Source organism: Callospermophilus lateralis, unplaced genomic scaffold, assembly GCF_048772815.1.
Source record: "Callospermophilus lateralis isolate mCalLat2 unplaced genomic scaffold, mCalLat2.hap1 Scaffold_246, whole genome shotgun sequence".
Lineage (NCBI taxonomy): Eukaryota > Metazoa > Chordata > Mammalia > Rodentia > Sciuridae > Callospermophilus > Callospermophilus lateralis.
The window spans coordinates 180,497-324,675 of record NW_027513304.1 but is presented as its reverse complement, the minus strand read 5'-3'; the positions used below and the strand labels follow the sequence as shown (position 1 = coordinate 324,675).

Sequence of the window (144,179 nt, the reverse complement as noted above, 5' to 3'; positions counted from 1 at the left end):
TACCCTTCCTCAGGCTGCTTGTATCCTGCTTATTATACTCTAAGATATAAAATTCTACCAATTTGATTAATAAAACTTATGTTAAATTCAGATAATGTTTGGTCTTTGCAGTAAAAGAAAACTGATGTAACAATATTTTCTCTTGCTTATTTGAAAATCTGAACTTAGGGAAACTTTGTAGAAAAATTCAGAAATAAATTTTATTGTAATGATTTTGATCAAATCCTTCAGAGAAATGCCTTTAATGCAATCTCAAAATATTGCAGAATTTTCAAGCATTGAGAAATAAATCTATTTCTTCATGAATTAATCATCTGTGTTTCTACCAAATTACAATTTTCTATAAATTTTATATCAGGTAAAATATTTACAATATTCCTGAAAAATATTTTTTCTAGTTATCTGCAAATAGTGTTAATATTACTATAATACGATAACCTGCAGTGATAAACATTAGATAGTACTCTGCATCATCCTTATAAATTTATCTAAAAAAATTTAAAGTACCTTACTCTATATAATAATTCATGAATGATTCTGAACTTATACACATTAGTCACAAACAAATCAATTCTCAGAAGAATTAATAAAAATAAATAATATTGTTTCATATAAAAATAAGAAAAATGGTAAAGAATTAAGAAACTATTTCTGTGTGTGAAATCTAATTGCATATAATTTAGAGTTTTTAAAATATCTTGTTAAATCTCTCATAAAGGAAATAACACTATAGACAGATCACTTATAGTATGTTAGTGAGCTTTCTGTCTTTGTGAAAAAATACCCAAGACAATCAACTTATAAAGAAGAAAGGTCTATTTTAGCTCACAGTTTCAGTGATTCCAGTCCATTGTTCATGGACTTGGTTGGGATGAAGCAATTCATCTTGATGTGAGCATTTGGGTGAGGAGGCAGCTCACCTCATGATAGCCAGGAAACAAAGACAAAGAGGAAAGTCCTGGGGCAGGTTCTTATGTCCCCTTCCAGGGCAGCCCCTAGTGACCTAATTGTCTTTCACTATGACAACTTCCTAAAGTTTCCACCTCTTCCCAATAGTACTACAGGGTGGGGGTCTCTAGGAGACATTTCAAATATAAATTATAGTATATGAACAGACAAGAGAAGTTTTAGGCAAATATTTATTTCTTTTTTTATATATTTATTTCTTAATTTTCGGCAGACACAACATCTTTGTTTGTATGTGGTGCTGAGGATCGAACCCGGGCCAAACGCATGCCAGGTGAGCGCACTACCGCTTGAGCCCAATAAATATTTATTTCATTGATAAGAATGATTATAAGAATTTAATTACATGAAAATAATATTCTAAAAGACAATTCTAGAGGGTCAAATGTAATAAGTGATAGTTGGAGGGAGTTTGGAGGAATTAGGACTTTAATGCAGTGGAAATCTGAGCTTACATTGCATTTGTTACCATTTATATGTCCATTTATTATATCACTTCCTTTAAGATATGCTTTGAGACATCAGAAAAGTCAGAGAAAACTGTTATTTGGTGAGTGACCCTGAAATAGCAAGCAGAAGACAGGGTATTTAGTTTAGTTATATGAAGAAATTGTTTTTTCAAAATGCTTTTTAAAATCAGGCAGATAGTGTAATTTGAAGTTCAAGCATAAAACCAGGGACCAATAATTCAGTGAACATAGCTGAACTGAATCTCTATTAGGGCCACTATATAGTCTTAAAAGACTAGGAAAGTATGGCTGTCTGCTTCTCTGCTGGGAGCCATCAGCCAAGTAGGTATGATAATCTCCTTGCCAGCTTACTCCCATGCTGTCTAGTGGAAGGACTTCTGTAAGGTGACCTTGCTCAAGGACCAGGGCAGGATCCATGTTTAGGGTGTTCCCCCTTTAGAATAGGGCGGTTTAGCATAAGAGGAGATTAGGGTGTTCCCCCTTTAGAATAGGGGGTATCCTGCTGCTGAGTTCCTCTTGAGTGCTTAGGGTCAGACAGTATATTTTGGGAGACAGAAGCCCATGCGGAGTGGATTTGGGCAGAGAACATGGATTCCCCCAGAGCGTGTTTGTAGACGGCCGGTGTGAGTTCGGGAATAAAGAATTGCTGTTTGAATCTACAAGCTGTGTGGAGACTCGTGATTTGTGCCCAGCCAGAGACTGCGGCACTTCTCGACTACTTTTATTATTTTCCTGAAGAAAGTGGATATAAAATCTTATAGCTGAAAATAACTGAGAGCAGTTCTCAAGTGAGGCAGGTATACAGAAGCTAAATGAAGATGGATCATCTAAACAAAATATTACTTTATTGTTATATTTGGGTTATTACATTCACTACTATATAAGAATGTGTGCCTAAAATTTATGTGGTTCAATATCATAGTGGTAAAACCTCTATATAATAAACAAAGAGGATTTTTGAATGTTTTCTTTAAAAATTACTTGTTGGGGGCTGGGGTCATAGCTTGGTGGTAGAGCACTCACCTAGCATGTGCAAGGCCATGGGTTTGATCCTCAGCACAACGTAAAAATAAAAAATAAAATAAAGACGTTGTGTCCAACTAAAAATATATATATATATATATATATATATATATATATATATATATATATATATATATATAGTAGTTATTGGGTCAGGCATGGTGGTTCCCTCCTGTAATCACAGTGCCTTTGGATACTGAAGCAGGAAGATCTCAAGTTCAAAGATAGCCTCAGCAACTTAGCAAAGCCCTCAAAATAAAAAAATAAAAATTAAATTAAAAAAATTCAAATATCCTGGAGATGTGGCTCAGTGATTAAGTGATGGGGGGTTCAATTCCTGGTTCAAAAAAATGAGATATTTAAAATCATCATGAGGTTTGTATTTTATTACCCTATAAATATTTCTGTTAAGGATGAAATATGATGTTGTGAATGGGTGACTGTGACCATTGTAGGAATTATCAATATTCACACGTATCTGGAGTATTAAGAAAGATGGAAATATCATCAACTAAGTACTCTCCCATGTCTCTTGATTGTCAAAGAATAAATTTTTATGTGGGAGAGTCTTCTGAGAACAAAGCAAGAAGAATATTAGTAAAACATGTCAAACATCAAAATACGGCTCTTTGTCCAAAATCCAGTATAAGCAACATTTTTCTCAGTTTTCTCATCCAGCGGACTCTTAATATTTAGAAAATCTCTTTAATTATATTAATATATTGAATTGTCATCAGACAATTTTATATTTTCAGGGACAGTTTACTTTTTTTTTTATTTTGTAGTGGATAAAACTGATACTTTTGCATGCTTTCTTTTAAATTTCTTTGTATCATTTAATTAGATAGGTCAAATTTATTTGATTAAACCAGTTAAAATATGAATTATAATGAAAGTTAATCCTCATCTTTCATCTTATAAATATAAAGCATTTTCTACAGGCAATTAGCTAAAAATAGAATCGAATTCTTACTGCTAAACTAATTGGTTTTAACAGTATACCTTCTGTGTTTATTGAATGCATAGGGAAAATCTAATAAGAAGATGAATATAATTTAGTGGCATAGTCTCCAGATTTTATCAATGATTATTACTTTATATGTTCTCAAACTAAAATTCCTCCTTGTACATAATATACTAAAGATATCATTATTAACTAATAGTGTTATTAGTAGTATTTTATCCATCATACATACACACTTTTAATAAGATATTATTACTTAGAAAATGAGAGAAGTATTGGATTTTTCTTTTTATAATAAATGAATATATTAATTATATCTTCATCATTTTATAACAACCTCTCATAAAAGACATATTTAGCCATTTCTTTCTAAGGGTTTTTCATAATATACCCCTAAAGACATTTTGATACATTTATCTACATTGAAGAAAATGAAGTTGTACTATTTCTGAGAAAAGCCTGTCTGATATTACTGATTATTTGGATAGGAGAGAAGCTTTACTAACCAACTTATAAAGCAAGCATTTTGTATAAATTAAATATGCCAAATATGAATTTTCTTATTATTGACTAATGTATTAAAGTTAATGAAATTTTATTAAAAATACATTGTATTGGCAAAGATACATTAAAATTAAGGTATATCCTATTTTTTTTCTATTACTTAAGATCTTTGTTAAAAACAGTTACCTCTAAAAAGAGTCTAATTAATAGTCCTTTGTAACTCTTGGTGAACAATTTTTAAAAAAATAGTATAAATAAATATCCCTAAATGACTGAATAAAACATGTCTTGCAAGTTTGTTGTTTCAATTTTTTTAAACAAATTCATATATATAGTTTTCATGCTTTTTAATTAAATTTATATGTGCATTTCTTTGACAATTAAGCAAGCATTATTTATATGGTCATATATAGTTTTCTAAGAAATTTCTATTAGTTAATGCTTCCTAGAACTTTTTAGATAATTTTTTGTAATAAAGAAAAATAAAATGTACATTTAATAATATATTGGTCATCCTTTTAACTAATTAAGACTTTAAATTACTGGTAATGTTTCAGATAAAATTAATGTGATTTTTGCCTTTTTAATTTATTTGACTGAAAATATTACAAATAAGAAAATATCTAGAGGAACATCCATTTCCAGGAAGTTCTTAAAGATTTTTCACTTAAATTGACTACAGAAATGCAAAATTCACAGATAGTTCAAAAAAATCTACACAAAAGAAACATGAAATACTTAGGCATAATCAGGAAAATTCTTTATGAAAATTGCTTAGCTGGTTAAGGTAATGTGTAATATTTATTTAGAGTACTGTGTTATTTGTTATTCTCATGACTATATATTTTTTTTCAGAATTTAAAATCAGGTTAACAAGATTGTGAACCAACAATCCGTAGGATGTGTCTATTTTCATGGGTCTTTTCACATTCTTTCCCTATTTTTCTGATAATTAGAATAAATTGTGAAAAATATAGCTATCTAGAATTAATTATATAGTTTATGGTGACTATGAAATAAAATGACCTTTAACTAAATAAAGTTAAGATAATAGATTTGGGTTAATGGCTTTCCCCAATTTCTTAGCTTTATTTATATCTAATTTTAAATACCATGGGAAACTAAGAGACAAACATGAAGTATAAATTATTTTGCTTCTCTACGTGGTAAGTATGCATGTCAATGGAATTTGGTTTATGTGTTGCAGAATTCTCATATGCAGAAGAAAACTATTCAAGGTCAATTTGGCTTCTTGCTGTATGATAGATTATGTAATATGCTATTAAGAAAAAATTATATAAATTATGTATTCTTCATACATAATTTTATTTTAGGAGTGACATTTGCGTAGTGTTACAACTAGGCACATAGAGATGCACTGGAGAAATTAGTTTCAGATTTATAGACAAAATTTCTTTCACTTGTGAGTCATTGTGCTTTCAGGAAAGATGACTCTTAATGAGAACACATATGTTTATGCTAAATAACCTGTAACGCCAATGGAGGTGGCACAGGCACCTCACCATTAGCAAGATTGATTTTGCCTCAGTGTATTGCTTCACAACAGAAGTACCCTTCAGGTAAGTTGAAAAAGTTATACAGCATGTAGTTTAAATGAGCAGTGACAATTCCAAGAGAGGCAGGAGAATTGTAACTTGCACTCAAATATCATTGTAACTCTCAAAGAAAACAAACAGTTGACTGTCAAAACAAAGTTGCCCACATCTTTAGGGGATGTTTTTCCTATTCTTTCTGCAGTATTGGGGATTAAATTCAGGGTTTAGGCATGCCAGGCAAACTCTCTCCCACTGAGCTATATCCCCAGCTCCTGGTTTTCTTTATCTAATCTCTTTATCAGTTTAATAATATTTATTAATACCCCCCCACATTTTTCAAATTCAAATCAAAACTATGCTATAGGAGGTTCTTATTGGAAATAGTTACCAATTTCACAATAATGAGACGATATCCAAGAAAGTTTAAGTATCCTTCAGGTGCACATGGTTCTAAAATTAGCACTGTAAGTCATGTTCATTACAACAAATTGGTCTCTTTTCTTTAAGTTCATTGGTTCCTAAGCATTTAATCTCAAGCAACTCCATATTTTTACATTAGTCAATCCTCTCAACCATGTCTCCTGTTTCAAATACTTGTTTAACATTCACTTTCTTTTTTTGTGAAACAAATCTTTCCCTAAGGAACTACCTCAATAATCATGGTATATATATATATATATATATATATATATATATATATATATATATATATATATATATATATATACATATACATACATATATAATCTTATATTCTGCACATCTACTGAAAAATGAGCATTAACTCCCAAAAATATTATTTGTAAATGAAACACAGTGGAAGAGAATATATAACATACTACTAAGTATATTATATAATATACTACTAAGCAAAAGTAAGATTATTTTCATGTCATTGTATTTGTATGGAAAAAATTTTGAAAGGAAAATGATAACAGTATGTTTCCCCATGGAAGGTAAAGTTGTGTAGGGAATTATGAAGATAGAGAAAAGAGAATAATAAAAAAAAATTTAAATGATTTTGTTGAATATTTTGGTGTTTACTTTCTTTAATTCATTAGATATCAACATATTATTTTATATATGTAATGCCAATCTGAGAAACAAAAATTATATTGTTACTTGTTCATAAGGATACTCTTGTACTAAATTCTTGAATATTTGGAAGAGAAGGATAATGTGTTAATATATACACCATTCATTTAAAATGTTGGGATGCATTGTCATGTATAGATGCTTATAAAAACAGAAGTTATTATATGCTAACATTAAGCAATGTATATTCTTTTACTTATTTCTTTTTCATGATTTTGAAACACAAATTGACCTATCCCTTTAAAATGAATCATTTTTTGAGAAATATTCAAAGAGTAAATAATCATGGAATATTTTCTTTTTTTTTTTCTTTTTTTTTTAAAGTGGCACATTTATTTACATTTTTAAAAAATCATGTGAATATTTTCTTTAGAAAAATGTAGTAATAGATAAATTTGGACAAATTTTTAAAACTTGAATTGAGATATTCTTATTAAGAAATGTGCCAATGGAAATTGAGACCTTAATATGTATAATTTAAATTAAAATTTGCTCAGGAAGTTCATGTACAAGTTATAGTATGATGCAAAATTTATGGACAATTAACAAACTGGACTACATAATTTTACAATGAAATACTTCATTTCAACAAAGTTTTATGTTGATGTTTATATTCTCATAATATTGCACTTTCTTTTCTATGCAATTTTATTTAGAGCTATTTATATTTATTATGCATTTCCTATTTTACAGAGAATGTATGGCAGTTTAAAATATATTTATGCTACTAAAATTATAACATCTTAAATTATTAACTGAAATAAAACATAACTTTCTTATTCTTTATTATTCTTATTATATTCTTATTATTCTTGTTATTAAAAATACAATAATAGTAATGTTATTCTTATTATATTCCTATTATTCTTTAATAGCAGTTTTTACCTTAAAAAATCAAGTATTCAGTTTCTTATAATGATTTTTATGATATACACAGTTTTTAATAATATTGAAATTGTTTTAGCATAACTCTGCCTCTCCTTATTGTTTAATATATGAAGCACTGTGCAATTCTTGAAATTTCCTGTATAGTATTTTGATGGTTCTTCAGTAAAAAATAATATTTGCATTTGACACTAACTGTGATATATGTCCAAAAACAATGTTATGGATATGTCACAATTTAAACAGTACTATTAAAATAATTTCTAATGTAAAAAATACATATTGATTAAAGAGGAAACATGGATAAATATGTAGATTCTTCACTTGTGTGCTGAAAAGCAAGGAAGAATATCAGAATATTCAAATGGTACAGAGAATATAATATTGGACAAGAATAATGGGTTATATGCTTGAGGCATTTCTGCTACTAAAAGTCATTTTCACTTGGGGGAGTCCATGTTTCAACTGTAAATGAAAGCATTATACTAAAACATCTCTAAGCAGCCTTCAATTTTCTGTGTCTATGCCTTGATAAGGCATTAAAATAGAGAAAATAAGTAAATGGAAAGACATAATGTGTCATCAATGTTATAAATAACATGGAATATATTAAAAATGACAATTTTTTGTAGAGTTTACTAACCATTAATTGTGTTCCAATCATGAATCCATGATACACTGGTGTTCATTTGATTAATGATGATAATAAATATTTGTGCATGTGCTTATGAATAACTCTAAATTAACATTAACATCTCTACATGTCAATCAAAAAATTGGAGTATATGGGCAGGATTAATTTATAGATATTTCTATTATCATTTTAGTGGCTCTTCTTCTATGTACACTTTTCATCAGTCCTTATTGATGAAATACATTCCTTACTTGTCCTGTTAGATTGAATATGGAACACATTACTGAAGATAAAATGAAGAGGGTTTAAAACAAGAGTAAATGAATTATGCACTCTACTCTTGAAAACCTAACCAGAGTATTAAAAGTTAACTTATTCATTTTCTGTCCCCTGAAGTGGTAGTTAGATATATTAATTGGTGTTCAGATTTTTACAAGGAATTTGAAATTTATTTTCTTATCTTTTAAATGCATTTACTTCAAATGATACACAAAATGTAAATATTTACATATAATGAGGTAACCCGATGTTTCAGTACATGTATACAAATATGTGTTGCTTATATCAGGTTAAGCACATCTATCTTCTCAAACATATTTCTGGGGAAAAACTTTGACATGTAGAAATGAAAGAAGCTAGAAGAATATGAAATTATTGATTGAATTCAAGAAATTGATTTAGGAAAGAGGAAGGTTAGGGAAGAATTTTCAATGATCAATAATATATTAAGGACAATTAGCAACGGAACAAGGCTAGAAAGAGGCAACATGATATCACATAAATGGAATTTAATTACTGAGCCTGAAGCAAAACCCTGATTTAGCTAAGGATTCTTGTTAGTAATGAAACTAATTTATCCTTTTTGATCCATTTTCCAGAAAAACCTTGTGATTCAACCTGAATGCTAAATTAGACAATTAGTATGAAGCACACTATCTAGTGTTTTCAAAGATATTAATTTTATTTTATAAAGTTAAAATTATTTTATAAATTCTTCAATAATTTCTTTCTGAGGAATTAGGCCTTTGAAATAAAAGAGAGTTGGAATCAACCTAGTCCTCAGCCCTGTGTTTTATGGATCGCTCTACAACCAAAAGAAGCTAATCAAGATATTCAAAGAACAACATTTCCGGTGTTCTGTTTTATAGAACATTTTCTCCCCATATTCTGATCTCTTAATCACTTCAAAACCATCTCTGTTGGATTCATTCAATATATTCATTCATCATATAATTGTTGCATTTTCATTATGTGTCAGAGGCATTTTAAATTCTGGTGATAATGCAGTGAATAAATATAGAAAATAGTCCCTACCTACTGGGAAAAAAATCATATTCTTGTGAGGATAACATAAATTACCCAAAGAAATCAGTAAAAGGCATGCTGTTTTGCATTGTGACAAATAATACAGGGAGAAAAGGGCAGAAAGGCATGGTTGGAAATGTGATGGATACTGGAATTTTGTGGGTCAGGAAAGGAAGGTGATGTTCCACTCAAGACCTAAATGAACAGCATGAGCAAAGTGTGAAGATATCTTAAGGAGACCTTTGAAGTTCTCTTGCCTCCCACAGATACAGCAAGAATGTGACCTGCATTTAAGAAATGGATTTTTACAAGATTTGAAATTCAATTTTAATTTGAGGAGAGATCTAGGAAAAGGGAAACAATGTAAGCTTGGGGAAAACAGAATTATTGATTGAGTTTCAGGAATTAACAGAAGTTTGAGGAGGACTTGAGTTTTAGAGAATTAGGAGAAGATAATGTGACTGATGTGCCAACAGGTGCAGCTGATGAGAATGAGATAAGAAAGGTTATGTAGGGCTGGGTCTCATAGGGGCAATATAGTCTTTCTCATGGATTCTTTCATTCTGAGAATTTGAGGAATAGAGAAACATCATCTAACTTAGCAGCTTTCTAGATTATTGAATGTCAACTGAGAAGGAATAAGAGTGGAAGCTTTTGTCATAACTCAGGAAGCACGTGATGAAATTGAAGGTAAGAAAAAGCCATCAGAGTCTGGTTGTACTTTGAAAGCAATCAAAATAATTTTCTGCAATATTAAATGTTTGGTAGATATAAGTAAGAAAAAGTTAAAATTCAACACTACCTTTTCTGATGTGATGGTTGATATCCAGTAATCTTGGAAAACTATGGGTAAATTAAGCTTTGGAGGGAAGGTAATTAAGTTTTATGTTGGAGGTGCTAACTTTGCAATGTCCGTCGAACATCCGAATGGAAATTTAAATATTTATTTTTATTTTAAATATATATACTGATATTCCACATTAAATTTATATGTGTGTGTGTTTGTATATATATATATATATATATATATATATATATATATATATATATATAGAGAGAGAGAGAGAGAGAGAGAGAGAGAGAGAGAGAAGAGAGAGAGAGAGATGGGCATGGGAGTTTGTAGAGAAATGACTCAATTCAAGATTCAAGATTGAAGTTTAGAATCACTGGACTTTAAATTGGATTTTTAAAAATAGGACTGGGGAAGATCACCAAGTGTGTGAAAGTGTGAAAGTACATGAGGTATTTTCATTTGAGTGATTGAACCATGGGGCACTACACTATGCAGAAGCCAGGGGCAGGAGGAGAGGGCAGCAGAGAAATAACTAGAGGACCAAGAAAGATATAGAGGTGTGGGCTCCTGGTCCAATCTCAGAAACTGTTTCTCCAGAGAGTAACTAGTCTCTAATACTGCAGCTAAGTATTTGTTGTTGTTGTTCATTTTCTACTTACATAAATCTTATGCAAAATGCTTTCTCTGTCATTAACCCATCCTTAAATTTACACTATCAACAAAGAGAAGCATTTTGGTTTTTTCTCCAACTACAATTGAATTATTTTACATGAAAAACTGATAAAAGGGGCCATAAGATTAAATGTTATTTCTGCAGGTTGCGATGAAGGAAGAGTTCTCAAAAACAGTTATTTTTGGTTTGTTCTAAGGACTCTTTGCTGTCCTCTATTGTGTCTTTATAAACTGTCAGTATTTCACAGGAATCCCAATATATTGATATCAAAAATGAATTCTTCACATTTCCTTTAAGACTCAAAAGTGGCATGATAGTCTTCTAAAAATGCAATATACATAAATTTGTGTTCCTTTTTGTAGGAATCTTATGTAACAGAACAATAGCATGTTTGTGTAGAATAAACATTGAAATAAGTTTAACTATTTTTGTAAAATTTAATCTTTTATATTCAGATTATATTCTCTCTTTCCCTAACACCCACACACTATGCAGATTTAGTTAATAAACAAATTAAATTTGTTGAAAGAAAAACTAATCAATAATTTATTAGCATTACTTTTTAAAAAATCTCCAAGATTTTGAAAATTCTTTTGTCATGTACTCTCTTAGTTGCTTTCTTCTTTGTTCTCTATAAGATATTTACATATTCACAATATGTTTTTCTAAGAAACAATATATAGTTTAAACTCAGATACTCATTTTAATTTTCTAGTACACATAAAACATAATCTAATTTCATATTACTTTAATGCATTGTCCCATGGCCACAAATTATTTATGTGCTATAACACAATAAAAATGAATATTTTTTAAAAATTTCCATGAAGTTAGAAATAGGTGCCTAGTTACATATGCATGATTAATTTTAATAATGATTTAGTGCATGTTATAATGGAATATTTCCAAGGAAAGACATTAGGAAATAGGTATTCTTTATATTTTCACTCTTTAACAAAAGAAAAAAAAAAACAGAAGCTGAAATGATAAATGCAAAGCCAAATTTGGCATAAAACTGACACAAGTCCTATATGTCCATTATTTATTTCATCAGTGACTCTTAAAATTCAACCAGATGCAAATCCATAATATCAGGGAATGTTTGACCAAAAAAACAGATTCTAGTTGCTTTCCCAAATAAGAATCTTGATTATACAAAAAAAACCTATATTTGATAAACTTTTTTTAAAATTTAGGATCATTTTTATTTGAGAATGAAGTTGCACTGATAGCTCAGAGTACCATATACCCTTACCGAGTTTCCATCCAAGTCAACATTTTATATCATTAGAATGTATTTGTCAGAACTGGACAAACAGCAGTGTACTATATCATAACTGGAATTCAGACTCTATTTGGGTTTTGCTGGTTCTGCAACTGTACCAGGACCCAATTCAAAACATCACATTAGAGTGAATCATCGCATGTCTTTACTTTTCATGACCTAGACAGTTTTGAGGATTACAGATTACATTTCAGCTTTCCACCTCTGTAACAAAATACCCAAATTAATTAACTCATGAAGAGCAAAAGTGTATTTTGGCTCACAATTGTGGAGCTTCCAGTCCAATATCAGGTGGACCCATTACTTTGCACCTCCACTGGGCATGCCAGATGGCTTTGGTAGGGAGCCTATAGAACAGCAAACTGCTCTCCTCATAACCAAGAAACAAAATAGAAAGAGGAAGAAGAAGGGACCAAGATCCCACAGTTTCCTCCAAGGGAATGTCCCCAGTGACCTAGGGATGTCCCATATGACCCTACACCTAAAATTCCACAGTGCCTCCTACTAGTGCCACACTGGGGACCAAGTCTTTAACACATAGACCTTTGGGGTATGCTTATCTAAACAGCAGCACTGGTCACATATTTTGTCCAATGTCCCCAAATTTGGTTTTTATCTGATTTTTTTTGTCAACTCTTATGGAGTTATGGACGTTAGAAACTAATACAAAGGTAAACAACTCTTATTACCAAAGGTGATATCTGCAACCAACATTTGTTATCACTGATAATGTTGAAATTTATTACTTCCTTAAGATAGCTCCACTCTGAAGTTACAGTTAAGATAGCTCCACTCTGAAGTTACTTTTTCCCCACTTTATGTTTTTCAGTATTTGGAAGTCTGACATTGAGTTCTGACCAAAATACTGTGGGGGCCAGGGAGGGATAGTTAAGTCATTTTTTACCCCTCCTTCTATTGAGTTAATAATTCATTACATCCATCAGTGTGGATATATGTATATTTATTTACTTTATACTTTGGGTTATAGTCCAAATATATTTACTATACTACTCAAATTGTCTGAGTTTTGGCCATTATGAGTCTTCCAGTGTCTCATTGATTTTCCTATTTTTTTTTTTTTGAGGACCATAGTGCACTGCTCAAGTATGTTTCAGTCAATAACAAACTTCATATATCATAGCTCCCATAATAGTAATGGAGCTAAACATTTTCTATCACCTAATGCCATCATAGCTGTAATAACTACTTGTGTATTCATGGTGATGCTGGTGTAGAAAATCTCACTATGCTGCCAGAAGTACAAAAATATATCATATGCAAATATGCACAGGACATATATTTGATAAGGACAATGAATGTCTATGTTGCTATTTTCTACACTTCCTATGGTATAATTTTTGATATTTTAGAGGGTATTCTTTTTATTTCTCTATAAAGATTTCAACTGTAAAGGAGTCTCAGCACCTTCTTAGGAAGAAGACTTTGTTACCAAGAGAAACAATGGCTCCATCCATGTTGTTGTTCCTGAAGACATTGCATTGGGACAAGATGTGGAGGTAGAAGATTGCCATATTGGTGATCCTAACTCCCTGTCAGCCTAGGTAAGGCATGCATTTGCATCTTAGCTTTTAAAAGTTTAGAGAGTAAAAAATACATATTTTAAAAATAGAAAAAAAGATTATAGATAAGAATATAAAGAACATATTTTATATATCTCAGCAATGTGTTAGTGTCTTCAGCTCTTATAACAAGAGTCAAAAATTTTAAAATTAAAATTTATAAAGAAAAATTGTGTAGTAATCTGCTTAATTCATTTCTGAGGAAATATATATTTTTAAATAATTATAGTATAGAACAAGTAAGTGGTATTTATAAAATATGTGTAGTGTACAGAAATGTCAGGGGCCCACACTCTACTCATTCACTGGCATACTCCGAGTAGTGTCCAGGTCTGAAGATCCATTCATAATAAGAACCTGTATATGTGTGCCATGTGTTGTCTTTAATATCACATTTTTTTCTGCCTTTCTATGTTTATATATATATATACAAAAATCTTTACCACTGTGTTACAGATGTCTGCAGTATTCAGTGCAGACATGCTACACAGGCTTGTAGCCCAGGAACAATACACTATACCATGTAGCCTCAAGGTATAGTAGTCTGTACCATCTAAGTCTGTGTAAATATACTCACAATTATTAAATCGCAATAAAATCCCCTAGTGACACATTTCTCAGAAGTCATATCTGATGTTGTGTGACATATTACTGTATTTCCTTGCATTATATGTCACAAGATGCCTCAGTGTCATTTTACATTTTCTCTATATCAGTCATAAAAAAAAAAATACGTTCTCCAAAGAACTCTAATTCCCTTTACTGGAGAATAGTGAGCTGAAACTCATATCAGGGCTCTGAATATGATCATTTTTGTTGAAATGTCACTTCATCTAGTCCCCAGTGAACAGAGCTAGTAAATATTATGTATCTTCTAACCTACATTTACACACACACACTCACACATTGATATAAACATATAATTATTTGTGTATCTATGCTTATGGATATGAGTTCATATTGATGTTTCCAACTCTTATCTAATGCCACATAGTTCTTGCTAACCTACACAATGATTTATAATTACTATGCAGTCCAACTGTTCTTGTTTTGTAGGGGTTGAAAGTTTTTCTAGTATGTGTTATTTTCAGTGCTAAAACTATGAAAATGCCATGCAAACAGGGAAGGTTTTCACTCGAACATCTTCAACATTGAGAAACTTGGCTGCACCATTCATTATTATGCCCGAAAAAAATATTCATTCAATATGCAAGATGAGGCAATGGATTTCAACATAATGGAGAACAAAAAGTTCAATGAAATGGTTTCAGATTCCATAAGCTAATGTTGAAGAAATTTCTAATTATCAAGTTTGAGTATAACATCAATGAATATGTGTGAATATCCACAATTATGTGAAAAAGTTCATAAATTATTCTTCCCTTTTCCCGAAAATATCTTCCTGAGGATATGTTTTCTTCCTACAATTCAACCAAAACAACCTAGTTCCACAAACTGAACGTAGATGTAAAAATTAAAATTACATGTATCAATCAATAAGGAAATGAAAGTCCAGCAGTCATCAATCAAAAAGTTTGATGTGTTTGAAAATAGTGACCATATTTCTTATATGGAAAATAAGAGAAAAACCACCCTTGATTTTTTTATAATTATTTAGTTCTATTATTATATAATAGGATTATCATTCATTTATTTAATCAAAATAAAATAAAACAGTTTAATAGTTTGAATTTTTAATATGATATTATTAATACATAATAATATGTATTAACCTAAAAATTTAAACCTAAAAATTTAACATGAAATTTAACCTAAAAATTTTAGGTTAAAAAAAATTTAACCTAAAAATCTTAGATTCATTTATAATTTGTAAGAGCATAAAGGACGTCTTAGGACAAAATGTGTGTTAGCAGTTTCTTTAGATATTTTAAAGGAAGATTGTATCCATTCTGCAATCTAACGCCCAATGAGAAGGAATTACTCAAAATAGTCAATAATAGATAAATGAAAATATTAGCAATAATGATACAATGATGACAAAAATTCTTCTTTTAATCTTCTTAAATTCATTAAGTATGTACACTCTCAGAATGAGTTTCATATCTTAAAATTTGATTGACATCCTGTGACATCAATTATAAGGAAACTAGGTCCCAGTCCAATCTAGACTGATGGTGGGTTAACCAGTCAATTTCAAGATAGATAATGCAGGACTGGGCATACTGCTGCAGTCCGGCTGCAGCAAAATAACCTGGGGGTGATGAGCAACTTGTGTAGATTGATACAGCAGGAGTGGGAGCCATTTATTGTAGGACAGGAGGGGTATATATACATTCCACACAGCTTATCTTAATTAATGTAAAATAGATACAGCAGTCAACCAATAAGGAATCTCCACACTTAATGGTTCGCTGGCATTACTTCAAAAACCACTCCCTCTGGCAAAATGCCAGGCACCATCTTGACTTGTTTACAGATCCTAACAGCGTACATAATATATGAATGCACACGTGCACACATGCAAGTTTATTCTAAGTCCTCTTTCATGTGGGCTTCAACAGGCTGTCTATAAAATCATTTCTGTATCTTAGAATCATAGCCAAAGGGAAACAATCAGTTTAACTTATCTCAAAATAGAAAACTGTGAACTCATACTAAACTTCAACGTAATTTAGACTTAACAGACCACTACCAATTGGAGAACCATGCTTTAATCACATATTCAAAGAAAGGATGCTTTCTCAGGATAATCTACTCTAGAAGGTTCTACGATGTTAGACATGTAAACTATGATTGTAGCCTGAAAATTTTATCAGTTTTTTTTTCTCCAAATAAAGTCCATTTCTTCATCCATTCAGAATTTTCTGATGCTGCCAAGATTCTAGGCATAGGATTGGGGATTGGAATACAATCTCTAAGGGCTGAGTCTGTCCTTAAAATTTTAAGTCATTATAGAAGTCTAAGTAAGAGGTTAATATGCATCAAAACAGTTCTAGCAAAGTTATGCTACTATATAGAAGGTTAGTAATTACAGTACTATTCATAGAACAGTTTATTATGTTAGTTTTTAAATACATAATAGTTAGAAAATTGAAGTACTTTAGTCAGGAAGGGCAGTGTTTTGAGAATCTTAAGTGAAAAAATTTCAAAATATCTTTTCAAATCTTATAAAATAATTTTTAAGAAGGAGATTTTATACACACACACACACACACACACACACACTTCTGTTTCATAAATTAAAAAAATACAGAAAAGAAAGTAAATGCTTCTCTATACAAAAGTTTAGTTGTAGGATTTGAATACCATGAAAATTGACATTTTCATTAATAGAGAATGAAGCAGATTTATATCAATTGATTTTGAGTTTCAAATGTTAATAAGCAGTATATAATAACCTCAATATAAAGAATGAATAGAAATATGAACCATACAAACATGTCTCTGTATATATTTATTTATATATGTATATTTATCATACAAGTTTGTTAGTTATTATTATTGTTAAGATATGAGGTGGTCCCCAAAAGTTCATGTGCGAGAATGCAAGAAAGTTCAAAGGTGAAACAATCAGATTATACGTGCTTTAACCAAACTGGTGGATTAATCAACTTGAATGGATAATTGGAAGCTAACTATAGGTAAGTAGGGTGTGGCTAAAGGAGATGAATCACTGGGGGCATGCTTTGGGGGTTTCTATGTTTGTCCCTGGTGATTAGAGCTCATTCTCTACTTCTTGGCTATCATGTCCTGAACTGCCCTGCCCTTTGGCCATGATCTTCTGCCTCCTCTTAGACCCAGAGCTGCAGAGTCAGCCAGTCAGGGACTGAACCTCTGAAACTCTGAGTCAAAATAAAATTTTCCTCTTCCAAATTGTTCTTGTCAGTCTTTTGGTTGCAGGGACAAAAATGCTAACTAAAACAGATATTCATCTCATTAAATTAAAATACTTGACATGAACAATTTAGAGGAGGAAATATTTATTTTGTTCATAGTGTCAGAACTCTGAGCCCCTGATTGGCTAGCACCATTGCTCTGGGTCTTAGGTAAAGCAGAGCATCATGGCAGATTGGTGTGACAAAGAAAGTTGTTTATTTGGGGGAGAGAAACAGACAGAGAGAGAAAGTGAGAAAGTTATGAAGGGGTTCGGCATAAGAAAAAAAAGAAACATCCTTTCAGGGCATATCTTCCAACTAGATTCTGCCTTGTACAGTTTGAATTACCTCCCAGTGCAAATTACTAACCTATCAAATGGATTAGTGCACTGATGAGGTTAGAGCTCTCATTCTTCTGTTACATTAAAGAACAAGTCTTCAATACGTGAGTCTCTGGGAGGCATTTCATATCCAAATCATAACAATGAACATACTTGGAAGTTGGAAAACAAATCTACAAGACTTTTAATATATTCAGGTCATGTACCTGTCATTGGAAATTAACTGAGGTCAAGGAGAAAGCCATGAGAAAAGGTAATCATACTTTTGAAACCATATGTATTTTGAAACAACTTAAATTGTGGGATTTTGATTTATTTTACTCTATTGTCCTTATGTTTCTTTTCAATTTTTATGATGAACACATTTGTAAACAAATAACAAAATGCTCCTTTTGGAAGCAAAATTTACTTTCCTGGAAGTTGTATCAGAGGTGTTTTAAAGTTACTACACTGAAGAGAAGAACAAAAACATTTTGCTGTGACTGCAATCCAAATTAAGAAATAAAAAAAGATTGTCAAGAAGTCAGTAATAGTGAAAAGTGATATAGCAAATAACAAAGCAAACTTTTACACTATTAAAATACATGGGATTTTTTGACAGCTTGGTTATGAGAAGGGAGCCAGGCATGTGAGAGTACAATGAATGTTAGATTTCTCATTTAGGAAAATTCCTAGACCATGAGTTCATTCACTGAAATGATAACAGGGGAAAGAGTATATCAGAGTGAAAAATCATTCAAATGTATGAAATGTCAATCATTGTACTGTCATGTGTAACTAATAAAAATTAAAAAAATGGAAAAAAAGAAAAATGACAAATTCAGTTTTACATATGATAGTATATATTCACATAGCAGAATCTTCCCCCTAGAAATATAGAAGTCATCAGTTGAGCTGAGGCCCGCCAAGGTAAGAGGGTCTCAGAAAAAATGCAAATTAATTACACAGAAACTTTATAAATAAAAGTTGAAAAGAGGAGACTATTTTTAAGAAAAAGTAGACATATAAAGTAGAAATGATCTAGGGTAGGAGGAAGAAAATCAAAAGAAAAGTTTCATGAATGTACTGCAAATGTTTAAATGACATAATCGTTCATAGAGTCAAACACAGAAGAGATCTAATACAGGTAAACATTGTAACATTTCAACTGATTTTGAAAATGTGAACGCCATTGGCATATCATGAGAAGAGTTAAACATAGGAGGGAATAAGAATTAATGACCACAAAACATGCACAAATCTACTTGCAATGCTTTAGTAATATAATTGATGGGAAAAAAAAAACATGGGGAGGGAATGGAATGAAACTGAAGAGTTGTGTGGATTTGAAGCATGGTTTTAGTTTATATCATTCTCTGAAATGATAACAGGAGAAAGAGTTTATATCATGGTTGATATAAAGAATTTATATCATTTGTTGTCAATGTGCTTGCTTCCAGATAATTGTTCACAAACAGGACAGGTGAAATATCGGTACCAACCATTTTATTCAGAAAATAAAATTACAATTACAGTCCGTAAGATGGGATTATATGATGAGGATATAGAAGTTTTCCTACCAAGTTTTTATACACAAGGATGAACATTTTTCTAATTGTTATTCTCTGCTTGCATAAACCCAGACCTTCTTTTAATCTAAATAAACTTAAAAAAATAATTATTTAATTGTTCTTTTCCTTTTGTTTACTTTAGATTTTATCTAACTTTTGGAGTTGAGCATTTAACTTATTTATTTTTGTTTTTTTAATTTTCATGACTATAAAATTTAAGAATTTAGGTAAAGGATGTTTCATCTGGTTTTCCTTTTAATAACATTTCATGCTGTGATATATGATATTAATTTTTATCATGTGTACAAATTTATTTTTCTCAATTGTCATTTTGATTAAAGAATAGTTTAGTAATATTTTTCAAATGTTCTGAAGAAAGGTGATTTTTAATTTTTAATTTTGTCAGTACATTATGATAAAATGATGATGTTTATATTGTTTATAATTTGTTACTTTTTGGTATAAATTAAGAAATCATGTTATAATATAATAATGATAAAAATATGCACTTATACAACATATAACCTTGAAAATAAAGTATGTTCTATATATCTGGGAGAAAGTTTAATATATTGTTTAAACTTACTTTAATCATGTTTTTACATTATCCACGTTCACATTTATTTTTTTTTTCAAAACTTTGCTTGTTAACTGAAGGTGATTCCATAATTGTCAGGCTTCTACTTGCTTTACTAGTGTTCTATTTTGTTATATGGTGCATAGACATAATTTGACTTCACTATGAATAATAATATTCAGAAATTAAAGTTCTTTTTTAACATTCAATAATATTTGAGCTTGAATTCTATTTCATATGATTATAGTCATAACGCCTATTTTTCTGTTGTTTTCATATTCTTGAAACTTGTTGGAATCATCTTTATGATTTCTATAGGACTCTTTTTTCTAAGACATTTTCTTTATAATCGGAATAAAGTTGGGCTTATATATTTTTCATGGAAATTATATTCACTTAGTTTTGCTTTGTTTTTAATAATATACTTTCCCAAATGGGGAAAATGAATTTTTATAGATATAAATAATGGCCTATTTATTCTTATCCAGATTTAAAGAATTTTCTCACCATTTCATAAAGTCTTTACACTCATATCTCATTATTTTAACATTTTCTCAGTACCACTGGCAAAAAGTTGGCAAAATTGCGTTTTAGTGAATGTACAGGAAAGCTTTTCCTGGGTTATACCTGTACTACTGCATTTTCTTCCATCAGAACTGAGACATTTCTTATTTGCTGGCCATTCATGAGTTAGTTGCTCTTCCATGATGTTCCTCAAAACTTCATCCTTTTAACTGTTCTTTTCAAAATGCATTCTACCATAATTATGTTTGTTTTATAGCATGAAAGGAGGAATATAGCAAATATTATGTTAATCCAGCTACTTATCCCTATTATAAATACTTCCATCCAAATCTTTTTCTGTTACTACTTCCAGTTGTTGCTATAGTAGTGTCAATAATGATGTAAGAAGCAGTGATAAATAGAGGATCTTGTAGAATCCCATAATCTGCCTCTGGAATCACAAAACATTTATTCCCAAAACAACAGAACTGATTTGATGACTCTCACAAGATAAGAATTTTATTGAGAATTCAACAACGTGTCATAGGCAGAATAGTGTTTGGACATAATTCTAGCAGAAGAAAACACCTGAATAGCTATGTGAATTTGAATGGATTATAATTATTATTATAATTATAGGAATCATTCTTTTCCACTTCAAAAAACTATAGTAAAGATATCATGTGAATAAGTTGCACAGTGTTGTAAATCTAGTCACCTAGGAAATGTATTTTTTCCCATAATTTACCTTAGTACCTATAATTAAAAAAATTGTGATGATAATCAAGATTATATCACATTTCTCTCTGAGGATTATAATGTAACTGATTAAATTTTGTTTCAGAATTTTGGAAAGCAGACACTGTTATTAGTTTGATAATTTTTCTTCCTATTGCCAGTTACAGTTGATATAGGTAGGTCATCTTGGAAGAGAACTGATATAAATGAGGTAAAAAGATATAAATGATATAAATGAGATAAAAAGGTATAAATAAGTTACAAAGTGACTTCATATATATATGAAGTCAACAAGAAGTGAAGAGGACACAATTTCTGACACAGATTTTTAGGAGGCTTTTCACAAGGGCTTTTCATATCATAATGAACATAACAAGACATAAGCAGTGATAGTAATGAGGTGATCAGAATGTGTCACCACATTATCTAGGGCTAGGAGAAATAACTACAAAACTCTAACTGGATCACACATACCCAGAATTTCATGTTTGTTTGTCTCGAGCTTAGCAAATAGTATATCCTCTAAAATAAACCAAAAGTGTATTTATGATAGTACATCAGCAAAATATGACAGATTTTCATTCTTTCAAAAATTTTATCTATCCTGGTAGGTTTTAGCTCCTATCTCTGACTCCAATGGAGACTCGGTTGCCTTTTGTTTCTTCCCATTTTTTCAAAGGTTTCATTTTCCTTTCTGTAAGCTTAATGTCTCTAAAGTGTCTCCAGTAGAGCAGCACAGCAATCTTTATCTGATTACCATATTTTAGTGGCTTTACTTTCAGCTGAGCTATACATGAACACCTTCTGTGACAAAAAATGTTTGTTAAGAGTCTAAAAATACCGGTCCATTAATAATACACTATCAATATATATTATCAATCAATTGAATGCATTATTAGGAAATTCAAATAACCTATACTTAGATTGAGTTCCTATGCAAAAATAAAAGTTAATTTTACTTTCAAAAGATAATCAAGCATTAGAGCATTTATGCACAAATATTTAGTCATGGGCAATTATTAGATCAAGTTCAACAATTGAAATGTATATCTTCCATTTTGAAAACCTTTCAGAGCACTATCTTTTTTTACATAATGTTTTCTCCATTTGTAGTATTTGCAGGAAAAAATAGCCTCTGAAAAATTATCTCATAAATTCTACAGAAAGTGTAATTGATAATGAAATAGAAATATTAACAGTGTTCATGTTGAATGCAAAAATATATTTTGTAATATAAATTATCAATGCTAGTTAATGGTGGCTGTTAAATGCTTAGTATAAAATACTGCACATATTTCATGTAATACATATTTATGGATGATTTATTTCAAATGCTACTTTGCCTCATATATATTGTGGCTCCTTATTAGAAGAATGTACACACTTTTATGTAGAGATAAAGTTACATTTATTGAGATGCCTATGGATCATTTTCCACTTCAAATTGATTGCATTTTTGGCCACATAGTTGAACATTAAGGAAAAAGACAAAGTGATGCATAGTATTTTAAAAGCTGTGCTACAGAAGATCATGGCAGGAACTTGATTATGATGATTTCAGAGTTTGGAGAATAAACAAAGAAGAAAATCAAACTATTACCTAATTTATAGAGCAAACTGCTATTCTACAGGAGCATCTCATTCTGAATATAGATCTTTCATGGGGGTTCCACATAATGACATTTTTTCCAATCATTTTCACAATTTTAACCTTTAATGGAGTTCTGATTTGATAAAACAAATCAATGCTAGCTTAAGCTAGGGAACCTAAGCTTCTTTGGAGTTGAACTGCATGAATACATATGAAATTAGGTAGCATGAGTTTGTATTTACTAAGTCTGCCTTTCAACTGTGTCTTCAAGGCAAGTGGATGCTGTGAAATCTTAAATTGAAATCATTTTGATTTACCATATCTGTTTTTCCTTGTTCGGAATCTAGGGTGGATATGTCTTGTTATCAAATATTACTCTACAGTAAGTGGTATTCAATTGACATTACATTCACTAGCTCATATATCAGTAACAGTAGGGAGTATTTATAAACAGTATCAGGCTAAAACATATTTATTTTGCATTCCAGTCCTTCCACCTGCATTCTATGAATTTTCTCCTTAGGTAGGAATCATTTTTTTCCACTTCAAAAAACTATGGCAAAGATAAAGTCATATGAATAAGTTGTACAGTGTTGTAAATCTAGTCACCTATGGAATATATTGTTTTTTCCCATAATTTACTCTAGTACCTATAATTTTTTTTTTAAAAAAATTCAATGTTAATCAAGATTGGATTACATTTCCCTCTGAGGATCTGTCCATTCCATTATGTACAAGGATTATATGCAATAAATATTTTCTTGTTTGCTTCTTTGTGAGCATACCACCCAGTTTTAAGTATCAAATGAGTTGAAAACCAGCCAACCATAAAATATATCTGTTTAAACTAGAACTGAACTTGTCCAAATGCTTATTGCTTTACAAAATATGTTCTTGCTTTTTATTTATTTTTCACAGTTGGTTGACCTATTCAGTAACACACTACATTCCTGCCCATTTTATAGCTACCTCTTTGAAATGAAAAATGCTCTCACCTTTTGAATAAAATACAAATAGAGATTAAAAATTCAAGATGAAAGAAACTGCTTATGGAGAAAAAAATGGATGTATCAGAAAAAAGCACTATTCATATATATTAAAGCATTTTCTTTAGACTAATTTTACATTATATTTTAACCAAAGAAAGCCAGGTTTCTACCTAGTTATATAGGAATTGAAAAGATTTCCAAAATTCTTTAGTCAGCATTCTAAATATAGCAGAATCTTGTCTTCTCACTAGGCTGAAGTATGACTATTAACTTTATATCTTTACAAATATTCAGAGAATATGAAATGGAAATGTTAGAAATATGAACATAAGATGCATATAGTATGTTAAAAGAATAACAAGAAAATTACCAAAGATATGAATTTCTTATGGACAACATGATATGATCTTAGGAGAAATGGGAAAAATGGGACATACAAAACAAAAAGATGATAAATCAAGCTTAAATAGTAAAATTAAGAAGGGAGGAAATAGAAAGCAATAATGCTTTTTGAATTGTGATCAGAGTAAAACATTTAATATAGTGTCAAATATTTTCTAATAGTGCAGCTAATTATGTTGAATATCTTGTTAATTCTCATACAAGGTTGCTAACTTTGAGGCTGAGATCCATTAATTTTCTCATTTTCTAAATTTTAAGTGAAGAATATTTTAATTTTCTATCCTTTGAAAACCCATTTAACAGAATTTTACAGCATAGCTAATCAGTGATTATAATGAATTTGAAAATATAAAGTGTTATGTCAGCATGAAATAATAATGCCATAATTACATGTAAAAGACAACAATCACTTTTTAGATTTTAGTATGCACATTTATGAAGCTAAAAATGAAACAGAAAAGGGGATAACATAAATAACAGTGAATAAATTGAAAATAAAGTGTTGAATACTTTATGTTTCTGGCATAGCTATATTCTGTGTAATATTTCTGAGTATACACAAGCATATATAACTTAGCACCCCTTTTATATAAAACTACTATTCATAGTCCTGTGTACATAGAAAAATGGATCCAATGTATAATTCAGCAAAATTTTGAATCACAAAATCAGTGGTGGTCTAGGCAAGACTTTCTTACTAAGCATTGGTGTGTGAATGTCTTATACATAGTGGTTATTAGTTATGCAATATTCTCTCTGTGTTTTCTTTACTCATAACAAGTGCATTGTAAGCATCTCCAGGATTGATTAAAGCTATCTTTCCTACAGTTAATATTATGCAGTGACCAATTTGGAAAAAAGGTATATTTAAAACCTAGGAAGGCACAGAATCTTCTCTACATTTTCGGACCTTCCCCTAAACCTCTTTCATCTACCTTTACAGCATAGCTTACCATGGGGCAATGGTAAAATTTTACCATCTAGAAAATATATTATGAAAATAGTAATTTTTAATCATACCTAGGTCTTTAATCACTATCTCATTTTTCCTCACAACAGAGTTAGAAGTAGGCACTACTAGTATTGTACTCATGAAATAGGGTGCTAAATTTAAGGAGGATGGAAATTAAATAGAAGAACAAGGATTATTAGTATCAAAATTATTATTGAAGTATAAAATTTCTATAGAGTTGAATATAGATTGTACATTTATGGAGAGTTTCAGAAATTTATAGAATTTCATAGGAAAAACCATCTAGAAATTTTCTATACGGAGAGCTTTTTAATTATGGATTCTAGTTTTACATGTGTAGGATATGTGCATTTTCAATTTCACTTTTTATTATCAGCTTCAGTGAGTTGAATTTTTAAAGAAATTTTTGTATTTCATTTCTTATAAAACAAGTTTTGTAGTGTATATTTTACATTTATAAAATGTACGTTTTCAGCTGTGTTGTGGTGGTGGTTATTGTAGGAACATCAGAATATGTCCCATTACATGTTACTGAAGATCAGATTCCTGAGGAAGAATATCAACTTGTTCTTATCTACAATACAATATCAATAGGTAATCTGTATATATGGAAACTCAACAAATGGAAACAAATGGAAACTCAACAAATAAATATCTAATATGACATTAGGAAAAAACAGATAAAAAGAATGTGACCTGCATTCTCTGAGGATCAGAAATTTAACTTAAAACTAGACTATTTTTGTTTTTCTTTTGTTATTAGGCCTTTAAAAAACCACTAGTTTTTAAAAGCTATTTATATGTCTTGTGATAAATATAAATATTGCACTAAATTTTAAAAATTTGACCTTCAATTAGGCTCACTATTGTCTATATTCTCCATATATCCCCATTTAAAGGGATTTGGCTTGGTATTAAAAAAAAAGATGCAATGCAATCACAATTCCTGCATTGTATGAATGCACATTTTATTTATCTATGTTTGGTACCAAGTACTGATCCCACCGCTGCTAAGCAACCAAGTGACATCCTCAGCGCCCCCCCCCCTTTTTTTTGAGACAAAGTCTCACTAAGTTGCTTAGCTCCTCGCTAAGTTTTGTCTTTTTTCCAAAAACAATTTGTGAAAGCACTGAATATCCAGACACCATTCCAAGAAAATTGTAGAAAGCATTTTCTTAAAGTCAGAATGCCATAGTATTGATAATCTTCAGAAAATTTCAAAATATGATAATGGTAATTTTCATATGTTCTTCAATTTACATGGAGCTATATTTTGATAAATCCATTGTATTTCAAAACTTTGGTGAGAATGCATTTAAGCCCCCAATAAATCCATCATAACTTTACAAAATCATAAACCAAACCATCATTAATGATGGACTATTTACATAAATGAATTAAGTTCTTCTTTCACGTGTCTGTAAGTTACTGCTGGTTTTATTCAGGTGCTAGTTGATTGCAAAAAAAAGCAAATTAGGTCTTGAGGAGATATTAACAGGAGAAATTGAAGAAATTGATGAACAGTGGTGGAAAAAGGGCAGATAAATAGGCAGAAGTGAGGGAAGTAACCACAAACACGGAGTGCAAGAGAGGGTGGTGCTCTGCGAGTTTCCTGTCTCCCTTTTCTCTATGGCTCCTTCTTTCTGGACACAGCTTCCCTTGCACCAACCTTCTTGTTGTGAATGTGGGCTTTGGCTTGAGTGCAGCTCTGACCCACAATTCAGCAGTTTTGAAGCACTAACAGAGGACATCATTTGACTGAGTCAGCCTCTATGATTAAATTCATCATTTCTCGGGAGGATAATCTGAATTTACTCAGGTGAGATCAGAAATTGGCCACTGGTAGAATCAGTATAACCAGGTTTTCTAGAATGATCTACAGAACTAAATATTTCAAAAGATTGAAATGAAATGTCTCTCTAAGAAGCTAGGTGCCTGCACTAAGTGGAAAGTGTGGACATTAATGGTGCAATTTGGTATGATGTGTACAGCATATTAAATAAAATTCACATAAGTGTGTGAATTGCTTTTTAATAAAGTTTATCTAAAGCAGCCTAACAGTGCTTAACGGCATAGACTACAGAGTCATACTGCCTTGCCCTATTATTTGAGCAAGTGCCGTGAGGATTAAATCTATTTATTTGTTTAAAATTGAAAACTATCTGACACATATTGAGAACTATGTAAGTTTTTGCTAAAGGAAAGTAGTCTGAAATATTTCATCATTAGTATGAGCATAGACACACATGTTGTGTGTTTTAATATTCATTAACATATGGACAGTAAAAATACATACAAAAATACACATCCATAAGCATGTATGTATGTGTTTAAAGAGAAAAAAAATATGCCAATATATAAATCTTATTTTTTCTCTTTTTTAAATTTTTCTTTAATTGACATATAAAAAGTTGTTTTTATTTATGGTATAATATGTGATGTTTTGACACATATACACAGTTTAATCTTCAAATCATGGTAGATATATCTAACTGCTAAAACATTTATCTGCAGCTCAAATATTCAAACTTGCTAGTTTGACTGGTTAAAAAATATATATCTTATTGAAGTTGCATTCTTTGACTACTATTGTGATTAGTAAAACTTTCTGATATTTTTATTATTTATATTGATTCATGAGCACTATTTATGTTAAGTAAAGATGTTTTCTTCTTTGAGCACAAAAATGAGTTTTACAAATACGAGTTTTTTGACAATCTTCTTCCATGTCACTACATATTCTCCTCCTACATTATTAGTGGCCAGATAACAGTATAAAAAAATTAGCTAACAAATCCCTATTGTTGGTCATTTATGTTGTTTCCTGTAACTGCTACTATAAATAAGATTCTAGTATTTTCCCATAAATATTGTTCATTTTCTCATGAAAAAAATCATGGGAATAAAAATACTAGTTAGGGAAGCTTGATAAAGGATATAAGAAGCATGTAAAGTTATAAATCTATGATACATTTTGCCTGATATTCCTCAGTAATTATTGTTCAGTGACTCACTTCTGTATATGAAAGAGTTTGTTCCTCTTAACTTTGAATTTAAACTTGCTAATTTTCCTGGTTAAAATATATATCTTATTGTGGATCCAAGATGGCAGGCAAGAGGGAGGCAGCATTCTATGTCGATCTGTGACCTGGGACTCAAGTAGTGAGAATATTGCATATTTGCCAGTGATAGAGGACCCCACCCCCATAGCTGTTCCCACAAAGGAATTGGGCTGCTGTGCCTGCACAGGGCTCCAGTCCTCATTGTCAGAGCAGGACACCCTACTATTTGCCCACACAGTTCTCCTGTATGCTGGAGCAGGACCACCAGCATCAGCACCCATGCAGAACTCCTGGCCACCCACCTGTGCAAAAATCCCTGACTCCACTTCCACACAGAATACTCAGCTGCTACCCACCCACTTGCAGGAACTCCAGACGCTGTTCCTGTGTGGACCCCCATCTATTAACATGGGGTTTGCCAGGTTGCCTCCATCTTGGGACTCTGCAGCCAATACCATAGTCTCCTATGCACTGTGGTCTGCTTGCACCTGGAGACATCATGCAGCCTCTGCAGACAGCTAACAGCCACAACACTGCGGGCTACAAACCTGTGTCTCTGAACACAGTGCCAAATGCCATCGCCTGGCCCCCCACCTACCCTAACCTCATTGCTGAAAGCAGCTGTCTCAATCTTGGGTCACTTGTATTACCATCTTTAGTTGGGACAACTCCCAGTTTGGAACACTGGCTGGCCAGGTACCCATAGTTTTTAACTCCTTCTTCTCCCCAGCAGCTGCTAACTAGCACAGTGACTGCCCAATACAAAACAGCTCAGATGCACAGCCCCCAGAGCATAAGACACAAGACCTCAGAAGAGAAAGGTCCCTGATTAGGAAGTAATAAGGGAGAGGGTGAGGAAGATACACTTTAGAGACTAGAGACCAGGAACTCTGAGGTCAATAGGCAAGATAAGGAGATAAGACGAGGTACCCACATGACAAGAGCAGGCCCAACAGGAGATCCCTATTGGGGACTACTGGGTGCCATACCTCATTTCCAGGTGCCCTGCACCCAAGACCAACCCTCCCACCCTGGTAACCTTTACCATCCTGAGGGTAGAGATAAAAGCTAACAACAGACAACCCCCCCATTGGATGAGAAGGGAAGCAAAAAAGATATTGATTGCCAACCAAAACAATCCTTGTTTCTTCCTTTGTGAGTTCTTTCTTCTTTTCTCTCTCTATTCTCCCACCCTCACATCCCTTACATATGTGAAACCAAGTACTTTGCATGAATTAGAATACCGAGGACTGGAAAGTCTGAATAGGATATTATAGTTGTGTTGTATATTCTTTTTCTCCTATTTTTACTATTTTTTATTTTTCTTAATATTTATGTGTGTCAGTTTTATGAACTCTAATGTCTTCCCACTTACTTGTCTACCCCAAATTTCTTCCTTTTTCTTCTCCTGTTACAAACCTTCTTCTTTAGATTCCTCTTTCACACGATGAAGATACAATATCTAAGATATATCCTCACCTCCTACCTCCTCAGCATATCATCCTACACCTCATCCCTGGTTCTTTGTCTACCATCAGAAACTTTAAACCATTTTGCACACCTACTGTTTATTGTAGGTAATATAGATAATAACTGAATTCATCACTTATGTATATTGTGACAAAATGTAAATGTTTTAATAGCATTTATTTGGTTTAAACTTATGTATTGTTTAGATTGGGAACTGATAATATTGTCCTTCCCCTCAAAGGAGAGGTATTTGAACCCTGCAGGGGCATTATAAGCCTATAGGGTAATGCCTCGGATCCACAGAGCTAGAAGGAAAGACACACTAACAATCTGAAAAGATAAGGGAAGAAAGTGCCCCCAACAAATTAAGATACTACATTATTAGAATCCATGGCCATCAGAAAAAGAAGAAAAAACAGAGTAGGAGTTCAGGATGTACATAATTAAAATGTTCAGTGAATTAAAGGATGATATAAGAGAGTAAATTACAAGCAGCAAAAGATCATTTTGTTAAAGAACTACATAAACAAATCAGGAAGCAAGAGATTACTTCAACAGGGAGACAGAGGTTCAAAAAAAAAAAACACAACAATCCTTCAAATGGAAAAAAGCACCCAAATTAAAAGTTCATTTGAAAGCATCACCAACAGATTAGACCACTTGGAAGACAGGACCTCAGACAATGAAGACAAAATATATAATCTTAAAAAGAATGTAGACCTTACAATAAAGATGATAATAAACCATGAGCAGAACATTCAAGAAGTATAGAATATCATAAAAAGACCAAATTTAAGAGTTATTGGGATAGAGGAAGGCATAGATTTCCAAACCAAAGAAATGAACAACCTATTCAATGAAATAATTTCGGAAAATTTTCCAAACAGGAAAAATGAATTGGAAAACCAAATATGAGAGGCTAAAAGGATGCCAAATGTATAAAATCACAACAGATCCATCCCAAGGCACATTCAAATGAAAATTCCTAGCATACATAATGAGGGAGAATATTAAAACACATGAAAGAAAGGAATATGATTACATATAGGGGGAAAACAAATATGATATGTGCAGATTTTTCAAACCAGACCCTCAAAGCTAGAAGACACTGGAAAAACATATATCAAGCTCTGAAAGAAAATGGATGCCAACCAAGAATCTGCTATCCAGAAAACTTAAGCTCTAGATTTGATGATGAAATAAAAATCTTCCACGATAAACAAAAGTTGAAAGAATTTACAGCTAGAAAGCCTAGATTACAGAATACCCTTGGCAAAAATATTCCATGAGGAAGAAATGAAAAACAACAATGAAAATCAGCAGAGGGAGGTATTACAGTAAAGCAAAAACTAATCAAAGGAGAAACCAAGTCAAGTTAAATATCAAAAATAAACAAAAATGGCTGGGAATGCAAATCATGTCTCAATAATAAGCCTGAATTATAATGGCCTAAATTCACCAATCAAAGGACATAGACTGACAGATTTAATTTTTAAAAGAGACCCAACAATATGCTGCCTCCAAGAGACTCATCTGATAGGAAAATACATCCACAGACTGAAGGTGAAAGGTTGGGAAAAACCATACCACTCACATGGACTGTAGAAACAAGCAGGGGTTTCGATCAAATAAAGCAGACTGAAAGCAAAAGTTAATAAAAAGGCATAAAAAAGAACATTTCATACTGCTCAAGGGGCCAATCACCCAAAAGATATAACATTCATCAAACAAATGCTTCTCAACTTCAAGAGTCAAACAAATGGTGCTGAGAAAACTGGAAATCCATATGCAACAAAATAAAATTAAACCCCTATCTCTCACCATGAACAAAACTCAATTCAAAGTGGATCAAGGACCTAGGAATCAAACCAGAGACACTGTGTCTAATAAAAGAAAAAGTAGTCCAAAATCTCCATCATGTCAGATTATGCCCCAACTTTTTTAATAAGGCTCCTATAGCACAATAATTAAATTAAGATAAATAAATGGGATGGATTCAAACTAAAAAGCTTATTCTCAGCAAAAGAAACAATCAGTGAGGTGAATATGGAGCCTACAGAATGGGAGCAAATTTTTACCACATGTACATCCAATAGAGCACTAATCTCTGGGATATATAAAAATCTCGAAAATCTAAGCACCAAAAACCAAATAAACCAATCAATAAATGGGCCAAGATATAATCAAACAACAAACATGTGAAAAAACTTTCATCATATCTAATAATTAGAGAAATGCAAATCAAAACTACTCTAAGATTTCATCTCACTCCAGTCAGAATGGCAGCTATTAATAATACAAACAACAATAAGTGTTGGCAAGGATGTGGGGAAAAAGGCACACTCATACATTGCTGGTGGGACTGCAAATTGGTGCAGCCAATTTGGAAAGGAGTTTAGAGATTCCTTGGAAAACAGGGAATGAAACCACCATTTGACCCATTTATCCCACTCCTCAGTATATACCCAAAGGACTTAAAAACAGCATATTACAAGGACAGGGACACATCAATATTTATAGCAGCACAATTCACAATAGTTAAACTGTGGAACCAACGTAGATGTCCATCAGTTGATGAATGTGGTATATATACACAATGGAATATTATTCAGCATTAAAAGAGAATAAAATCATGGCATTTGCAGGAAAATAGATGGAGTGCGAGAATATAATACTAAGTGAAGTTAGCCCATCTTATTAAATCAAATGCCAAATGTTTTCTCTGACATAAGGATGCATATTCATAATGAGGTTGGAGGGAGGATTAGAGAAACTCAAGAAAGGGCAAAGGGGAAAAGCCGAGGTAGGGGAAGGGAGGGGGAATAGGAGTAGAAAAGATTGTGGAATGAGATGGATATCTTTAGCCTAAGTACATGTATGAAGACACAAATGGTGTGATTCTACTTTGTGTGCAAAAGATATAAAAAAATTGTACTCTATATGTGTATATGAAATGAAATGCATTCTGATGTCATATATAACAAATTACAGTAAATAAAATAATTATATAGCTAATATATATCTTATTGTGATTTGAATTCTTCATTGAACGTTCTAATATTGTTAACCGTTCTAATATTTTTTAATTTATCTTATTCATGAGCACGATTTATATGTTAAGTAGATGTAACATTATTCATTATTGACTATGCTGCAGTATGTCTATGTTGCTGTGAACATTTTTTTCTATTTCATATTTGTCATTATGCTTTCTTTTAAAGAGAGAATTTTTAAATATTTTTCATTTTTATTTTTTTTAGTTTTCGGTGGACACAACATCTTTATTTTATTTTTATGTGGTGCTGAGGATCGAACCCAGCACCCTGCGCATGCCAGGTGAGCATGCTACAACTTGAGCCACATCCCCAGTCCCTGTCATTATGCTTTTGAGTTAAGAATTAGTTTTATGTTTAGATAAACAAGTATTAATGACATTTCTTAAATCATAAAAATTATTGTCAATATTTTCATCTTTGAAATTTCTTAAATTTATATTTTTGCCAAATAAAAATTATTTAAACATTCATTTTCTTTATGATAGGATTCTATTTAGGCCAAAATTATGAGAAACATTCAGCACAATAACCTAAAAAGACAGTCAAAACAGTAAAGATATTTAAAAAAACCTTTCATTTTCTCCTAATTGCAGTCAGATGTGGTTATTCATAAACTAGAATGGGTTTTAAATCACACATCCTTGAGCAACTTGTGTAATCTAAAGTTTCTCAGAGGGTACAATAGAAAGAACATCTTAGAATTGAAACTACACTATCCATTTATAAAACTAAACGTAGCTACTTTAAAATAATTGAGTAAAATTAAGGTTAAGAAATATATTAATTGCTATATTGGAGCATATTAAGCACAATAATTAATGTGTACTAAGCTATTGGTGCATTTTATATTGCTTTGTACAAGGTATTCTCTCTCACACACATATTAACTAGACGTTGTTCAATAATCATGCTTATTTAATAAAAAAAATGTCTAATTTCAGTGGAACCACAATTAATGAAATTTATCCATAACTTTGGGAAAACTAGCCAATTTCTAGTTTGATACTTGTGTGGTTTTGCCCTATCCAAATATCATAGCAGATTCTAAATTTATAGATGCTCTGAAGAAGAAATCAAGCATAATCTAGGGACTAACAAGAAAATTGTTAAAAATGTTTTAATATAACTGATCAAGTAGTCAAAATATATGAGCAGAACATAGTGAAGGAATATGAACTTCTTTAGTATGTATAAAACAGATCAAGTCACTTTTCAAATTTACTGCATGATATACTATCATTGTTCATTTTAGTAATAAACTTGGCTTTTCTCCTTTGCTCCCAGCCTCTCTCTCCCCCGAGATTACTTAAAGGTAGACTACTTGAGTTTCCTAGGTATAAGAGAGCAAGGAGAAGGGTGACGCTATCTGTCTCTCTCCTGACCAAGAGAAATGAATTAAGGAAAGAGGAAATAACAACGCTTCTTCTCCTGGATGAAGCTGAGACATCTGCCTGTTACTATTTTATACTCGATAAGCAATATTATCAAGCTAAAGTTTTTTTAAAAAAATATAAATAGATTCAAATTGTCTTTATAGCTTTCTCTAAAACATGACCATCTTTCACTGTCACTTTAAAATGTATAGCCTTTAATATTTTATTATTTTTGAGAATATTAATGTCTCAAACATTGTAAAAGAGACCGTTCATTACTTCCCCAAAATCTGTTCTCTTTAGCAACAGAACCGACCCATACTTGGGTGAAAGACATATTTCTAAGGGTCTTTCTGCTGTATGTGGCCATGTGACTAAATTTGGGCCATTGATTTATAAGGGAAGGGGTTTTATGGGAATTCTAGGAAATCTTATAAAGGTGTGGTCTTTTCTTCTTCCTCCTTTATTAGCTTGGCTCCCTGGCATGTGAATGGATAGCTGAAATTATTGGGGACACTAAGAAATATGATTAGAACCTAGAAGTGCTAGAGTTGACATGAGACAAAGCCCAGTTCCCAAGAGAGTGGTAGAAATGCCTAACCCATCTTGAATTCCTATTTCTGCAACTATTTTGAGTGAGATACATAAACTCAGTCCTTGTTCAAGCCACTATTATTTTGGAATTTGTTTTCCTATTTTATGCCACAAAACACAGTCCCTATCTGTTACAAAGAGTGAAGCCTATTTTTCCTAAACATATTTTGGACCAGATGGAAGTATTAATTCAAGTGTTCTCATTATTAATTATACAACATATGGCATACTAATCATTCAAATGGTTAATACAAAAGATTGTGCTAGATTTTTAGAAAGTTCTGTTAATTCTTGACTGACCCAAGAACAATCTCACGGGTATAAGATTTTGTAAAATTTAAATATATGCACTGATTTCAAAACCTGGTATAATCATTTCATTCTAAAAATATATTCTGTCAATTAGGTGAATATAATCCCAGAATTATTTTGCTATATTTAAAACTCAATAGATATAAATTTCAAAAGATGACAGCAAGGGACGACAGACATATTGTTCTCCCTTTTGGGAGCAAATTCTTTTCAGGTTCATGAACTCAATTTTAATTGTTTGATATTAGTAGGGTTTTTCTTCATATTAAGTGCCCCAGATAGAAAGACACGTATACATAGAAAACATCAAGGAAAATGGAAAACAATGCACTTTGTTATTAGGCTTACACTGCTGAAGTCTCCCACCAAAAGGCAGCACTCCTCAAATCTGAAGTAAAAGCACATGCATTGATGTTCAAGGACTAGACAGGTCTTCTAATCATTCTGTTACTTTACATGAGCTCTAGGGAATCAGAATCTTCCCCAGGAAGTCAAACTTTAATTATTAAACTTCCTATCTCCTTTAGAATTTGAAAAAAAAAAGATTCCCAAGGACATGGCCATTTGCAATATAATGAATCCAGTTATGGGTAATTAGACTCAACATTTGCAATACCACATTATAGTGTTTTCTTTTTCTGTTGTGGGAGAGCGAAGGGTGACCATAAAAAAGAGAGAAAAGGACCTGAAAGAATGTTGACACTGGTGACTCCATGTGAGATTCAGAATCCACTTGGTTCTGTGGTAACAACTCTGAACTTGCTGACTTGTCAAAAGGAAGGAATTTGCTGAGCGGGAACATCCTGAGTATTATAAAAACTAAACTGTTTGCTAAAACAATGCATGATCTAAGTTGGTATATGGTAGATCAATTAACTATAAAAGTTAATTTATCCTCCAATCATAATCATTGACAAGCATCCTACATAACATAAAAATTTCTTCCTTTTTATACCCTTGAAAGAATGGAAGGGATATTCTAAACCCCTTCCTTTTGGATACATTTTGGTTTCTGCTGAAATCTGTTCTCTCTGAATTTTTTTTTTTTTTTTTTGCATCCAAGTGTCTTTAGGCTCTGGATAACAATGGGGAAATGTATTGTTGAAACTGGACACAGGGACATGGGCCTATAATCCCAGCAACTTGGGAAGCTGAGACAAGAAAATCACAAGTTTGAGGTAGGCCTCAGCAACTTAGTGAAAACCTGTTTCAAAATTAAAAAAACTAAAAATAAAAAGGGGGTTTGGGCTGGGGGATAGAGCTCAGTGGAAAAGAGCCCTGAATTAAATCCCCAGTACCATAAAAAAAAAAAAAGCCAAAGAAATCACTGATCCTGACCCTCTCTGCTAGGCCAGTTCTGATTTTAGTAGCATTTAGGCTTAACTTTTGAACCAAACAATAAAGATCATTTAACTATCAAGAAAAAATCTAGCATGATCATATACACAGACTTGTTTTCTACATGTTATTGCTACATTATAGACAGTTGGGGACAGGGAACATGAGATTTAACTGTTATCCAGAACCCTCTGATCACCATATTAAATTACCTGAAGACCAGAAATTCATCTTAAAAGTATACCTGAATCTTAAAAATTATTTCTCAATAGACAACAGAAAATTATTTCCACAATTATGCCCTATTGCACTGTTCGCATATCATTGAATAATTTTGCAGAGTGCAAAAGGATGGCAGATTAATGCAATAAAAAAAAAGTAAAAGACTTCATGAGAAAAATATATATGGTCATTAAGTTAGCACAAAGGATTCTGAGTTCTGAAGAAACTAAATCATGAAAAATCTATAATCCAAAATAGATTAATATCCATACATTACTTCCAGAGGGCAACTAAATCAGATTTCTTTAATCTCTCTCTTCCTTTATTTTTGCTATGGGAATTGAAGCCACAGACACTTAACCACTGAGACATATCCACATCCTGTTTTTTAATTTTTATTTTTAATTCTTTTTCTGTTGTGCTTTTGTTTTGAGACAGGATCTCACTAAATTACTTAGGGCCTTGCTAAATTGCTGAGCCTGGCCTTGAACTTGTGATCCTCCTGCCTCACCCTCCAGAGCCACAGGAATTACAGTGGGCTGCTGAGCCCAGCCTAAAATTGATTTTTTTAAATTCTGGGGCCATTGTGTATTAAATAAAGCCTGATCTAAGAAATCAAAATAGTGGCCACTTTTATGATGACCTTAGCATCTCAAAAATTAAGTTAACCAAATTTCAATCTCTATGTGACTCGGTTTCCAAATTCCTCCAACGTCAATCTGTTGTAATAGATATCCTACCACAAAACATAACTTTTAATCTTAGTATTATTGCACCCATGGATACATTTCCTAAGCAAAAGGGGTGTTGTAAAACACAGATGTCTACTCTAAAGAATAGCATTGTTGTTAGTGCTGCTGTGATGTCATGATAAATGGTAAGATACGATAGCAGGAAAGGAGAAACAATCTTTGTTTTTGGATGTCCTGGATTCTGTTCAGTCTAGGCTAAAGTAAAAGGCAAAGAATAGATGGCAATAAAGGATAATAAGTAATGCTTGACTGACCTGGCTTTCTATATTGAGGTCTAGCTGACCTGCATCAGAAAAGAATAAAGACAGGAAATAAGAAGGTAATGTACCTTATTCAAAATGTTGGAACTTCTTATTCTATTAATTTGAAAGAAAAAAGGGCAAAAATGAGAAAATCATGTTTATTACACAATGATACTTCCTATCATCAGCTACACTTAAATTAAGTGTCTTCTAAATTAAAATTTAAAAATTAAAAAGCAATTGCCAAGACTGAAAGGAGGTCATGAGGCCATTGAGGAAAGAAAACATTTTCAAATAAGGCATCTCAGAGGTCTGAAATGTATTTTTGACTTTTAATTATCCATGTATTAATACATAGAGTAAAAGAAGAAGAGATAATTTTCAAAACCCTGTACAAGCAGAAAAAAATTAAAATATGACTATAAATTAATAGGCCCAATACAGTTGCACAAATCAGAAATACTATCTGAGGTTAAAAAAATCTAAAGAGTTATTATTGTTATGATCATCTACCTTTCTACGATTGCAAGATCTCACAAGTAATTTTAGTCATTTATTTATGCTTGTTTTCATATATCATAAGCCTTTCTTTATTGTTTGCTGAGGGAAAATAGCAAAAAGATTGTACAGCATAAGCCTCTACATGATATTGACTTAATCTTTACACTGGTGGGGGGTGTAATTACCACCTAATTATTTTTAGTGAAGAACTTTTTCATAATTGAATTGCAAATTATACATATACTTAGTGGGTTTGATTTTCTCATTTAGAATAAGTCATTTTAATAGATGATATAATTAAGCTAAGACATTCAGAGGTTTAAGAATAGATGCTGGCTCATAGATGTTTGTTACATGAATCTATTAATTTTATGTTTTAAGTCATAAATTTGAAGAATAAAACTTATCCAAAGATATATTTGAAAACATGTAAAAATAAAAATGATTGTCTCATCGCTTTCTTTTGCTGTTTTGTTGTTTTTCTGAAGACATGCCTCACTTCTGTTTTTTTTAAAGTACTGTGATTACCAATGAACAGTCAATAGTAAATCTAGCAAAATTTCTCTTATCAGTTTTAGAACTTTAATTGCTTTATAATTTTTATATCCAGACTATAACCAGACTTGCATACTCTTTTATTTACAATTAATAAAATTATATTATAATTGAGATCATATCTCATTTTTCACATATTTTAAAATTTGCTACTATATGCTTTTTATACCAATATAGCATGATTGTATATGTATAATGTGTGTGTTTTTGTTTTTTAAAAAATATTTTAAGTTGTAGATGAGCACAATACCTTTATTTTATTTATATGTAGTTCTGAGGATTGAACCCAGTGCCTTACATGTGCTAGGCAGACACTCTACCACTGAGTTACAACTCCAGCCCATGTGTGTGATTTTTTATCTTGCCATTTCTAAATTAAAACAAGTTAGAAGCATATAAAAATATAAAATGAAAACAAGGGTGACAAATTAGAAAATAAGTTATCATATTACTAATAAAATGGAGCTACATTTGACAAAATATATGTTTTTCCTTTAAACAGTCACAAATCCCCATTATATATTAAAGATGAGATTCATAGAAGTTAAAAGACTTGTTCATGGTAATTTGGGAATGGTATTCTGAAACCAAGACTAAATATTTAATCTAAAATACTATTGATAAATTATAACAAATAGGTGTTTCCAGAACATTCCATCCAACAGATGGAGAATACACATTCTTCTTAACTTTATATGAATACTCTCTGAAATGAGTTCTATGTTAATGTTATGCCAATAAATAAGTCTTAAGACATTTTTTAAAAATGAAAATAATATGGTATCTTTTCTGACCACAATGAAATGAATGTGGAAATCAGTATCAGGAGGAAGTCTGGAAACATAAATACATGGAAATTAAAATATATATTCCTGAACAACCACTGGATCACTGAAGTAATTAAAAGAGAAATAGAAAAGCTTATGGAGATAAATGAAAATGGAAACACAACATACTAAAACTTATGGAATACAGTAAAAGCAGTTGAAAGAAGAAAGATATACAAAGCAATAAATCGCTATCTTAAGGAAGTAGAATGATCTCATTTGTATTCTGATACCACAGAATACAAATCACTATATGCCAAGGAACAAGATAATTCATAAGAAAAGGTGAATCCAACAAAACTGAATAAAAAAAAAATAGAAAACCTGAACAGACCAATAATGAGCAATGAGCCTGAATCAGTAATACAAAGTCTTCCATCAAGGAAAAGCCTAGGACCTGATAATGTCACTGTGAAACTGACTACCAAATACATAAAGAAGAATTAATACCAATTTTTCTTTAATTATTCAAAAAACTTAAAAAAAGAGAATGAAGTTCTTTCAAATACTTTCTGAGGCAAGCATTACCCTGACATCAAAACCAAATAAAGTCTTGCCATCCCATGAAAGAAAGTGATTTATTGCTCACTATCCCTGATAAACATAAAAAAAAAAATTCTAAACAAAATACTACCAAACCAAAGTTAACAACATATTAAAAAGAATCATTCACTCTGATCAAGTGGGATTCATCACTGAAATGCAAGGGTGATTCTGTATATGCAAATCAACTCAAGTGATATGCCACCTTAGTAGAATTAATAATAAGAAATAAACTTAACCAAACAGGTGAGAGACATCTGCAATGAAAACTACAACACAATGATGAAAGAAATTCTGGAGTATACAAATAAATGGAAAGATGTTTCATGTTCATGAATTAGAAAAATTATTATTATTAAAATGCCATATTACCTAAAACAATGAAGAGATCAAATACAATATACAAATTCAATTTTTCACAGAAATAGAAAAACAACTGTAAAGTTCATACATAAAAACAAAAGACTCCAAATAGCCAAAGCAATTCTGAGCAAAAGGATCAAAGTAAGAGGCATTACACTATTTTATTAAAAATATAAAAAGGCGCTAATAATCAAAACAGTATGGTATTGACATAAAAAGACAAAGACCAATAGAACTGAAAAAAGACCCCAAAAGTAATTACACACATTTACACCCCACATATTATTGATAAAGGAGCCAAGAACCCACAATGAAGAAAGAACAATGTCTTCAAAAGAAAAAAAAATGTTTCTGGGAAAACTGATATCCTTGTGCAAAAGAATGAAACCAGATCCCTATCTATCATAGTTCTAGTCAGTTTTCCTGCCACTGTGATCAAAAGACCTGATAAGGACAATTTAGAGGAGGAAAATTTAACTTGTGACTCATGATTCCAGAAGTCTCAGGGCATTGATGGCTCACTCCATTTTTCTGAGCTGGAGGTGAGGCAGAACATCATGCAGAAAGGTATGGTAAAATAAAGTAGCTCAGAACATGGGCATCAAGGAAGCACAGAGAGCTCTGCTACCAGAGACAAAATATATTTTCCAGAGGCATGCCCTCAGTGACCTACCTCATCTATCCACACTCTACCTGCCTACAGTCACTACCCAGTTAGTCCATTCAAGTAGATTGATCACTAATTAGGTCAAGGTTTTTATAAGCATTACCCTGATACCAATCATTTCACCTCTGAATGTTCTTGTATTGTCTCACACATGAACTTTTGGGGCTCACTTCATAACTAAACCATAACTCATAACTAAACCATAACATTTACAAATATCAACTCAAATAGATCAAAGACAAAAATGTAAGAACTAAAATTTAAACTGCCAGAAGAAAACATAGGAAAAATAATTCAGGACATTTTTCCAGAGATATATGATATATATATATATAAATATATTTTTTTGATGTGACCCTAAATGCACAACCAACAAAACCAAAAGTTGACAATGGGATTAGAGCAAACTAAAAAGATTCTATACAACAAAGACAACCAACAAAGACACAATCTATAGAATTATGGAAAATATTTGTAAACTACATATCTGTTAATATCTAGTATATATAAGGAACACAAACAACTCAATAGCAAAACAATAAATAAGCCAATTTACAAATGGGCTAAATATATTAACAGACATTTCTCAAAAGAAAACATACACATGAAAAAGTTCAATATCTTTATTTACTAAGGAAATGCAAATCAAAACCAGAATGAAATATCACCTGACTCCAGGAAGAATGCCTATTTTCAAAAAGATAATAAATAAATAAATAAATAGCAAGTGCTGGCAAGGATGTGGATAAATATAAATACTTGCACACTGATGATAGAAACATGATATGGAAAACAGCATTGGAGCTTTCTGAAATAACTAAATAGCATTGCCATATGATCTATCAATCCCAACATATGATCTATCAATCCCAATGTGTGTGTGTGTGTGTGTGTGTGCATGTCCAAAAAACATAAAATCAATATGTTGAAAAGACTCATGCACTTATATATCTATTGAAGTCATATTCACAGTAGCCAGCAGGTTATGGATTCATTTGAAGTGCTCATCATTAGATGGATAAAGAAAATGTTGTGTACATAAACATATACACACACGAAGGAATAAAATTCAGACATAAAAGCATGAAATCCTGTGATTTGTGGGAAATTTGTGGGACCCTGCTGCTTCCCATTGCCAGAGATGCAAAATAAAATTTCTCTTGTATAATGACTCAACAAAAAAACTGAGAGAAGTATGAGGGAAAGGTTTCATAGGTTAAAGATGTTAATTTTTACTCAGGTAGCCTTTTGCTGCCCTTAAGGAATTGTAACTACCATTCCTGTGATGTCACCCAATCTTCAGCAAAAGGTAATTCTGTTAAGTGAGCTCATGACATTTGGCTTCCAATATATAAAGCACTGGCATAGACATAACAGCCTGATTTGAACCTAAAATAGAGTTCTTTTGTATTTTACTCATATATATTAGAAATCTAAAGCCCCAAGATCACTGTTGAAAGCCATACTATAAGAATCTTACACTGGATTTGTGCTACACTAATACTGGAACAATTAATTCATATAATTTTATCAGATTTAACATCACCATTTCTAACTATCCTTCTGGAATACAGTAGCCTTTTTTGTTTTTTAGCATTGATATCTTTCATTATTCATACATTGAAGGTCTTAAATTGCTGTTGTTGGGTAGTTTAGTTAAATGCTATAATTTTGCTTACATACTATGAATCATGAGTTAAATTATTCTAAATATTTTGAAATACAGGATTATAATCACATTGAATCATGATAGTTACATAAGAGAAAAAAACTGTCTTAAGAATCAGACACTTTAATAGAGGGAAGGGAACAGGGCAGGAAGTGGGGGAAGGAAAAGAGATGTACTGGGATCTGAATTATAACAAATTATATTCTGTTTTTGAATTATGTCAAAATGAATCCTAATATTATATATAACTAAAAAGAACCAATAAAAATAAAATATTTTAATATTCTACATGCTATACAACTGAGCAATCAACTCATTTGTTATAGTACTTCAAAAAATTTCTTCAGTTAAAATATTGGTGTATCAAAAAAGTCAGACACTTGATTATTAATATTCTTTTTCTCCTTTAGATTTTAGAACAGAGAGCCAAAGCTTGGCTCCTTCACTTCACAGCAGCTGCATATTATCACCTGTCTGCTCTTAGAATTCAAAGAGCATATAAAGTTCACATGGCTATGAAGAATGCTAACAAATGGGTTAATTCAGCCATTTGTATTCAGGTCAGTTTGTCTTTTGCAGAAAAACTATGAGATGTAACTTCCCTCTTAGAAATTTTTGACATATATTGAACAATTCTCAGATTCCTTATGGAAAGATCATATAATATGTAACACTTTCAGCATATAGCTATTAGAATGACTGTAAGTTTGGAAATATTCTTTATGGAACAGCAATAAAGCTGTGAATTACTCTCTGATGTAATTTTACTCATTTATTATACTCCCACTAGTAAAGTTGGAGGGTACCTGTTCCTCTAAATCCTTCACAACAGTGGCATCAGAAGACACCCTGATTTTTGCCATTCCAGTGAATTGGAAATGGTATCTCATTTTGTTTTTCATTTACTTGATTGCCAGCAGTTCTGAAATTTTTACATTTATTATTCAAGTTCTTATCTGTGTATCATGTGCTCTTTCTAATCTTTCTTTTTATGCACTTTGTCCCTTTTTCTACTTGATGTTCTTTTTTATTATGGTTTATAGGAATTCTATATTCTGGATAAAGTTCTTATTTGTGTAATTAACATGCATGTACCAATAAAATATTTAGTGAAAAAATAATTTTCAGAATGTCATATAGTTTGATAGAATTTATATAAATTGTAAAATAAAGGTATTACTCTGCAGGATTAAATACATACGTCCACATATACACACATCCAGTGTGGACTGGATGAGTCTCTACGAAGTAGAAGGGGGAAATGATACTGGAGGTTTGAAAGGCGTTTTGACCTTCTATTTCTTTCTCCTTTAGAGTTTAGCATTGACAGCCAGTTTGGCTTCCCCCTTCACTTCATAGCAGCTTCATATTATCTGCTTTTAGAATTCAAGGAGCATGTAAACTTCACATGGCTATGAAGAATGCTAACATATATAAAATATGTATATAAATGTATGTACATTTTTGTCTACTTTAAAAAATGTGTGTATTAAAAGTGAAAAAATCTTCACATTTTAAACAGAGATGATTTCAAGCAAAATTAGAACAAAAGAGATTTATTGAGAAATATTATAGCATCATAAAATTGAGCATGAAGTTCAAGAATTTATGAACCAGAAAAATAGGGCTGCATCAGTAATACAGAAAGCAGTACGTCTCTTTCTCCTTCGCAAAAGACAGGAAAAATTTAATGGTAGAATAACTAAACTTCAGATAAGTGAAAACTATGGTTTTTGATACAGGAATAAAACCAAAATTGAGGTTTTAGTTGAAATGTATCTGTTCATATCATATAAATTTACTGAAAATATTTATTTTGTAGAAATAAATGTATATATAAATTCAAAACAATACGGGCTGTAATCTTAAAATCATTCTTTTATCTCTTTAAGGCATTATGGAGAGGCTACTCTTGGTGGAAGAAACATGATTGTACAAAAATAAAGCTATACGGTTATGTCTTCAGATGGTTAATAGGGATATTAGAGAAGAAGATAAACTCTACAAAAGAACCACACTTGCACTTCATTATCTTTTAACGTATAAGCACCTTTCTGCCATTCTTGAGACCCTAAAACACCTCGGTTAGTTTGTTATAACAATATCTTGCATAAGATTAGGAATGCATTTTTTATCTTTGAATATTTAAAGAACATTGTGATTACACAGTATTAACTAAGACTTCATTTTTTCTTGGAGCATTGTAGTGGGGTTCATTTTGACATAAATGCATATAACTTCATATGCTCCATTTCTTTTGGGGGGGCAGAGAGGTACCAGGGATTGAACCCAGGGGTGTTCAACCACTGAGCCACATCCCCAGTCTGTTTTTTATTTTCATTTTTTCACTTAGAGACAGGATCTTGCTAAGTTGTATAGGGCTTGGCTAAGTTACTGAGGCTGGCTTTGAACTTGGGAATCATCCTGCTTCCACCTCTAAAGCCTCTGAGATTATGGGCATGCGCCACCACACCCGGCCAGTTTGCTCCATTTCAATCCTTTGTACTTCTTCTCCCAGTCCCTCCCCTGTCCTCTTTCTCTATTCAATTGGTCTTCTGTTTATTTATTTTTCTACTTAGTACATTATAGTTATGTATAAAATTGGAATGCATTGTTGTTACTGGAAATTAACGTGTCTTTTTCTCTTTCAGAGGTTGTTACCAGAATATCTCCACGTTGTTGTGAGAACATGGCTGAGAGTGGAGCAATTTCTAAAATATTTGTTTTAATCCGAAGTTGTAATCGTAGTGTTCCTTGTATGGAGGTCATCAGATATCCTGTACAAGTTTTGCTTAATGTAGCTAAGGTAGTTTTCCATTTTAATAATGAAATATTCATTGTTCAAAAAATGTAACTCTGCAAATTATTAGATAGATAGAATTGATAGAATTTATATAAATTGTAAAATAAAGGTATTACTCTGCAGGATTAAATACATACGTCCACATATACACACATCCAGTGTGGACTGGATGAGTCTCTACAAAGTAGAGTAGAAATGCTCTAAATTAGAAATTAGGCTGGGAATGGTGCTGCATGCCTAATCCCAATAGCTCAGGAAGGAGTCAGAAGGATTGCAGGTTCTAAGCCAGCCTCAGCAGCTTAGACTATAAGCAACCTAGTGAGACACTGTCTCAAAATAAATATTAAAAAAAAAAAAGCTGGGGATTTGGCTCAGTGGTTAAGCACTACCCTTGGTCTCAATCCATGGCACCAAAAAACGAAAAAAAAAAAAAAAAAAAAACAAAGTTTGAAATTAGGCCTCTATATTAAAATTCATGTATATGAAGAGTCTTGATGGGGAAAAATATTTAATTTATGAATATAACTATAGATATGAATGCTATTTTGTTGTTTTATTTCTATTACTTTTATAATATGAATAATAATATGAATAATAGTATTATTGAGAACTTGTCAGTATTTTTGTACATTATTTAATTTAATCCTTATAATAATCCTGTAAAGTAACTCATATATTTCCCATTTTATAGAAAAGGAATGATAATGCTTACAGAAGTTGCATACAATCAGTGGTATTAAGATGAGACATTTACCTTCCTTGCCCACCCTCACAACCATGACTTTAATGTACACAATATATTGAGGAATAGTGGTTAAGAACATAGACCCAAACTACTGAATTTGAATCCCAGTTCTGCAAGCTGTTATACATTATTTGGTCTCTCTTTGCTTTACTTTCTTCCACAGTAAAATGGGTATAGAAAAAAATAATACTCATCTCAAAATGTTACTGTGAAGATTAAATGAGTTAATATACTTAAAAGTTCTTGATACATAAACATACCATGCAAGTGTTAGCTATTAATGGTTTCTTATTTTTATGTTAGAATGATTATTTTTTGAAATCATGCAAATTTCAGTATGAATGTAATAGTATCATTAAATAAAGGATGAAAAACTAATCCTAGAATGTAATAGTATCATTAAATAAAGCATGAAAAACTAATCCTAGATTTTTAGTATCAAATTTGTTTTATTCTAAAGTACATCTTCCTCTCAAGAAGGATGTAAAATAGTATAATTAGATCTTGCCTTACTCATTATCTTACCCTATGACTAACTGTAACAGATAAGTTCTCTTTCATGAGAGAGTCTTGCTAAAATGGTCTTCTCTTTAGAAGCTTGCTTTTATTTACTTCAAGATATTCTTTTTTATATATTTTAGCTTTAATTTGTTTTATGTGGAACTTTTGAAGTGGTTAGGAAAGTCAAAGATTAATATGCATATAAGATTCAAATATGATAGGAGTAACAAAAAATTATCTCATGAAGTCCTTTGTACCTGCGGCAGATACTTCAAAGATTTGGCTCTAAGCTGTCTTTACTGTTGGGCAGTTTTAAATGTGTATGCTTATTACAACTTTTAATTTCATTCTGTTCTCTTCAAGTATGAGAAAACTACTTCAGCAGTTTATGATGTAGAAAACTGTATACACACATTGTTGGAGCTTTTGCAGATGTACCGAGAAAAGCCTGGTGACAAAGTTGCAGACAAGGGTGGAAGCATTTTCACAAAAACTTGTTGTTTGTTGGCTGTTTTGTTGAAAACAACAAACAGAGCCTCTGTAAGTATTGATCAGTTACTTTTCTTTGAGCTTATTTTCTATGTTCTTTTATGTATAGATTTTATGTTTTTCCTTTAGTAACCATTACACTAAATAGGATTTTGCATGTGATCAAACTTGTTTTTTTTTTTTGTTGTTGTTGTTGTTGTTGTTGTTTTTTGCCTAGTATCGGTGTGTGTGTGTGTGTGTGTGTGTGTGTGTATTCATTGTTTCATTTTGATATTAAAGAAACTGAATTCTGAAAATAGAATTTATTTCAGTCATGTAAATGAGAATTTCCTACTTACTAGAGAATATAACAAATTACCTTTGCAGGGTAGGAAATAAGACACGTATAATTCTCTATCCACCTATCATAACCATAAATATGTCTCAAGCTTTTCTGTGCCGAGACATCTGAGTTATTCTCTCCAGGTATCACAATCAACATAAGAGTAACCAGAGCCCTGCCTTTACCCTGATAACTGTGGAAACCACTGAAGCATTTTAAGCAAGAGAATAATATTTTCCTATTTAAGTTTTAGCATCACCCTGGCTACTGACTGAAGAATGAATTTGGGAGAGCATGTATAGAATGGGGAGACCATTAAAGGAGGCAAATGTAGATGTGTAGTGGCTAGACAAGAGATTGTGCTTCACCTAGGGTTGTGTCAATGAGAGGTAAGTGGATGATTCTAGAAAGTTGGAAGAGGTAAAATTCATAGGACTTAGTATCTAGATATGACAGGTTATATTGAGTATAGTTCCTTTTTTCATTCAGTATCGAATTAAATTTACAATTTTTGAATATTTCTCCTCTTTATAATTGTCTTACATATTATTTCACAATTTAAAATAATTTGCCTGCTATACTTAGAGAGCCATGCTCTTGATTGTTAAAAGCTTGAAAGCCTACTGCATAGTATTCAAATGATTGATTTTGTTATTCTAGGAGAGACTGAATTTTTATTAGGTTTTAGTAAATGTACACTTTCTTTTTTAGGATGTACGAAGTAGTCCCAAAGTTGTGGACCGCATTTATAGCATCTACAAACTTACAGCTCGTAAACATAAAATAAATGCTGAAAGAATACTTAATAATCAAAAGAAGAATTCTTCCATAGGTATTCCCTTTATTCCAGAAACACCAATAAGGACCAGAATAGTTTCAAGGTAAGCAGTTAATTGTATTCTATAATTTCATGTCACCATTCATTCATTTAAATATATATTTGTTAACACTATCATAAACAAGATATTGTTCTTAACCATAGAGAAAAAACATTTGAATAAGAATAGACTATTCCAAAAAAAAAAGAAAAAGAATAGACTATTCAGTAAATCTAAAGGAATCAATTTCACTATAATGAAATAATACTGATGTAGCTTTGGGTATTTAGTAGCTATTCAACAAATTCCTTATGTTAAATAGTTCAGACCTAATGCTAAGAACCTTGTTATATCAGTTTTATTTTCCATGGTAATCTCTATTTTTATGTGATGCTGAGGATTGACCCGGGCCTCGTATGTGCTAAGCAAGCACTCTACCACTGAGCCACAACCCCAGCCCAATCCAGGATGATTTTATATCAAGATCTTTTACTTAAGTATATCAGCAAAAAAAGAAAAAAAAACCTGTTTTCTTTTTTTCTAAATAATGTAACATCACAGATTCTGTGACTAGACATAGATATATGTTCCAGGGTCACCATTTAGCCTGTTATAGACCCATAAAGATAATTGTGGTTTACCTAGTTTATGTTACTTTTTTTTTAAGGTGTGTTTGTTTATGTGGTTACTCTCCATGATCAGGGAGTACAAATCATATAGAGCTGCATCTTGAACTACAAAGTGTTTAAATTTGGTTGTGCAGCGTAAAGCTATGTGGTTCAGGAAGAATGACAATGAGCAAACAGATTAATGAGTGAAATAATAAAGATAGTGACAACTACTAAGATAAAGAGAATGGCCGAGAAAGCATCATGTGATTTTTAAGTCCTGTAGGGTGAGTTGAGGAGAGGATAGCACAGAGTGGGCAGGAGTGTTGCATCATGGCATGGCTTTTGTTTTGAATAAGCTTGAGAAACCTACAGCATAAATAAGAGGAAAATATAAATAAGCCATTGGAAAATCATGCCTATGGTTGAACAGAAGAACAATTTTTTAGATAAAAATTGGAGTACTGTTGGTTTGAGGATGTAGATAGCACTTAAGGCCAAAAGATGAATGAATATGATCATGGATTGAAATTTCACTCCTTTCTATCACTCCTTTCCATCGTATGGATACATACCGCATTTTTACCACTAACCAATGGTGAGGCATTTAGATTTTTAACAAGAAAGAATAAGAAGATGGAAGTGTACATGGTAGGGATTTGTGTGAGAAGATACATGAAACTCTCCCCTGATTGATACCGTTTTCTCAATGTGGTGTGATATTTTAAACTCAACAACTCAGAAGTAGCTTAGAGGGTATGGAAGGGATATTTGAAAAGAGGAAAGAAATAAAATAGTCATCTGGGAGAGCAGAAGCATACTAGGCAATTCAAATGCCCATTTGACATAAAATAAAAATGTATAGTTTCTTTAGCAATATCTGTATAGGAATGGAGAAAGAAGATATTTCTATTTAATTTGGAACCCAAATAGAATTTTCTAGACAAGTTTGAAAAGAGAAAGAAACAGAATGGAATAATATTGAGATAACTAAACTAGTTAGGGAGGAAAGTGAGAATAACATTCTAATGAACAATAGGTATGTGTTGAGGTCAAGTGAACTAGAGATCTCAGCAGGGTGGAGGAATTGGTTCAGTGACTGTATTAAAGCAGATAACATGGATAAATCAGAAGTGGTGATAAAGTCTAGAATGTAAACTATGTGAGAAAGGATTGGTTAAGAAAGAATGGAAGGAAAGGGTTGCAAAAACTGAGAATGCTGTTGGTTTTTTAGCCATATGGATGTTGATATTAATGAGAATGGTAACAGGAGTTGGGGGAAGTTCAAGAGCAGGTTCGTAATTAGGAGATGGTCAATGAGCAAAAGATGGTAGCAAAATAAGTAGTATAAGCTTCAAAGAAGCCAGTATCGTAAGGAAATATTCTAGAACTGATAATTGGCAATAATATGAAGTTCTTCCACCTCTTTGAAAAGGTTGTAAGAGAAATGATGTGTCATGAATTAGTTAACACATAAAGATAAAAATTAACTCTTTTAAGAAATTAACTCTTTTAAGAAATATACTGTTTTAATGCCATATTTTTATTTTTATTTTTTAAAACAGACTTAAACAGGATTGGGTTTTAAGAAGGGATAGTATAAAAGAAATCACCAATTCTCTGCAAGCTATTCAAATGGTGATGGATACACTTGGCATTCCTTATCAGTAAATATAAACATTTTCAGTGTGTACAGTATAAAGAAATATTAAAACTAATTATGAATATGTAAAGTGCTTTTTGCTTTCTATGTACAATTTCTAAAATCTGACTTTGTATTAAAAAATGTATATTACAAATAACTAAGCTGTTTATTAAATTCTTCATTGTTTTTTATTTAATATAGCTGTATGCATATAACAAATAAATATGTCATAAGATGATTATAATACTGTTACTCATGTCTATTAAAGTGTTATATTAGTTTGAATGTAGTCATATTCCTAAAAGGAAAGGAATCAATTATTACCTGTTTTATTGATAAGCAAAAGCATTTTACTAAAACACATGTTGAAAGTCAAAGATTCTGTCTATTCACTTAGAAAATGAGAAGAGCATAAAATATTCCCACACATGTGTATGGATAATGTACTAATTTGTATCCTTCACTGGCTAAAGCATCCAGAGAGTTAAATGAGCTTCTCTAGGGAAATTATAAGAATATAACCAGTAAGTGTATATATAATAAAACCCCTTAACTTTGAACTGATTTTAATTTGTATTATAATTTATTGTGGGAAGAGAATAGTATTGCTTTAAAAGAAACATGTTGTTCATTTACATACTACAAATTGGAAAGTTATTTAGTTTGAAAGTTACTTATTTTGTAAACTTTAGGCTATTGACATCTGTATCTATGTGGCTCCAGGGCCACAGAAGTCTGATAGGACCTCAAAGTTTTCCATGCATGGACACTATAAAAATGTTATTTGTTTGAAATAGTAAGTAAATCCTAACTAGCCTAAAATTGTCTGCCTATGTTATAGTTTGCATCTCAGGTGTCCAAAAGCTCTTGTGTTGATGCTGTAATGTTCAGAGGTGAAATGATTAGACTATGAGAGCTAATCAGTACATCCTAGTTTGAATGGACTCACTCAGTGGTAACTGTAGGCAGTTGAGGCAGGCCTGAAGGAAGTGAGTCACTGGGGATATGCTCTGGAAGGGTTCATCTTCCATGAAACCCCTTCTCTCTCTCTGCTTTCTGGATGCCATGAATGGAGCAGTGCTTCTCTACCACACCATTCTGCCATGATCTTTGCCCTCACCTTGGGCCCAGAGAAATGGAATTGGCTGTTTTTAGACTAAGACCTCTGAAACCATGAGAGCCAAATAAACCTTTCCTCTTCCAAGTTGTTCTTGTTGGATATTTTGGTCACAGTGATCCAAAGCTAACACAGCTTATAATTTGGTTAAGATAGATCTAAACATATTGATGTGTTCAAAAGTATATTCAAATATAATGGAGATTTTTGTTTCCCACTCTTTATTTTTCCTCAATGAAGTGTCAGTACTAAGTGTTTTTCAAACCTTGTAATTTTTATTGACTTTCTCATTGTTTTGTTTTCCTTCATTCAACAGAGCTTTACTATAAATAATCTATTTACTTTGGTAAATTATATATACTTTTAGGATTTAATTGGCCAGCATATAAACGTTAATGGTGCTAATTTCTTATAAATATAACTATAACCAACTAGTAATTGCACAATAAATATTATGCATGCAAGAAAATGACTTCCTGATGTTTAAATAGTTTTTTTTTTCCTTGTTGAATATTACACAAAACCAAAAATCTTTTGAAGGACATTTAACAGTATTACTGAGCCAGGGACCGGTAAGCGGTAAGTGGTAAGCAGTCCTACCAGGACTTCCCCTTTGCCCATTCCCAGGGAGAGGTGTTAGATTTAACAAGTAAGGAATTATAGAGCTGTTACTGCACAACCCTGTTTTACTATGTGGGGTGAAGTTGCAGCCTACTCTGCAATTTCCTTTATGGTTTATACACTGTCAAATTTAATGATAAGGACATTGTGTCTTGTGCCTTACACAGAAGTACAATTCCTATCTTAGAACAGCTAGATAGGGTGAGATTTAAAAAAAAAATAATTGTTGGTTCCATACTTTAGATATTGTGAATTGAACTGCTATAAACATTGATGTGGCTATATCTCTGAATTATGCTGATTTTCAGTTCTTTGGGTATAAACGAAGGAGTGCAACAGCTGGGTCAAATGGTAGTTCCATTCCAAGTTTTTTGAGGAATCTCCACACTGCTTTCCAAAGTGGTTACACCAATTTTCAGTCCCACCAGCAATGTATGAGTGTACCTTTCCCTCCACATCTTTAATAACACACTTATTATTGCTTTTATTCTTGATAATTGCCATTTGACTAGAATGAGATGAAATTTTAGAGTAGTTTTGATTTGCATTTCTCCAATTGCTAGAGATGCTGAACATTTTTTCATATATTTGTTGATCGATTGTATTTCTTCTGTGAAGTGCCTGTTCTGTTCCTTTGCCCATTTATTGATTGGGTTATTTGTTTCTTGAGTTCTTTATATATCAACAGATGAATGGATAAAGAAAATATGGTGTATATACACAATGGAACATTACTCAGCCTTAAAGAAGAATGAAATTATGGCATTTTCAGGTAAATGGATGGAGCTGGAGAATATCATGCTAAGCGAAGTAAGCCAAACCCCAAAAAACAAAGGCCGAATGTTTTCTCTGATAAGTGGATACTGATCCATAATGTGGTGGGTGTGGTAGGGAAGAATGGAGTAACTTTGGCTTGGGCAGAAGGCAGTGAGAGGAGGGGATAGAAAGGATAGTAGAATGAGTCAGACATTATTACCCTATGTCCATATATGATTATATAGTCTGTATAATTACATCATATACAACCAAAAGAAAGGAGTTATATGTCATTTATGAATGCTGTGTCAAAATGCATTCTACTGTCATGTGTAACTAATTAGAACAAATTAAAAACAAATTGTAAGGTGAAAAAATATAAAAAGCAGTGTAGTTGGGGCTGGTGTTGTAGCTCAATTGTAGAGCACTTGCCTAGCACATATGAGACACTGGATTCAATCCTCAGCACCACATAAAAATAAATAAAGTATACAATTTAATGTTTTAAAAGAAATACCCAATACTTTAAAAAAAAAAAAGCAGTGTAGTTGCATCACTACCCTGTAATTGTGTTGCATTCCTCCTTTTCACTTACCAGTCCTACATGCCCTTCCAGTGGAGTCTCCTCATTCTATCTCATACTCAGGTGTGAACACTTCATTTAATTAACTTGGCCAGCTTCCCATTTTATCCATCTCTTTTATGTCCATTTCAGTTTTCGGTAAGACTCATTTAAATTATGCAATATGTTTTTGCATATTTATATACATCAACAGCATCCTGAAGAGCACTTTTGCTATGGTCATACATAGTTTTAAACACTTGAAATGACTAGTGCTATTTCATTGTGGTTTTAATTTCCATTTCCCTAACAATAATGATATTGAATATTTTGGGGGGGTTTTCATCATTGAAAAAATTGTTCTAAGTTGTGAGAGATCTTTAAATCTTTTTGAACACAAGTCCTTTATAGGATATGAGAAGTACAGAAGTTTTTAGTTTTCATGAAATCCAATTTGTCTTTTTTCATTTACTGATTATGCTTTCGGTGATATAAAATCTCTGCTTAACCCAAAGACATAAAGATTTTCTATTACATTTGTACTGTTTAGTTCATTGATCCATTTCAAGTTAATTCATTTAAAAAGACTATTCTTTCTCCATTGAAATGTATTTTTTTTATGATCTGGCTTCTTTGGTTTGCAAAATGTTCTTTGGACCACATGGATATTGTTCCACATACATATGAAAAAAAATATCCTGCTGTTGTGTAGAGTGTTTGACAAACACATTTCAGGCAAATTAGGTGATAGTGCTATTCAAGACTTCTGTCTACTTACTACCTGTCTTTTCTTTTACCAGTTATTGATAGAGGGTTGTAGTAATTGCAGATTTGTCTATGTCCCCTTGAATCAAAAACCAATTAACTGAATGTATTTTGGAGCTCTCTTATTCTGTAATCTTCAAGGTTGTTATGTTGTCTTAATATGTCTACTAATCTAATTATGGAATGATCTAGTTTCTTAGTAACTTTTTTGTTGTAAAATTTTGCGTGATATTTATATAGCAACTCCAGTTCCTGCTCCCTTTTTCTCTCTGTCTCTGGCCACCCCCCCCCCATTCCTATGCTTAAAATGTTTTAATTGTGGTAAAACACATGTAACATTTTAACCATTTTTAAGTGTGTGCAGTTTATTGGTATGACATGCATTCACATTTTTGGTATTCTAATTCTGGCTTGCATAAGCATGTATATTAATTTCTGAGGGCTACTATTACAAATGATCACAAATTTATTGGCCTAAAACAGCAGAAACTTATTCTGTTTGGGAGATCATTGGTCTGAAATGAAGATGTTGGCAGGGCTGCAGCCCTCAGTATCCAGAAGTGACTGTCCCTTGCCTCTACAAACTTTGTTGATTCCTGGTATATTTCTGGGCTTCTGGCTACATCACTACAGTTTCTGTCTATAGTCTATTGCTTCTTTCTCTTTTCTTTATTTAATCTCCTTCTGCCCTACTTTTCAAACAAATGTCTTTGAGTTTTGGGTACACAATGGTAATCCAAGGTATTTTCATCTCAAGATTCTCAACTTATATCTACAAAGACCCTTTCTCCAAATAAGATGACATTCAAAGGTTCTAGGATTTGAACATTGAAATCTCTTTTGGAGGTCTCCACCCAATCTACTATAATATAGTATACCCATCCACATTTTACTTTTAACCTATCTGTGTTTAAGAGGTGTCTTGCAGAAGATATATGATTTGGACTTTATTGTTTAATTTACTCTAACAATTGTCCATTTAATTGGGGCATTTAGACTTATTATAGTTATTATGATTATTAGTATGGATGGTTTAATTCTTCTCCCTGTTCTTTGTTTCCTATTTATCCCATCTGTTCCTTTTTTCTGTTTTTTTTTTCCTCTTTTGGTTTGATTGAATAGTTTTTGTGATCACAATTTATCTACTTTGTTGGCTATTAATATTTGTCATGTTATTCTGTTATTCTGTGGCTGCTTCAAGGTTTTTAGTAAACATCTTTAACTTAACACACTATCTCTAATAATATTATACAACTTTATATACATTATTAAAGATTTTCCAATTTAGGGCTGGGGCTATAGCTCAGTTGGTAGAGTGCTTGCCTTTCATGCACAAGGCCCTGGGTTCAATCCCCAGCACCACACACACACAAAGAAAGATTTTCCAATTTATTAAATTTATTCTTCCCCTGCCTTTGGATTGTTATCAATAGTTTACTTCTAGTGTATTAAATAAATTATCATTTCATCATTTTTACTTTAAATAATCATTAATTTTAAAGAGACTTAAATTTTAAAAATATATTTGTTTATATAGGTGCTATATTTGTTAATCTTCAGTCAATTAGTTAGTTGCATATTTCTATCTGGTGTCATTTTCCTTCTGCCTAAAGGACATTCTTTCAACATGATTCATAATGTAAACCAACTGATCAGGAATTCTTTCAAGTTATGCATGTCTAAATGAACCTTTTCTTACTATTATTATTGTTATTATTTACTTTTTTGGCCTTCATTTTTGAAACATTTTAATTGATTATACAGTTATAGATTGGGAGTTTTTTTGTATTTTGTCTTGTTTTTATGAAACTTAGGATTTTATTTCTAAAACCACTTCTAATTTGTGTGTGTGTGTGTTTAAAGATCAAACTTTAGAATACTAAATTATCTCAGTAGTATGTCTAAAATATACCTCAAGATTGCTACTATTTTAAAGTTTTATTTTTGATATCAAGAGTTTTAAGTGTAAAACAAGTAGTGCTTTTCCAAACTCACAATCTGGATATTGAGATTATGAATTAGCTGAGCGACTCCAGTCTTTACTCCAGTATTACATTAATAATAAATAAGCAAACAAAACTAGTCAGAAAATTTTTGAAAAGATGACTTGAAGTGTGAAAACTAGATTCACATTATCTATCATAGTGAGAGTAGTGAAAATATGATACTAAAAAATCTAAAATAAATGATGAAATAGTTAGAAAAATCTAAAAATAGACCTAAAATATGTGCATGAATTTAGTAAATTACCATGATGGAAATTCAGAACAGTGCAAAAACAGTGAATTATTTGATAAATAATTGGAATAAATTGGCAATTCTGATGGGGAAAAACAGTTACTTCTCTGATAACTATCCACAAAAGTTTTATGTTTAGTAGATTCTACCTGGCCTCCCAGGCCTTCCTTGAAACATCAGTGGAAACCTCCATGATTCACTGAATCCATCATCGTGCATTCCTGCAGAAATAGCACCACTTGAATGCCATGGTCTACTGCCATCTTGACCAGTACCTGGGCCTCCTGGGACTACAGCTGCAGGAGTTCTGAGTGACTGGGCAGCTGAGCACAGTGAAACAACTGTGTGTGTAGGGTGCCCAGGAACTCTTCTCAAAAGAATTTTTCCTTTTACACACTTGAGCGTATGATGTAATGTGATCTTGTCAATTCCTGCCATGCCTTCAAGTCATCAGGTCTTGTGCCAATACTTAGCATCTCTTTAGTAGCTATAATGTCTTTAATAAAACAACCACAACTTTCTTTTTTTTATAATTTTTTTTTAGTTGTAGATGGACACAACACCTTTATTTTATTTATTTATTTTTATATGGTTCTAAGTTACACCACTGTACTACAACTCCAGCCCACAACCACACTTTTCTTTCTTTCTTTTTTTGGAGGGGGTAGGTGGGGACAGGGGCTTAAACTTAGTGGCAGTCAACCAGTGATCCTCATCCTCAGCCCTTTTTTTTTGTATTTTGTTTAGAGACAGAAACTCACTGAGTTGCTCAGCACCTCGATTTTGCTGAGGCTAGCTTTGAATCCATCCTCCTGCCTCAGTCTCCCTAGCCACTGGGATTACAGGCATGTGCCACCATGCTCCCGACACAACCACATCTTTCTTGACCCCAGTTTTGAAAGCATTTTTCTGGCCAAATTGCAAATTTTTACAATGTTTTTGATCTAGTTTTGCTCTTAATTTTTAGAATAAACCTGGCTCAAAACTGCCAGAAATATCCATGCCATGAACTGAATGATGTCCTGCCTTGAAATTTCCTCCACCAGATTAATTGGTCTTTCACTTTTAAATTCAGCCTCACACAAAGTCTCAGGACATGAGTAAAATGTAGCCAAATTATTTCTCAGAATATAACACAAACATGCTGACCATTTTCCAATTGAGTCCCCATTCCCCTCTGAAACTTTACATGATAATTTTCCTTAATTCAGAACTTTTATTTATTAACATCTATATTTATACATATTTGGACAAATATATACTTGTTACTCTTCATGTATGCAGACATTCTCATTCACTCTCTCACACAAACCCTATTACAATAGGACTTTTAGTCCAAATGCTAAACTCATTCTTCTGCCTAAATGACACTGCAAACATACCTACTATCCCTGTTTCACTGGATGTTGTCTTTTACACTGAAGTAACTGAGGTACAGGATCCTCTGCTATGGGGTATTGATGTCTACAGTACTTCTGTGCAGAACCTAATTCAACACTATGTATCAAAATCACAGGCCCAATGCCCTTCTATGTTTCAGATCTTACCTAGTTATAAATTTTCATCTGTACACTTCACCTATACATTCTTACAAATACTCCAATTTCTCAAAACAAATTTTCACCCAACAGAATGACTCCTAACCAAAATCGACCATGATATTAACCCTAACCATACTCTGCTCCCTCAATCTAATTTCACATAAGAGCAGGATCCCTGGAGAAGATGTAGGCAGCTATGTAAAACCTGAGAAACATAATGTAATCTTGCATGGCAAATACCCTGGGATAAGCCTGAATAAGCCTCTCTCTTCTCAATGCAGGGAAGATGGACCCAACCAGGCCTGTGTGGATAGCTGATCCCGGGCTCCTATGATATGTATACATTTATAGCTTTTGAAAATGTCACAGGAAGATGGGGCAGCCTCCATCTCATGGGACCCTTGGAAACAACTATTAGGACAAAGTGGTTGCAAAGGAAATGACCTCATTCACTTCTCTGAAGGAAGTGACCTCACCTCACTTCCTTGGTGATGAAAATCTCTTAACTTGGGATTCAGGTAGTGGGGCACCCAGAGCCAGTCCCAGTCCAAGTGGGTTCACTTGATTGGAGGTACAAAGGTCAGAGTCATTCTTTCTTGGCACCTTGTGATGTGTGGATAGACAAATTCCAGGAAAGGTCTGAAGAGGGGCCTTTCCTGAGAAAGAAGTTACTGGCTCATCAGAAATGGCCAAGGAGACCAGAGCTGAGACAGGACAGGCCACTGCTGGGGAATATAGTTACAACCACCAGTCAGAGGATAGATGCAGGCCAACTCCAGAGGGGGTTTATGTGTCTTAGTGAATGTGTGTTTAAATTTGTGGTTTTGTCTCATGTTCTGAGAACATGGAGGAAAAAGGGTATCTTGGGTTTGAAATAGACTGTTTACTAGTGAGTCCTTTTGCTAATGGTGAGTGTTTCTATATCAATGGATCCCACTGGGTTTGTGGTTAAAGAGAGTAGAGAGAAGAATGCAGCAGTGAATGTGTCCTGTGTAGTGAAAAGCTTTCCAGCACTCCTCATGGCCAATTTATGAATAGACTGTTGCTTGCCTTGCAGATGGGCAACACCTACCATGTTTCTAAGTTCCTGTATTGTTCCTGAATGTTGGTCACTCTCTGAAGGGGCTTGGGGTTTTGCATCAAAGATGTTTACCACCTCCAAGGTCTATGATGTGGCCATGGACTGCATTGCTGAAGGGAATCCAAGCATCTCAGAGAACTCAAAAAATAGTGGGACTGGTTAGGCTCTTTCTGGAGAATCTCTGCTTGGATAGATAGCAACCCAAGTAGCATGATCAGGAGCTGTCAGTGTCATAGTGTTCATCTTGTGGAAAAGTCTGTCCCCAGGCTTTTTTCTTACCTATGGTTCTGTTCCCCAGAATGTTAGGAAAGTCTTTGGTTTAGGCCACCCCCTCTGTGAAACCTCAAGAAAACAGTTTCAAATGGAAATGAAGAGGCCTCATCTGTGGCTGTTAGGTAAAGGGCTTTGTAAAAGATGTGTTTGAAACAGCCTCTTGGCCCTGTTTGAGGTTGTGGATTAGATTCTCAGCTCTCCAGGAGATTAAACAAATATGCCATGTGTCCATCGAAAACTAAAAGGTTAAAAACAAGAGTAATTTTGGATGAAGTCTCTTGCCTTCCTCTGCTCAGGCTCCTGATCCCTATGAATTCAGAACAGGGATCCTCTGTGTCAAATGAGTTGTTGCAAGCCCTCCAGTAACTAGCACACAGGTGGTTGGATTTTTTCATGAGTCCAGTACACATAAAGTATCTCCCCCTTGCAGGCAGTAGGTCTCTAATTTGAGAAGCAGAGAAGTATTAACTATAGGCCCATTTTATCTATCCTGTTTCTCAGGAAGGGTTTCCAGACAACCATCACTTTAGGCAAATGAGGGGCATGAGAGCTTACTTTGAATACCATCTTAGAGTGCTCCCCCTATGGAAATCCACAGCCAGAATGTTATGATGAGTGTCTATATGGAAGAAGATGAGGGCCATGTGGAAGTTTTCTTTGGTTGGAATCATGGTCTTTTGTGTGGTGGTTGGAAAAGATGACTGGGTCTACTTTAGCTTGAACTCTAGTGTAATGCTCATTAGAGACTGAGTTCTGAAACTGTCCTCAGAGACTAGTGCCATGAATTGTGTTGGGATGTTAGGAGACCAAGCATGAGAGGAACCTTTGGAAACTGAGATCTAGGCCCGGGTGGCTTTGTCCACATTCCTGGGAATCTCAGGAAGGATTTCACATCATTTTCTTGTAAAAGCCTTTTCAGGTATAGTTGAGAGCAAAAACAAACATGAAACTCACAATTTAGACCCCAATGGACCTGGATTCCTGTGACCTTGGCCACTCTTTGGAAGCCTTGCCTGCGTGAGATCTCCAGAGCTTATATTAAAAGGACATTTCTCACCAATTTATGGCTCCTAAATGAATCAAAACCCATAGTGCCAACTTCTTTATTCTTGAAATATGGCTAGGCCAATACCATGAAATATTTGAGATTCCCATGATCAGAAATCACTGGAGAACTTAGAGATCTCCTGTTGCTCATCATGACTGAACCAGACAGTGCCTTTTTTGACTGACTGGAATTCATGACCATAGTGAACAGAGATGCCAATGAGTTGGAGCCCTCTGTGAACTGGGCCTGTAGCAGTGGAGTGCAGGTATGTGATCAAACATCTGTGGTGGGGCCCTGTGATTCTGTCATAGGCTTCCAAATGACATGTGATTGACATGGTGCAGCCATCAGACCCTAAAATTTAAAGGCATGTTATTGTGGGGAGAGGTTGTTGGGAGAGCTTTTGGGGTGATGCTCAGAATTAGGTTGCTATACTCAAGTGGGAAGTATATACGGGATAGCAGCCCAGTTGGTGTTTTCTTTTGCAGACCTTCACTCACCCCAAGTGACAGAACTCTCTCCAGCAGTGTATCCCAGTTGACCTTCTTGTATTTCATGGACAAACACCAATTTCCCAGGGAAGCTGCAAGAAATGCCATGAAAACTGGAGGATGACCCAATATCTTCACAATCCACACAGGGAGACATTCAGATCCGAGTCACCACAGTTTTCTACTAAGAAAGGAATCTTCTCTGCTGCCTCATGTTTGTATTGGAAATATGAAACTACGTCCTCCTGTTCACATAAATGCAGACCCAGCATGGATGGTCTCACTACAAAGGAAGCTAATGCTGCTGACACCATCCTATATTTCAAGAGCACAAAGCTCAGAGGCAGGTTTTCAAGAAGCCATTAGGCCAGCACAGCTCTATGTTTGTGGAATGTTGACCCTGTCCCCTACTTTTGGTATCTCTTCTGCCACCACCCAAGGTTGTGAGCTCCTGAGAATTTTCCATTCTAGATATATATTCACAAATTTCCTTCCACTTCTCCTATAATAGTATCTTATTTGGGATGATAGTAATGTCAAGGCATTGTTCTGGATGACAGTAGGAAGATTTTTATGTAGCATATGTTCCCATATATATTAGACTCATTTTCTTTTTTGTCATTTGAAATATTGAATCTCTGACATTAACCCATACCCTACTAGACTCTGACTACTTATCCTAACATGGATAAAAATCATTCTAAAAGAAGAGAAGTACAGGCAGTTCATAGGAGGCTTGGTGTATACTGGGAATTGCCTTTTGCTTATCAAGGTTACGTTTTATAAAACCTGCCATGTTTTCCTTGTAATACTTCTCTATGCATTTTCAAGGTTAACAAATGTGTAACTTCCTGACTCCTTGTCTCTATTGCCTGGGACATAATATATATTTTATATTCATATATATTGTCTTATCTGCTATCACAGGTACATTCTTGAGAGTACTCTGACTTTGGCATAAACAAATTTCGTGAAGAGATCACACCCCCAAACACTGAGGGAACTGAAAATTCAAACTATGGTGAGCTTCATGCTTCAACAAGATTATACATAAAACCATGTAGAACAAAATGAATATTTTTGGGATATCTGAATAATATATATCCCCTTATGAATTTCCAATGGAATATGTACTGCTACTATTTAATGTATTGAATATATAATATATGTATTTTCCACGGTTTTGCAAACATGAAAAATATGTGTCATATATAAACTACCTTGATTCTTCCACGTTTATCTGTGTGAATTTATAATCAACTTTTAAGAAGATATTTCTCAGAAATATTTATTTTCCTGACATACATATTCTTTATGAATACTCAAAACTAACCTCAGTGAATATTTAGTGCTAACCCTACGATTTCTACAGTAACTAACCCAGTTTAATATCAATGCAAGTATATTCATATGGAACATGATGTGTATTTTCAAGTTAATTTTCATTCATGATTGTTATATTCCTATTTATTCAGTATATATACATCATACCATGTATGTTTTCATCCACAAATTCACAAATTTATATGCATATGATTCAGTTTCAATCACTTCCTGCATTAGAACACTTGTATTCCTCCATGTTTCTTTACTTGCTTTTTCATGAGAGTTCTTTTATAAAACATTACTTTTGATTTCCATTATCATGTTCGAAGGAAAACTAAAACACAATTTGTTCTTAATAGTAACCCTAATATTACCACTAGATGTATAACTACTTGGATTGAATGTATCTATGTGAATACCAAATTCAATGTGTATATATTAAAATACCAATTCAATCCATTATTTAAAATAGTAATGTGTTACATTTTTTATTCACCATATGGTCTATTCAGGCATCATCTCTATATACACCTATTTTTATCCCCAAACACTAAATGATGGGGTTTTCAAACAAGCTCCAGATAAGGTGAAAGAAATATGCATGCCACCTGCTCTATATATTCCTTTCATCACGTAATATTCTGGACACAAAATGCAAAACTTACACTTATCTTATAATTCTTCCAAAGCCTAATTTTAATGAGAGCATGGATTACTTAAATCATCCATGTCTACATTGCCTATTGTTTTCATATTTCAATCCTATTGGTGAGTATACATTTGTTTCTTCCTAAGGTAATGTATTCAACTGTCCCCCTGTTGAAAATATCCCTCATCTTATCAATCATTTTGTACTTTGCCTGATCTTCTAACTTTTATATTGATATCTATTTTCCCATTTTCCTTGTTGTGGCTGACACTTCATGTGTGCTGATATTCACATTGACACTCTAACAGAAATTCTGTCACAAAAGGCCTTTTGTATCAATCCTAAACTCACTCTTCTTCCTAAACCTATACTGCAATCTTACCTACTATCTCTATTTCACTGGAAGTTCTCTTTTATATTCAGTAGACCAGGTAGAAGATCTTATGCCATTGTATATTGATTTATAGGATTCAACTGTGCAGAACCTATTTCAAAACTATGTATCCAAATCAAGGGCCCAATGCCCTTGTGTGCTTCATATCTTACCTAGTTTTCTGTTTTCACACTTAACATTTCACCTTACATTCTTATAAATATCCCAGTTGCTCAATACCAGTATTCATCCAGCAGAATGACTCCTAACCCAAATCGATCATGATATGAACCTTAAGAATCCTCTGTTCCTTCAATCTATTTTCACATAACAGCAGGTCCAGAGTTGATGTTGCCATACAGGGATGTAGGGAATCCTACAGCTGCTCAGAACCACAAAGGTAGATGCAGAAATAATTCCTGGAGAAAATGTAGGCAGCTGGGTTGGACCTGTGAGATCTAAAGTAATCTTCCATGAAAAACAACCCTGTCAGGATGAAGGGATGTGGCTGAATCAGACTCTCTCTTCTCAATGCAAAGAAGAAGGACCCTCCCAGGCCTGTGTGGATAGCTGATCACAGGCTTCTATGATATGTATATGTTTATAATTTGTGAAAACGTCAAGATGGGGCAGCCTCCATCTCAAGGAATACTTGGAAACAACTGTTAGGACAAAGTGGTTGCCAAGGAAGTGACCTCATTCACTTCCCTAAAGGAAGTGACCTCACTTCACATCTTTGGTGATGGAATTCTCTGAACTTGGGTTCCAGGTAGTGAGGCACCCAGTGACAGTCCCAGTCCCAATGGGCTCACTTGTTTGGATGTACCAAGGCCAGAGTCATTCTTTCTGGGCATCTAGTGATGTGTGGATAGCCAAATGCCAGGAAAAGTCTGAAGAGGGGCCTTTCCTGAGAAAGAAGTTACAGGCTCATTGCTGGCTCCTGACAACTACACACAGATGGCCAAGGAGACCAGAGCTGAGACAGGACAGGCCACTGCTGGGGAATATAGTTTCACCCACCAGTCAGAGGACACTGTGGATAGACAAAGACCAACTCCAGAGGGGGTTTGTGTGTCTTAGTGGATGTGTGTTTAAATTTGTGGTTTTGTCTCATGTTCTGATATCATGCAGGAAAAAGGCCTTCTTGGGTTTGAAATGGATTGTTTACTAGTGAGTCCTTTTGCTAATGGTGAGTGTTTCTATGTCAGTGGATCTCACTGGGTTTGTGGTTAAAGACAGTAGAGAGAAGAATGCAGCAGTGTATGTGTTCTGTCTAGAGGAAAGCTTTCTAGCACTCCTCATGAACAATTTATGAATGGACCGCTGCTTGCTTTGCAGATGGGCAACACCTACCATGTTCCTAAGTTCCTGTATTCTTCCTGAATTTGGCCACTTTCTGAAGGGGCTCAGGGTTTTGCGTTAAAGATGTGTACCACCTCCAAGCTCTGTGATATGGCCATGGAATGGATTGTTAAAGGGAATGCCAAGCATCTCAGAAAACTCAAAAATTAGTGTGACCAGTAAGGTTCTCTCTGGAGAATCCCTGCTAGCATAGATAGCAACCCAAGTAGCATGATCAGGAGCTGTCAGTGCCATAGTGTTCATCTTGTGGAAAAGTCTTTCCACAGGATTTTTTCTTACTGATGGTCTGTTCCCCTGAATGTCAGGAAGGTCTTTGCCTTAGGCCACCCCTTTTTGAAACTTCAAGAAAACAGTTTCAAATGGAAATGAAGAGGCCTCATCTGTGGCTTTTAGGTAAAGTGCTTTGTAAAAGATGTTTCTGAATTAGCCTCTTGGCCCTGGGTGAGGCTGTGGATTAGATTCTCAGCTCCCCAGGAAATTAAATAAAGATCCCATGTGTCCATCCAAAACTAAAAGCATAAAAAGAAGAGTAATTTTGGATGAAGTCTCTTGCCTTCCTCTGCTCAGGCTCCTGACCCCTATGAAGTAAGAATAGGGATCCTCTGTGTCAAATGAGTTGTTGCAAGCCCTGAAGTAACTAGCACACAGGTGGTTGGATTTTTTCATGAGTCCAGTACACATAAAGAATATCCCCCTTGCAGGCAGTAGGCCTCTAATTTGAGAAGCAGAGAAGTATTATCTATAGGCCTATTTTATCTATCCTGTATCTCAGGAAGTGTGTGCAGGCCACCATGATTTAGGCAAATGAGGGGCATGAGAGCTTACTTTGGACACCATCTTAGAGTGCTCCCCCTATGGAAATCCACAGCCAGAATGTTATGATGAGTGTCTATATGGAAGAAGATGAGGGCCATGTGGGAGTATTATTGTTGGAATAGTGGACTTTGTGTGGTTGTTGGAAATGATGAATGGGTCTACTTTCACTTGAACTCCAGTGTAATGCCCAGTGGAGACTGTGTTGTGGAACTGACCTCAGAGAACTATTGCCATGAATTGTGTTGGGATATTAGGGGGCCAGGCATGAGAGGAACCTTTGGAAACTGAGATCTAGGCCTGCATGGCTTTGTCCACATTCCTGGGAATCTCAGGCAGGATTTTATATCATTTCCTTGTAAAAGCCTTTTCAGGTATAGTTGAGAGCAAAAACAAACATGAAACTCACATTTTAGACCCCAATGGGCCTGGATTCCTGTGATCTTTGGCAACTCTTTGGAGGCCTTGCCTTCAAGAGATCTCCTGAGTTTATATTGAAAGGAGATTCCACACTACTTAATGGCTCCTAATAGAATCAAAACCCACAGTGCCATCTTCTTCATTTTTGAAATATGGCTAGGCCAACACCATGAAATATTTGAGATTCCCATGACCAGAAATCACTGGAGAACCTAGAGATATCCTGTTCCTCATCATGACTGAAGCAGACAGTGCCTTTTTTGACTGACTGGAGTTCATGACAATGGTGAAGAACAGAGATGCCAGTGATTTGGAGCCCTCTGGGAACTGGGCCTGTGGCAGTGGAGTGCACATGTGTGTTCCAAAATCTTGTGGTTCAGCCATTTGCTTTTAAATGACAAGTGACTGACATGATGCAAAAAGCAGACCCTAAAACATAAAGGCATCTTGTTGCAGGAAGAGGTTTTGGGATGATGCTTAGAATCAGATTGCTACGCTCAAGTGGAAAGATATATGGGATAGCATCCCAGTTAGTGTTTTCTCTTGCAGACCCTGACTCATCCCACATGACAGAACTCCCCCATCACTGTGTCCCAGTTGACCTTCTTTTATTTTATCAAGGAAACAATAATTTCCCAGGGAATCTGCAAGAAACACTATGAAAACTGGGGGATGACCCAATGTCTTCAAAATCCACACAGGAAGACATTCATACCCCAGTTGCCACAGTTACTTACAAAAGGAGGATTCAGCCCTCCTGCCTCATGTTTGTATTGGAAAATATGAAACCATATCCTCCTGTTCACAAAGACGTAGACCAAGCTTTGATGGTCTCACTGCAATTAAGCTAACGCTCCTGACACCAACCTATATTTCAAGTGCCCAAAGCTCAGAGGCAGGTTGTCAAGAAGTCATTAGGCCAGCACAGCTCCATGTTTGTGGAATGTTTAACGTGTCCCCTACATTTGGGATTTCCTCTGCCACCCCCAAGGTTGTGAGCTCCTAAGAATTTTCCATTCCAAATATGTATTCACAGATTTTCTTCCTCTCCTCCTCTCATTGTTTCTTACTTGGGGTGATAGTCATGTCAAGGAATAATTCTGATTGAGAGCGGGAAGATGATTGTGTAGCACATGTTGGCATACTTTTTAGACTCATTTTCCATTTTTCTGTTTGAAATATTGAAACTCTGATACTAATCCATACCCTATTAGACTCTGACTACTTATCCTAAATTGGATAAAAATAATCCTAAAAGAATAGAAGTATCGGCAGTTCATTGGAGGCATGGTGTATATTTGGACTTGCCTTTTGCAAGGATATGTATTATAAAACCAGTCACATTTTCCTTGTAATACTTCTCAATGAATTTTAAATGTTAACAAATATGTAACTTCCTGACTGCCTGTCTCTGTCGCCTGGGTCACATTATATATTTTTATATACATATATAAAATCCTACTTGCTATCACAGGTACATTCTTGAGAATACTCTGACTTTGGCAAATAAAAATTCTGTGAAGAAATCACTCCCCCAAAATGCTGATTGTACTGAAAATTCAAAATATGGTGAGCTTCATACTTCAACAGGTTTATATATAAAACCATGCATGTGTCTACTTTATCTTAAAATAGATTCTCAGATTCTTGCTCATGGCTTCCCCAGTAGTGCTGTGAATACGCTAAGAGACTGTGTTCTGGCATGATTGCTGACTTCCCTTTATATCTTGGATAATATTTTCTCAGCCATGGTTTTAACTATTCCTGAAGTCTTATGTGATATCCCAGCAGTGCAGTCCTCTAGGGTTCCTTTTGTGGCAGTATGGTTTGCTTGTGAAATGTGCCCAAAAGCTGGTGAGTGAGACCATGCAAGGCATAGAGGTGAAATAATTGGGTTATGAGAACTAAACCCAAACTGTGTATTTTTCCCTGATGGTGTTTAATGGGATGGTAACTGCAGGCAGGTAGAATAATGGCTTGAGGAGGTGGGTCAATGATGCATGTATTTGGGGTATGTATTTTTGATCTGGTGAGTGAGTCTCTCTCTCTCTTGTTTCTTGGGGCCATGTCCTGAGCTGCCTTCCTCTACCACAGTCTCCTGCCGTGATATTCTTTCTCACTTGGGGCCCTGAGTAATGGAGCCAGCTGTCTATGGACTACAATCTCACCATGAGCCCCCAAATAAACTCTTCTTTCTAAAATTGTTCTTGTTGGGTCTTTTGGTCACAGAAGTAACAAAGCTGAGTAAACCAAGGGGCCCCTGGATTCCTGGCATTCTTGGGGACAATAAGCAGCATACTCTTAGTAATCTCACTGACTTCTTTTGAGTTACTTTAAATACATTATTACATATGGCCCTTAGGATAAAAGAATTTTTAGGACTAAAACAAGTTATTAGAAGAAAAGCAGATTCTTAAATGAACATTTCACTTTTTAAATCCTGAAATGAGAGAAGCGGGTTCAAATTCTTTCTGTGATAGTCTGTAGTGACTACCAATGGCTTCTATAAGAACTGCCTGATATTATTCCAATAAATGAGAAAATCATGGAATTTGACTTAACTCCATCTCAGAAGTGAGTCTTGTCCAGGGTGGCTGGAGCAGCAAGACCATGTCTCCCTGACTGAGCTAGGTCTGGATTCGAGGTATGAGCACAGGTCTTATGTTTGAGAGACCAAGCAGGAGACAATGTCAATTTACTGCTGCATCTTTGCTGACCTGATGGAAGGTAAGGAGGCCCTCACCCTACATGAACACTAGGAGACACCAATGGGAAATGTCCATTCCAAAACTACCAACTACTTCAGGAAGAGCATGCACTGGAAGTCTTTGAGCATCTCACTCAGGGTTCCCACACATTCCATAGCAAAGACATAACCTTTTAAAAATGCTTGCTTCCTGGGGAATGGAGGGCCAATGACCTTCATGTTCTCAGGTAGTGTGGCCACACCAAGCCTCTGGGGAGCCCTTCCACCAGGTGGTCAATGCCTTCAGGAAATATTGATCATGCATATGAGACCATCAAAAGCAAAGACTTTTTAAAGTAAGTCAAGTTATAGGATTAGCTCTGTAACATTCTTGTAGTTAGCTGTCCAATGGTGCTCTCCACCTTCAAGATGAAAGCCACTTTCTGTCCTGTGACAGATGTTTTTCTCCTAACCTCAATCCAAGTCAGTTTTTCTTACCATTGTATTTGGCTGCAGTTCTTCTGTGTAGTTAAGGTATGCATCATTCATTCAAAGCCTTGTAGTGTAGTTTTTGAATCTCTGACATCAACAGAGATATCTGAAGTCTTTTGGTCACAGAAGAAACAAAGATGAGTAAAACAAGTGGCCCCCAGACTTCTGTCATTCTTGGGGACAATGAGATAGAGAAAATTTAAAGTCTGAGGTCATTCTTGTTGCAAGGTTTAAAATTATATCTGTCATCTCAATTTGCTTAAAAGTATTTAAAGCTGGAAGTATTTGTAACAAAAACCAATGAAATTACTCTGAATTGAGGATTCAATAATTTGAAAGTATAGTTCTAATACTGAAACTTAGATAGTGCCACAGAGTACATGGATTTTATGCAGTGAGAATATATTGTGCTTCGTGGAATTTTCCAAAGATAGAAATAACTACTACTTATTTTTTGAAGAAAGGAAGGATTTTGAAAAGTTCATGCAATTACCAAACTAAGAAGTTCAATGCACACACTGGGTTATGCCCTATTGTGCTACTGGGCTCTTAAAGAGGCACAGAATGATCCCAAGAAGTAAGAGGATGATGTGACAATTTCACAGAAGCCTACAACTTCCTGCCACTGCTGTCACCAGGGGGCCCAAATTCCCAACCCTAAGGCCAACTGGCTTACAGAGCCCAGCATGGGGCACATCTCAGTGTGTCATGGCTGCAATGCACTAGTTTGGATGGATCCCAAGCTTCCATGAGAGGAACTTCTAGAGGCCTCAAGGGCATCTGCATCATGGTCCTCCTTGATGACTGTCATTGGTTTGTGCTAAACCAGCAGGACCTGAGCTTCAGTCAGAGACTTCAAGTGTCTCATACAGTTTCTTCTCTGCATTTTCTTTTTACCCACATTAGTATAAATGCTATTTGCAAAAATGAGACTGGAGGGTGTTCCCCCTAAGGCTGCAAACACCCCAGCTACAGCATGTTGTTTCCCAGTCCCATGAGAGAGCTGGAGGTCTCTGTGAAAACTTTGGGCACTTCACTACTTCTGTGGTGGCGAGGGACACATAGAGGGCAGCCCATGCCTATGAGCTGGGGAAAGACAGAGGACAGGCCACCTGCCCACTGCACAGGAGTATCCCTCAGATGTGTCACAAGGGTATTTCTTTACTCTTCAACCCAGGTGACTCTGGATTCTTTGGTGCCATCCCCAAGGCCAGATACTCTTGCTCCTGTGGGTATTGAGGATGGAACCAAGAGCCTTGCACATACAAGGTGAATACTCTACCACTGAACCACAACCCCAGCCCAATGTTTTGTTCTTTAATTGAAACTCACCCCTGTTATTTTTGTGAAACTGTGACAGTAATCTTCAGATAGAAAATTCTGGTTTTATTTTTGGAGCTTCTTATGCATATGCTATTTTTGTATAAATTAGTGTATACTTGCATTTGGAAACATGGTTAAATATGTTTTACCTCAGAATAAGGGTAAATAGAAAGATGGTATGATAATCTCAATATTAAGAAGGGAAAATTATTCATTCACCAATTGGATTTAAAACATTCTGGTGTATGACATGATTGATTGCATTTAAGAATAAATACAGCATTCCATTTAAAATAGAGATGATTATTCTTCAATAATAAAATAAAGGATTGTGTCCAACTACAACTAAGAGACAAATATTAAAAAAGAACAAAACATTGGAATATAAACTTGTTCTTGTTAGGGTCTGTAAACAAGTCAGGATGGTGCCTGGCATTTTGCAGAGGGAGTGGTTTGTGAAGTAACGCCAGTGAGCCATTAAGTATGGAGATTCCTTATTGGTTGACTGTTGTATCTAGATTATGTTAATTAAGATAAGCTGTGTGGAATATATATATATATATATATATATATATATATATATATATATATATATATATATATATATATATATATATATCCCTCCTGTCCTACCATAAACGGCTCTGCACTCCTGCTGTATCAATGTACACAAGTTGTTTGTCACCCCCGGTTATTTTGCTGCAGCCTGACTGCGCCATGTTTTTAAATTATTTTGCAAATCAGTCCAAGACATAATAAAAAAATTTAAGGATACACGTAGCCAGACATGGTGGTGCACACCTGTAACCCTAGAGTCTCTGGAGGCTGAGGCAGGAGGATCTTGAGTTCAAAGCCAGCCTCAGTAAATTAGTGAGGCCCTCAGCAACTTAATGAGACCCTATCCATAAATAAATATTTCAAAAAGTGCTGTGAATGTGGCTTAGTGTTCAAGTACCTTAGGTTCAGTTGCCTGGAGAGAGAGAGAGAGAGAGAGAGAGAGAAATGTAAAAGGGACATATAATAAAATATGTAAACTGCCTAGCACCAGATCCATTTGTGTCACAGCCACTTGAATCTTCTGAATTAAATTCTAATTGTTGGGTTTGCTATAACTTGTTTTATTCCCCTATTTTAGCAACAGTACATTCAACTTTATCTAATAATTATAATATGTGTGTGGGTGTTTTTTGTTAAGTTATAAGCATCACTGAAGGCACTCAAAGCTTTTAAAATACAATGTAATTTGAATTTTTAAAGTAGCCTTATTGGAATATAACTTACATATTATAAAATTCACCTGGTATAAAAATTCAATGTAAAGTGTAAAATTCAATATTTTTGGTAAGTTTTCAGAGTTGTGCAAATAATACCATACTAGTTTTAGAAAATTTCCACATTTCCCCAAAGATTTTCCAAATCCATGTACTCTCAGTTCCCATACTGCAGATTTTATAATGTATTAAGTTTTGCTTTTTATTCAAGAATGTTAGGTGTGAGGTGGAGAAGAGATGTAAGGGATCTAAGCACAGAGGCTAGAATCTCTCTCTTTCATTTCCTCCCTAATTTTATGTATCAAGTTTATATTTATTTAACACTCAGTTTGTACCATATTTCCAACTGTCCTCTGCCAGTTCAATGTCACTCATGAAAAGGGCTGTCATCTATAGTGTGCTAATGGAGTTAAGTAGTTTAGTGGTTAAAACACCTAAGATTTATTTTAGTCTATAGGACACATTTCTGAAATGTTTTTATGTATAATTTAAAATTTAAACACATGGAAGAGAAAAACATTTAACAAACACAAGTAATATCACCTTATTTTACATGGTGCCCAACTAATTAATAAGTACTTTGGTGTCCTTGATTTAATTAATTTACTATTTTTTTATGTCTACCTTACAAGAAGAAATTTTAGACAAAGCAATAGTTTGTTAACAGCAAAACTAGGATTCAAAACTAAGTATATAAAGTCACATATGGGAGAATACTGATAACTAACAGTGAAAGTAGTGAAGGTGTAGGTTGTAGAGATAGAGAACAGAGACAAATACACAGGTGCACAGAGATTCCATATGATCACAGAGATCACATGCTAGAATCATATAAAGAAGCTTCCAGTTCTTCCTCACACTCAGGAATAACTTCTCAGCTCTTTGGTATCCTAACATATTTCCCTGAAGGATATTTGATATATATTGTCTTAAGTTTGCTCAACTATAGGCATAATGGTATCATCCTTGAAAATAGTCTTGCAACTGAAGCATGGAGGCTCATAGAGATATTTAACTGGGTCTAATTGTGATAGTAAATATGATAGTATATGTGACTCCATTTTGTTTTGTGACTCCATTCTGTAAAACAAACATTCCAAGTACATGAGTAATGACTGGGGCAAGATGTTCTTTTCCTTTTGCTACAGAAACATTTAAGAACATGGACCTAATGGGGTATTGTTTCTGTAACTAGGGTAATGGGGCCCTGTTTCTGTAACTGGGGTGATTGGGTTAACTGTGATTGGTTAGGCTTCCCTCTACCTGACTGCATTCTCCCACTCTGTAACCTGGCTTGCTTGCATTGACTAGACCCCCATATGTCTCTTTTGCAGTTTTCAGGCTTATAAGGAGTGCCCTTGCAATTGTTCAGAACTGATCAGTAGAACATCTTTATGTTCTGGTCAGTCACCACCGGTGTGCTTCAATAAAGGTTTGATTCAATTATATGTGAATGGTCTAGAAGTCAGTTTATGAAACCCGGGACAAAGCTTTAACCATAACACTGGCATGTATAAGAAACTTAGTAACTTATGCCTTGTGGGGGTATCAGGCAGAAAGCAGCTGTTTACTTGAACAAACAGGTATGGTCACTCTACCTCAGCACATAAACTCAAAATGGAGAAGCTCACAGCAAACTACTGCTTTGCAGAATGGAGTAAGAAAGGTTTAGGCACAGACTGAGACATGTGTTCTATACACCATGGAGTAATTAGGGCAGGCACGGACTGACAGCTGCTGTTCTACACTCCATGGAGTAACTCAGAGCAGTCACAGCATGAGAACTACTGTTGTGTACACCATGGAGTCACTCAGGGTAGGCACAGCCTAAGAACTGCTGTTGTGTGCACGATAGAGTCACTCAGGGCAGGTGCAGCCTGAGGACTACTGTTCTACACACCATGGAGTCACGAGAAAAGGCACAGCCTGAGAACTACTTTTTTACACATCATGGAGTCACTCAGTGCAGGCACAGCCTGAGAACTAATATTTTGTACACCATGGAGTCACCCAGGGCATGCACAGCCTGAGAACTGCTGTTGTGTACAGCATGGAGGCACCCAGGGCAGGTACAGCCTGAGCACTGCTTTTCTACACACTATGGAGTCACTAGGGCAGGCACAGTCTGAAAATTAATAATTGATTATTACCCAAATTAAGAAGTGAATTACAACTCTGAATAGGGAACACTTGGAATTTAGTCTTTGAGTGACTCCTTTAAGCACATGTTGGTGGCCCTAATGGGGAGAATCACAGCCTCTGGAACAGGAGTCCACTATATTTTTCCTTTGCTAGCAAAGCAAAAACTTATTTTTCCTTTTTCTCAAAACCATGTTCTCATCATTGGATTGGAATCAGGGATCAGAACTGCGCTTTCAATAATAAAATGCCACTAGGCAACTGAACTCCAAAAAAGGGGGGATATGGCTGTTTATTTTCAGAAGTATCTTTGCTTTGTTAGTATAAAAAAGGATATTTTAACCTTATCACTAAAAGCTACCCCACTGAATTAATGTTTTAATGCACTTTACTACCTAAGAATATACCTACTCTAGTTCTTCCTTGGAAACTACATCAAGTGCCTGAACTAGAAAGAAAGTTCCCTTTAATTCTGGTGAAGTGCTCAGATATGCCCAAGAAATTATTGCTACATTAATATATATATATATATATATATATAGTTGTAGATAATTTTATTTTATTTATTTTTTCTATGTGATGCTGAGGATCAAACCCAGTGCCTTAAAATCAATGTTTTCCAATGCATATATTTGTTTTACTACTCATTTGGGTGTGAACAATCTATTAATCATACATAATTTTTGAGAAACCTATAGGATCACTTAATAAAAACCCAAACAAACTCATTATGCAATACTAAACCTAACATTACCACCAGAATTGGAGCTATTTCCAATCCATGCCTGTATATTAATATGAGATTACATGTACACTTAAAACATAATTCATTTTTTTAAATTTGTAAGAAATATATTATGTATAAGTCCTGAGTTATATTCATGAATCAACTGGAAAAAAATTAGTAAACATATATATTTCCCTATCAAAACACCATAGTTATCAAAGTTTTTAAGAGGTGTAGTGAAAAAAAATGCATGTTATCTGATATTCATATTCATTTCATAACAGTAATGTGACTGACAGATAATTCAATATGAATCCTCAACTTATGTTAATACCAAAATTGAATTTGTAGGACATTTCAGTATACCTATGAACTCCTATGTGTTTCTTGAGTAAAACATTGAATATTCAATGCCAATTGTGACTGTAGATTTTGTGTCTTCTTCATCTTCTATATTCTGCTATTCTCCATTTAAAAATACTAATAATCATATAACATATGAGATACATTTCTATATCTCAGAACTTATATATTTTTATCAAATTTCATACATATTTTCCAATGTACCTGCTTATGGATTCTCATGGGGGCTGACATTATCATTCACTACATCACTCAAAACCTACTGTGAATGATAATTCATTATTAAGCCTAAACTCTTTGTTCTCCCCAATAAACCTACATACTGTGCACATTTAAGTGGATGTTGACTAAGACATTACATTATTAATGGTACACTTACTGTGTCATCATTTATTGACTTATAGGATACATCATTGCATCACAGAATTTATATATATATATATACACACACTCTCACACACACATACTATGTATCCAAATTCCCCTCCTAATGTCCTTCTGTGATTCAGATCATACATGATGTTATGTTTTGGTCTAATTTTTTCACTGATACATTCTTATGTATATTCATGTTTCCCAATACTGATATTTTTCCTCTAGAACGACTCCTCACCCAACTCAAAATTTCATGTTAACTCTAAGTTTATTCTATTAACTCAATTGAATTTCACAGTATATATAGAGTTGATGTTGCACGATCTCTTGGCAAAACTCAAACAACCTTATTGTACAATACTAAACCTAATATTACCTCAAGACTTAGAGCTATTTTGAACCCATGTCTCTACATGAATATCAGATTCCATGTGTATTTAAAACATAACTTAAATTTTCCTGTTTAAATTTGCATGAAATATATTATGTATTCGTCCTGGGATACATTCAGAAAATCCTTACAATATGTCCCCATTGAGTCATGTGCTAGTACCAATTTTCAGCAGCTAGCAAGAGCCAACCTTTAACTTTTCATGAGTTTTACAAATCAGTGTTAAAATATAGTCATTGGGCTGGGGATGTGGCTCAAGCATTAGCCCGCTCGCCCGGCATGCATGCGGCTGGGTTCGATCCTCAGCACCACATACAAACAAAGATGTTGTGTCCACCGAAGAATAAAATAAATAAATAAATATTAAAAGAATGCACTGCCTGATACCCTTCATCTTTAAAAAAAATAAAAATAAAAAAATAGAATATAGTTATTATTTGAAATTAAATTATGACTCCAACATTTGTGGCTGATGAACAAGCACGTTTGGCACAGTGTTTGCTGCAAGCTGACCTACCTCTGGAGCACAGGCTTGGACTTATCTGGCTTGGGATCGGATGTCCTGACTTGGTGCTTCTGAATGCCCTGGAAACCCAGTGCCCAGACCTTCCCGCAGGGTTTTGAGGACTCAGCCCCACCCCCACCAGCGCATCTCCCACCTAGCTGCAGGGCAGCATCTTTACAGCTGCATCACGCTGCGGTCCCACACTGGAGTCCTGAATACCAGCAGCCACCCTACTTTCCACCGCCCTAGCAGCAGTTGGCTTACACTCAGTCCGTGGATCCCTACTCACATTTGAGTAAAGCCTATGCTGCAGCCATTAGCCCCCTGCACCAGCCTGTGGCCACCAACAGTCAGCAATGGTCCTGGCCTGGCCGCCAGAGTCAGGAGGGGGCCGCCCTGCCTTTACAACTAGGGCGCCTGGCCGGCCTGCTTCCTCAACTCTCTGGGATAGAGGAAGTGCTGTGGGCGTCCTCGGGGTTGCCTACAGCTGCTCAGATCTGCTGATGCCCCACATGCACACCCTGAATGCTACAGGCCTGGCAAAGAACCTGAGGCTCCACAACATGGCTCACCAGATAGAAGAGGTGAAGAATGTCAACCCAAACCTGCCTGGGCATGATCAGACGGCAATCTGCAAAGGTCCCATTTTCCATGGCTTAAAACCCCCTGAGTCTCCCCTGTCAGAAGGAGCTGGTGATAGCCCTGATGAATCCTATGAAGTCTTCTGCTCGGTTCTGGGAAGATTGTCTCTCTTCAGCTCCACATCCAAATGTAAGTGACTGTGGCTGAAGTGCAGAGGTGATTGTCATTTTCTGAATGCTTAAAGGCCTCTCTGCTGGGAGGTGTTTTCAAAAAACAAAGCCCAAAACTGGCTGATAGTTGTGGGAAAAGTTGGACAAGACTGGCCTGAAACTTCCAGCTGGGAGACAGAAAGCTGCTCTTGTGATCCTCCTGACATTCTTGGTGGAAGGAAAAGCTGTTCACTTGGCTTGGGGCTTTGCATAGGGCTGTGAAGTGGAGTTTTCTAGTAAGCCAGTGGCCTAATATTTAACCAGGCCTTACCTAGGAGAGTAAACCAAGATGGCAACAAGAAAGAATAACACTGTGGGAGGCTCAGCAAGTTTGTAAAGAATTCAAGGACCTTCTCAATCAAGACCAAACACACAATGGCAACAAAAGGCACTCCCTGGTCTTAGAAACCTACAAACAGAACTGCTTGTCTTATTTTAGCCTGATTACCCACGGGTTTGGCAGCCATGTCATCTGTACTCCTGTGTCTGGGGTGCAGAACTACATCAAAGAAGCCCTGATTCTCATAGACAAATCCTATATTAACCCCAGAGACCAGAGTCCAGCAGATTCTAATAAGACTCTGGAGAAAATTGAGAAGCAGAGGGAGTAAAACGGAGGTGAGCACAGGGCCAGAGGGGAAAGGACAGAGGAATCCATCTCCACTGGGACAGACTGGAGGCACCCTTGCTGGGGGAGGAGATTCCAACCCCTCTTATCCAACTATCCAAAGTCCTCTGTCACTTGAGGCATGCAGGATCTTGACCTGCCCTCTGGGATCCCTGCAGATTCTCTAGCACTGCAGTGTCTGTCCTTGAACACATTATCCCAAGGTGACAAGTATTGGTTTTTGTTTTGTTTTTAATTGTTCAGCCTTTATTTTTTGGAACCCCATCCCTCCTTTCTCTGAAAGTGGTGCTACAGAGTTTTAGAACCTTCTCATAAGTTCCCCAGGGCTGACAAGAAATCATACGCCTAGCTGTTGAAAGTTTAGATTAATGATATTCAGATTATCTACCTACCTCGGTGATGGTGCACTCCAGGAGGAGGCAAAGGTACCATGTGCTCTGCTGCCAGTGAGCAGGTGCTACATTGGGGCAAACCCGGTGCACAGAGGGGCCTTCTTGTTGTAGGAAACTTGTAGGAACAATTTCTACTGACATTTCATTTTTATTTTGTCTGTTTTTTTTTTTAACTTTGAAAGTTAACTCTTTAAATGGGTGACTCTTTGGAGTGACACATTCCTGTAAGGAATTGAAAGTTTTATTTGCATATTTATTTCAGATCTTGATTTTTCAAGTAAACTTGAAATGGGTGAGAACTAAGCATTTGCTGCTGCCTGTCACCCCTCAAACCCCTGTGGAGGCTCTGGATTTTGAGAAACAGTGTGTTGAGTGTACAGACTTATTTATGCATAGTTTAATGGCATCTGTAAATACTGGTGCACTACTTACAAGTTTTTGAGAAATAGGATTCGATTTTAATATTAACTTTTAATTAATAAAAGTTAATATTATTATTTTAATGGTGGTGGGGTAATTTATAACATGTCTTTAAATTTTATTAATCTGTACACAGGGTATGAAGAAGCAAGAGAATACACAGTTTTGTTCTTGGTTTAGAAGATTCTGTTTAATCAGGGATCTCTGTTCAGAAAGCAATAACTTCATATCTCGTTCTTGTGAGGCTCATTCACTGTAAGGTGAATGTGTGTTATACTTGATATGGATAAAATGGAGGTTTAGAATTGAACTCCCTGCATGTAAATATTCCTCAAAGCAAAGTGTGCATATGATACCTGTATAATAAAAGTATTCTTGATAGAATCTGTGCAAAAATAAAAAAAGTAAAATTAAATTATGTAAATGTGAAACTAATCAAATCATATTAAAAATACAGGTAATCAATTATCAAAACTCACCACTTTTGCTTTTTTATGGTGTCTTGCTATGCTCCCTGCACTTCAGGCTGTTTATGTGTCTTCTGTGTGTGTGGGATAGAAGTGTTCCATGGTGTGTGATTGTGTGCCTTCCAGTCACATCACACTGACTCGGCCATGATGGGAATAGTTATAATAAAATAATTACAAAGACTGGAAACTAGGGCTTTTATTTTCCTTATTAGTCTATTGTCAGGCAAAGACTAATAGGCTTATGACCAAGATGGTTCAAATTCTTACCTCTTAACTAAATAAGAAATGAGAGAAGGAAGGAAGAGGAGAAAGGAGAGCTTCTCCCAGTGTGCTAACCTTCATATGTTGGTTTTCTCTGCAGACATCTATGATGCTCTGCTGGCCTCTGCCTTGCCTTGGGTGTCCTTCAGCAGCTCTTCAGAGATGTCCAGTAGCCATGGCCTTGGCTTTGCAAGTCTAAATCAGCAAATGGTGAGTCAGCTGTTGTCTCTGCTCCTTCCTCAGAGAGAGCTTACATCTTTATTTCTGTTCCTATAGCTCAAAAATTAATTATTTGAGTTTTAATGAAATTGAAGAAATTGGAAATTTCATGTTTTTATTTATTTTAAATTTATTTTTATTTTATTTGAATAAATTTCTTCCTTATTGGTTGCTAGTAAATACTCATAAAGTAAATTTAGTCAGAATGGAATTATTGGAGCTATTCATTATTTCCAGTTCTACCAAATCTTTTTAGTTTGAGAATAGACTATGAAAAGGTTACTATTCCAGTGAGCTGATCATGAAAAACTAAAATATATAAATAAGTAAAAGAGCAAATGTCAGAGCCAATGGGATTAGTCAGCAGGCCACCACACAGTATCTCTGTGATGAAAAGAGTCCATGGCTGCCTGATGGGCAATGAGCACCATCCTGGGACATCATATGAGAGGAAGCCAGGGGAAGGTTGTTCTGATAGTAGGGATTTCCTTCCCAGGTAGTATGAAGGAAGCTGTGAACTTGCTTTTTGGAGATGTATCATTCCATCTTAGGACTCCAGTATCATTGAGTAAATTACTTTTTTCTGTTGCACAAATAGTAGTTCAGAGGATTAAATAAGTTAATACAATTAAAGATAAATCTTTCTACAAAATTCTAAAGAGGTAGACTGATTTTTCTGTGAAAGGTGAGTTAATTCATTCAGGAAGTACAACTTAATATAAGCTCTACCCCTTCTAAGTACATCATTGTAAGTATTGGTGATGTAGCCTGGAGTTGAGTATTTTCTCCCTTTATGTAATATTCCAAAGATCTGGGTGAAAGTACAGCCTTGAGTTTCTTTATCCCTTTAAAATCAAGCATGATGCTTATTTATCAGATACATTGATAGGAAACAGTCGATACAAGAGGAAAACCCAGAACGTGATATTTAAATATAAAATATCTAAATTGTCCATGATTGTCCTCTCTCATTTTTTAAATGTGCAGGAGCATTCTGTGGCCTGAGAGTTAGACTTCAAATCTCATTCAATATATTGAAAAATATACTGTCATTGAAACCAGAGTTCATCTATTATTTACATTATCAAATTAACATTTTTTGGTCTGGTGATTAATCCAATACCATATTAACACCTAAATTTTTCAGTGGTTGCAAAGATTATAATAACTAAATAAACACTCAACTTTTTATTTTGTTTTTAAAAATTTTTAAATTTATTTTTTAAATAATGATAGCAGAAAACATTACAATTTTTATTGCACATATACAGCACAATTTTTCATCTCAAGTTGTATATAAAATATGTTCACCCTAATTTGTGTCTTCATACATGTACTTTGGATAATGATTTCCATCACATTCCACCATCCTTGATAACCTCCTGCCTCTTCCCTTCTCCTCCTACCCCACTGTCCTATCTAGAGTTCATCTATTCCTCCCATGCTCCCCCTCCCTACCCAACTATGAATCAGCCTCCTTATATTAGAGAAAATATTTGGCATTTGTTTGGGGGGATTAGCTAACTTCACTTAGCATTATCTTCTCCAATACCATCCATTCACCTGCAAATGCTATGATTTTATTCTCTTATTGCTGAGTAATATTCCATTGTGTATATATGCCACATTTTTTGTCCATTCATTTACTGAAGGGTCAATTCAATTATTTTAAAAAAGCCCAATGGTCTTGCATGTTGTGTTTCTGATCTGCAGAGACAAAAACCTGTTATGATTCAGGTTTCCCTGCAGTAGGTACTTTGGAGGTCATAAACATATAGACGAAAAAGTCTTCTAGTTTCAAATCTACTTATTTCCATTACTAATAATTCTAAAAAGTTAACATCTCAGAATATGATAAGTAGTCATTACAAAATGGTAGTACTAAATTCACCATGTATATTTAGATTACTTTCACTGCATATTTAAGTTAATTTTTCCTAAGAGAGTAGCATTCAGCTGATTAGGTTTAGTGTTTATAGTTGCAACTCTAATTGCATGTAATGTGTGTTTCAATGAATATTCCTTGATATTGCTACCAAACTTCATGCTCATTCCTGAAGTGTGATTTACAAAGCTTAATGTATCAATACTTCTTCTGAAAGATTATTTATGTGTTTTCTGTTTTATGTGTATGATTTTTCTTTTATACTAATGCATTTTATTTATTTCTGTATTTGTGTTGTTTTCTATTGATTTTTGAAAAGTAATAAAGTATTTTTTAGGAACACTTTTATGACAAATAAAGGAAAGGGGTCTTAAGAACTGTACCGGGAAGGCTGAGTATCAATGTCTGGGCAGGTTCAGGTGTTTACAGGGACCAAAGACAGAGAGGAAGTTCCCAAGGGGCTGAGCATCAAAGCAAGTGATCTTGTGGCCATATTTGAGTCAGTGATTTTTTTGAGTTTCTTACTGGAAGAGAAAAAGTATTGTAGCGATAGTAATGGATTTGTATTATCATTCAACATAGAATCAAATGTTCTTAAAGTTCATTTTTTTTTTATTTATACATGACAGTAGAATATATTTTAACATATAAAAGCAGAGTACAATTTCCCATTCTTTTGGTTGTACATGATGTGGAATTACATTGGTCGTGTATTCATCTTTGAACATAGGAAAGTGATGTCAGATTCATTCTAGAATCTTCCCTATTCCCATTCCCCCTCCCTTCCCTTCATTCCCCTTTATCTAATCCAAAGTACTTCTATTCTCCCCCTACCCTAATGTGAGTTAGCATCCACATGTCAGAGAGAACATTTGCCCTTTTTTTTTTTTTTTTTTTTTTTTTTGCGGGGAGGACTGGCTTATTTCACTTAGCATGATAGTCTCTAGTTTCATCCATATATTTGGCTAATGCCATAATTTCATTTCTCTTTATGGCTTAGTAATATTCCATTGTGTATATATAATACATTTTAAGAGTTTATTTTTAAAAGCTCTGCTTGTGGTGATTCTTCTGGAATTCCCATTTAAAGCCTGAGGGTAGGTTCCAGGTATACATTTAATAGAGTGGCCCTGACATGATATGCCTTACATTTTTATTTCAAGAAACATAAACTGTTTAAAAGTTAACATCTCACAATGCCTCCCCTAAAGTTTTTTAAATTGATAGATTTTTAAAATACCTTCATTTTGTTTATTTATATTTATGTGGTGCTGAGGACTGAACACAGTGCCTCACACAGGTGAGGCAAGCGCTCTACCACTGAGCCACAACCCCAGCCCCAAAATTGATAGATTTTAAGAAGTACAACTTATTCCCAATTAAGAAAATTCATGTCATGAGATACAGGTAAAATTCCTTTATTTAAAGAGACACTTTTTATTGTTGTTTACTTTCAGGACAAGTTTAACTGTAATTAAATATCTGTTCAATTTTAATGCCTTGAACATGACTATCTTTTTGCACCAAAATATTTTCCTCTTTAATTAGGGGTTATAAGTTTACTTATTTGGATTCCCCATTAAAGAAGTACTCTCAATTATAGCTTTTGACCAGAAATGCATATCTAAGGCATTGTTACTGAGATGTATTTGGACTGACATGGTCCAACAAGAATCATATTCTTGCAATTTTTTAAATTATCTATTATTTTTTATTAGTTGCTCATGACAATGCAATGATCTTGACATATCATACATTTTAATCAAATGGGGTATAATTTCTCATTTTTTCCAAGTGTACAGGTTGCAGAATCACATGAGTTATACGGCCAGGTATATACATACAGCAACACTAGTGACTATTTTATTCTTCTGCCTTTCCTATCCCCCCTTCCCTTCCTCTCTCCTCCCATCACCACTCTCTACACAATCAAATGTGATACATTTCTCTTCCCCCCTCACATCATCATACATGTGTTTTGTATAATGATGAGCGTCTTCTTCCACCTTTCGTGCAATTGATACAGGTGAAATTTCTAATAAAATTGGATTTGACTGTTTATTTTGTTGCTATCAAAATTAAATTTGTATTTTCTAAAATTAAGAGTTAGTATGTTTCACATAAAAACAGATTGCTGAATATGCGTTCTAAATAAAAAACATGCTATAATATTAATTTTCACTTTTTCTTTTCAAAATCGTTCTTAAGAAACTTTTTACTCCACATTTATCCAGTTAAATGTTAAAAAATAAAAAATAAAAAAAAACAACACAAAAAACTATCTCTATATAAACTTTCACTCCACATTTTGCTTGTTCATGGACTCTAGGGACCATTGATAAAGCTGACTTATAGCATTCAGATGCTGGTGCCTTCCAGCCTCATTGGCACCTTCTCATTCTGTCAGTCATGGGGGCTGTAGGTGCAGACCTAGATATCAGAGCCATGATCTTGGCAGAGGTGGTTGAAATTGACTAGAAAATCATACCAGTGTTTTTTTTTTCTTTTCTAATTCCCCAAGTGCTTGCATAAATGCTCTTTTCCAGGAAAGGACTGCTTTGTTCATAACTCAGATGCTGAAATTGTGAGCTCTAAAGCTGAAAGTGGCCACGTGCATTTGTGATCCCATTGGAGACAGTGGAAATTGTAAACTTCTTTGATTGCAACTGAATCAAAAGTGGCATTGAGAATGCAGTATCAATTTTTGTTTTTGCAAAACAAAAGTAGATAGAGACATATGGAACTGATTTGTTTGTTCCTCTTTTCCTTGTAATTCTCACCCTTACCAATGCCATTGAATATGTGTCCACAGAACATGGACTGCACTCATCTGCCTTCATTTCCCTTTATCTAATCCAAAGTACTTCTATTCTCCCCTTACCCCATTGTGAGTTAGCATAAGCTAATCTGTGTTATGCATTCTGTAGAAACTGTACTTTGAATTTTGTATTTTAACATTTTTACCTCATATGTTTGTGGATCCAGGAAAATATTTGCCTAATACTTCCAATACTAGTCATTGCCAAGCATTTTATAAACTCTTGTTAACACTAAGATACTTATTTCTCACTTCCATACAGTTAGTAGTATATACATTTATGTTATGGGCATCAGGAAGATAAATAAGAAAATAAAAATGATTAGATAAGGGAAAATATTTAAATTTGTCCGTAAGATACTAAATAGCTTTTTACAACATGAATATTTACAATTTCAATTCTGAAATTTCCCAAATAGTGTATGATATAAAATTTATTGGCTTTTAATTCAAGAAATGTTTTCTAAAAACTTAAAAGAGTAAATGATAATTTAAAATATCTGAAAGTATGTCAATCTCTGATACAAATCAGAATATTACTAAATATTCAATGTGAATCTTACCCTCATATTTTTTCCATAGAACCTAGGTTTGTTTTCTGTTTTATTATGTTTTTTTTTTTTATTTTCATCATTATGCACAGGCAGATGCCTAATGGAATTGGCCTATGTTCCATCAAGTAGGTCAATTCAAATCACAGCAAAGGGACTTGCAAACTAGATTTCTATAAGATGAATGAAATACAGGGATGATTTTGCCTTTGCACATCAGATATTTAATTCTATTTACTTTTTTAAAAATTTTAGACCTATGAGGGCAAAGAAATTTTTTATTTTTAAGCTAACATTATGTTTTGTCCTGAGATAAAAAGGGTTTTTGTTTGTTTGTTTGTTTTTAACCCTGCAAGATGCACTATGGGTATGAAGTGCTGTGGACAGGCCAAAGGTAAAAATGTGTGTTTTCAATATGTTCATGTGCTAGCACAGAGCCCTTTCTTGGCAGTTACATAGCTTTATTTAGTCAGCTTTTACAAACTGCAAAATGGTAGCATGGGGAAGCACCTTGAACCAACAAGGTTTGTACAGAATCTTCCCTGGAGTAATTATATGGAAGGTAAACATTCATCTGCTCTTGTTCTTTTCTGCTCCTCCTCTAGTTTAAGAGCCTCCATATTCTCCATAGAGCTTAAGTTACCAGATGAGATAAACAGAATAAACCGGCCAGGTTTGTGTAGTCAGCAGCCTTCGGAGAGGCAGTGTTAGGTGTGACTTTGTCTTCAACTATGTCAAATTATAGAAGTACCCTCAGAATCTGGACTCTGCTGGACTCAGTTGCCTGTTTTGGATGGTTGAACACTTTCCAGGAATGCTTTGATTTATTAGTGCTGTTCCTTCCTTGCAAAATGGTATTTGGATGCATAGGACAGTCTCCTGCTTTTGTGGAACTGTATGATAGGAGGAGACATCATGGTATACATCAACTCCTCATACTGGTCCTTGGCTCTTGCTTGTGCTGAGGAAGTTTGCCTGGCCTTAACCATGAAGACTAATTAATTACATCTTCTCCTGAAGCCTGTGGTGGACTTTCTAAGTGTTCCCAGGGAGCAGTCATCATCCTGTGCTGAATGTGTCCAATGTCATTTGGCTTTTTGCTGATGGTGGGGCCTCCCTGAAGTCTGTGAGTTTCATTTATGGCCTGAGCAGAAAGTCAGGGCCTGGATTATGTTTACTTTGCCACTGTCATGTTGACCTTTTGTTTAGATTCTGTTAGACTCAGCTTACTTCTTTGCCTCCTTTTGATGACCTTTTGATGGAAATTCTGAGTCACTCTGAGCCAGTGGAAAAAAGTACTGATTAGTTTGTCCTGGCAGTTTAGGCTCAGAACTGACCTATCAGCTCAGCTGCAACAACTAGTCACTTTGTCCAGTGAAACCACAGAGTGCATGGAAAATGAAAGCTTTACATGACCAGGGAGTGTAAAACCAGGAACTGCAGACTGTCTCTGACTTGGCATGGTCCAACATGTGATTTTTTAGCTTTACTATGGTGTGATAGTGATTTGCATTCTGTAGAAACTGTACTTTGAATTTTATATTTTAACATTTCTTGGGCCACATGATCTTATATTAAGTTTGAACAACCTGTCCTCTATAGCATATTGTGGTATTTGATAGGTTAGGTGTACTTAATGCATTTTTCCATTTATAATGTTTTTAGATGATGAGTTCACCACTTTGCAATGCCATGTTAAGTGAAGGAATATTAGTATTTGGAAAAGGGTGGTAATGGCTGATGACCACTTTGCCCCTACAAGATCATATCCCTAAATTCCATAGGGAAACAAAGCAAAAGCAAAAGCCTGCCTGTAAGCTTCTCATATTTCTCTGACTTTTATGATCTTCTCGGCCTTTGTTACTGAGCAAGGAGTGTGGATTACTTTCAGACCATGTGTTAGGCATTTCTTTCTCCTGAGCAGCCCAAAGTCATCACATCCTACTTTCCTCTTTTCTGAATTGTTTATACTCTCCCTGGATTATCTGGGACTTAATATACAATGATCCCTGGCAAACAGCAATAACTAAAGGTGAGGAATGACAATTAGAGCAGCTTATTTCAAAATTATTTCTGTGTATATGATCTGTATGATTAGTATATCATGGTGACCACAATTTTTCCTTGAAACTTTTCCAATCATCTTAGAGTAAGTAGTACCTAAGGCTCACTTGGTACCTTCCCAAATGTTGCTGGGAGGCCTTCTTGGGACCAACCACATTCTAACCTAGTTGGGTAGCAAATTCTATTTCTTTTCTTTTTCAAAATAACTATTTTTATTTTTTTTAGCTTCTTATATTATTCCTGATACACTGCAGTACATTAAGAATATTAGTGTGTGCTCTCTTTATAACCAAGGTGTCTTTGTTTACTTAACCTGTTTATGAATGAAATGCTTGTCCCTTTGGAGGTGTATTTTGCCCATGGCAAACAACTGCTTTGCCTCTTCTGGGGAATGAGAGATTCCCCTTTTCCCCATTCAGGGATCCTGGTAAAAGGCCTACCAACAAGGAGGGCCTTCATTCCTGGCCAAAGGCTGAGGTTGAATTAGTGACCTTTCATGAGGCAATTTGGATCACTACAGTGCATGAATCCTTTTTAAATCAAAGCACATGGGATTCCTAAATAGCAGGTCTAATTTGTAGCATAGCAATTGCTCCAGACTAATGGAATGTCTCATTTTGCTGAAAGTTAGTGGAGACCTTCCTGAGTAGGGGTTGACTATATTATTGTTTCTGGGACTCCCTCATCTCTCTTCCCCATAATCATTGGAGTTTGACTCCTATGATGTTGCTCCATGGAAATAAGGTCAAATATCACACTACGGGGACACATGCCCCCTCTTGGAATGTTCTTTATCAGTGGAATTCACCATTTGTGAAACTTGGACTTCCTCTATTTTGCATGTGTATTAGAGCAATATATATCCTATGACAGGGAATCTACTTGTGCCTCTTCTCTCCCAAGACCCTCACAGCACATTTACAAATTGCAGTTAATTAACCTATCATAGTATCCTTAAAGAAAATGTTTTTTCCATCAATGGGATTTCTTTCCCAGAATCATTTGGCAGACCATACCAATAAATAGAGCATTTAGTTCTCATGAAATTATTTCTGAGGGCCTCACCCTTGAATTTCCTGCCATGGATATATACTACATTTAATTTTTGATAAAAAATAGTGACTAACTAACTTCATTAGAAAAAGTAACAGAGAGCTTTCAGCATTTGGGGTATCTGGCCTTTTGCTTTGCTGGGCAGACTACTAATTGTTATAAGGACAACAAAGGGACATGCTACTGTTCTGATCTCCTGTGTGGCAATATGAAGTCTTATGTATTGAGGTAACTCAGAGGACCTCTGGAAGATGCACACAGATGCTTTCATTGACCCTGATCAGATCTCTGAATAACACCTCACAAATGTGAGGATTTTACATGATAAAATCAGCTTGGTGGCATAACTTATTCATGCATAAATTACATACTGTATATATTCAGATTGTCTATAGGCTTTCTAAGCAATTCTAACTTTATTTTTAATGTGAAAAGTTACCAGAACTGTTTTAGAATTTGTCAGTAAAGAACTTCCAACAACTAAGACCTGAAAGCAACAGATCAAAACAGATCTTCAAAATGTCATGGTGCCTCTCTGGCCTCTTTCCTTTCAACTTGTCCAGGAGACTGTGCACATGAAAAAACAGAGTAACATACAATAGTGGCAATTTTTTTTTTTATGTAGGAAGAGCTACATAAGTGCGTATCAAATGCCAAAAGGCACTGGAAGCTGTCGCTGGGGATTGTACCCACAAAACTTCAGGAAGCTAGTGGTGACCTCTCAAGCTGAGTTCCCAAACCAGGCTCCTTTGCCCACCATACAGCATGCCAGTCAGTGAAATGAGTTTTGTAAAGGAGCAAGAGTTTATCCACAAGGTAGCCAAACATGAAGATGGGAAGCCTAAGTCTCATATTGACCTCCTGAGAACAGGGTTTGAGGACATTTATGGGATATGGAAACAGGGTATTTAAGGCATGGGCATGATTGGAGGTGAGGTAATCAGTGGTTTTTATAGGTGTAATTAACATTCATGGCTCTTCCTGGGTTGTGTGTTCAGAAAATGTCAGCATTAGCATGATATGAGGGTGGAGCTTTGGCCTTTTAACATCAATAGGACACCCATTACATACCTGAACAGGCCCATGGAAAGAGTCCTTTATAAAAAAAACAAACAAAAAACAAAACAAAATAAAAAACAGCCTTCTCATGCCTGAAAAGAAACCTAGGTAACTATTATCATTATAAAGCCTGTGCCAGGGGTTACTGGCTACAGCAAGGCTAGTAGGAGACTAATATTATTTTGCTAAACTGAGTGACCTTCAGAGTTAGTGATTTTTAAAGGAAATGAAAAGAAGTAACTAAGCAAGGAGAATAGGGTCTCAGAGTCAGAGAAGTACAAAGGCTTGATTAGTTTAAGTGAGAGTAGGCTAGCTGTGTTTGCTATAGGCAAGTAATTGTCAAATTTAGAGTTCTTTCTTCCCTTGAAGACTTGGGAGAAAAATTCTTCTGATGATTAAGTTCTTGAGAATGAAGTGAGTGGGGAATAGGAGGTTGACCTTGATGGAGGCTTTGTGCTTCAGAAGACACATATTTACCATTGTAGGTCGTTCTTTTACTACATGCCCAAGGGATGATTGTGGCCCATCTAGTAAGGGTTGGATTTTAAATATACTTTAATTGCCTCAGTATTACTGACATTTAATGAACATCTCAGTTTGACCAATATAAACATATTTTCAATTTATTTTTGAGTTGCTTATTTGCACAGCCACTATAGAGTATGTATGCATTTCATTAGAAACTGTTTTACCATTAGGTTTCTGAGTGTGATTTTTTTTTAATTATGTATGCACTTTTTGGGAAATTGCACACCAGCTCAGGCTTCTGAAAAATTTCAATAAGCATGGGGAAAGGAGTCAGAGCATACCTCGATGGCTCTAGAGATAAGACTGCATTTTCTTCACCCTGGTAGCTAGAAAGCTTGCATATAGATAACTGGAATTGTTCACTGAGGAATCAAAGCTAAAGTAAATACTTTTGTAAATTCCAGGGTTATGTTCAAAATCTCAGGTGTAAATCCCAGAGATCTCTGAGAGAGTGAGCAAGCAGCATGCATCCAGCTGCCTGCATCTTCATGTGAATACTGCTTATTCTCTGCCCTCCAACTCACACTGATTATCTAGAAACACAAAAGAGACACCTGTGAATTCAGATGCAGTTAAGTGAGGAAAGAAACAGAGCTGGTTCCTATGCCATTAGAAAAAATGTTAACAGTGATTTGGGGGATAACTTACCTTGGCTACAGTTCCAATTTAGCATTTATTTGAGTGACATTGGGATGCCCTGAAGTTGGGCAAATCTTTTAATTTATCTGTGCTCTCATGCTTGTTAGTGCTTGCTTTGCAGGCACAAGGCCCTGGATTCAATCCCAGTACCACACACACACACACACACACACACACAAATGAGAAAGCATTCACTTATTTTCACCTTTTATCTCTGAGTATTTTTTTTTCTCTTGAAAAAGCTGACACTCCAACAGTCTTTAGGGCAGTGTATTCACAGGGGCCACGACAGCATTGATCAGTGTAATCATCTTTGGCCCGAATAATGAAGGCAGGGCAAGTCCTGAGCTTTTCACATGATTGTTGCTAGTTTAGTTTTCTTCATCATCTCATCTTCTTCTGCAAATTATTCAGTATTTTTTAGTTACCTCCTGAGGAACCTGTAGTAAAGCTGGCAATGACTGATGACTAAGTCATGGAATTGCTGCAAATTGCAGCACTTGGTGTGACCTCTTGATGTAATTGCCATGAGGGCAGCAATATCTGGTGCAGGCAGCCTGACTTTCTTTCATCAAGTGGTTGTACCTGGAGGGGAATTATTAGGCACTTCACACATCTTCTTATTGTATCTTCACACAATCCTAAAATAAACTTATCCTAATTTCTTATAGGGGGGAACAATGTTTCTGTGGAAGATGGCTTCCCAGACTTTTGAAGCTTGCTCTGTGCATTTGGGGCCCTGTGGACATGTTTTCATTTCTATAAATAGATTTTTGTTGTTGATGCTTTTGTTTTGTTTATTCTTCCAAGCTTTCTTTGAAGAGACTGAAGATGGTGAAGAGGAGGCAAGAGACAAGTAGCTAATGCTGTGGGCAGTGGGAGAGCTGTGGTGACAGAAATAGGTAGTTAACAAAATTTAAAAATAAAGTTGTGTTAATAAGATGTTCATTTCCTCTTACCCATGAAGAAATGCAAGATACAACAGTGTGCTACACAAAACATTTTCCATAACCCTTGCATAGAACAGTATTTTCCCAAAGGTACCATAGTAAAAACTGCTTTCATTTTAAATTTGTGCATCTTGTTTGAAATTTCAGATTAAAATGTAAATAGCATATGAGATCGATGATATCACAGCATAGCAAGAGCATAAAACTAAAGAAAGAGAATTATGAAAAGAACAAAAGAAATTAACATAGCTGAATGCCTGGGGGATGCCAGAACCCATGCTCTGTGCTTTTTGCACATTTATTCACCAAATCCTCACATGGGCCCTGCTATGTAAGAATAAAGAAATTGTGTGAAAGATGACTCCAGTTGTACAGTGTAACACAGATCATTATGAAGTCACAGGCCATCAGCTGCAGGATCCACACAAAAACTGCCTTGTCAGAGCCAGCATGGGGGATTCAGGTCAGAAATGAAATTGTGACTGTGAAGTTAAGATGATTCAGCACGGGTATCCTCTTCCTCATTGCACACAGGAAGCAGTTTCTCTCAATGTAGGCAGGGGCATAAAATGACTAAACCCTTTCAGGGATGTTTCTATGAAATTAAGTCAGTGTCTAAAAGCATTTACTGTATTTCAGTTCTCCAAGAAATGACAATGCAAAAGGATTGTTTTTTGCAGGGCTATGGGCCTGTACAGGGCCTTGTGCATGCTAGGCAAGTACTGTACCACTGAGCTCTACTTCCAGCCCAGGATCAGTGCTTTAAGTTCCCTAAAGATACCATCTACACCACATGACACACCCACTGTTTTGAAATTAATCACAAGGAGATATTCACAGACGTGAACAGATGGTGTGTGCAAACTACTTATTTACTCATTCTTTGTTTAAAATATTTTTTAGTTGTTGATAGACCTTTAATTTATTTATTTGTATGTGGTGCTCAGGATTGAACCCACATGCTAGGCAAGTGCTCTGTCATTGAGCCACAACCGCAGCCTCCCACCCCATTGCCTCATTTTTTACAATCATCATTCAGCTCATGTAAATAGATGAGCACATGACACATCACTACACCTTCGTTTTATGGAATACTGGAATATACAGGCCTTTTCTGTTAAAAGAATGAAGTAAATATACTTATTGATAAACAAGCTTTAAGAAACTTTTGGTAAAGCACAGAAAAACAATGTACTACTATTGGGAGCTGCCACATAGGAAATGAGCACCCCTTAGCCTTGAGTGATGAGAATGTGGAGATGTGGCAAGCCAGCCATAGGCTGTGTGTATGTGAACTATGGACATCGAACACACAAAGTGGACTGAACTGTTGTTGTCCCTCTGTTCTTTGTTCTTTTCACTTGCTCTGCCATAATCCCCACACTCATAAGATGGGTGTGGCCTCCCTAGATGTGAGTCAACCTGCTGACAGCAGAAATCATGAGGCTAGATTCAACCCCCTGAACCCTGAACCTTTGCTTTATTTGAATGTCTTCTCTCCAATAAAAGGGTTCATCTCTCTCTCTCTCTCTCTCTCTCTCTCTCTCTCTCTCTCTCTTTCTCTTTCTCTCTCTCTCTCTCTCTCTCTCTCTTTCTCTTTCTCTCTCTCTCTCCCTCTCTCTCTCTCATTCTCTCTCTCTAATTTCATGGACCCCTAAGGTCAGAGAAACCATCACAGGATCCAAATAAAAAGGTATTTGTCTATCTCTGTGTGGTTATTTCATGCAACCCAGTTCACCTGGAGTGACCTTGAGTGTTTACTTGTGAGATACATCATACTACATTGTGCAATGATTTGAAATTCTTGGGATTAACATATATACTTTTGTGCACATAAATGTATGGAGTATTTCTGGAAAAATATTTAAGAAATTATTAATGGAATTTTTTTTCTGGATATAGAAGTAGAGGTAAAGGACATGAAATTATTTCCAGTTTTAAATAACATGCATGCATTGCTATTCAATTAAATACTAGGATTTGAAATGAACAGAGAAAAAAAATACGTTAGAGAATTTTAAAAAATTATGGCATTCAATTTTCTATTTTAACCTTTTTTAAAGTATGTAGTTCAGTTGTGTTAAAAATGCTTACATTGTTAGGCTACAGAACTCTGGAACTTTTTTATCTTGCAAAACTAAAATTCTGTACCACTGAATAAAAATTCCATCCCTTTGTCTTTTGGAAGCAAACTTTCTTCTTTGTTTTTATGATTTTGAATATTTTAAATACTTTATACCAAGTGAAATTATACAGTGTATATCCTCTTATTAGAGACTTATTTTGCTTAGCATATTGTCTTTAAGGTTTTTCCATGTTACGGCATGTGATTAGTTTTCCATTTTTTTTATAAAGCTGCCTGTATTCTACTATATGTACATTCCACATTTTCTTTATCCATTAATGTGTTCATAAATATTTTGGTTGTTTCTACTTCCTGGCTACTGCAAATAATGCTTTGGTGAATATGGGTATACAAATATTTCTTTGATATCTGACTTTCAATGTTTTTGGGATATATACTCAGAAGTAGGATTGCTGGGTTAGAATGTAGTTCTTTATTAAATTTTTTTGGAGAAACTTTCATGTTTTCCGTAGTGGCTGCATTATTTTGCTTTTTTATCAACCACACATATGGATTGTAATTTATGTGCACTCTTCCCCTAAAATTGTTTTAATTCATTTCCTTTACCCATTGAAATATAGTAAGTAGTTCTTTCTTATCCATGTTTCTCTTTCTGTGTCTTGTTACTATGGTCAACCATTTCTTAAAAACACTAACATTTGTTTTTATTCTTTGAAGAGAGAGATACCACAATCACATACATAACATTTATTATATATTTATAATTGTTCTATTTTATTATTAGTTGTTGATAATTTCTTACTGTTTCTAATTTATAAATTTAACTTTATCACAATTGTGTATGTATAGGCAAAATCTATATTATTGGGCATCCTCTGGGGTGTCCAAACTTGGCTCACTTTGGGATGAGGGGACAATTGTACCCTTAAGATGTGTAGGGAGAAGAAGTCTTCCATGGACCCTGATTTCTTGTTGCATTTTCTTGTTGGATTTCCCAGAAACACAAGTCTCTGGCTGCAGCTTATCCAGGCAAGGTGTATTTGAAACAATAATCCTGAGAAGTGAGGTGCTGTTGCCCCTCAGATGAAAGTCAGGCCTTCTGCTGCTGTCCTTCCTGTGACTCAGGATTCCTCTGCTGTGGAGCACCTTGCTGTGTGCATCAGCACACATGCTGCACTCTGGGTCATTACGTAGGGAGGCCCAGGGAACCCACATGATCTTCACTGAGCCTACTCTCCTCTGTTGTGGGATGTTTTCTAAAATCCTGCCACTGTCTAGAGAGTTTCCTGGATTGGCAGAACTACAGCTTCCTGCCTAAGCTTTCCTTTATGCATCTAAAGCACTTTCAGTTGTTTTCTTTTCTCTGGGTCTTCCACGTTGATCTCTTCCTTCAAATTACACCTTTTGCGTAATTTCTGTCACATATAGCATGTATATGATAATGGCTAGAAGACATTATTTCTACACTTTTTGCAAAATTTAATGAATTAAAATTAATTTGATACATTTAAAAAACTCATTGATTTTATAAATTATTGGTTAAGTGATGATTTAGTCTTGAGTTTCCTTCATATCAATATAATCTAAATCATTTATCTATGCAGTGAATATATTCCTAATACAAGCTCTTTGACAAAAAATAAAAATAAATACCACTGCATTTAAAAATAAATGTTTTTGTTATAGTACCAGGGATTGAACTCAGGGGCACTCTACCACTGTGTCACATCTCAGCACTATTTTGTATTTTATTTTGAGACAGTGTCTTTCAGAGTTGCTTAGCACCTCCCTTTTGCTGAGGCTGGCTTTGAATTTGCAATCCTACTGCCTCAGCCTCCTAATCTGCTAGAATTAAAGGTGTGTGCCACTGTGCCCAGCTACCTTTTTAAAAATTAAATTCATACATTATCATTATAAATAATATTGGGGTTCATTTTGACATAATTATACAAGCATGAGTATAATTTGCTCCAATTCAAGCCCCAGTACTCCTTCTTTTTTTCTTCTCTTCGCTCCCATTTCTTTTTTTCTACTGGTTTTCTTCTACTTATTTATCATTTTGTTAAAAATAGTCTTAACAGATATAAATAAAATATATTTCTACTTGAAAGATAAAATAACAAGTCCTCTAGAGATGTATCTAGCTATTAAGTCTGATATGGTGTCTTTATAAATACCGACAAGGACAGCTCCAGGACAGCAGCATGCAGCTCACCTTCTGTTCATATCATAAGTACCCTCTGCTCCCTGATTTATGATTGGCAAGAATTCCTTTCATTTTTTTTTAAGAAAGAATACAGGTCTTCCCTCGCTAAGAACTGAGGGAGAGCACAGTTTTAAAAAAAAATATTAAAAAATCAGGGCACATTTCTAAAACTAAGCTGCAAGCAAAGAAGAAGGGAAGACAGAAGAAATGCCAGAACTTGTCCTCAAAATATGTCTGCAACACACTGAACAATGCTCAAAATAAATCACATTTTCTGTGCATCAGGCAAATGAAAGTTTTTTGGGTTTGAGCACTTGTCTTCTATTTTATATTTGTTTGTTCTTTTTGGAAGTTTGAATTTTAAAAATTCTATACAATTCTGTTTTGTAAAAAAGTTTTAGAGCTATCAAAAAGATTCTAAGACATGAATACAGGGACTGGGGTTATGGCTCAGCAGTAGTGTGTTCACCTAGCACAAGTGAGGTGTTGGGTTTGATCTTCAGCACCATATAAAAATAAACAAAAATAAAGGTATTGCGTACAACTAAAAAACAAATATTTTATAAAAAGAAGTGAATACAAAATTTCTGTGGTAATATTTTTTTAATCTGTACATCCCTAAGTAATGAACGAAAGAGTTAATTAGCTCTATCTTCTTGAAGTAGATCAATAAGTGTTTACAATCAATTAGCTTTCAGCAATATCCAGACTTTATTGATACACCTGCCTGTCAGTCAGAGCAATGAATCTTAAAACTGAAAAGAAAGAGTTTTGTCTCAGTTTCCTAGGGGTCCTGTACCAAAGTACCAGAAACTGGGTGGTGTGAAATGACAAAAATTTATTCTCTCATAGTTCTTGAGGTTAGATGTCCAAAGACAATGTGCAGGAAGGGATGTGTTCCTCTGAAGGTTCTAGGGAAATATCTGTTCTTAGTTTCTGATACTGTCAGCAATTATTGGTGTTCCTTGGTTTGCAGATGCATCACTCCAATCTGTTATCATGTGGCATTCTATTTCTGTTACATCATTGTTTTAGTCAATGGTGCTTCACTGTGACCAAACAACCTTACAAAAACAACTTAAAAAAGGAACAGTTCATTTTGACTCATGGATTTAAAAGCTCAGTTCATGGTCAGATAACTCCATAGCTCTGGATCTGAGGTGAGTTGAACAATATGGTACAAAGATGTGGCAGAGGAAGTCAACTCAGGACACAGAAATAAGGAAGAAGGGGGAGAGGTCTAGTCACCAGGGGAAAAATATGAACTCCAAAGGCACATCCTCCAGTGACCTACTTCTTCCAGCCACATCTTGCTGTGCCTAGAGTTATCACTCAGTAAATCCATACCAATGGATTAAACCACTGATTAAGATAAAACTCTCACAATCTAATAATTTTATGTCTCAATATTCTTGTATTGTCTCACAAATGAGCTTTTGACTTCATGTCTAAAACATAACATTCAGCCCAAACCCCTAAAAGCTCATGTCTATTTCACAGTGCAAAATAGACTTAAGTCTATTTTAAAGAGACCCATAGTCTTAACAGTTTTAGCATTATCCAAAAGTCTAAGTCCAAACCCTCATCTGAGATTCAAAGCAAACTCGTAAAAGTTTTTTTTCCCTGTAAAGATCAAAAGTAAGTCACATATAACCTATATAAATTTGCATAGAGTAAATATTTTATTTCCATAAGAGAGAAATAGGGACATAGATAGAAGGGATAGAACCAAACAAGAACAAAATCCACCTGGGCAAACAAGTTCTGAAGCTCCATGTCCAATATCTGGAACACATGGCACCATAATTTTTCCCAAAGGGCTTGTATAACTTCACATCTGGACTTGCTGCTTGTAGCCCACATGGCCTTCCTCTTTGCTTTTTTTCTGATCTGTTTCTACAGTTTTCCTCAGCAGATGATCCATGTTACTAACACCCTTGAGGATCTCCAGTGCAACTTTGGTTTTTTTCTCAAATATTCCTGTATCATGTCTCAGGGCTAGCCAACTAACTTCAAACCTGCTGCACTTTGCTGGTCTCCCAGATCTTTCTTAGAAATCCCAGTGGAAGCCTTCATGACCCTAACTTTATCATCCTATATTCCTTCATTAAAAAAGCACCACATGCTTGAAGCCAAGGTCTGCCATCATCTTGAGCAGTACACAAACCTCTTACACTATTGGCTACAGCAGCCTCTGAGTGCCTGGGCAATTGAGCATGATGAAACAACTTCTTAGACCCCCCACCCTGTGCAAGAAGAATCCCCCCATGGCTTCTTGTCAATGAAATTTTTTTGTTTTACATCCTTGAATCTGAAATGGGTATGCTCTTTCCAATTTCCAGGATGCCCTCAGTCAATCTTCCTGTTTTCTGTATGCCAATTACTTAGCATCTCTTTAGTGACTATAAACTCTAACAATCACAACTACCTTAGTCCCAGTTTTATTCACACCTTTCTGGCCAAAGTCCAAGATTTTCAAATCTGTGTGCTTTGCTTTATGTTTCTGATTATCATGATAAATTGGCTAAAATCCACCAGCAATATCCATGCCACCACCTGAATGCTGTACTTCCTTGAGATTTCCACCACCAAATTAATTTAATCACATTTAAGTTAAGTGTCACAGAAAGTCTCAAGGCATGGGCAAAATATAGCCAAGTTATTTGCCAAACTATAACACTAATGGCCCCTAGTAAAATTTCCAATAAAATCCTCCTCTACTGAAACTTCATGAGCCCAGTCTTTATTTTTCACAGTTCTATCAGCATTCTGGTGTTTTAAACTCCCAGGAGAATCACAAATTAAATTCTGTTTACAGTATTCTAAAGCTTTTCCAGCTTATGTCTCTAAACTTTTCAAAATACTTCCCCAGAAAACCAGCTTTGTAAACCACAGGTTCACAGCAATGCCCCACTCTCATTACTGATTTCTCTTTTAGTCAGCTTTGTTTCACTGTGATCAAAAGATCTGACAAGAACTACTTAAAGTAGGAAAAGCTAATTTTGACTCATGGATTCAGAGATTCAGTACATCATTGGACAACTCGATAGCTCTGGGCAACAGTGAGTTCTTGCTCTCATGAGATTGGATTAGTCAAAGGTGAGGAAGAGGTGAGGCCAGAGATGAGGCAGAACATTATGGTGGACAGGCATGGGAGAGGAAAGCAACTCATATCATGACAACCAGAAAAGGGAGGGATAGAGGGGGTTGGTATTTCTGATTTTTTCCCAAGGGACAAAATATAAATTCCAAAGGTACACCCCCAGTGTTTCCTTCAGTCACGTACTACCTGTCTACATTTACCATCTAGTTAACTCCTATCAGTGGATTAATTCACTGATTGAGATAAGACTTTCATAATCTAATTGTTTCCCCTCTGAACTTTCTTTATTGTCTCACACATGAGCTTTTCGGGGACACCCCATACCTAAACCATAAGAATTCTTTTCTATTTTTGTTTTTCCTCTTCTTATAAGTGCATTGGTTATACTGTATTAGAGCTCCCCCCAGTCACCTCACCTTGATTATATCTGCAAAGACAATTTTTCTTTCAAATAAAGTGACATTTAAAGATTCCTGGAGTTGCTAAGGTTTGAAAATATTTTGTCCTAACCAAAACTCTTGTTGAGACTTGATCCTCAGTGTGGTGGCTTAAGGCCTAAAAAGTGATTAAATCCTTAGGAGTAATTGATGCTTGTCTTGCAATAGTGAGTTCTTGCTCTCATGAGATTGTATTAGTCAGTGAGAGAGGGTTTATTCTAAACCAAGTGTTTTGCCTCTTTGCATGTACCCACTCATCACTCTCCCAAGTGATGCCATCCTGCATGTTGTAATGTAGCATAACTTTATTTTGTACTTTCTAACCTTCAGAATTATGAGTCAAAATGAATATCTTTTCTCTATGAATTATGTGGTCTTTGACTTCTGTCATAGCAATAAAAAGAATAGATTAAGGCAAATTCTTAACAACATGACAACACTTCAACATGATAGTGGTCACTGTAATGGTTAATTTTATGTGTTAAGTTGACTAGGATAAGGAATGCCCAGATAGTTGTCAAAATATTATTTAAGTATATCTTGGAGGTTGTTTTTGAAAGAGATTAGCACTTGAATTGGTAGACTGAATAAAGAGGATTGCCCTCAACCTCATCCAATCCATTTAGGTCCTGATCAGAATAAAAAGTTGTAGGAACAGCAAGTTTCCTTCCTGTTTGAGCTGAGATATTGGTATCCTCCTGCCCTTTGACATTGAGGCTGGTTCTGAGGCCTTTCAGACTCAGATTGGACTTAAACCTTTGGCTTCTTGCTTCTTAGACCTTCAGGCTTAGATCTTGAACACAGCAGACTGTGAGACTTCTTGGCTTTCATAATGTTGTATGCCATTTACTAGAATAAACCACCATATATCTTCATCTGTTTTATCTGTTTTATGTATCTGTCATCTGTCTGAATTTCCTGTTGATTCTTTCTCTGATTAGTCTTGGAAAATATAGCCAGGAAAGACAAAGGTGGCATAAGTGATAGTTTTCTAAGAGAAGAGGTATTTTCTCATTTTGTTTGATTTGTTTTTTAGAAGGGACGAAGAACTAAGATCTGAGGTTTAATAAGAAAGTTATTACAAAATGCTTTTGGACTCTTCATCAAACAGAATATGTGTGCATAAAAGAACAGCAACTCTGAGGGCTATGTGGCATTAGATCCAGAAAGAAAGCCCAAGTTTGAGTCAAGATGAAGAACAGTGGCATATAATATTCTGTGTATAAGGCTTTGTTTTAATCATTTCAATAGTGCCCAAGCATGAGGACAGTGGCCAGAGGTGTCCCGGGGCATTGCTCGTGTGAGGATGCTGAGTTATGTCATTTTTCTGGGCTCCTGTTCATAGATGCCTGTCACCTTTGTTCAAGTTTTCACATAGAAGCAAAGATCCAAAACTGTGCAGTGCCTATATGGTTTCTGTCTTCCTAGCAAGGGTGAGACAGAGAACAGGCATGGTTTCCTAAGTTCAAAAGGCAGCATTGAGGAAACATTCAGTGTTGGGAAAAATGCTTTCTTTGTGATTGATGCAGGCAAAGAATCAACAAGGCAAAGGGAGAAAGGATGAATTGAGGATACAGGTGAGAAATTGGAGGGGTATGACCCACCTTCAGGAGAGGAGGGAGTCCACCTGATTTCTGCAGCCTTATTTCACTTGGCCTCCTAGCTGGAGGTCAAAGAATATGCCCACACTGATTCTTATCTATTTATAATTCATTATATAATTCTCAAATGCCTTTTTAAATTTATGTTCTCATGTAAGGTTAATTTGCAGTTGAGCTTGCTTCGTTTTTGCTTTCTGCTTTGTTTTCTTTCTCCTGATTTTAGCTTTATTATTCCAAGTTATTTTTTTATTCAGGTACCATTTTACTGATTAACACCATTTTATTCTGCATGCCAGAGGTTGATTTTGTAGTCTTCATATCTATTTCATCTATTTGGCAGCCCCATTTTGTTGCCAAGGGATCCAGTCTAAAGGTCATTCACCTGGGAAACTCTGCTCTCAGTGTTCTATTAACTGGATGATTTCAGTTGTAGGTGCTTTCCATCAAAACCAACTGACTGTAGTTAGTTGGTGTAATATCCAAATCATAGGTTAGGAGGCTGTAGATCCTTACTTTTCCTCTCAGTGGAATCCTGGGTGTGAAGATTTCTGGGTTTTGTTTGTTTGTTTTGTTTTTTGGTACCAGGGTAATTTCACCACTGCGTTACATCCTTATCCTTGTTTATATTTTATTTTGAGACAGGGCCTCAATAGGTTACTGAGGCTAGCTTTGAACTTGTGAACCTCCTGCCTTAGCCTCCTGAACCACTGGGATTTCAGGGGTGTGCCACTGTACCCAGTGATTTCTGTCTTTTATTATTCACTAGTTTAAGATGGAAATATTTTAGTAATGGCAATATGTAGATGAAATAGTGGGACTCTTACTGTGTGAAATTTTGATAGGTAGAGAAAATCTTGTTTACATCGCCTTGTGGGTAAGTAGGATGAATACCTTTGTTCCACCACTGGGTGGCTTCATATGAAGTGTAATGGCAAGTGTCTCGATGGCCTGCAAATGGGGATGAGGACAGATGGCAGAGGCCCAGAGTGCACAAGAAGTCTCTACTTGTGTGAACAGTTGGATGGGGTCCCATCACCACAGGAAGTTTATATGCCAGAAGCTCTAAACTTCTTTCCGTATCACTAATCACTGTGGGCTTTACTGGCAATCTTCACATTAATGAAGATGTTCCTTTATTTGTTTACTTTTTTATGGTGGTCAAATACACATAATTGACCATTTAAAATCAATTTTCAGTGAATAGTTCATTGGCATTAAATACATTCTCCTTACTGTTTCATCATCATCATTATCTATCTTCAGAATTATTTGTTTTCCCAAAGGGAAAATGCATAGCCATTCAATACTGACCTTTCTTTTCTGAGCTCCTGTGAGTCCCATCATTTTTTCTGTCTCTATGAATTTGGCTACTCTTGATACCGCATAAAAGTAGAATCATATGGTATATGTCATATCATGATTGACTTATTTCACTCAGCATAATATCTCTCATGTTAGAGAGAGAGAGGGAAAATATATATTTATCTATTCACTTTATTTTAATTAATTTTTTCAGCTCTTGGTTCAATTTGTTCTTTGTCCAGGCACTTTTGGTATAAAATTTTGGCATGATATCTTTTTATTTTCATCAATCTCATTATATTTCTTTTGCAATTTCTTCCTTGGCTCATTGGTAATTTATTTCAAGGTATGTTGTTTTATTTCCACATATTTGTACATTTTCCAGTTTTCTATCAATCACTACTTTGTTTTTTTCCATTGTGATAAAAAGATACTTTGTATGATACAGATACTTTGAATTTTACAAAATTCATTAATTATTCTCTTATGATTTATGGTGTTGGAAAATGCTGCATGTGCATTTGAGAAAAATGTATATGCTTATTTTTAGGCCGAGTGTTTTCTATAGATTGTTAGGTCTAATTGGTTAATGATATTGGCTAAGTTCTTTTAATTCATTTTGATCTTATTCTATTCTGTCCAGTATTGAAACTGTGCTACTGAAGTCTCTGACCATTCTTTTGGGTATATCTAATTTATGTTCAATTTTTGTTCTTTTCATATTTTCATTTTATGTTCAGTGTCAATGATTTCTATTTAATTGAAGGGATTTAATGTTGCTACATATATTTTTATTATGATTTTTACATCATTTTGGTCAATAGATCATGTTACTATGTTATTTGCCTCTTGAAACAATTTTTGGCATCCTCTGTTTTTGATTGCTGTTACTAATAACCATGCCTGACTCTCCTCCAAATTTCATAAACTATCTTGTATACTTGAGTCTTAAGTGAGTTCCTTGTAGGGCATTTAGATCAATCCTGTTTTTTTTATTTAAACCATTACAATAACGTGTACCTTTGGATTGGATAATTGAACCCTATTTTATTTAAAGTAGTGACTTCTACTGATGGCCTTACAATTGTGTGTGAGGATACCGGGGATTGAACTCATGGACACTCAACCATTGAGGCACATCCTGAGTCCTGTTTTATATTTTATTTAGAGATGGGGTCTCATTGAATTGCTTAGTGCCTCAGTTGCCATTTGGTAATTTGTTTTCTCTCTTTTACATTTGTTTTGTTCAGTGGCTTTCTTTGAGTTTCTGTTGTTCAGAGTTTTTTAGACACTTCTATTTTTCCTTAGTGTAATTTCTGTAATTTTTTTGTAATTATTATAGATTTCACATGTAACATCCAAAAGGTAAAACAATCAACTTTAAATTGATACCAGCTTAATATCATCACATACAAAAATCTTTAGTACTGCTTCCTTCATTTTTATTATTGGTGTTACAAATTACATCTTTATGTATTTTTTTTACCCATCAACATATATTTATAACTATTTTATGGCTTTGGCTTTCAAATATTATAGGGAAATGAATTTTAGCTATAACTAAAATTTCAGTAATTACTGGTCTTAAATTTATCCATGTCCAATTTATCTACAGCCCAAGTGTGCCAGAGTAGTAAGGTGGGTTACAGACAGACCAAAGAAAGTGACTGAGTACAGTTTGGAAGACATGTGGTTCACTGGAGAAAGCTTGTGAGAGATTAGTGACTGCTGTAAGAATAGTTCAGTGCTGACAGGCTGACAGCAATTCTGCCCCTCACAGTACTTTGCTAGCTAATAGCTCTTTTCTCTCAGTGTTTTGTTCACTGGTGGCTGGCTGGACAAGTGATATCTATCTTTTCCACAAAGTTCTCTGATCCATGTCTGTCCCCACTCAGAGAAGGGTTTTTATTTCCTATTTTTTTGATATGTTAGGCTGCAGAAGCAGTGAGGTCATCAGCATTAGCAGGCTTAGCCTGAATAGATCCTGAGGAGCAACTCTCCTGATGTATATGCAAGAAAGTAGCTTTCTACACATAGAACTTTTGTTCTTCAGTTTCCAGTGTGAAAAAAAGAATGCCAGTGTCCTTTGAGACAGTATGCATCCAGACTTTCCAGTTTAGTCTTAATTTCATTATTCCCTTAACTTGCTGAGGTATTTTGGGAACAGAGAGGGGACATTCAGGGACATAATGTATCATTGAACTTCTTTGCTCTAGGGACAATGCACCACATACTTACATTTACTGGAGAACTTGATACTCTGATATGGCTTTGAGTTACTTGTTAGTATTCTTTTATTTCAACTTGAAGAACTCTGTTTAGCATTTTTTTGTAGGGCAGGTATAATGAAAATGGACTCTTTCAGCCACTGTTTATGTGAGAGAATGATTCAGAAGAATTGCAAGTTCAAGTCTATCCTGGTAAACTTAGTGATGACATGTGACTCAAAATAAATTCCAAAAGGACTGGGCATGTTAGAATACTTTGTTAGATAAATGGCCTAGCATGAATGACGACCTGTGCCCCATCCTCAGCACAGCAAAAAAGGAAGTAAAAACAACTTTTTCTAGTAAGTCCAAAACCTATGATTTCAGGAGATTTATTTTGTTCTTTTGAGTAGACCAAGTTTTATTGTTTCTTTGCTTGTTGAAAATTGAGCATTAAAGAAAACAGCCACCACACTAGTTCTGTTCATGAGTAGACCTCACTAGCCAGCCTCCTTGAAGGCTTGTGCCTTCTGAGAATTCTTATGCAATATCTTCCCTACCTGTTTCTCTCTCTTGCCTCCTTTGCATGCCTGTTTGTGCTTCCACCCTGTTTGAATTTCCCTGGGAGTCTACCCCATCTTTTTTATAGGGACTTTGAGCTGCCCTATTATATTCCTCAGTCAGTGGTCTCCTGCTTTAGGCATCTGTAGTTTCTATAAGAATGTTTTCCATGAATTCTACATATTACTTTCAATGGTTTCTCTTATTCTGAGCCACTTCTGGCTCTTTGAGCAATTAAGTTTTGTGCTTCAGGAACCAATTGCTCAGGCAGAGTTACAAATCATTCTCTGCTGTCTCTGGGTTGTGTAAGTAACTGAGTATCCAGCTGCTGAACCCCCTAAACTGCAAAGTAGGGCAGGGGCAAGTAAGAATGAAAAAAAATTCTTACCATTTTAAATTCAGCTTCTTTTAAAATTTCTATTATTCTCCTATAAAGTTCTTTTAGTGTTTCTAGTTGTTCAATGTTTCTGTTAGAGATAAGGGCCTGGAGTTTACTTGTCCACTGTCTCATTGCCATTATTTTTCTTTATTTTTAAAATCATAGTTTTAGTAGCAAATCTGTTGTAAAAAGTGCACTGTATATATTTTAGTAATCTATATTTTTTATTTGCCTTTTTTCATGGTTTTAAACTAGAAACAAAAATATAGATTCCAGTCAGTAATGAATGAAGAGCATTTTTGTTTTGCCCAACTATCATGTACAAAGAAGGCTTTTGGGGCTGCATGTGGTTAATATCACTTTTACAGAGAATTAGTAGGCTGTCCTTAACTGAACATGCTTCCTCCAGACAGCTCTGCTCACCAATGAGAGACAGCTCAATTCCTCCAGATTCTGCTAGAGACAGAACATGTTACCATTGAGAATTCAAGGGCACTGAAGATGCTCAGTTACCCAACCCTGAAACCCTTCTCTTCCCCATCTGTGCTCATTTTCTTGTCTTTTACTTACATTTTTTGTCCAACTTTCCCTGAAGGGTTTATGGTTGTGAATTTCACTCAGGGCTAAGTGAGGCCACTTCATGAACTCACTGAATAAACTGTATCTTTTTCTAAAATTTTCATTTTATTATTTATTTATTTTTTAACTTCAGTATTGAGAGTGGAAGTAACTGAGGGTCCAGCTCCAGTGCTAGGACTCTAGTGCTTCACCACTGCTACATCCCAGCCCTTTTCATTTTAAGAAAGTCATGCTAAATTGCCCAGACTGATTGTAAACTTGTAATCCTTCTGCCACAGCTACATGATCACTTTTGCCGGGCAATGTTGTCAAACCCCAGTGCCACTAACAAGTCTCAGGTCGAGGCTTCTGGCAACTGTAGTTAAGATTGAGGGGCCCTGTTTGGGGTGGCTTCTCAGGTCTTGGTCCACATCTCTTCCCAGCAGATACCTGGAGTGGGAAAGGCATGCTCTCCTGAGCAGAAGAGCCTGACTTACTCCTCTGACAGGTTGTTGAAGGACAAGGGGCTCAGGGACCTGGACAGGCTTTGCAGGGCCCAGGTGATGAATCCAGTTGACACATGAGGCAGAAAGAAGGCTGGCCTGCATCCTGCCCCAGGAGGAAGAGTGGTAAACACCATTTTGATATAATTTTTAGGAAAGAAGATAACACAAAAACACAAAATGCACTTGTGCTCCAGGAACTCAACTTGGAACTGAAGAAGCTTCACAGAATTGTATTCCAAATAAAAGGGTCTCTGTTGCCACCCATTCTTGATTGTTCATTATCTCATCTTCTGATACTATAATCAAAAGCAGTGTCCTATTCTCTTTTTATAAAACACCCCCTCACTCTGCCTTGCTCCCTGCAAGCCCTTCCTTCAGTCCCCACCTCTGCAGGACCCCTTCATGAGTACCAATTCTACCTTTGTCCATAAAGCCTGAAAGACTCCCATAGCTCTGCATTGCTGTGGGATATGGACTATCATTCTTATTTTGGTATTAAAGAGTTGCCATAGTGTGGCCCTAATTCACCTCCTGGACTCAACTTTCTCTTCTCTCACTTTCCTAAATAACAGTGAAAATCCATATTTAATTCACAAAAGACTGAAAAGTGGTGACTAGATAAGCATATGATTAATTTTGTAGCTCCTAAGAGCATATGGATCACTTATATCTATTTTAAGCAGGTTTGCATTTAAGCTGCACACATACTGTCTACATAGTGGGACAATCATGCCCCAAAAAAGATGTTTCTGGCAGCGATGGACCATGTATACTATCATGGTTCCATAAAATTATAAGGAATCTGAAAAATTCCTACTCACCTAACAATGTGGTAGCTGGAGTACTGCAATGCATTACTTACATGTCAGTGGTGTTGCTGTTGTAAACAAAGCTACTGCTCTGACAGTCTATAAAAATGTGGCATATACAAGTATACAGAAAGCATAATGCTTAAGAATGATAATCACTGTGTTACTGGATTATGGAATTACTATACTGTACTTTTATTATTATTTTAATGTGTGCACCTTTTGCTTGTATTTTAAAAAGTTTACTGTATGACCTGTTAGGTCGGCAGCAGCCTCATACAGCTCCTGCTTACCATTTTTCTTGATTGCATCAAGTGGTCACATCAAAGACTTTTTCTATATCATCCATTTGTGTAAATGCACTCTGTGATGTTGGAACAATGATGGAATACTCTGTGACACATTTCTCAGAACATGTCCCCATCATGTACTGACACAGGTCTGTGTTATGATATACCATAGTATTGTAGTTAATCGAATTTAGTAAATTGAGACTTAAAAATATTATACAAGTATGTGTTGAGCAAAGGTAAACATAAATCTCTTCATAGTAATAGAAAAGTGATGATAGAAAGTCTGATTGTCTTTTTAATAAAATACACCAAAATTATATAAATGAAATTACATTCACTTGAAGAAAAAATGTCTTTTAGTAAATTGTAAACACCAAAAGACATAAGGGAGGCATGTGCACAGTTTTAGTTTTATATTCACTTATGTATGAGTGAATATCTTCAACACATCTTTTATAAAATTATTTTGTGTTTTAAAAGAATGTAGCAAAAAGATTCCTTCTGCTTAAATTACTTGATGTGTCAATTCCTCATTTAGTGCTTTTTTTTTCTTTACACAGTAGGATTTTAGTAGCCATAAAATGTAGCTGATGATCATGAGAACCAAGGCAAATGTGGGATTGTAAGTAAAGGTGGCAGAGAGAACCTGAGTTATGGGGAGCCAATGCCCAGGAGACTGCTTCCTGATTGATACCTTACTCGATATCTGAGAATCAGAATAATCTTCTAGAAAGACTATCTAAGAAAACATCTAGCCTTCCCAAACTGCATTTATTTGGAATTAAAAAACTCATTTCCTGTCAATATCAGTTTTTTTTCTTTCTTTGCTTTTAGTCTCCACCTTATTTTTCTTGCACAGACCAAGAGGTATTAAACCTTACTCCCTTATTACTCAGCACAGTTCCAAAACATACCCACCTTAGTTCCTGTAAATTAGGGAGGTAAACTGTTTTCTGTTAGCTGATGGTGAACCCAGCACTCTACTGAGGTCCCTAGGTGTCCACCACAAGCATGTGGAAATTCAGGCCTTGGAGTACCCAGCTTGTGGTGCTTTAAAAACTCATGTGTATTTATTACTGTTACAGAAGATGACACTTCTCTTTCTGCTGTTGTTTCTTCTTTCACAATGTTCCTCCTTTGCCTTATTACATGAGTCCTAGACAATGGTAGTCATGTGTAAAACACTATCTCATCTTCCCTGGTGGTGGGGAAAGGAGATGGGTGTCAAGGAAATTATGGTCATATCTATTTCACCCAGGAAAGAGATTAAGAGATTAATACAAAGTTAGAGTTACAACAGGTCAGAAACACTTAGATCTTCTGGCTTAAAATATAAAACATATATGTGTATATAATATATAAATTGTGTATATAAAACATATATGTGTATATTATATAACTATATAACTATATAACTATATAACTATAACTATATATATATATATATATATATATATATATATATATATATATATATATAAAACTTGACTACTTATGAATTTGCATGAAATAAGCTGACATAAATAGAAACAACTTATAATGTAAACATTTTTTGCTCCAGGAACCATTTGTCAATATATGAAAGTAATATAAAATAATATATATCAAAACTATTATAGGAATGCTATATTCACATCCATTTTAAGTGATTTTTTCATAAATCTTGTACCAATCATGGCTTTTACATCGATGACATTTAGTCTCTGGGACTCTCTTACTTACCTATCCTCTCAGTCTTAGTGTCCCCATTCCAAGAAAGAAATGATTACTTTTTTCTCTTTATTTTCTCTTTCATCATGATGAAAATGGTTGAATAATTCAGACACAATATATTATTATTGTTGTTGTCATTATATCTCTAATTAACAAACCAAAGTATGATTTCTTTTATTCTCTCCCCACTAACCCCTTCAAACTTCATTCACTTTCATCCACATTCCAAAATATTTCATCTTTGTTTTGAAATCCATTTGTTATCTTAATTAGGTTGGAGAATGATGTGTTAAAATCAGCCATATATAGGTTAAAATCCATGGAATATGAATTATGTGTTCCACAAATGATATTTATTATTATATAATTTATTAATTGGTGAGTCATATATGAAATAATTACCTAGTAGATTATACCATACTGTGGTAGGATTGTAGAAAGAAATATGACAAGTCCTTGCTTCAGTAGTCTTTCTACCTAGTGGACACAACAGGGATGTGAGCAGGATATTGCCATATAATCCATGTTATATAAGAGGATGGTTCAGGAACACAACATGTTTGTTGAGGTTTTATCCAAATCGTTCTCCTTTGTAGGAATGGACAATGTGAAACTAAACTCATGGCTGTCAGATATGTTGAGCAATTTATAGATAATACTGACCACAGGTCACATCTGGTTTCTTTCCCTTGGCTTTCTTAACAGCTTAATCTCACTGAAGAATAATTGTGCACATAAGTTTAGTTTCACTATTACTTTGATCCCTGGATTACAACCTCAAGTTAGAGTTCTTTGAGGTAAACATCAATTTTGTTGGTGCTCTAAGGGAGTCATGGTTGGGTTTTGGTGGTGCTCAAGGAGAAAGGCAGAGTTGTTAATCACCCTAGGGAGTAAAAATCTGCTGCTATAATAGAGCTTTTATATGTTTAGTACCTTGTTAACATATTGGCAATATGGAAGAACAGGCTTGCTCCTGAGAGCAGTAGACCACTAACTTTTCCAATTACTTCACAGATGACTTAAGCCATAAATTAAAACCCTTGGGTGAGGCAGAAAGAGAGTTTATTTTGAATTTGAAAAAAAAAAAAACCAGAATGTAAAGAAAGATGTTTTGAATATGATGGAAAAAATCAATGCCTGGGTTTTACACTACTATATGACTCAGACAGAAGAACTCAAATACTCCAGAGACCAAGCGTCTCTCAAAAAGTACTTCCCCATATAGGTGGTTAATGAAGCCTTGCTGAACATCTACCAGGAATTGAGCAAGTGACAAATGTTCATGTTTGGAATAAAATTGTTACACTTTACACTGTGAAGGGTAAAGCTAATGGAGAAGTGTTCTGACAGTTCTGCTTGTACCGCTATCCAAGTTTCTGAGGATCATATTGCTGGAAAGGACTTAAGGGATTAGATTCAGCTACTACACAGTTAAGACTTCTCCCTTCCACATTTCCCATGAGTGATTCTTAGTGGAGGTGTTAAAAATGCAGGCTCTGAAGCCAGAATGTCCTGGTTTCATCATTTCTGGGCAAGTAGCTTAATTTTTCTGTGCTTCAGTTTTCTTAACTATATTATAGATCTGATAAAATGGAAATTCTTGTCGCATATTCTTTGCAGGGTTATTGCAAAAATCAAGTTGACCAGTTACCTCCAAAGCATTTAGAAGACTTCCCAGCATATAACAAGAGGTTTTACATATATTGGGGACTGCCATCATCTATTGTGTGATCCACATTTGTTGAATTTAAAATTAACCCCAGAGATGTTTATTATTTGGATAATTTGTTTGCCAGTGCTCTTAAATCTATGACCAATCCCTTCAGTATAGCTAGGAGGTGGCACAAAAATAGTAGTAACAGCAAAATATTTGTAGTCAATTAAACTTGAGTTTGAATGCTTGAATGACATAAACTTATTGACACTACTTGCTTCTAGTAGAGAACTGATAATCCCTTTACAGAGTTGATTGTCATTAAAGACAACAAATGCAAATTACGCAGCCCAGCTGTCAATCACTGATTAGAATTTCTGTAACATGTGGCAAATGGACTCCATCATTTTTCATCTAAAACACAAAGGTTTTTGATCTCTTTCTCCCTAGCTGAATTTATAAAACAAAGCCAAAATGTCACAATTACTAATTCACTTTACTAAATAGACCAAAGGAAATTGTAGCATCACTTTTATTCACTAACATGTAACTTTGTAGTCCACTGACTGGAAGGGGCTGGGTACATGAGCCATCCAGTTGACAAGCACCCTTTTGTGTCCAGATTATCCCACAGCTTTATGAATTAGGACTGAATAAAAAAGGCAGGAAGTGAAGTGCAGTTGAACTTAAAAGCTCCATTATGCTGCTACTTAGAACAATAAAGTGTCTGACAAAATAGCCACAATCACACTTAAGATTCTAGACTGCTGTTTAAATAGTAAATACTGCTGCAGAGCTTAAGAAAGGCACATCATTTTTGTTTTTGTTTTCCCAAAGCAAACTAAATCTAGCTCCAGATCCTCATCCCTAGACTTTTCAGTAAGTGCCATATCACTGTTTACAAATCCACTTTTTTAAATAAAATCTATACAAAGCTTGTTATTGAGGCAATAATTTTGCCATGTGCCTTTTTGTAGTCTGTATTGGAACATTTACAAGATCTCCTGAAAATCTTTGTGCTCCAGGACCTAGATGTCTCCAGTATGGTAGCCACATGTGGGTGTTGAGCCCTCAATATGAGGCTGGAACAGCTGAAGAACTGAATTGAAACATATATATTTGAATTATACTAATAAATTATATATTATATATAATTGAAATATACATATATATATTATATAACTGAATTATACTAATATATATATATATATATATATATATATATATATATATATATACATATATATAATTGAATTATACTAATATATTAGAATAATTCAGTTTTCAGGACCACATATTAAAAACATAAATAAAATAAAAAGGCTCATCTACAATTATAAAAAAGATTCTTAAAAAACTGACTTCACTTATTTTTTTGAAGTTTTAAAAATGTAGTTAGCAGAAAATTAAAGTTATATACATTTATCTCATATTTCTATTTGACAGTACTATTCTAGAGTTTATGAGATGAAAACTTTATCTAACTTATTTCTTTCTGACTTAGGTCCAGGCTGATGTTAGATGATAGCCTGTGTACAACTAATAAGTTGCAAGTAATTTCTATGCATAACTAAAATGCAAACCAAAAAGTTTCAATTGTCTGGTTCTGTAGGGTATTATATAGTTTTGCAGCTAAATTTGTAGATATTATTCATGTTTTAATTTCCTAACAATTTAACTAAATTATCTGATGGTTGTACTAAGCAGAATTTTGTTATAAGTCAAAATTTTGATTATTTATTTTCTTCCAGTTTTCTAGCTTATACTGGAAAGAATAATTAGTCCTACCCCAAGCCTGGTGGCTCACACCTGTAATCCCAGTAATTTGGAAGACTGAGACAGGAGAATCACAAATTTGAGGCCATTCTCAGCAATTTAGTGAGGCTGTATCTCAAAACAAAATATAAAAAGTGCTGGGGATGTGGCTCAGTACAAAAAAAAAAAAAATTAGTCCTACTGATCAAATTATACAATTGATGTAAACTGAAGTGTTACTCTGTGAAATATTTATGTGTGTATCTGGAAATAAGTTTCATTGAATTGTCTTGCCTTGCTTCCCTAAAATCACAGTTTCAGGAACTGAAAGTACTGATGATGAGTAAAAACTGTTTTCTTTTTACATTATCTGCTCATGTGTTTATGTCAATAAAGGCAAAAAACTGTAATATTTTTTTAAAATTCCATCCCTAAAGAAAACTTTGCAAAGGTCCTCATACCAGTGCTGACCCCAGAATTGCCTTACTGTGGTCAATGTGATATATTGTTCTCTCTACCACATTGTCTAAGGAAGAGTCTTGCATGTTTTATTTGTGATATTTTATGAGCTAAAAAAAAAAAACCTGAAGCCATTTCATAGATGTGTTACTTTTTCCAGGTATGCAGAACTCCATATTGGTAGCCTTGTGGAACACTTGCTTTGCTAACTTTCCCTCCCTTTTTTGTACAATACTGGGGGATTGAAACTAGGGACCCTCAATAACTAAGTTGTATCCCCAGTTCTTTTAATTTTTACTGTGAAACAAGGTCTTGCCAAGTTTCTGAGGCTGGCCTGGCACTTGCAATTCTCCTGCCTCAGCCTCCTGATTTTATATCTTGTATTAAAATCTAAATTTCATTTCAGCACACAACAATTTTGGCATAGTTGACAAATGGAACATAAAGTAAGTTCAGGCTGTGTGTGTGTGTGTGTGTGTGTGTGCGCGCGCGTGCATGTGCACGCACGCAAGTGCACATGTATGCAGACTGGGATTAAACCCAGGGGCACTCTACAACTTAACAAACCTTTTATTTTATAATGTGAGACAGGGACTTCTTAAGTCACAAAGGCTGAACTCAAACATGTAGTCCTCCTGCCTCAGTCTCCTGAGTAACTGAATTTAATGCCATGTGCTTCCTGACCAGCTAGGCATCTTTTGTAGGGGTGGGTACTGTTCTTTTCATTTTTGTATTCACTTGTCTAGAGAAATATTTAAGTGAATATTTACTTCATGATACATTTCCAATTATTCCAGTAATTATCTAAAGCATGGACTAGGCTCAATAGCAAATACTCTCATTTATTTAGAGGAAATGCATAATTACAAAAATATTTTGGAGATATATTTAACAACAAACATATGTCCTCAAAAGGGACTTGCATACATTAAGCTGCTTCCTTGGGCTCAGCTGGCACCCCATGTCCCCATGGTAGCATCTCACACTCGCCTACTAGCACTCGCTTGGGGCTGGTATAGGCCTCCTGGGCATGCATAAGCATGGTCCATGGCTGTTACTCTATTTTGGGCCATTGAAGAAGGCAACACATTGTGGCTTCTTAAATTTCAACACATTTGACATTGATAAATACAAACACTATGAAATAGCAAAAAATTGAGATTTAAAATGGAAAATTTCAGACCACTTTCTGCAGAATTTATGCAAGATACACAACATTCTCCTGATAGTAAGACTCAAATGTTACTATAGGTATTTTCTGAGTAAAAGGATATATGTTGCTAAACTCTTTGATCACCATGGTTTTTTCCTTGTGGATGATAGCACCCCAATGGATGCCATTGTAAAATAACTTCTGGGTATGTATGAAAATGTGGAAGGTGCCATTTCCATCAACTGTAAAGTCTGCCTTGATCTAATGTCCACTCAAATAGGCCACATCATAAAGCATTATGGGAGGAGAGCAGCTGAGACTATTTCCTGGGTCCAAATCTGTAGACCCAGCTCAGAGATCAGGCCTCAGCAGAAGGATTTGGTCATGAAACAAACCAGTGTCTGGCTGGATAGGGACCATATTCAGCAAAAGATAGGGAGGCAGAAGAATGGAGCACACTAAGTAGCATCAATCTTCACCAGACTTCTCTTACGTGGTATTTCAACAAGCAGTGTGAAAAATCAAGACAATCAGAAACCTGAACAAGGTAGTTATGGTGACATAATAAATGGAGTTCCACAAGGTGATAGAATTGGGGCCTTGAAAAGCTGAATACCATCAAAATCTAACATTATATCACCCATAGTAATTCTTCATTACACACTTCACAGTTTTAAACATTTGAATGTAACTTTATTAAAACAACCAAGTAATCTGCTTTGAGGAAAAGCAGTTTTAGCCGTCCCTCTTTAACAAGGACTAATATTTTTGCATGAAATAAAAAGTTGTGATCAGAACTGAAGAAAGAATCTGGGAATAGAAAACTCTGAAAAGATTTAGAAAAATTTCTTTCAGAACTGCCACAGTCTGGCTGGACAAGAATAACTGAGCCGCCACAAAGCCTTGTAGGTTCAAACAGCAACTACTTTATTTCAACTCTCACTGGCACTGCACTCATATTTTTCTGCCAACGCCACCCACGCAGCCCTTCCAGAAACCCCCCACACCAGAAATCCTGCCTCCGGCACTTTCCCAACCAATGGGAACTCTCCTGGAATCCCCACAAGAACTCCAAAGTAGCCGGTGCCCCAAGGCATCAAGAGCCGCCCCATTGCCTGATGATAAAGGTCAAATATACAATACAATCAAGCCAGCATCACAGCAATTATATATAGCTTAACTCAAATCATCATCTAAATTGTTCACTGGCTTCACCTTTCAAACATTCCCTCAGGCAAATTCTAGGCATCATTATGACTGACCTGTCTCTCAACACAGAACAAAACAAAATTTCAGATGCTTTAGTTGCTTTTCCCCTTAGAATTTTATCTGAACAAGAAAAGATCCACTAGAGTTTCAGTAACTCAGAGTCTGAGGTTTGAGCAGTGACATGAAGGGCCTGATTCACTTTTGTCTGAATTAAACCACAAAAACACTGTTATCAACTTACTTTCAGGTGAAAGTAGCACACATTTCACCATCCGGAGTGTTGCCCAGTCTGTGTGGTGCATTTTGTCCTTCTGCTGATAATTATATTCACTGATGGCCCTCAGAAGTGTATCTAATGAGAGATTTTGATGTTCTTATTTTTTATTTACACTGTAATCCCAGCAGATGCTCCTGCCATGGATCTTTCCAAATGGGATACTATTCATTTTAACCATTCTGTCTTTTCTCTTTGAAATATTGTTGTGAATTTCACTATATGAAGTACTCAACTGATTTCCTTTCAAAAAAGCATGATTTACAAGAGAGAACCTTTGAAAATGACATTTAAACACTGTTTCATATTGTAACACCAAGTAGTACATTGCCAGGGAACTTTTATGGATACTTTAGAAAACTTAGGAGGCAGAACTGTTTTCTAAGTTGGAAGATGATTGCTACTGCTTACTCAGGGTTGTTTTCCACTTAGTTTTTGTGCATACTAGTCTCAGTGGCATTCCCAGTGTTCTCATGTAGCCCTATTGTCTGCTTTGGGGGCTTGATGCAGACATGCAGGCCACACAGACTGTAAATTTTCTGGAAGCCTTGTGCCAAGAAACTTCCTTTTTGATATTACTTAGGGACCAAAGTATCGGAAGGCAATTCATTACTGGGTATCCCAGTCAGTAAAATTAAAATTTTGTTTTCTTCCATGTATGAACAAACACACACACACACACACACACACACACACACACACACTCACACATACACACTCACACATACACACTCACTGTTGGGCTTTGCCTCTGCAAAGAGCAATCCCACATTATGGTGGCTTTAAAAAAATAATATCAATAGTTTTCATGGTCTCCCAGTACCAATTAAGATTATTATTTCTGTGTAATCACACTGAAGACATTCCAGTGAAAGTCATTAATTTTGAGCTAAAGTTGTTGGCAGTGACAGCACTTAATTGTTGAGTGCCTTCTTCCTTAACCTTCCTGGAATACAGCCAGGTGTGTGATGCACAATTGTCAGAGAAATTATTCATATGCTGCTAAAAAAAACTGGTTTTTGTAATTAAAGAATATTTTGCAACCACATTGGTTACTTCCCTAAGAAGTGAACACTATCCATCCATCTTAACCATGCTGTCCTCTCCTAGTCTGAATCCTGGACGGAGGTCCTTTTGGAAGGCAACACCAGGCAATGCTTTTCTCTTTTTTTATTGTTGATTGTTCAAAACATTACATAGTTCTTGATATATCATATTTCACGCTTTGAGTCAAGTGGGATATGAACTCCCATTTTTACCCCGTATACAGATTGCAGAATCACATCAGTTACACATCCATTGATTTACATATTGCCATACTAGTGTCTGTTGTATTCTGCTGCCTTTCCTATCATCTACTATCTAGGGGGTAGAGAGAGAAGAGGGGAGGGGAGGGGGGGAGGGGGGATAGCAGGCAATGCTTTTCTTCAAAGAAAAGGTGAATGTGTGAGGAAGCCTGAATGCACAGAGCTGCCTTTATTCAAAGTTGTAGCAAGACAGGATAAATTGTCCTTGGATTGAAACATGACATGAATGGGAACTAAGGCACAAGTCAGATGGCCATATCTTTATGGGCAATTCTTTCTGCAGTAGACTCTGAGCGGGCAGGATCTTGCCAGTTTCTTAAACCTGGGGACTAGATCAAGGAAAGCAGTGTATTCTTGTCCCTGAGGCAAAAAAGGCTAAGAGCTGGGTGGAAGGAGGACCATTCCATGTGCTGTTTCATGCTGATAAAATGCTTGAGCTGTGCCCAGGACTTAACTGCTGTGACTCAGGGTGAAACTTGTAAAGGTCAAGTCCTCCAAAACTAATCTCAGTGCATGCCAATCCATATGCCCATCTGCACCAGATGGTTATGTCCTGCAGCAGAATGAGTAGATGTCCTTTACACCTTGGCTTATGCCATATTCTGGCCCCTCATAGTGCACAGCCATCTGGGGACTTGGTCAAAACTTTTGGTAACCACAGTGCTTTTCTATAAGTTGCTTTTTTTGGGTGGCTTCTCAACTTTCCAGCTAAAATCACTGTCATAATCACTGTATGTAAGTAGTTCACTAAATTAGTCAGAGGACACTTTGGATTTGTTGAAGGCACATTCCTTCAGATTCCCAGATGACTAGTGCTATTACATCAAAAGAATTTTATAGCAACAAGATTAAGCTTACTGGGGACATGTTTATGAACCAGAAAATTTCTGGGTCTGACACATGGAAAGTTCCTTCTGCAACAAATAAGTGCAAACTCCATCCAACAGGAAACCACAAAATACACAAATCTTCAAGGATTGTAACTTGGAGTCCAGTTAGAGACCTTCCTTTTATAGAAAATGAAGGAGGACGGGGCTGGGGATGTGGCTCAAGTGGTAGCGCGCTCATGCGTGTGGCCTGGGTTCGATCCTTAGCACCACATGCAAACAAAGATGTTGTGCCTGCCGATAACTAAAAAATAAATATTGAAATTCTCTCTGTCTCTACCTCTCTCTACCTCTCTCTCTTTAAAAAAAAAAAAGAAAATGAAGGAGTACATTTCAGGTAGAGTGATTCTGCTAACTTATGGGCCTGAAATACCTTAAAATATACACCAAAAGCACTTCCACTAGGATTAAAATTAGAAATAAATATTCATAGGTGCACTTCACTCAAATCATCAACCATCAGGAAGAGTCCCAGAGCTGAGTGTCTAAAAAGTATGCTCCTCTAGCATAGAGAAAATCATGGTGTATAAAAGACACTAGAACACTGTTCTCAACAACAGAGAGGGTTGATGGTAAGCCGTGCTTCATTCACAGGCACCCTTGCCTGTGCTGAGTGGTGGCTTTAATTTTCTGTAGAATTTTCCAGTTATAAGCTTAAGCCTTTCAACTCCCCCATTTGCCCCAAACTCACCTTGCTACTGCTTACTAAGGGTTGTTTTCCACTTAGCTTTTGTGCAGACTAGTCTCAGAAGCATTCCCAGTGTTCCCATGAAGTCCTATTGTCTACTTTGGGGGCTTGAAGCAGACATGCAGGCAACACAGACTGTAAATTTTCTGGAAGCCTTGTGCCAAGAGTACCTTGAGTCTTTGCTTTTATTGAATTGCCATCCATGACAGATGAGCAGTGCACTCTTTTGGTGTTTTCTAGAAGGAACCACCTGCTTCTTTTCTTTTTCTTATTTTTATAGCATTTAAAAAGTAATGATTACCAAACTTCCCCCACCCCCCCCAAAAAAAATTAATGAATGGTTCTTGTCAACTAAAATGTTCTAGTGAAGCTCACTGCTGCTCTTCCGTTTTTTCTTAATTTGAATGAACAATATCTCTACGTGCAATTACTATGGGGTGTGTTTAAAACATAGGACAATTTGCCCATACTCTGAAGGAAGTTACCTCCTTATCACATGGAAGAACTGTCATAAAAGAGTAATGCAGTATTATATTAATAATTTGCAGACTAATTATCTGCAATCATGAACAGATTATTAGTTTTAAAAAATAAATGGTTAATCAGTCTTTGATCATTGTTTTGATTTTTTTTGTTGCTGTTGTTTAAATGTTTCTTATCATACTTTTAAAGCTGACAGAACTGATTAAATGTTGATTATCTTGAAAGTATTTTGAAGATAGCTTTACAATGGCCTGTAAATTGTGCATATATATGTAGATTGATACATATTCTTGATTTGAAAATATGGTATATTATTACTGGTTTTATACAAAATACTGAATAGTAAAATTGTATAATTACATAATTAAAAGTATTATGCCCCAAAATGGGAGTGGCATAAGTTGAGGAGTCTTCTGAAATGTTATTCAAAAACATAACCTGATTTTATTTTAAATAATAATCATTTATTTGTTATAATCATTAAGAAAATTTTTTTACCTTTTCTCTCTCCAAAAAATTTCCATTCCTTCTTAAAAAGTAAATTTTCATTTTTATAGTTTTTATACCTTCCTTATTATTGGGTAGTGATAAATAATTTATTCCCTGATCCACTGAATATTCTAGGGTTTGATGAGAATACATTCTTGAAAGAAATGAAAATATCAAGTTATTCCACTTACTACACTGTGATGAATATGCTCCACAAATATATGAAATTTTACCAAGCTGGGGAAAATAGCCATAAGCAGTATGAAACAATTTCTGATAAATTAGAAAAGTGAGGAGAAAAACATATCAAATGTTAGAACATTAATTAAAATAGTCAAGATAAACATTTATATTCAAAATTTTAAAATTCCTAAAGAAAAAAAATTGGATAGGACCAAGAAAAATAAATGAGTCATTTGTATAGATACTTCTATTTGGTTAAAAGTTAAATTCTTATCAGATGTTTTCCAGAAAGGAATTGGAGGCAAATACACATTATATCACCAAGACCCTGAAACTTGGCTCATCACCTATCAGCAAAATTCATTGTAGTCTAACATTTTTGGAATAGTTAAAGAAATTTGCCTACAGTGAAAAATTTGCTAAAATGTAAAATTTGTTTAATGCAACTACAGACTTGTTATTCCCATGTCACTAGTGCTCTCTTTGATTCACGTGCTTACATTAACAAGAAAAAATGAAGTTTTAAAACAGTATATTCTGTCTGGGTATGGTGGTGCATACCTGTAATCCCAACAGCTTGGGAGGCTGAGACAGGAGGATCACAAATTCAAAGCCAGCCTCAGCAAAAGCAAGGTGCTAAGAAACTCAGTGAGACCCTCTCTCTAAAAAAAATACAAAACCAATATATTCCATCTTACTCCATTTTTTCTAATTATTGAGAAAGTGGATATAGCATTTTAATATAACTCTGGATCTTTATGAAAATTACTAGATATTTTACTTGTGTTGTTTCACCCAGTACATTTGTGAAAACTGCAATTTAAGAATAAACATTGAGGGCTGGAGATGTGGCTCAAGCGGTAGCGCACTTAAGCGTGCAGCCGTGGTTCTATCCTTAGCACCACATACAAATAAAGATGTCATGTCCGCTGAAAAATAAAAAAATAAATATTAGAAAATTCTCTTTCTCTCTCTCTCTCTCTCTCTCTCTCTCTCTCTCTCTATATATATATATATATATATATATATATATATATATATATATATCTGTCTCTCTCTCTCTTTAAAAAAAAGAATAAACATTGATGTTCAATTTTCTAAAGCTATCTTAAAACAAAGAGTATTGTGCCGATAGAAGTATGAGAATTTTCTCAGGGTTCATGGAGAGACTTACTAGGCAAGATATATTAGCTTTCTGATATCCAAAAGACCCCAGGATTCATCAAAATTAATTTCAGTCAGCCACACTGGTTCATGTCTGAAATTGCAATAACTCTGGGGTGAGGCATGACTATTGCAAGTTCAAAGCAATGTTCAGCAACTTATTGAGGCTCTGAGCAACTTAGAAAGACCGTGTATCCAAATAAAAAGTAAAAAATGGGCTGAATATGTGGTTCAGTGCCTAAGTGCCCCTGGGTTCAATGCCTGTTACCAAAAAAAAAAAAAATCAGTTTAAAACAACACTTAAGACACAACTATCTTCATCATTTCATCATAATTAGTTTCTTAACAAATAAACCTAACAAGTGATAACTATTTTTATTGTCCCACAGGAAATACTTGGCAGGAATTCTTCAGGAAAGAAAGGTCCTTATAAATGTTGCAAAAAATCCTTTGATACAACATAGTTCCCCTCATAGAAGACAGGTAGAATTGTTTTACGTATGACCAGAAAGCAATTGTTGAAGTGTCCCTTCCCACGATATACATTATAGAAAGAAAAAACTTTAAATGGTTAAAAACACCCTTTTGAAACTTTCTTTCTGTTATACAGCGCACTTAATGTTTTTCAAGCTTTAAATGTGAATAGGAGAAATCTTTTTTTGTGTGTGTCCTGCATTTTATAAGAAATTCTTTTAATACGATAATGATCTTACTTTATGGAAGGTAAAAATGTAATCAAAGACATCAAACATATCTCTATTTCCTTCACTTAAGTGTATAAACAAAAAAAAAAAATAGGGGGTGACAGATTCAATCTGATGTAAGGCATAGTTCACTATGCCTTGCATCTGGCACTTGTAAGTGTTTCTGTTTTACTATTATTGTAATTGTCTCTGGATATCTTTTTTATTGCCACCAAAATAAAACAAATAAATAAAAACAAAACCCCATAATACACTCCCACATACAAACACAAAGACCAAAAATAATTACCAAAAATTCTAATAAATTCAGGAAAGAAGTTGGATAAGAATTAACCAAAAGGTGAATGAAAGGAGAAAACCATAAAATAAGCAGAAGACTGGGGGTAGGACGTGACAGGGTAAGATTGGGAAAGGGACATAAATGTGCACTTAAGACACCTAAATGTCAATACCTGCTAAAACTGGGGATCCAAATATGGGCTCTCTGTGCTTCTGAAACAACCATGTATTGCTACTTGGTGAAGGAGCAGAGCCTAAAGTTCTCTGTAGAAACTACTCAGTCCTGATTGAGTGGTACAACAGCAGGCAGAAACAATACATGAAATAAGGGGCAGGACTTGTTCCAGAAGAAGTTCATTTCCAAACAGAGGCTTTATTTCCACACTGGCTGGACCTGCAAGCAGCAGCATGGCAACCCAATCCACATTTTTAGTAGTTCTATAATTGTTCACTCTAGAACTCCCTCAGCTTCTCTGTAAATTTTAACATTTACATGGTAAAAGTTGGAAAAATATGTCTTTGAATTATCCAACAATTTTAACTATTATGCAAAGTTTAAATACTAAAAGGTCATACATTGTAAAAGAAATTCATATTCTTGAATATGGTGAAGACAGATACCTACAGAGAATAGAAACCACCAAGCACTGGCCCATGGCTTCCCAAGTTTCTGAACTCTCTCATTTTCTGTACTCGCTTGCCTGGGGATCAACAGTTCAACAGAGTGAGGGCAGTCCATGGACAGTGCTTTAAGCTGTGTTTATACTGTTTTCTTTCCTAATGTCTGTGATATTATGAGATTAATATTTTTAAGAGGATAAAATTATATTTATAGTGTATGTTATATGTGTATGTCCAAGGCCCTGTGTTAAATCTCTGTCATCAAAAATGTAAAATAAAAACAGAAGAGAGATGGGCATGGTGGCACACACCTGTCATACCAGCATCTAAGAGGCTGAGGCAGGAGGATCATGAGTTCAAGGCCAGCCTCAGGAACTTATAGAGGCCCTAACCAATTCAGTGAGACCCTGTCCTGAATAAAATATTAAAAATGGCTGTGGATGAATCCTGAAACCTAGAAGTCACAAAGTTAATCTGCAGAAATGCTAAACCCAGGGGCTAAATGTTTGTAGACTATGTAACTCAGGAGGTGCCTGAGGACCCAAGGTAGATCTGATAGGGATCCATGCCAGGGCTCAGGACAGGGAGTAGGACACTGTGCTGCTTCCAAGGAGCTTTCAGTTAGTGCAGAGTGCTTCAGCCCTGGCACTATTGATATTCTGGGCTGTCCCAGCTGTAAGGCATGGCGTGTGCATTGCAGGAGGTTTAGCAGTGTCCCTGTTATCTACTTACTTGATGGTAGTATCACCTTTGCATAATTGTGACAAGCAAAACATTGCCATGTGTCTCCCCACAGACAAATCAACTCTATCATGAATGACTGGCATAAGGCAAAATATTGATAATCACTATTAACAAGAACTATAATATGCCAAGTAGTGAGGAACTTTAAAATTCTCATGGAAAGATAACATCCATGGAAATTTCTATATCCTGACAGGCACAGTGGTTTACACCTGTATTCCCAGCAGTTTGGGAGTCTGAGGGAGGAGGATTGAAAGTTTGAAGCCAGCTTCATCAACTTAGTGAGACCCTAAGAAATTTAGCAATACCCTGTCTCTAAATAAAATATATAAAAGGACTGGAGATGTGGATCAGTGGATAAAATGCGCCCTGGGTTCATTTCCTGGTACAAAAAAATAACTTGTGTTTCTTGCTGGTCACAGTGGCACATACCTATAATCTTAGCATCTTGAGAGGCAAAGGCAATAGGGTGACACATTTCAGGCCAGCCTCAACAACTTGGGAAGACCCTGTCTCAAAATAATAATAATAAGAAGAAGAAGGAGAATCAGAATAGGCTGGGGATGCATCTCAGTGGTAGAGCACTTGCCTAGCATATGCAAGGCCCTGGGTTCCACCCTCAATACTGAAAAAAAAAATTACATATCCTAGGTGATACTTATAATCAGAAGGAAAATGATAAGCGATATCTATACTGTTCCATGACTGTGAAACTGCTCCCAATTGTATTGGGATTCAAAGATGACCAAAATCTATCCAGCAGGATATTTTATTGAATGCTCACAATAGTCTTCCAAATATTTATTATAGTATTACTGAGTGGAAAATAAACCAGAATACCCAGAAACATTATTCCTTTCAATATTAAGATGCTGAGGTTGATGCTTAATGTCTCCAAGGCTCACGTCACCATCACCACCACCCACATCCACCAAAATAATACTATCTATGCAGGGGACACACATATGTATCAACTACCTACTGTTCTAAGGTCATCAAATTATTTAATGCTCATAAATCCCTATGGTATCATTCCATTTTACAGAAGGATAAGAGAAATTGGAGATTTAGCCAAAGCTAAAGTGTTATAAATTGGTAGGTGAGGGATTTTTAACTGCATCACAAGAGTGGTTCCTCTTTCCAGCTGCACACACAGGGAGAGAGACATTCAAACCTCATTATTAATAGTTTCAATCTGTGCAAATTTTCCTACCCACCAGATTTAATTTGTAACCTCAAAAATCAATGCTCTTGACACTTTCATGGTCCTTTATGAATACACACAGAACCATAAAAACTTTTAGCCACCAAGTGTGCATGTACTCACCTAGATCATGCCCCACCTTCTTATTATTTCATGGTCACTATCAACATCAAGCAGCATTGATGGTGCAGGACTGAGTAATGCAAAACACATAAGACAGGCTACAATTGGGGGCATGCGAGATGACCATCAATAGATAAAGCTGCCTGGGCATCACTGATGTGAGGCTAAAATACTGACATGACAGTCACGTCGTTACCCAGAGTGAGAAAGATGTCAAACCCTTTCCAGCAGCTCTTTTTTTTCTTTGTTTTGTTTGTTTTTTTTTTTTTTGGAGGGACCAGGGTAACCCGGGATTGAACTCAGGGGCACTTGACCACTGAGCCACATCCTCAGCACTCTTTTGTATTTTTTTAGAGACAGGGTCTCACTGGGATGCTTGGCACCTCACTAAGTTTCTGAGGTTGGCTTTGAACTTGTGATCCTCCTGCTTCAGCCTCCTGAGGTGCTGGGATGACAGGCATGCACCACTGTGCCTGGTCTACCCTGTACACTTCAGGGTAAGAAACTATCAGAGGTGAATCTGTAGGCAGCTATGCACACTTCAGAGGTGCAATAGCTCTACCCTTTGCTTCAGGCCACTATAACGGTCCACCATTAGGTAGAGATAAGCCCTGGACACCACTGCCCTTTTCTTCCTGACCATGTCCATCCTCCATAGTGTATGCCAGATGGATAACACAACCCAGATTGATGTGGCAGAAATATCTACAATGATCCCACTGAGAGAACAAAATATCAACAAAGAATGTGTCCTACATTGCAGCGTCCTGATGGTTCACAGTGAGAAGAAATGCCATTTCTTTGCCTAGAATGACCAAAGGGAAAAATAATCTTCAAATTAAGACATTTTCATTTTAAAGGCACTGATCTACATTATTTGGTGACAAAAGGATCACTCCTATGAAGAAGACGGCCCTAGGGGGTAGCTTGAAAAATAACTCAAAAGTGTACAGTTGGGGTGGAGTATGAGTGTCTGGGTGATGGAGGGGGCTGGGAATGTGCTAGGGGTGGTGGTGCATACCTGTAATTCCAGCAGCTCAGGGGGCTGAGGGAGGAAGATGTCAACTTTAAGGCTAGTATCAGCAATATAGTGAAGCTTTAGGCAACACAGTGAGTCCCTATCTCAAAATAAAATACAAGAAAAAGGCTGGGGATGTGGCTCAGTTGTTAAATACCATTGGGTTCAATCCCTGGTACAAGAATAAAATAAAATAAAATGGCTTGTATAGTGTAAACAATGTGATAAAGGCAAGTGTTTGGTTCCTCAGAATTCCACAGTGGTTGATTCCAGGGAGAAAATTAGCCATAAGGTAACACTTAAATATGCTTTTGGAGGCCCTTGTAGACTCCTGTATGAAGAGAGTGATGTATGCTTGGCACAGTATGGGGAAAGAGGGATGCCTGTGGGAGAGAAGACACAGCCAGGAGGAGTGTGTGGCTTTCAAGGGGTAATTCTGGACACTCAAAGGGAGTAAAGAACCTATTTCCCCGACCTACAGCTGCACCTGCTTGCAAATGGGACAGAGCAAGAGGATTTAGTCAAGTTTAGCTCTGATTTAGACTGTGCTCTTGTGTGACTTTTTCTAACTTAAGGAAACTTCAGATTAGCAATGTTGAAATTTTGCTGAGAGGTGACAGTATAGTTTTGAGTCCACAGCATGAACCCTGAAGCCAGGCTGTGTGGGTCCCCATGGAAATTCTGTCACTAACAACTCATGTAACCTTGGGCTAGCTTCTTGAACTCTATGAACTTCAGTTTTCCCCTTTCAAAAGAGGTTCTATGCCAGGCATGGTGACACACCAGTAATCCCAGCAACTCTGGAGGCTTAGGCAGGAAGACTGCAAGTTCAAACCAGCTCAGCAACTTAGCAAGGCCCTAAGCAACTTACTTATCAAGACCCTGTCTTTAAATAAAATATAAAAAAGAGCTGGGGATGTGGCTCTGGTTATAAAAAAAAAGAGCTGGGGATGTGGCTCTGTAGTTAAGTTCCCCAGGGTTCAATCCCTGGTACCAAAAAAAAAAAAGTTACAGTGATGTTTAAATGAACAAATATACCTAAACCACTTAGCACAGTACCCATCACACCAGGGTTATTAATTAGTTGTGTGAGTTTATAAGTTTGTACTGGTTGCAAAGAGTCGTATGCTAACATGTCTACCCAATTCCAAACTGAGTGTTATCAGCCATTGCAGCAATAATTTGTTATACATTTATCAGCATATGGCACATCAAGAATTTTAATATGTAACTAACACAGACTAGTTTATGTCAATTCTTTGCTTTTCTATAGATGACATAAACATTTAGAGGTTGTCCCCTAATCCTCAACCCACTAACCAATACTCGTGCTCTTCAATCTAAAATAAAAGGATGCCCACAGGAAGTTTAAAACATTGTATTAAAATGCATTCAATACACTTAACCCACCAAATATCAAATCTCAGCCTAGCTTGCCTTAAACAAACTCCAGTGGTGTGAGTCTGCTGCAGAGCAAAATCACTGATGCCATACCTCTTTTTGTTGCGAGGGGGTACTGGAGATTGAACTCAGGGGCGCTCAACCACTGAGGAACATCTCATCCCTATTTTGTATTTTATTTAGAGACAGAGTTGCGCTGAGTTGCTTAGAGCCTCGCCATATTGCTAAAGCTGAACTCGAACTTGTGATATTCCTGCTTCAGCCTCCCAAACTGCTGGGATTACAGGTGCAGGCCTGCACCCCTGTGCCCAGCACAGAGCTCAATTTATAACACAGTGTTGTAAGGCTCATGGAATTCACTGAATATTGAACTCAAAGTGAAAAAAAAACCAGAGTGGTTGCCAAGATCTGCTCTCACATCATTGTAAAGTTGAAATATTTTAAGTCAACCCATCATAAAGTGGGGGCCATCTCTATTTATGGAGTGCTATCAATCTGTCTAGCACAGACTCGCTCATTATGGGGTACAGAAATATCCTGAAGGTCCAAATAACAATCTCCCTAACCTGTTTCACAAAGATAAAGCCATGAGGAAGAATCAAACTCACACCCACTCCCTGCCCATCAACCTCTGCTCATCTCTTAGCTTAAAGGAAGAGCAAGCAGGAATCTGTCACCAGCTAGCTGGGGAGCATTGCTTTCTCTGGAATCATGCTTAGTACCACCAAACTTTATCAGCTACAGTTTGTTTCCTCCCCCAGGAACCTCAGGTCTTTTCCCAGATAATGTGGATAAATACAGCCTGGCCCTGAGGCTGTATCATCTGCTGCTCTACCTGTACTCCTACTATATACAAACCTAGCAAAACCATCATGGACCATAGGAGGGGCACACAGAACCCCATTCACGATCTGAGTAAGAATGTATCAGGACTCCAGAGTAAAAATGTATCAGGACTCCAGAATGTGTCAAATTGCTTTTTCTACCATTTTCTACACTAGGGGATATTCATTTCACCCTTTTTAGCTGTGTCTTATGATGTAAGCTACTTGAAATTGTGCATGATACATTAATCACAATATCTAAGGATTATAGAGAATATATTCTTCTAAGCACTTTTTCTAACTCCTCTTTGCAACCCTGTGAAGTATGTTGGTAATACTCCACTTGACAGGAGGAAAATCTGAGCTTTAATACATTAATTTGTGGGCTGGCATTGTGGCTCAGTGGTAGAGTGCTTGCCTAGCACAAGTGAGGCATTTGGTTCAATCCTCAGCACCACATAATAATACATAAACCAGATAATGATATTGAGTTCATCTATAACTTAAAAACTATTTTAAAAAATGTCTCTAGTAAGACTCTAACTCACACAAATATGCACATCAAATGTCTCTGTGACTTAAAACTGCTTCCTAGCTGGGCATGCCTGTAATCCCAGCAGCTCAGGAGGCTGAGGCAGGAAGTTGGCAAGTTCAAAGCCAGCCTCAATAACTTAGCAAGGCCCTAAGCAAGTCAGGGAAAACCTGTCACTAAATAAAATAAAAAAGGGACGGGGCTGGGATGTGGCTCAGTAGTTGAGTGCCACTGAGTTCAATCCCAGGTACAAAAAAAAAAGAAAGAAAGAAAGAAAGAAAAAGGAAAAAAAAGAAAAAAGCTGTTTTCCAACTCCCTTTCTCTTAGGTAGTGAAAAATTTCACATGTATTAGAGATAATTTTTTTTTCCCACTTGAAAAGTGGCTGCAGCATCCTTCAGAGCAAAAGTACTTCACCTCCCCAAAAATGTGCAGGCATAAACTAGATTCATTAGGAATCTGTGCCTCAATGAAACCTGAGGGGGAATGTGATCATACTTTCCAATTCACAAAATGTTTTTATGTCATCTGCACAGTCAAATGCAAAGAAAAAAACTGAGGGTTATCCACACAACAGACTTTAGTGTGAAAATCCCAGCTCCTATCCCTGCCCCCCCCGCAATAAAAATTTATGGCAAGAACTTACATCAGAAACTGCAAGATTCTTGCTGAAACTGTATATGCTAACCATGGACAAAGTGTGAAAAGTGATGACATGTCTAACCATTTGCTTGAAAAGTCACCAATCTTGTTTGTGTTTACCAGTGGCTAATCTGCAGGTTACATCAGTTGAGGTCACATTGACTTTATACACCCATGTGTAGAAGTGGAATTAAAAAGTTACATTTAGCTGGGTGCAGTGGTGCACCCCTGTAATCTCAGCAGCTCTGAAGGCTGAGGTAAGTGGATTGCAAGTTCAAAGCCAGCCTCAGCAACTTATTGAGATCCTGTCTCTAAATAAAATAGAAAAGGGGATGGGGATATAGCTCAGTGGTTAACTGCCCTTAGGTTCAATTTCAGGTATAAAACAAAACAGAAAAAAACTTGTTTAAATATGTGGATTGATAAAATGAAAACAACAATCATTCTTCATCTTTGAAGAGGGGAGAATCCTTGTAAAAATGCTAAGCAGAGTGTTTGTGATGGGTGAATAAGAGGGGATTTTCTGGCTTATCAGACCACAGTACAATTCTGCTCAGAAATTCATTTTACCAATTAATTTAGAGATGCTCAGATATTGTGAAAACAATTTCCTAGAAATGGATATCAGAGAAAACAGGTTTGTAGCTGTAACTCCATTCCACTTCTTTGAGGCACAAACTTCTGGTACATTTTCTCCAGGACAAGCACTACCTAGCATTCCAGCTTTTAACAAAATGATTCCAATTCTCTTTATGACTATGGAATTATAGAAGAAGGGAATCAATAAATCTTAAGTAATATGCCAACAGGTCATGATCAAGTATAATAAGTTCCTGTCTTCTATTTCAGTCTCAATTTATGTTAGGTTCTTAAAAAGTGTTTACAAATATTTGTTTCCAAGCCAAAGGGACATGACATAAGCCCCCCACCCCCAGCTCCATCTGTTGGTGGTAGACAGAGTCTTAGTTCTGTGGCAGGCTTGAAAGTTTCTTTCTTTATAGGATTCATGATATTCTGATTGATATATTTCATTCAGGGTACCCTCCCCTTGCATCCCTTCAACTCTGCCTCTGACCCCTTTGTCTATACTACAGTTATGGTATATGCAGTTTCAAATATACCACAACAAAACCCACTCTTCTATATAATTAGCATACACAAAAAATCCCCCCTTTAGAGGGTATTGAACCCAGGGACACTTAACCACTGACCCACATCCCCAGCCCTTTTCATATTTTATTTAGCAACAGGGTCTCACTGAGTTGCTTAGGGCCTTGCTTTTGCTGAGGCTGGCTTTGAACTTGCAATCCTCCTGCCTCAGCCTTTAGAGCCACTAGGATTACAGGTATGCACAACCACGCCTGACTCGGAACTATAGTTTTTAGGAGAGGGGTCAAGGTACTAGAGTGCATGTTACAAGAGCAGCCCCTTGTTCTTCTTTTGATGACATACTTCAGTGTGCTCTCATTTCTAGCAGCCCTTACTTGCAAGGCTTTATGGAATCAGCCAGGTTTTGACGAAGCCGTTACCTAAAGTCACCACCAAAAGGGAAAGAAAAAAAAATTCCAGTGTGCTCTTTGCATTCCCAGGATTATCCCTTGCTCTGTTCCACGTGTTCTCTGGCTGAAAGGCTGCCCACAGAGCAACCTGCTTTATAATTCAGAGACTGGGGAGGCTTCAACTTGCAAGTCACATATTAACAAAGAGGATTTATCTCATCACTGAAGCCCAACAGATGCACACAAACTTCATACATACTGCAGATGCTATAAGTGTGCTCCCAATTTGCTTTTTTGCTATTGGTGCCTAATGGAGAGTAGAAATAATGCCACCAATATTCTAGGGTCACACTACCTAAGGATTCAAGCAGGCTGCTGGGCTCCATCTCCAATGATAAAAGGATGGGAAATAAGGAGGAGAGAAACATTCTGAGCCTGTGCTGTCTGATCTCTGCCACAAAACTTCAACCCTGCCATCAGCTGCAAACACGTATGGGCACTGGAGATCCAGTGAGATACTGTGATATTCATTTACTTGTGTGTGGGAAGGGTGGATGAAAAGCTACACATATTTAGAGTTTCAACAATAATTTAAAAAGTGGCATGACATCCTTGGAAAAAGAACTCCTTGCCTCTAAACTTAAAAGACATGGGAAGACAATTGCTTAGAATAAATCAATTTGGATGGGTATAGCCACTCTGGAAAGCAATATGGAGATTCCTCAGAAAGCTTGGAATGCAACCACCATTTGACCCAATTAAACCACATGGTATCTCATCAAATAGTGTGCCCCCAGGCCTTCCCAACCCCCATCAGGATCAGCAAGCTCTCTCTTCCCTTCTATGGCACTTACTGGATTATGCCATGATGAAGTACTATGGGACTCCCCCCAAACATACCCATGTACTTGAGCTTAAACACAGGGACACTCTATGAGCTGCATTCCCAGTCCCTTTTCAAACTTTATTTACATACAAGTTCTTACTACGTTGCAAGGGCTGGCCTTCAATTTGTAATACTTCTGCCTCAGCCTCCTGAGTGACTTGGAAGACAAGTGTCAGGGCTCCTTGCTGGTGGCTAGGGGCTTCTGTCCTCTACTGAAAGAAGCTTCCGGAGGATGAGGATCAAGATTTCCCACAGGGAATCATCCTTCTCTGCATCTACTTATGACATTACCATATTCCTTGTCCACTAGATCTTCTGGGAGGCACCAGCTGAGAAGAAGATCGAGTGTTCTGAGAAAGGGAAGAGCAACCATGTGGATGCTCAGGCACTGCTGGCCTCCTGAGCCTCACAGGGCACTCTTCCCTGGAGTACTGTCATAGGAGGGCAGACCTCTCTTTAGCCTCGGCACTAGTGGCCCTCACCTAGGGGTCTCACTGACTGATCCCTTTATCCCCAAGATGGAGTGTTTCAACTGCATCTGCTTCCTGCAGCCTTACAACACCTCCCATCTGTATGTCTGTGGTACCTACGCCTTTTAGCCCAAGTGCACCTACATTGTGATTGCTGCCCCACCCTGGCTGCCTGCCACCCTGGCCTCCACTATGGGGTCCTGCCCTCATGCTCATCCTCCTGACTGGCTCCCTCTGCCTCTAGAACATGCTCACCTTCACTTTGGAGCATGAAGATTTTGATGATGGGAAGGGGAATTGTCCCTATGACCCAGCTAAGGGCCACACTGGCCTTCTTGTAGGTGAGTGGATGTGCCTGTTTTGGGTGAGTCCCTTGGAACTTGACACACTCTGGAGTGTCTACACATTGTTTATGGCCTGACTATCCTTCCATTTCTCACAGATGGTGAGTTGTACTCAGCCACCCTCAATAACTTCCTGGACACCCAGCCTGTCATCCTCCAGAACATGGGGCCCTATCACCCCATGAAGGCAGAGTATGAGGCCTTATGGCTCAACAGTGAGCAGGGAGAAGGACTGGGGAAGCCCAGGGTGGGAAACCTGTGAGGTCCTTGTCACCTTATGACTGAACCTCCTTGCCTTGCTGCAGGGCCCCACTTCAATGCCTCTGCCTATGTCCCTGAGAGTGTGGGGAGCATCACAGGGGATGACGACAAGGTGTACTTCTTCAGTGAGAGGGTGGTGGAATACGACTGCTGTACCAAGCAGCTGCAGGCCCAAGTTGCCAGTGTCTGCAAGGTATTGAGCCCCCAGCATGAGCCCTGGGAACCCTGTGGGCTGGGCATCGGTTGACCCACTGCATCCCCTTGATATCTGCCAGAGTGACATAGCCGGTGCACACACACTGCAGAAGAAGTGGACCAAATTCCTGAAGTCACAGCTGGGGTGCTCAGTGCCCAACCAGCAGCTCTATTTCAACCAGCTGCAGGCTGTGCACACCCTGCAGGGTGCCTCCTGGCACAAGACCACCTTCTTTGGTGTATTTCATATGTGATGGTGAGTTGGCCAGGAATGCTGGGGTGGGGATGAGCAGGTGTTCACGTCAAGGGCAGTATGTGGGTGGGAGGGCCTGAACCATGCTGTCCTATAGGGACATCCAAGTGGTCAGTTTCTGGAACACTGAGTACTTGCCCCTTTTAAAGGCCCCTGGGGAAAGAAGGCAAGGCCCTCCCTGGTGGCACCTTAGATCTGCCTGCTGGTATATTCTTCTTCCCATGAGCATTTTCTGCTGATCCCTACATTCCTGCAATCTCTGGAGCTGGGGTGAGATGTTAAGGTGGGCATCAGACCTGACCCTTGAGATCCCTCTCTCATTGCAACAGGGGTGATGTGGACCTTTCCTCAGTCTGTGAGTACCAGTTGGAAGAGATCCAGTGGGTGTTCCAAGGTCCCTACAAGGAGGGGGACATGGTGGGGAATCAGCAGGTCAGGCCAAGAGCACCACTTGGGACTAGGCAGAAACCAACCCTGGGTTGTTTGAGGAAGTGCAGAAGTGGGGTCAATACACTGACCCAGTACCCAGCCCCCATTCTGGTTCAGTGAGTCCTTTGGGCAGGAAGTGTTCCCTGTCAGTTCCAGTGGCCTCCCACCAGCTGATAGCTCCCCTGTCCATACCCCTACCCCCACAAGTGCATCAACAAATGGCACCATCACCATGGTCACTCCAGTTCTCTGGAGCTGGCTGACAGAACCCTCATCTTCATCAAGAAGCACCCACTGATGGACAAGCAGGTAGAGCCTTCATGGGGTCAGCCCCTGCTCATGAAAACACCAACTTCACCCACCTGGTGGCTGACCAATTTACAGGATTTGACAAAGCCACCTATACACTACTGTTCATTGGCACAGGTAGGTAAGCTCTTGGGTGTGTCTGGGGCTGGGAGACACCCAAGAGCCTCATTCCCTGTCATTGACACTCCCTTCTCCAGACTTTTCCAGGAGATGGCTGGCTGCTCAAGGCTGTGATCCTGAGGCCTGGGGTCCACCTGATTGAGGAACTGCAAGTGTTTGATAAGGAAACTGTGGAAAGCCTTGTGCTGTCACCAAGCAAGGTAGCTAATTAGACTCCATGCACTGCCATTGCATCCACTCCACCATCCCCAAATCAGGTTGGCATGGTTGGCCAGTTCAGCCCACCTGAGTCAGCTCAGGGCAAGCCTGGGAAGTCAGGGTGTGTGCTGACAGGATTGGCACTCCACAGGAGCATTATGTATTCCCTGGTCCCTGCAGGGCTGCATTCCCAGAATTAGTCCTGGAGAAAACTCATGTTTTTTTTAGACACCTCTATGTGGGTCCAGGACTCTGCTTACAGCCTCCTCTCTGATCCTCTCCATACTCGCCAGACTTCCCCAGCTTTGACATGTTTATGGTGCCCTCCCAGCTTTGGTTTCTGCCTAGTCCCCAGTGGTGCTCTGGGCCTGACCTGCTGATTCCCCACCATGTCCCCTGAAGTGTTGTCTTTTTCCTTAACCCTCATACACATTTGCAGCATCCTCTGGATGATGATTTGTTTGCCTTTTGCAGCTATTATCACTTAAAATTGTTTCCCAGCACATGGAGTAATAGCAGAAAGAATATGGGGTTTTGTAAACACTCAGATTGGCAGTTACCATTCAAACAGAGAACACCTTATGCTGTGCTGGTGCTATTGTGAGAGCCAAGGGCACTGGAGGAAAATGTTTCATGCCTTCTGTGTGTATAGCCTCCCTGTTTTCTTGAGACTTGCACCTTCCTTTGCAGTGCTGTCTTCTGCCTCTTCTTCATGTGGGCACCTCTCCTGCTTGTGCTCCTTGGGGTCTGAGCAGCCCTGGGATGCATGTGGCCCTACCAACCCTCTCACTCCTCTTCTCCCACAGAAGCTGCTCTTTGCCAGCCCCTGCTCTCAGCTAGTCCAGCTGCCCCTGGCAGACTCTGTGAAGTACCACATCTGTACAGACTGTGTCCTTGTGCGGGACTCCTACTCTGACTGGAGCATCAACACTAGTCACTGTTTGTCTGTGGCCAGCTACTCTGGGTGAGCGGGTTCTGCAAGGGCTGGGACCAGGAAGGTGTGTGGATACGGTGGTTGGAAGCATGCTTCTGATACCCCTTTCCTCTGCCAGATCTCTACTTGTTCAGAACATGGGAATCTCAGATACCATAGGCTTTTGTGACCTTCATGGCACTAAGAAAGGTGAGCTTTTTTGTGTTCCCCTCCACTCCAGATGGACTGTGGTCCTTAGGTGGATTTTCCACATCACACCTCCCTGGCCCTTGGTCTCTTGCACTGACTCTGCTACCTTCTCTCTCTGTTGCTACAGTCAGTTGAATGCTGAAAAACATCACAATGGTAGTGGGCACAGACTTGGTACTTCCCTATCCTCTCCTTCAAGATGGCCTATGCCCGCTGGATCTTTGAGGGCCAGGACCTACCTGCAGACGAGCCAGGCTCCATCTACTATGATGCCCATCTCCAAGCCCTGGTGGTGATGACTGCCCAATATCACCATGCTGGGGCCTACAACTGCTTTTCATAGGAGTAGGGGACATGGCTGGCTGTTGAGGGGTATCTTGTGGCTGTGATAGTGGGCCCCTCAGTGACCTGGAGGTTCAGGCCCCCATGAAATACCTATGGCTTTTGTGGCTGGCTGTGGTTGCCCTGGGGGCTCTGTGCCTGGTGTTACTGGTTCTTCTGGTTTGGTCGCTTTGCCAGCGGCTTCAGGAAAATCTGGAAAATGATATCAAGGCAGCAGAGAGGACCCTGTTGTACCCGCTGGAGTTGCTCAAAGAATACATCAGTCCCCTTTCCAGCTCAGAAACAGAAGAGTAATTTTGAGATCCTGTTGGATACTAGTAATTGGATGGTCCCCTCTAGATTGTGCCTGGACACGCTGGGGCCAGCTTGGAGTTGGGTCCCTATCTGCACCTCCTGGCATCCCAGGCCAGCCCCTGCCTTCTTGAACACCTCTTTCTAGGGCCCTCAGGAGCGGGCCTAAGGGCCTGTGATTTCGTTTAGAGACACTTTTGGTTGTTAAAATGACAGGTGTTGTCTACATCCTTTCATGCCCAGGTCAGCTCCCACCCTAAGGACTGTTCTGGCTCAGAAGTTCAGTTGTGCTAATGTTGAGAAAGAAAACTTGCCCTGTCCAAAGCAGGGCCCTTCCCCTCCAGGTTGCTCTGACACACCTCTCATCTTGTTCTCCTCAGAACAGTGTTGTCACCTGACTCCATTTTGTTTCTTTGTTTATGTATTTTCTAATTCCACAATGATAAAGATCTTTTTCAATTGTATTGTGTGAATTATTCCTCCTTCAAATGATACCTTTTCTCTGGGGTCATTTTGCTTTATTCAGATGTATTATTTTTTGTACTGGGGACTGAATCCAGGGTTGCCACATCCCAAGCCCTTTTTTTATATTTTACTTGCAGACAGCATCTCCCTGAATTCCTTAAAGCCTCACTAAGTTGCTGATATTGTCTTTGAACTTGCGATCCTCTGCTATCAGCCTCCAGAGCTGCTTGGATTACTGGTGTGCACCAAAATATGTAGTTTAATTGTTTAATAACAGCTTAATAGTTTTTTTTTCAGGGAGAAAGCTGTCCTTTCCTGCCCCTACTCTAGTTATAGTTTCACTAGTCATAAATCTCTAGAATGACAGGTTGTTGTTGTTGTTGTTGTTGTTCAGTCCTTTGGAAATCTCTTTTATCTGCTTGTGTCTGCAGCAGTTGTTAAATCTTCTGTTAAGCTGATTATTGATCTTTGATGCATAATGTTCTTTTGGGTTTCTTTTAGATGTTCTCTTTTTTATATATATTTTAATTATTGTTATTTTATTTTTGGTTTTTGGTACTGGGGATTGAACCCAGGGACACTCTAACCCTGAGCTACATTTCCAGAATTTTTATTTTTTATATGGACTCAGGTTCTCACTAGGTTGGTTAGGGCCTTACTAAGCTGCTGAAGCAGGCTTTGATCTCCAGATCTTCTTGCCTCACTCTGAGTCATTGGGATTACAGGCATTCACCACCACACTCAACTTAGATTATAACTTTTAAAAATTGGTATATTGTAAATATACATAATCATAGGATTCATTATGCCACATCTGTACATGTCCATAATTTGGTCAATCTTGTATATAATATTCTTAACTTGGGATTTTTTCTCCCTGGGTTTAATGTAGATTTCAGTCCTATAACTCCAAGTTGATAAGTCAGTGTGTCTGATTTTGTGAGGGAGTTTCTGCTGCTTTTATTGTCTTTGTACATCTATTCAAATGGTCCCTTTTCTCACTTTTATGTTTTGTTCATTTGTTACCTTATCAGGGAGGCCATCCCTGCCCACTGCATTATAGCCCTTCACTGACTTCAGAGCACTTAGCACCACCATAATATATACATACACACACACAGTTTATGCGCACAGATATATTTCAGACTAAGCATATATTTATGTATAAGATACACACATATGCATTATTCTTACCTTTCCATAAGCTCCATGTAAGATCCATATAGTATCATGCTGGCCTGTAATCTCAGTGACTCCAGAGTCTCAGGTAGGAAGATTGCATGCTCCAGGCCAACTTGGACAACTTAGTGAGGCCCTGTCTCACAAAACAAAAAGGGCTGAGGAGTAGTTCAGTAGAAGCACACCCCTGAGTTTATTACATTAAACAAGTTTCTTTAATTTTTCAAATTATTATTTGCCCAAATCTACGAGTTGGAGGTAAATATTAATATTTAGTATCTTATACTCATTTGGGAAGATAATTCTTGACTCTTATTTTATAAGTCAGAAGAAAGAAACCAAGCTTAGCTTTTCAAAAATGGGTTACCCTGACAAAAATGAAATTCTAAACTTGCACTTGCTTCCATTCCCCGAATAATATAAAAGAATTGATTTTACAAGAACTACAAGAAACCTGAAATTCCTTGAAGCACCAGTTTAACAAATTGATCCCCACAATAATTCTGAAAATATTAATTTAATTAAGGCAAATAATTGTGTCTTGTCAAATGGGAATATTGGACCTCTGTTTGTTTATTGTTTTATATTCCAAGGGGCTTCCCAGAAATGTACCAATTTAAAATCTTGTTAATTAGCCATTATTTAATGAGATTAACTATCATTATTTTGGAATACTAAGTATAGTGAAAATAATAGCTGAAGAATATAACTATGCTAAGCAATCAATAACTTGGTTTATTTATCCTAACAACAATGCAAATTTTATAAAGAAAGACAAGAATTTAAAAAAAAAAAAACAATGTTTGTCTGTTTGTTTTCCACAGATACATCACCATGTATCTGTGGAACACAATGCTGGTTAGTGTTCAAAACATTTATTGAATGATTGATTGATGGATATAAAACCAATCTAATCATATGGAGGACCTATTTTCTCAACATTATTGTTAATTTCCTCCAGGTTCCATTGGGAACATAGATGCTGCTCGTTATTCCTAAAGAAATTGAGATAGAGAATTGGTTAGAAGAGGATATTCATATCTTCTGAATTTACTGCAAAATAGTTTCACTGATTTACAATAGCTATATAGTGGATGAATAAAGGTATGGAAAGAAATGTTCCTTGCTGAGAATGAATAACTCAAGGTGCCTTTCTTTGTTTGGGGCCAAGCTCCAGATAAGACATTTACTTTCCTCAACTAAAAGTACCATGAGGTTTTTTCCAAAAATATAATTTATGAAGTGAATAACTTAAAATTTATCAGAGTTCATATTTATCTTAAATATATATTCAAATTTACTTCAGTCCAATCAGTATGAAACAACTAAAACTTCCACTAATTATGTGCAGATAAAATAGCCAATTAGTTGATATTTTTAATCAATAAACTCCTTGGGGATAGTTACCTATTCTTTGTAAATTTTTATTTCCAAGAAAAAATTATTATTTCAAATAATAATTTCAATAAAATAATTTACCAAAAAAAGTACATACTGATCCGAAATCACTTATACTAAATAAACATTGGAAACAAGATATACTCCATAACTTTGTGTCAAAACACAAATGATACCAAATTGACCTGAAGCAATTTACAGTTTATAACTCATTTTCAACCCCTAGCCCTATGTTGCAGCTCTGCCTACAGGAGTGTGTCTTCCCCACCACACTGGGCAGGAGCTAGTACTGACAGTTAGGGCACCATCATATTTGCAGAATGCTTTATACCTGATCTGCCTCCACTCATGTGTTTCATGCCTTTTCCCTGTCCCCACAGAAACTGCAGGTCAAGGAAGAGTATAGAGCCACCTTTAGTGAGATCAGTAAATCAGGGTACTGGCTGCTGTCAGAGATGGAACTGCAGGTGTTACTCATCATTATCAAGTGCTTTGAGGACATGAAGGTGGCTGCTTAAGCTGTGGATGCCAAGAATGTGGGTGCCTGAGTAGGCCAATGTGTGGGCACTGTGGGAATCTCCCAAACTAGGTAGGGCCTTGCCCCTGACTGCCCACCCACTGTTCCTTCCCCGAGGACACCCAGATTCTCATAGAGGTGCACAAGTCAGGTTATGCCCGCCCTGGTGATGTAGAATTTGAGGACTTCAGCCAGCCTGTGATCTGTGCACACTCAGAAAATGGCCTGGACACCTGCTCAGATGGAGAGCCTAAGTTCCAGGGCCCTGGCCATAGTTGTGCCAAGCACTGGCCTTTTGGCAAGAAGAGCAAGGTGGGGGCCCAGAATGTTGTGTGAGAAGACAGTGAGTGGGGCCAGCTGAGGCCCTAATGAGTTGAGCCCAGCCACAGGAAAACTGAGTCCTGGACCATACTTTTCCTCTTTGCTACGTTCCTGGGCTGGAGGGAAGGAAGGCAAGTCAGTAGCACATTGGCCTGGGAGCCCCCTGAGACTGAGGAGGGCAGGATGTTGTCCTGTGGCATCTGTCTGCTGATGCTCAGGATGCTGGGAGAAGATCTGCTGGTGGAATTCGTGCTGGACTGACAGTTTGTGTTCCTGTCTTTTAGGAGTGCCCCTACCTTCAGATCTCTATCCATCTGATGGATCCTTATGCTCTATAGTTTTGGTATTTTTTGTTTGTTTGTGTGTTTTCAGCATCAGACGTAAACCCTAACACCACTGGTTTATATCTTGGACAGCTCCTGACTCCCTAGTATGCCTTAGACACCTCCCACTGGCACCAGCCATTCTGGTCTTCAGTCCTCTCCTCCTAAGCTGTAACCCCTGACCTTTCCTGCCTTCCACAGCCCTCTATGGGTGGCATGCCACTTTGTCCTGTGTCTGAATACTTTCTTCATGCAAATGCCTCCTGTACCTCCTTCTAAACTGAGTCCAGAAATCCCAGTGGACTATAGCATCCCTGTTCCAGCCCCTAGACCTAATAGTCAAGGGATGTAGGAGATGGGGTAGAGAGAGGTGTGACCTCTTTCTCTGAGTCTATTGTCCTCCTTGTTACCTATCAGATTTTGTGTTGCCCTTACATGTATTTTCTGTGTGATTATGCATCTTGATTTGGGATATTATTACTATTTTTTATTTCTTTTTTGCTTTTGCTTCTCTGCATTCATACTTATGTTCATCCTTCTGTCCATCTTCATTTTCTGCCCTTGCCTCCTCCTTGCCTGTCCCCTCCTGGACCCAGCTGGTAGTCACGCCCCCACCAACCCTCTTCCCCCTAGAGGGTGTCATGTCCTTGGCCTTTCCTAATGGGTTCCCTTACCAGCTATGTCTATGATCCCTTGGTCTTATGGAGTGAGATCAGTAAGTCAGTCAATCTGTGGCTATCATCCTTCCAGATCCTTCCAGGAGGCCATGGTGGTAAGTGAGGACTGTGGGAGGAGGGATGGCACTGGCCCTCCCATCAGCAAGGTGGTGGACCGTAGGCTTGCTTTCTGCAGCCAGCTGGGTCCCACTCCTTCTTCACTCTGTCTATGACCATGCTCCCAAGATATTTGGAAGGGGAGGAAGGTGGACTTGAATCTTCAGCAGTGTGCAGCGCCTGGAAGCTTCAGCTTCAAAATTCCAGACTCAACCCTCTCTTTCCTTTGCAGACTGTGGCTTCAGAGGATTTTAGCCACTTGCCCCTGAAGCAGCAGAGAAAGCGGCTCCAGTATCAGTTAGAAGAACACAATCAGGAGCTGCAGAAGAGGTGAATCAGAGGTAGGGCCTGGCAGAGGGGCCAGGCAGGGGACTGAAGAGTGCCATTGGATTATATTTAAAAGAATGGTGTGCTCAGCAGTAGAGTGCTTGCCTAGCACAGACAAAAAGTAACCATAAAATATTTACACTCAAATGCACCCAAAAATGTCACAGAGACACCAGCAGGGGGTTTTATAGGTGATTCTTCATGCGCCTGGAGGAAACTGTTGCTTTCGCTCCCATGCAAGGATTTCTAGCAAACAGAGTGAAAGCTGGCAGCTTATTTAGAAGGCTGGGAAACCTGGGTTCCCAAATCAGTGAGCAAGAATTCAATAAAATTATGGTCTCATTTTTCCTCACTTCTGCTTTTAGATACAAAATCCTGACAAGAAAATTTAATGATGTACTATAAAACAATACATGGCATGGTGGTGTTAGTTGGGTGCCACAGAACTATATGCTTCATAGTAATCACAAGAGGAAATTTTGTGTTATGTCTCCTTCACCAGAATAGGAAAAGGTTATTTTTTAAAGAAAAAAATACATAATCAATTGGGCATTATCCCAACAATGCAAACATGGTTCAATATCAAGAAGCCTTACAGTCTAATCCATCACATTAGAGAGCTAAAAGGAAATAAAAGCATATGGCTAACTATTTAATAATTCAAACATTTAAATATTAAAAATAAAAATCTGCCAGTTTAAAAAGAAAATCTATCTATTTTGGATATTGAAAAACTATCTATTTAGATAGAAAAACTATCTATTTTGGATATTGATTATATCAGTATAATTTCAAGGAGTATAACACACACACACACACACACTCATAACAAATACTAATATATTATTAGTGGCACAGAATGTTAACTTGAGGCAGCTCTTCTCATGTGGGGCAAGGAGTATATAAAAAGTCTCTGTAACTTCCCTCAATTTTTCTATGAATCTAATTTTTTCTTTTAAAATCAAAAAAGAGAGATCCATATATCTCAAGACATAAAATAAATAGTATCTACATCTTGCTCAGAAAATCTTTAAATATATGAATACTTTAAATTTATGTATACAAAATTAATACTTAAATAAAAATTTAGATCATTGAATTATTCTGACTATAAATGAAGTTAAATGTAATATATCCTTTGTTCCAGTTATTTTACTCATAGATTTAAGTTTAGAGCAATTCTTGAAAAAGTTTGGAAAAAAAATAGACATGATTGCTTTATTTTGGCATTGTTCACAAAAATGCCAGAATTAGAGATAATCAGGAGAAGTTGGAGACAATGTTAAGATAATTATACTGGATTTGTACAATTTCAAATGTATAAAATTGAATTATAGCTATAGGAATTAAGCACAGAAGACTTATTTAGTGAGACATATTTATATTTATCCATGTACATCCATAAAACTCATTAGAAATCTGCATAAACAGAGAAGTGGGCATTAGGGATGAAGGATAAGAAAAAGGTGAGTTAGGAGAATAGCATGAGACAAAATGCAGAAAATCATGAGATGACCCCTGTGCACCTGAGATGAACACAAAAGAGAAACAACTACAAATTTATTTACCTAAATAAAAATCATTTCACCATTTATTAATCATTTTATCCTATTAGGAAAATAAAGTATATACATTTATTTGTTTATTATTATTGTTGTACTTAAGATGGAGAAAGAAAAGAATGAAAAGACTCTTTCTCAAGGCAACTCAGAGAGTGGAAAAGCATAAATAAAGCAATGATCATGGATGACTTCTTGAGTAATGGTTCATCACCATTTTCTCTCATTAGAGTAAATACAAGAGGAAAAATGTTAGGAAATTAATAAAACTATAAAATCACCCCAGAGGAATAATACGCAGTGAAAATAATTCTTCTATTTATCTCTAGTGGCAAATGTCAAGGAATTATTTTACAAAGAAGCAAAAAGGAGGAGAAATATCTGAATTTTCTTTGACGGATTTATTTTTCTATTTTAACTTGATTATGCAGCAGAAATGGATTTCTCATTTTGAAACCAACAAAGGGTGGCATTTTGGCCTTCTCACTCTGACCTTGTGTGGATTTTCTATTTGCATATTTCATCTCAACTGCAGAATTTTTCAGTATCAAGGACTAGATACACAGCAGAGCTGTGCTGCTTAATGTATCATCTGTTCACAATGGTTTTGCATAATGGCTCTATGTTGCTTGGAGATGTGCACTTAATTGCAGCAATCCATACAATACTCTGTAATGCTCCACACCTTAATTAGCATATTAAGGGGATGCAAGGAGAGGGAAAATTCATCTAGATGTTAAAGGAGAATTCACATAGTTTTTCCTCAACTGATATGTCATAAAATATTAAATGACATTTCCTTTACTCTTAAGAACTTTTTGAAGAGTAAAGTATGAATAAATTCTACACATCTTTTGCCACAGTGGGAGGGGAATAGTTTATTTAAAATAAGGGCAAACTGAGGAAAAATTATCCTATCCTTATGTCAAATTTAATGCATGTGCTCTTTACCTTGGCTTTCAAAATCAAAAATTAGCATAGATATCTGGACATACTATCTTAATAAGAACATCATTAATTATAATATTCTTTAAAGATCACTGTAGAGCCACAGTTGGTATTAATTTCATATTTAGAAATATCAATTTTAGCTGTTTAATTTGATAAGGTAAAACATATAGAGAAAAAAACTATGATGATAACACAGAAATTTTTATTAAAAATTTCAAATTTATTAAAATTTGTTTATGCTCAATCTTTGTCAGTGCTAGATTTTTTTCTATTTTATAAAAATAAATTTTAAAACATATTTCTGATAGGATTTAAAATGCAAACAAGTAATATTAAAGATACACCAAGATATTATTGACATATAGTGTTAGCATCTCTTTGAGGCACTATATATTCTAAATAATTTTTTATTTTATCTAAGTCTCAAAACTACTTTATGATGTAAATATTTTTAAGCAAAATTCATAGAAGGAATCTACGGCCTCAAAAAGGTTAAGAAACTTGATAGGGCATAAATACTAAATGGCACAAATACTAAATCTGGCACTGACAAAGACTGAGCAGAGATATTTAGTTTGATTCTGAGTACTGAAAGGAGAATAGCAATAAGGATGGTCAGAATCGAGAAGGACATGGATAAGGTTATATAACTTCCTGTTTTACACTAAAGTGCATACTTCAAGTGAACTTCTCAAGTACATTTAGTTTGAAATATATGTTAGAACTTCATACATGTCCATTGATAAATGAAATTGATAACTGAATTAAAACAGAATGAAAGGTTCAGAAAAAAGGGAAAAAATAGCAGAAAAAAAGTATTCAGACCATTCTTTTAGTTATTTTCCTGACATCAAATTTCTTTGTATATCATGAAGTTATGATATGATTATGATAAAATTATGATATGATTCAATCTGTTATACTAACCAAGATATAATTGCA

The 144,179-nt window shown here is 35.8% G+C and overlaps 2 pseudogenes; both read left to right on the top strand.

Moving 5' to 3' along the window:
* Window positions 1-42,396: 42,396 nt before the first annotated feature.
* LOC143389766 (abnormal spindle-like microcephaly-associated protein homolog) lies at window positions 42,397-50,737 on the top strand (annotated as a pseudogene).
* A 26,038-nt stretch (window positions 50,738-76,775) lies between these two features.
* On the top strand, window positions 76,776-135,558 carry LOC143410790 (semaphorin-4C-like; annotated as a pseudogene).
* Window positions 135,559-144,179: the final 8,621 nt, after the last annotated feature.